Raw genomic sequence first — 137,908 nt, forward strand, 5'->3', positions numbered from 1 at the left:
GGGACGCATGAAAGGCAACCATACATTGATGTTTCTCTCCCTCTCTCCTTCCCTTCCCCTCTAAAGATAAATAAATAAAATCATTTAAAAAAAAAGAAAAAAAAAGAATAAGAAAGCTAGAAAGAGAAGATAGGAGATATTCCAATAGCCACTTTTTATTGCCAAACTCCTAAATACATTGCAATAGATTTTGACCTACTGTTCCCACCCTCACCAAGGTCATGATAAATAATTAATGGCACTAACTTACTCTTACCTATAAATGCTATTAATATTAGAGGTAAGTTCAACTTTTAAAAATCTAACTTCCCTATAATCAGAATTACTTTGCACTCAATTTAATTCTTCCCAGATTTATAAAACTATGTTGTTTAGCAAGGCTATGCTAGAGTATAGTGGATTAGAGGAAACCATTATTGAAGAATGGGAACTATTTCATGAAATTGAAAGTCTTATATCCAGTTTCACCCTTCATAATAAGTTAGTCTAGTGTAAGCTCACTTGTGCTTCAGTGCCCACATTTTAAAATGCAACAATATGGATGGAACTGGAAAGCATTATGCTGAGTGAAATAGGCCAGGTGTTGAAAGACAAATACCATATGATCTCACCTTTAACAGGAAGCTAAACAACAGAACAAACAAGCAAGAAGAATAAAAACAAAGACACTGAAATAGAGAACAAGGGGACAGTGACCAGAGGGGAGAGGGAATGGAAATTAAGGGGAAAAAGGGAGAGGGATTTGGAGGAACAAGTATGCAGGACACAAGGACAAGAACTAAGGGGGTGGAAATGGAAGGGAGGTGGGGAGCATGGGGCAGGGGGGCTGGGATGGGAGAAATAGACAGAAAACTGTACTTGAAAAATAAGTAAATAAAAATTTAAAATTAATTAATTAATTAATTAAAATAAATAAAATGCAGACTCTAATGCATTTCACAGGTACATTGTGTAGTTTAATTAGATAATGTCTGGTAAGTATTCTAAGGTCCTTGAAAAATGGAAAAGGTCCTATTGCCATTGACAAATATTAATTATGTGTGCTTAAATGGGAACCTTTCATCTCAGGATGTGACTACACTTAAATAAGTTGAATGACTGGTCTTTGGCATTTATATATTGCTTCATCAATTTTCAAAAACATTCTTTGCACTTGTTAAATACCTCCAGAATTTGTGTACTTTGAGCTAAAGCTGGTACCCTTCACTTTTTAAAGAATGAGTTATGAAATTGATTTAAACACACCACATATACACACACTCACCCTATATCTTGAGTGTCCAAATGACCATTAGCTCCTTCAATATAATTACCCTACAAGGTTCTAAATGTATTGTGATGCTTAAACCTTTCTTCAAATACTCCAGGGATAACTTTGGAGCTAGTTTATGAGCCATACAGGGATTCAGTCTCCCTTATACATAATCACATATTGTATAATGAGAAACTGGAGTGCCAAAGAAGTTTGACAAGGCAAGGGTTGGATATAGAAAAAGAAACTAGAACCAAAGTTCTCTAATTCCCTACATTTATCTACACTACTAAACACAAATCAGTTTGGTCAAATCAGTCTAGTAACAGGGAAAAATTAAAGTCAAGTGTTTCAGTTAGTTGGCCAGTTTGTCTAACAGTATCCTTGAAAAATATGTCAGTATTGGTATCTTTCTTCTACAAATGCAGAGATTAGATGACTCAACCAATGTTACCCAATAGAGATAGAATTCCGTTTAATTTACTTCAAGAAATATTAAAATCACTTCATTATATGGTATATGTTAAATAGAACTAGGTGCTTTGTGTTGGTTGAAATACTTCAAATACTTTCACCATGTATTACTTGTAGTGGGTGCTGTGGATGTGACACACAGATGTACACTTCAGAACTCAAGCACTCATTCTCCCAACTTCTGGGAATGTTAGGAGATGATAGCTGATGCCTCTCTTGGAATTTCCCTTAGCTGAGGAAAGCCACATTTCCTGAGGTCACATCCCATCATTAGTGTACTGAAGTCAGCTGATGCTGGTTCATAAGAGCTTATGGTTAAATCTTCAGGGATTTTGTGCACTAATTAATGTCATATTGTAACATAAAATTGGGCATGGTGCCAGTGATTACACCATTAAAATGAGCAAATGCTACAAATCAAGGCTTCCTCCCCCCAACTGAAGAGCTGATTGTTAAAAATTATCACATTGCACCCCTTTCTCTGCCTCTGCCTCTGCCCAATGACTAGTCAACATGGAGATAGATATAAAGGCCAACAATCCTTACCTAAATCCTAGACAACTCTAAGGCCCATTCCAGCGTTAGAGCTCCTGTTAAGACTGGCTAAAACCTCTGTTGCAACTACATGGCCATTCCATTTTTCTTTTGCCCAATTTTACTGCCTTCTCTCCCTCACAGGTGATGTCCTTAAAAGCAACTCCCCCAATAAGCTTCTTGCACACAAATATTCATTTGGCAGACATTTTTTCCAGGGCACCAACTTGTGGCACTGATTTAGAGCCCCATTGTACTCTGAATTGACTTCTATTATGGCATGTACCATATTTATTTCCCCTATTTGTTTATGTTAGCCTCCATTATGAAACTGTGAGCTCCTAACACTGTATGTTATCTATCTTGGTACATATTATGCATTAGATAAACATTGTTTAAATGAATGTTTAAAAACTTCAGAAAGAGAGGTTGTATACTTGGGTATGTTTTGTTGGTACCTTAAAAGACCTGGGCATATTTAAATTGTTAAGTATGGAGCAATAATTTGAAGTGACATCTGCTGGACAGGTAGATACTACCATGGTTGTTTTTTATGCTCAGTATCATTAAATATGCTCAATACTTTACTCTCAGTCTGAATATCTCCTTATAATGTTCCTTTCATTGGCCCACACTGAGGACATTTCAGAGAAAAAGTCAGAAATTTTATAATTGGAAATACCCATAGAGACTGCCTAGCTCCTCTCCCACTCCCATTACTTCATGGATAAAGAAATAGAAGCTTTGAGATCAAAACAATGATCACAGGTTCCTCTGTATTTTTTTTATGACAAGACCCTGCTATTGAACATAATTAAAGTAGAAAGCATAAATACCGAATTCAAACAACCACATCTTAATTTAATAGATTGCTTCATTTACAGGGATTTGTAGATACATCTGCTCTACATGATGATTTTACTAAAATAGCTTTAATGCTTCAAAATTACATTCATTAAAATGGGATATTACCTGCAAGTTGTTGTGAGGAAAGCATTAGTAGACAGAAACCTTAAATCTTAGGCAAGGCCTGGGTCAGCAGGTGATTGTTGAATAATGCCAGTTTGTAAATTTCCATCCTGATTATAACCAGTCAAGCTATTCCACGACCAAAACAAAGACCAGGAGATACCTTCTCCTGACATTCCATCTCACCAGGATATAATATTTGCACTTCCTCTGAGTTACCTGAGCCCTGCTTGAGCTGCCTAGCAGCATTATGTCTTTATACTGTAGTGCCCACAATGGCAGGCTGTCCAGGGCCTTCTCTTTTACTCTCAACATTTATGGCAGAAAATGTCATGAAACTCTAGGAGAAGCCAAACACCAAGTCACTCAACTCCTACTTCTCTTCTTATATTGAAATACTCTGTCTAATATTTCCTTGCAATAGAGGAACCATGTTCCTCAGAGAGCAAAGGTCACTTTTTTATTTCTCACATTTTACTGGCTATGTAGTCCTTGGTGGAAGAGACTGTGCACAGTCTCACACTTTGTTGGTAGAAATGATTCTACTAGCTTTTGCTGAAGAAACCCTTAAGAGTCATATATACATTGTGAGCATACAATATTGCTCTGAACTTACAGAAACCTCCATTCTATTGTCTTTGCTCTTCATTTTAACCATTTTGTGACATTTCCTACCACAAACATACATTTTAACCTATTTTATTTTAACAAATATTAAGAGAGAGAGGATTGTAGTCAGGTCAGCAGAGGAGGAAGGTATGTAGTGTGATTTATCCCAACTCTCACATTTCTTCAGGATATACCCCATTTGGCTATACCGTGAAAGAAATACATTCATACCCTCTTCCTCTTGGTTTTCCCCCATGGAGTCTATAAAATGGATATGTAAAAATAGGGTAGGAAGGTCTAGAATCTGCATGTTTCCCAGCCCTCTCCCACCCCCCACAGTGTGGTTCAATAATAGAGGCTCTCAAAGCATACTTTAGGAACACTGCACTAGGCAATGTGTGGCTGTTTCTATTGGCTGAGGACACCTTGCACATTTTCACTTGGGACCACCACTTACTTAGCTGCCACAAATGTTGACCAGTCAAAGTACCTCAGCATGATGTCAGACACATCTTACAGTCAATGGCCATTCCATGTACAACAGGTCATTTTTCTCACACCCAATACAATGGATAATGCAAATGTATTTCTTGCTGTCCAGCTTGAGATAAGTTTTTAATATTTCTCCACACCTTACAACATGTTTTCTTCAACTTTCCTAAACTGCTATACAGATAAGTCCTCTTAACTGCAGGAAACCTAGATGCTTAGAAATTACCTCTCCTGCTGGGTCTTTAATATTTTTATCATTTGTGATAGTGTACCCATTTATGAGAGCAAGTTTTTCTTTCACTACTTACATTCACATACATTTATCTATGCTAAATCCTATACCAATTTCTCTATCAGCACTATGGCTCTTGGCCAGAGTTTTATCAGTATCACTATTTGTTATTACTGTGAGGAGAACAGGGCCTGGTACCCTGAGGCACTTAAAAGAATTTCATTAGTGGATCCAAAAGTTAAAAAAGAAAAATGGAAGGGCTGAATTATATACCACACACAGAACACAAGATCTCAAATGAGTATTCTTTAGTTTCATACCTCAAGTGGACAGGAGGCAGTAGAGCATGTCTTTCATTAGACCAGTGGTTCTCAAAGTGTGGACCCTGAGCCAGCAATGTCAGCACTATTGTGAACTATTTAAAAATCCAAATTCAGGGGCCCTTCCTTAGCCCTGGTGAATCAGAAACTTTGGAGGAAAGACCAAGCAATCTGTGTTTTACTACGCCCTGCAAGAGATTTTGGTACAGACCTAGGTCTGAGAGTCATTGCTTTAGACCAACCTGAATATATATCCTTGCTTTCCTATTCACTAGATTTGTGACATTGGGCAAGTCATTTAACCTCTTTTAGTCTCAGAAGTCTCTTCTATAAAGTATATTAAATTATTATTGGCCTTACTTTATAAGGTTGTTGCAAGAGTTGAATGAGATTGTCCATACAAAGCCCTTGCAAAATGACTAGCACATTATAAACTCTCAATAAATATTATCTATTATCATTGCTGTTATTATTATTTCTTATGCCCAGTAATCTTTAATAGCTGGGAAGAAGCTACCAAGCAAGGTTCCTAATAATAAAATAGTAATATGGTATCTAATTTTTGGAAAAACAAAACAAGGCCATTCTGATTATGTCTTATTAACTGAACATCATATTGTCATGAAGAATTATCCATTTACAAGGATTTAAAGGACTTCCCCAAATGGTTCAACAACCTGGTAAGCCCATATTGAAAGGAGTTCACAATCAGCCAAGCATTGATAGGCAGAGTTGAGGAGTAGGGACGAGGGCTTGAAATAGCCATTTGAAAAGTTTTCTAAAGAGCTTTTTTAGTGGGGCCTCCTGCTAGCCTTTGCGAGAATTAGCAAAAGAACCTATTCAGAGTAATTGTGACCCCTCAGGTGCTTTGCCTGGTGAATGGATGATCTTTTGTCCCATTGGATCAAAACCTCTATCAGGGCTCATGGTTAAAGAAGCAGAGAGTGAGCTGGATTTTGGCCACCATGCCCACTCAGTTAAATTCCCATGTGTAGGGTACAACTTACATAACCACACACAGAAGCCCTGAATGTAAATTGAGTTCTTTGTCAGAAACAAATATAATTTGGTAATTGCCCTGAAATTTAAAGGAAATGTGCTGATAATCTGGGAAAGACTGAATCCCCACTTCTCTGAGATGTCTTTGTTTACCCCATTCTTTGGTGTTAATAATACCTACACTTACCAACTTGTTTTGTGAAGCTCACATGTGTTGTAAAATTTGAAAGAAAATAATTATATCCTGGATAATCCTGAGTATTAAAAAGCTGTTCACATGCAAATTGCATTATGGCTGCTTTCATTGTCTCTACAGTATCATCCCTGCTGTTTCCTCTCCCAACAAACCACAACTATTATTATTATTATTGTTATCATATTTACTATGAAATTTCATCATCATCTTGGGATTGTGTAAGGACAATTTAGACCTGAGACTGAGAAAGTTCAGTTCTTCTAACTCCTGTAAGGTGTTATTTCCTAGTTGGAAACACAAATTCACAAGAGAAATATCTTACTAGCCAGTAGTAGGCTAGGTTTTCTCTCCCTTTCCTCCCATCACTAGCTATCATAACTATCACCACATGAAGCTGTAATTGCTGTTATTGTGAGCAAATCAGAAAAAAGCAATCTTCCAACCATCTCTGTTACTTCCAAATAGTGCCAGTTCTCCCCAAAGGAAAGAATTCCTTTTCACTGTATTTTTTATATCACAAAAGGTCCTTCTCTCTGAAGGTTCACTTGGGAGTCTTCAGTGTTAAGAAGTAGCCTCATATCCAGCAGAATAGGAAAGGCCTGCCTTCCCCATCTCTTCTCACACAAAAAGCTTAGAGCCTTTTTCAGTCATGATAGATAATAGCTAGGAATACTTTAGCAGTATGTCTTACCAGTTGAGAGGGGTTAAAAACTCATCTAGAGATTTGATCTGGTTTGTGCTGTACCTGGTGTGTTGTAACTTTCCTCACTGCCCTGTTGACTTGATCCATATTCATTGGCTTCTGGTTCAGTTTTTTACCAGATCTGCCATTTTCTGATGGAGCTGCAGATGTGCCTTGAATCATAGGCCACTTAGCTAAAGTCTCAATGAGGCAGGAGATAGGAGGAAACTCCAGAGGTGCCCCAGGACTAATATAAAGAACATCCACACAAGACAAAGACCCTCTGCTTTCTGGAAAAGCGCTGAATCATGGTGACTCAAGAATGCACCTGCACAGAAGATCTTACATGACCCCTGCTTCATTATAATAGCGTTATAATAAATTAACGTTGTGGGACCTCCTTCTTCAGTGGCCAGTCAAGAAAAATCATGGGAGACCACATGTGCAGTAGCTTTGAAATGCACCTACTTGTACATGTGTAATAGAAGCCCACCAAAAACTAGCCAGGAAGCTTCTGCCCTATAAGAATAGAATTCCTCTATCCCAGGAGATCAATCTCTGCTCAGAGTTGGCCCTCTCCCATGTTCTGTGGAGTGTACTTTCACTTAATAAATCTTCTCTCTTTCTTTATGCTGTAAACTCTGTGTGTTTGGTTCAATTCTTTGATCTGGATCACTAAGAACCTGGTTACCTATGTCCACCTGTGACATTAAAACTCTGCTTATATATATATTTATACTCTGGATCCTACTTCTCATGCTCCCAGTAGCTGGGGCACTGCTCTCAATGGGTGATAAAGTGGGCAACAGGTCAATCTTACTTTAAGACTCATTCCCCTTCCACAGCTACTATTGTTACATCCTGCCTACCACTTGGCATACCCACAGATACCAACAACTAGCTGTATCAAGTGTGAGTACTATACACTCTTTTGGATGCTTACACACTAACATACCAGAAGTTACACTCAGTGCACAGCCTAACCTATGGCTCACTTTCCTTGACTGTCCTTCCCACTACCCAACTGCCTACATTCTGACTTGTGTTGCTGAGGTCTCAGAATGCCTTGTCTGAGTCTGCCTGTGTTTTGTCAGAAACCAGACCCGAAGTCCTAGAGTGCACAGGTTTGTCTTTACTACTTTTTATCTCCCTTTCTGAGTCCTCTTTATACCAGAGTCTTTCTTTTTTCCACAACCACATACCTTCCTCTCTGGCTTACCCACAAATCTTAAAATTTTCATTCCCTACATGGGTTGATCCATACTGTTACAAAGAAACCAAGCTGATTAAATAAAGTCATAAGACAAAAATGACTAATAGCTCAATGTAAAGAAAGCTCATTTCCATTTTTATTGACTTTAAGCAGTAATTCTTGGCTCTGACTGCATTTTATAAGCAGATGTGAACCTATTTAAAATATTTTTTGTTGGGACCCCACTCTCAGACCAGCAGAATCTCTGGAGGTGGCACTCTGGCATCAATCATGTTGAAAAGATTTTCAGGTACTTCCAGTGTGCAGCCACAGTGAGAGCCATTGACTTAAAGAAATAAATTTCTAACACTGAGGAAATAATGTTTACCTTTGCTATTTCCCTACCTCAAAGGAGTTGTGGGTGGTGAGCATTCAGTCCTATCCTCTCTCAGTCTGACAGCCCAAAGAGCTTCAGGACCTGGATTTATTTAACATTTCATGGTAGAGGTCAAAATGTCACTTCAAATGGGTGGAATATGAAACTATTAAATGTGAACTTGCGGAGGACATTTGGCTTCATAAAGATTTATAAAATGTTATAATGATATATGATAATATCATTAAATATGTAAGCCTGTTTCTGGCATGACTCCTCCCAGGAAATAATTTTATATTTTTAAAAATAATTCTGAGCTCTGCTTTGAAAGTATCAGCTCTATTATGAAGTAATCAGAGCCACAACAATTGCTTAACATTAGAGGATCTCATAGAGGGAAGCTGAAAGCAGACTAGTGTAGTTCCTGCAACTAAAAATTCTTGGATTCATCCTTCCATAATGGTCATAATTAAGGCCCAGTACTTGAGACACTTGAAACCTAAAATAGGATTCTGGGTATTGGCCAGGCCTTAGCTGAGCCATTCTCTAACATGCCCATTATTATGTTAAGGAATGACTGGGACTAGGACTAATCCTAGAAGTAATCAGTTTGACAAAGTAGAGTCTGAGCTATCTGTCCTAAAGTTGTGGAGTGGCTGCAATGAGGAAATGAGAAGTTTCCCACAAATTACTGCCACTTTCCAGAATAAAGTAGAGATTTAAAAAATTAGAATAGAAAAAAAAAGTGCCACAGGGTTTACAATAAGGTAAGTAAAAGATTTGATTTAAAAGGATAAGGAAGGACCTTCTTCTTTTCCAAAATATACCCAACATGCCCTGAGTAGCTTCAGTAGGTCAGTCCAAAGTACTTCACAATTTATCCATTGCCTTTGCAAAAAAAAAAAAATCACCTTTGAACATAAAACTTTTGAAAGGGGAAATATTAAAATTTAGGCAGTCTTATTTGAATATGCTTTCATTTATCAGCCAAACATGGTGTTCCATATCTGTTACTTGTGTGCTACAGAGAAAGAAGCCCTGGTTTGGGGTGGAGGGAAGAAGGGGTACATGCATTTTGGAGTCTAGATAAGATGGATTCAAAGTAAGATGCGATGAAACAAAGGCCTTGGGCACTTATGAGGGAAAGTACCAAGAAGGGTATGAAAGGAAAAATCTCAAGACACTACAACAGACAAAATATAGTGATGAGAATAAGAGATCCAATAAGAGATCCAAGGTGGCAGAGGTGTAAGTGGAAGCTACACTAACCTCCTCCAAGGACCAATCTGGAATTACAACTGTATTGTATATAAATTATCTTGATTAACCAACTGAACACTAGCTGAAGAAAAGCCTTATAACTATGGATAGACAGGAAAAACCACTACACCCCAAGAGACTGGTAGAAAGTGTGGAGGAAGCACAAAAGTGCTGACAGGGCTCCTGTGGGAGGCAGCTGAAGTTCCAGAGTGAAATTTCAGCTGGTGAGGGATTCTGCCTGAGAAACATGGGGTCTAAATACCAAGCTGGGCTCCCCAGCCTACATAACAAGAGCTGCAGAAAGGAACTAAGATAACATCCATCTGTGAAAAGCAGCAGGGTTTCTGTCTGCCAGGGAGAGAGATGCAGAGGTGCAAAGAACCTCTTAAAGGGCCAATGCACAAAATTTCATTGGCAACCACTTACTCTGGGCTCTGGCAGAGGGAGGGCAGGGTGGACTAGAGATGCTTGAGGGGAGTCTAGGGTTGGTGGCTGTGGGGAAATAACTGAAGGAACAGCTGCCAGGATCTCTGTATTGAGTTATTCCCCATACTGCAGGAGCCATCTTTCCCAGGCAGAACACTCCCCTCCAAGTGGCATCAGCCTCAGGGGAAGCAACAGCCACACCCACAGGAATTACTCTGCCCCACCCTGTAGTGCTTAAGCCTGACTTCTGATTACAGCTTCAGGCTATATCACTGATATGTGTAACAACTAAGGTAGAAAATACAAACAAGCAGCCAAAGTGAGAAGAAAAAGAAACAGACCCCTAATGAAAGAACAAGAGAATTATCCAGAAGAAGAGCTAGATAAAATGAAGGCAAGCAATTTATCAGATAGAGAGTTTAGACTAATGATTACAAGGATACTCAACAGCATGAGGGAAAACATCATAGAAACCATAAACAAGAATCAGTCAGAAATAAAGAACACAATATTGGAAATAAATAACACACTGGAAGGAATAAACAGTACATTAGATGAAGCAGAGGATCAAATCAGTGACTTGGAAGATAAGGTAGAAAAAAACACCCAGGCAGAGCAGCTAAAAAAAAATGAATTTTGAAAATAAGGAGATTGTAAGAAACATTTTGGACAACATGAAGTGTAACAATATCAGCATCATGGGAATACCAGAAAGAGAAGAGAGTGAGCAAAGGATAAAGAACCTATTTGAAGAAATAATGACTGAAAACTTACCTAATCTGGTGAAGGAAAAAGACACACAAATCCAGGAAGCTCAGAGAGTCTCAAACAAGTTGGACCCAAAGAGGCCTACGCAAAGACACATCATAATCAAAATCACAAGGCTTAAAGACAAAGAGAGAATCCTAAAAGCCACAAGAGAAAAGCATGTAGTTACATACAAGGGAGCACCAATTAGACTGTCATCTGATTTCTCAACAGAAACATTTCAGGACAAAAGAGAGTTGTATAAAATATTCAAGGTGATAAAAAGCAAGGTCCTACAACCACGGCTACTTTACTCAGCAAGGCTATCATTTAAACTCAAAGGAGAAATAAGGAATTTCTCAGACAAGAAAAAGTTAAAAACATTTGTTAACATCAAACCAGTACTGCAACAAATGTTAAAGAACTTTTTTAAGAAGAAGAAGAAAAGAGAAATAAAAAAAATAGAGGAAAAAGGTCTAACAATAAAATGGCACTAAATATATCTATCGACAATCACCTTAAATGTAAATGGCTCAAATGCTCCAACCAAAAAACAGAAGGTAGATGAATGAATAAGAAAACAAGACCGATATATATGCTGCCTTCAGGAAACTCATCTCAGATCAAAAGATACACACAGACTAAAAGTAAAGGGATAGAAAAAATATTTCATGCAAATGGAAAGAAAAAAGCTGGGGTAGCAATACTTATATGTTACAAAATAGACTTTTAAACCAAGGCAATAGTAAGAGATAAAGAAGGACACTACATAATTATAAAGGAAACAATCCAACCAGGCAATATAACCCTAGTAAACATTTACACAGCCAACATAGGAGCACCTAAAGATGTAAAGTAAATTTTCATGGAGATAATGGGGAAGATAGACAGAAATACAGTTATGGTTAGGGATTTTAACACCCCATTCATTTCAATGTATAGAACTTACAGATGGAAAATCAACAAGGAAACAGCAACCTTAAATTCACACTAGATCAAATGGACTTAACTGATAATCTTTAGAGCATTTCATCCCAAAGCAGCAGAATATACATATTTTTCAAATGCACATGGAACATTTTTGAGGATAGGCCACATGTTAGGGCACAAAACAAGTCTCAATAAATTTAAGAAGATTGAAATCATATCAAAACCTTCTGTGACCACAATACTATGAAACTAGAAATCAATCACAAGAACACTGAAAAACATGCAAAGACATAGAAGCTAAATAACATGTTATTAAACAATGAATGGGTCAACATTGACATCAAGAAAGAAATCAAAAGATACCTTGAAACAAATTAAAATGAGGATGCAACAATCCAAAACCTGTGGGACACTGGGAAAGCAATCCTAAGAAAGAAATTCATAGCATTACAAGCCTATCTCTAAAAAGAAAAATCTCAAATGAACAATCTAACTTCACACTTAAAGAAACTTGAAAAGAAACAACAAACAAAGCCCAATGTAAATAGAAGGAAGGAAATAATTGAGATCAAAGCAGAAATAAGTAAAATAGAGTCTAAAAAATATACAAAAGATCAATGAACCCAAGAGCTGGTTCTTTGCAAAGCAAACATGACTGACAAACCTTTAACCAGATTCATCAAGAAAAAATGGAAAGGACCCAAATAAATAAAATCAGAAATGAAAGAGGAGAAATAACAATTGACACCAAAAAATACAAAAGATTATTAAAAAATATTATGAACAACTATGTGCCAACAAACTGAACAACCTGAGCAAAATGGATAAATTCCTACAAACATACAATTTTCCACAACTAAATCAGGAAAATCAGAGAATCTGAATAGAAAGATTATACCTCGTGAAATTGAAGCAGTAATCAAAGAATTCCCAACAAACAAAACCTTTGGACCAGATGGCTTCACAGGTGAATTTCACCAAACATCTGGAGGAGAACTAACACCCCTCCTTCTCAAACTATTTTATAAAATTCAAGAGGAGTGAAGGCTCCCAAACTCTTTTTACAAAGCCAGCATTATCCTAATTCCAAAACCAGATAAAGACACTACAAAGAAAGAAAATTATAGGCCAATATTCCTGAAGACTATAGATGCTAAAATCCTCAACAAAATATTAGCAAACTGAATACAACAATGCATCAAATAAAAACTACACCATGATGATTAGAATTTATGCCAGGAATGCAAAGTTGGTACAACATTCACAAATCAATAAATGTGATTCACCAAATAAACAATAAAAACCACATGATCATATCAACAGATTTAGAGAAAGCATTTGATCAAATCCAGCACCCATTCATGATAAAAACTCTCAGCAAAGTGGGAATAGAGGGAACATACCTACACATAATAAAGGCAATATATGTCAAAATCGCTGCCATCATCATACTCAATGTGCAAAAACTATAAGTATTCCCCTTAACATTGGAAACAAGACAGAGATATCACTTTCTCCTCTCTTATTCAACATAGTACTGGAACTCCTAGCCAAAGCAGTCAGACAAGAAGAAGAAATAAAAGGCATTCAAGTTGGTAAGGAAGAAGTAAAAGTGTCTTTATTTGAAGATGACATAATACAGTAAATAGAGAATCCTGAAGATTCCACCAAAAAACTTGTAGAACTGATAAATGAATTCAGCAAAGTATCAGTATACAAAATTAATATCTAGAAATCAGTTGCATTTTTATATGCCAAAAATGAACTGACAGAAAGGGAAATTAAGAAAATAATCCCATTCACAATTGCTATAAAATACCTAGGAATAAACCTAACCAAGGATGTAAAAGATCTGTACTGTAAAAATCATAAGACACTGAAGAAATAAATGGAAGAAGACACAAGTAAGTGGAAGCATATACTATTTTCATGGATCGGAAGAATTAACATCATTAAAATGTCCATACTACCCAAAGCAATCTATACATTCAATGCTATTTTTATCTAGATTCCAATGATGTATACCACAGGACTAGAACAAATATTTCAAAAATGTATATGGAACCATAAAAGGACCCTCATAGCAACAGCAATCCTGAGGGAGAAGAACAAAGTTGGAGGACTCATGCTACCTAATGTCTAACTATACTATAAATACACCAAAAAAATACAAAACAGCATGGTACTTGCATAAAAACAGACACATAGATCAATGGAACTGAGTAGACAAACCCAAACCCTTGTAGTCAATTAATAATTGATAGAGAAAGCAAGCACATATAATGGGCTAAAGATAGTCTATTCAATAAGTGGTGTTGGCAAAATTGGACAGATACATGCAGAAAAATGAAACTAGACCACCTTCTTACACCAACACAAGAATAAATTCAAAATGGATCAAATACTGAAATGTTAGACTCAAAACCATAAAAATCCTAGAAGAAAATATAGGCAGCAAAATCCTAGACATTGCCAGCAGAAATTTTTTATTAGATATGTCTCCCCAGGCAAGGGAAACAAAAGAAAAAAATAAAAAATGGGACTACAAAAAAAAGTTTTGCACAGAAAAGGAAATCAACAACAAAATAAAAAGACAACCCACAGAATTAATATCCAAAATTTATAAAGAACTTACAAAACTCAACGCCAAAAAATAAAAACCCACTTAAAAATGGGCAAAAGACCTAAATAGGTACTTCGCCAAAGAGGAAATACAGATGGTCAATAGACATATGAAAATATGCTGAACATCACTAATCATAAGAGAAATGCAAATTAAAGATAAAATGACCATATGATCTTACTTTTAACAGGAACCTAAACAATAAAACAAACAAACAATCAAAATATAACCAAAGACACTGAAATAGAGAACAGGCTGACAGTGACCAGAGGGGAGAAGGGAGGGAATTTCAGGGGGAAAAGGGGAAGGGATTACAGGAACAGGTATAAAGGACACATGGACAAAAACTAGTGGGCAGTGGAAATGGGAGGGAGGTGGGGAGGGCTGAGTGGGTGGGCTGAGGTGGGAGTAAAAGACAGAAAACTGTACTTGAACAACAATTAAAATAAAATTTATAAAAATAAAGTTAAAAAATTAATAAAATTTGACTGAGAAAAAAAAACACAATGAGCCCTGGCTGGTGTGGCTCAGTGGACTGAGTAAATGAAAGCACCAGCTTTGTGCCATTTTAAACACATGTGTGCATGCATACACACACGCACACACACACAACTCTCTATTCCAAGTTTCTGCTTCCAATAACAAATCATAACAAGCCTAAATAGTTCATGTACAATTGAACATCCAACTTCTTCAAACAGTCTAGCCCTGGCAGGTGTGGCTCAGTGGACTGACTGCTGGCCTGCGAACCAAAGGGTTGCCATGTTGATTCCCAGTCAGGGCACATGCCTGGGTTGTGGGCCAGGTCCCCAGAAGGGGGTGCATGAGAGACAACCACACATTGATGTTTCTCTGCTCTTTCTTCCTCCTTTCCCCTCTCTAAAAATAAATAAAATATTAAAAAGCTGCAATGAGATATCTTCTCAGACCTGTCAGAATGGCTATCAATAGATCAACAATGAAAAAGTGCTGGTGAGGATATGGAGAGAGGGGAACCCTTTTGCACTCTTGGTGGGAATGCAGGCTAGTGCAGACACTATGGAAAGCAGTATGAAGACTCCTCAAAAAAGTAAAAATGGATCTGCCTTTTGAACCAGTGATCCCACTTCTGGGAATATATCCAAAGGAACACAAAACACTAATTTGAAGAACATAAGCACCCCTATGTTCATTGCAGCATTATTTACAATTGCCAAGATCTGGAAGCAGCCCAAGTGTACATCAGTAGATGAGTGGATAAAACAACTATTGGACATTTACATAACAGAATATTACTCACCCATAAATAAGAAGAAAGTTTTTCCCTTTGTAACAATATGGATGGACCTGGAGAACATTATGGTAAGTGAAATAAACCAGTCAGACAAAGACCAATACCATTTGATATCACTCATATGTGGAATCTAATGAGCAAACTGAACTAACCAGGAAAATGGGGACAGACCCATGGATGAAGAGCAGGATGACAGCTAGTGGCAGGGAGAGGTGGAGGGATTGAGCAAAATGGAGAAAGGACTCATAGGCATGGACAACAGCGTAGTGAATGGTGGGGGTATGGAGTATAAGGGGACTAAATGGTAATGGGAAAAATACAGTCAAGATTAAATCAAGAAAATAAAATAATAAAATGTATAGATCTAAAAATTGAGCATAAATAAAATAAATATACTAGGCATATTAAAAAAAAAAACCCTCTTTGGCTCATCTGAAACTGCCAGGGTCCTAAGTGCATAGAGGGTATGTGGATACAATTGCTCTTGATGTTCTTCTTCCTCACACAGGTGGTGAGAGCAAGCACTGACATTCATGAGCATTTTAACTTCAGAGTACTTTGTACCTTTATTCAGTTAATAAAATAGGTTCTGTTGAAGAAAGACACTCTTGGGGCCTACGTGCAAGTAGAAAAAGGAACCCATGAAGAACTGGGGAGTGATGTGCTGCCCTAGTGGGTGAGGGTAGAAAATGTTTTGGAGATTGTAGTATCCTGAGCCATGTTTTTAAACCTCAGCCAAGAGAAAGCATTCACTGTGAATTCCCTCCACCAGTCAAATCTGATTGAGAGCTTTCTGAATGCTTTGGCTGTCTTGTCCTGTGGTCAGGACGACCTCTACAAGTAAGCAATGGCTCCAAAGAGAATTTGTAATTTGATTAGCTATATGCACCCAAAAGTCTTCATCTGAGGAAGTTACTCCAGTATGAGCCTCCAGCATGCGGAAAATATTCCATCACAGTTAACAGCACACGCAGGGGAGATGGGAGTGTCTTAGAAAAGGTCGGGTAGCTATTTTTATTGTCTAATTCATAATGAATAAAAGCCCAAGAGAAAAATCTCTTTGTCCCAGATGTTTCTGAGGAGCACAGCTACCTCTAAGTAGCCAGGGTTGGCAGGACTAATAAATAAATCCTGAGGCCATCTGGTGGTGAGAAATGAAACTGGAGAGGGCCCTGGAAGTCTGGCAGTCTTTTTAAATTTTGTTTTATTGTTCAAGTTCAGAATCACATATTCAAAAGAGAAACTGAGGTCAAATGATGGTTCTCTGTTGATCTGTTCAGTGGCTAATCAAGCAGCAACCTCAGACAGGGACTTTGAGAACAACTGATCACAAGCCCAAGGAGCTTGAATGATGTAAGGTCATAGTGTCCTCACTGTCTTCTGGTATCCTTAAATCAGAGCATAAGTTGAGAGAAAGTCCAGGGTCTTGAGATCATTGCCTTCCTGTTTCCAGCAAGCTAACAAAGAGATACTGGAAGCTTACTGTGCTTTCCTGAGATAAACAGTGGTGTTTCCAAATGCCTGTCAATTAGAGAGAAAAATGTGTTACTCACATTATTCCTGAAGCTTCTGGAAATATTGGTTATGAAAGAATAGCAAAGGAATAGCTGTCTACAAACTACAAGTTTCTTCCCCCTCCCCCTGACTGAAACTCTTCCTTTTTTGTTCTTTCTGTATTCCTAATGTTAGTAGATTGCACTTCCATCCACAGTTGACCCATTTCAATTGCTCTAGTCAGAAATCTGGTAGCCAGCTGAGATTCTTCCTTCTTCTCTGTCCCCACATTCAATTCATCACCAAGTCCTGTTGATTTAACTTCAGTAATAACTGCCCACCCCATGTGTTGTGAGAATTACAAGGGTTAACATACAGCAAGCACCTGTAACAGGGTTGGAATGTTGTTAGCATTATATTAGTGATATTATAATTATTATAGTTTTAAATGTGTCCACCTTTCTCTACCATACTGCCCTCTTGGAGAGAGACAAAAATGTAAACAGATAATAGCAATGCAGAGTAAAAAGTGCTATTATTGAAGTAGCCCAGACAGAGGAAGAAAAGAAGGTCACCCAAACCCAGATTTCAGGGTAAGGGAAGAGAGAGGAGAAGGGACATCTCTGTAGTTGAGTACTGAAAGAAAAGTCTAGGACAATGGGGTTGCAGTGGAGCAAGAGGTGTTGCTAAGAGCTTTCTAGACAGAAAGAACAGCATGAAGTAAGATATAGAGGATTTTTTAAAGGATATGTTAGATTTTAAGAATTACAAGCCATTTTTTCTGCTTGGGTCTATATTATTAGCCAAGGTAGGGGCCAGATCACCAAGAGTCATATATACCACTCATTGGTTTTTAGATTTAATCCTGTAGAAAATGGATTTAAGCACAGAAATGGTATCACATTTCTAGTTTTAAGAGATGACTCAAGTAGCACTATAGATAATGGGTTGGAAGAAGGCAAGACTGGTTTGGCCAGTTTGAAACCAGCAAGAGGTTTGTGTGTTTGTGTGTGTGTGTCTTTGTTTTCTGTTTGATTTTTTAAAGTAATTTTTCATTTTTATTATTTTTTATCTCTCAATTCCTTTTGCTTCTCTTTCCTTCTTTCTTATATTATTCCTTCTTCCTTTCTTTCCAATTTTATCTCTTCTACCTTCCTTAGTCTGCTTTTTTTTTGAAATACCCACAAATGACACCAAAAAACCAGGAACTGTGAAAAGACCAGAGTTGGACCCAAAGAGGAAGAATCCCAACAGCTGAGACAGAGAGACAAATTTCACTTTGATATTACAGAGAACCTGTAAGATATGGCATATTTTATTATTATTATTACATTTTTTATTTGAATAATATTTTTGTATTCCTCATCTTTCTGTTTAGTCTTCTTTGCTTGGCTGGTTATATTGTATCATTTGACAGTTTTCCCCTGTCTTCTCATTTATAATGTATTGCTAATTTATTGTCCTTCACCTGTGTTCCAATTAGCAGACTACTAAAAGTCCAATATTCCCTATTCTTGGTATCTAGATCTCATAGATTCTATCATATGATTGTTGCTCTAATATTATTGTAAATAATAGCTATTCCATACTATTGTAAATACTACACAACACCCCTCCCAGATGTCAGCCAACTTCACAGTTTCCTGAACTCTATTACTGTAGTGGTAAACTCTATCCTCTCACACACTACACCTATTTACTACTCTTTACTCTCACCTTACCTCATAATCTGACCTCCCACAACCTCACTGCTTTCTAGATCCAACTCACAATCCATCCCTTTCCAACAAGAGACTTATCTACTTTCTATCCTTTCTAAAAAGTGGCTAGTTGGGTGGAATATATGGTTAACACTATACATAAATAAAGGATCACCTACCTCTTCCTTAGTGGCTGCTACTGTAAATAGCATAGAATACTCTCCTCTGTCTTAAACCACTCTGCCTCACGCCTCCAGCTGATCACAAAAAACAGTAGGTGGAAGCAGTGAACACCAGGATACCTGAAGGAGAATGCACCACTGAATCTCACAGGTATTCTACCACAGAAGTTCACACTATAAATGCAGGAAGTCAGAACATATCAATTTAAGAACCTAAGGCTAAAAAGAAGAGTCTCGCAAACAATGGGAAGACAAAAAAACAATGCCAAATGAAAGGAAAGAAGAAAACATCAGAAAGAATGCTAAATGAAATAGAGGCAACTCAACTGTAAGATATTGAATTCAAAGCAATGGTTATCAGGAAGCTCCATGAGCTGACAGCAAATTACTAGAAACTACAGAGGAACTACCATGAACTCACTGAAAATTATATCAACATGAAAAGGGAAATAGAAACTATCAGCAAGGGACAAGATGAAGTGAAGAATACAATTTCTGAACTGAAGAACACAGTGGAAAGAATCAAAAGCAGGATCAATAGAGCAGAAGATCGGATCAGCAAGCTGGAGGAAAAAGTAAAAAAAAATCTAGAAAGAGCAAGAAAAGGAAAAGAGGCTCAGAAAGCATGAGAGGGATTAAGAGAAATACAAGACAATATAAAACATAATAATATCCAAACAATAGGGATACCAGAAGAAGAGGAAGAAGAGCAAGGAATAGAAAACCTATTTGAAAAAGTAATGATAAAAAACTGCCCTAATTTGATGAGAGAAAAAGTTACACACATCCAGGAAACACAGACAGTCCCAATCAAGAGGAACCCAAAGAGGCCCACTTCAAGACACATCATAATTAAAATGCAAAATACAAAGACAAAAAGAGAATCTTAAAGGCAGAAAAGGGGAAAAAAGGAAGTAACACACAAGCGAGCTCCAATAAGGTTAGCTGCTGACTTCTCAGTGGAAACGCTCCAAGCCAGAAGAGAATGGCAAAAAAAATTCCAAGTAATGAGAACCAGAGGACTAAAAACAAGGCTACTTTACCCAACAAGGCTTTCAATCAAGATAGAAAATCAAATAAGAAGCTTCAGAGACAAAACAAGGGTAAAAGAATACACCTCAACCAAACCAGCTCCGTAAAATATGCTAAAGGGACTGCTTTAAGGAAAGAAAGGAAAAGAGAGAGACAGAGAAGAAAAAAACACAGGTATGAAAATGACAATGAATGAATATCTATCAATAATAACCTTAAACATAAATGGATGAAATGCTCCAATCAAAAGACATAGAATAGCTGAATGGATAAGAAAGCATGACCCACACATATGCTGCCTACAAGAGACACATATCAGGACAAAGACCTACACAGATTGACAGTGAAAGGCTGGAAACAAATTTTCCAAGCAAATGAACAGGAAAAAAAAAAAGCCGGGGTAGCAATACTCATATCAGACAAAATAGACTTCCAAAAAAGAACCATAAAGAGAAACCCAGGAGGTCACTTCATAATACTCAAGGGAAGAATTCACCAAGAACACATAAACATTGTAAATATATAGGCACCCTATGTAGGAGCACCCAAATATATAAAGAAAATCTTAGATAACTTCAAGAAAGATATTGACAACAACACAATTATAGTAGGGGATTTTAACACCCCATTGTCAAAAATAAACAGATTTTCCAAACAAAATATCAACAAAGATATTGTGGCCTTGAACAATGCCCTAGATGAAATTGATTAACTGACATATATAGAGAGCCTTTCATCCCAAAGAAGCTAAATACACATTCTTTTCAAATGCACATGGAACATTCTCAAAGACAGACCACATGATAGGACACAAAACGAGCCTCAAAAAATTCAAGAAAATTGAAATCATACCAAGCATTTTATCTGATCACAAGGGACTGAAACTGGAAAACAACCCTAAAGGAAAAAAACCCAAAGCACCCAAAATCATGGAGACTGAATGATATGCTATTAAACAACAAATAGGTCAAGAATGAAATTAGGGAGGAAATCAAAAAAGTTTCTGTAAACAAATGAAAACGATCTCACAACAACCCAAAACTTATGGGACACAGTGAAGGCAGTCCTGAGAGGGAAGTTTATAGCAATACAGGCCTACCTAAAGAAGATAGAAGCATTTCAAACAACCTTACTCTACGCCTGCAAGAACTCGAGGAACAACAAAGACAGGCCAGAGCAAGTAGAAGGAAGGAAATAACCAAGATCAGAGCAGAACTAAATGACATAGAGACTAAAAGCACAATTCTAAGGATCAATGAATCCAGGAGTTGGTTCTTTGAAAAGATAAACAAAATAGACAAGCCTTTAAGTAGGCTTATCAAGAAAAGAAGAGAGAAGACTCAAATAAACACAATCAGAAATGAAATAGGAGAGATTACAACTGATACCACAGAAATAGAAGGGATTGTAAGAAATTACTATGAAGAACTGTATGCCAAGAAATTTGAGAACCTAGGGGAAATGGACACATTTCTAGAAAAATATAATCTCCCAAAAGTCAATGAAAAAGAAGTAGAAAACCTGAATAGACCAATAACAGCAAAAGAAATTGAAGCAATAATCAAAAAAAAAAACCCATCACACAAAAGCCCTGGACCAGATGGTTTCACAGGAGAATTCTACAAAGCATTTAAGGAAGAGCTAACTCCCATTCTTCACAGACTATTCCAAAAAATCCAGAAGGATGGAAAACTCCCAAACTTTTTTTATGAAACCAGCATCATCCTAATTCCAAAACCAGACAGAGATACAACAAAGAAAGAAAATTTCAGGCCAATATCATTGATGAACATAGATGCTAAAATCCTCAGCAAATACTGGCAAACCACATCCAACAATGCATTAAAAAGATCATATACCATGACCAAGTGGGATTCATCCCAGGGATGCAAGGGTGTCTCCACATATGCAAATCAATAAATGTAATACACCATATAAACAAAAGCAAAGACAAATAACACATGATTATATCAATAGATGCAGAAAAAGCATTTGATAAGGTGTAGCACCCATTTATGATTAAAAAACCCTCAGCAAAGTGGGAATAGGTGGAATATTTTTCAACATAATAAAGGCCATGTATGAGAGACCTACAGCCAATATCATACTCAATGGGCAAAGACTATTAGCTTTTCCACTAAGATCAGGAACAAGACAAGGATGTCCACTTTCACCACTTCTATTCAATATAGTATTGGAAGTCCTAGCCACAGCAATTAGACAAGAAAAGGAAATAAAAGGCATCCAAATTAGAAAGGAGAAAACAAAACTGTCATTGTTTGCAGATGACATGATAGTGTACATAGAAAATCCTATAGACTCCACCAAAAAAGTGCTCAATCTAATAAGTGAATTCAGCAAAAGAGCAAGATACACAGTCAATACCCAGAAATCAAAGGCATTTTTGTATACCAACAATGAAAAGGCAGAAGCAGAAATCAAGAAAACAATCTCATTTGATTTGCAAAAAGAAAAATAAAATACCTAGGAATAAACCTAACCAAAGAGGTAAAAGACTACACTCAGGAAACTGCACAACACTGAAGAAAGAAATAAAGGAAGACACAAACAAATGGAAACATATACCTTGTTCATGGATCAGAAGAATTAACATCATCAAAATGTCCATACTACCCAAAGCAATGTACAGATTCAATGCAATATTTATTAAAGTACCAATGGCAAATATACAAACACTTCAAAAATGTATATGGAACTATAAAGGACCCTGAATAGCTGCTGCAATTTTCAGAAAGAAGAGCAAAGTAGGAGAGATCACAATACCTGATACCAAACTGTATTACAAGGCCACTGTAATCAATATAGCCTGGTACTGGCATAAAAACAGGTACATGGACCAATGGAACAGAACAGAGAGCCCAGAAACAAACCAAACTCTTTATGATCAATTAATATTTGATAAAGAGGACAGCAATATAAAACACAGTAACAATAGCCTGTTCAACAAATGGTGTTGGAGAACTGGACAGCTACATGCAAAAAAAATGAAATTTGAGCACCAACTTACAACATACACAAAAATAAATTCAAGGTGGATAAAAGACTTAAATATAAGCTGTAACACCATTAAAGTCTTAGAGGAGAACATAGGGAGGAAAATCTCAGATATTTCACGCAGCAACATTTTTACTGATATGTCTCCTAGAGAAAAGGACATAAAGGAAAAAATAAACAAATGGGATCTCATCAAAATAAAAAGCTTCTGCATGGCTAAAGGAAACAGTATTAAAATAAAAAGAGAACCAACTGTGTGGGAAAATGTATTTGCCAATGATACCTCAGACAAGGGTTGAGTCTCCAAAATATATAAAGAACTTACACAACTCTACCCTAAGAAGACAAACAACAATTAAGAAATTGGTAAAGGACTTGAACAGACACTTCTCCAAGGAGGACACACAGAGAATCCAGAGACACATGAGAAGATGCTCGATATGGCTAGCTATCAGAGAGATGCAAATTAAAACCACAATCAGATACCACTTCACACAGGTCAGAGTGGCCATCACAAACAAAGCAACAAACTAGTGTTGGAGAGGTTGTGGAGAAAAGGGAACTCTAATGCACTGTTGCTGGGATTGCAGACTGGTACAACCACTATGGAAAACAGTATAGAATTTTCTAAGAAATCTAAAAATGGATCTGCCTTTGGACCCAGCAATTCCACTGCTAGGATTATATCCTAAGAATCCTGAAGCACCAATCCAAGATAACCTATGCACCACAGTGTTCATAGCAGCACAATTTACAATAGCCAAGTTTTGGGAGCATCCTTGGTGCCCATCAGTAAATTAGTGGATCAAAAAAAGTGGTATATTTACACAATGGAATTCTATGAAGCAGAAAGAAAGAAGGAGCTCCTACCCTTTGCAACAGCATGGATAGAACTGGAAAGCATTATGCTAAGCAAAATAAGCCAGGTGGTGAAAGACAAATACCACATGATCTCACCTTTAATGGGAATCTAAACAACAAAACAATTAAACCAGCAAAATATAACTGAAGACACTGAAATACAGAACAGACAGACAGTGTCCAGAGGAAATAGGGGAGGGAATTTCATGGGAAAAGGTGAAGAGTTTACAGGAACAAGTATAAAAGACACATGAACCAAAACTAGGGGCAGAGGACAAAAACTAGGTGGGCTGGGTTGGTTGGCTCAGATGGGAGTAAAAGACAGAAAACTGTATTTGAACAATTAAAAAATTAAATTTAAAAAAGGTCAGGCAGATAGAAAAAAGTCATAATGGAAATTTACATGAAAAGTCCAGAGAAACAGCAAAATCCAGGAGACAGTGGTATTTTGTAATCCAAGGAAGATAAAACTTTGAGGATGAAAAGCGTCTATCACATCTTACACTCTGCCGAGTTTCCAAGTAAAGATAGAAAGGAGTCTGTCCATTGGATTTGGATTCAGAGATTAAAGCTGCAAGTTGAAGAGCCACAATAAGTCAAAAGTGAATAGGAATAAGTGAAGCAGAGTCAGCAAATGCAGAGGATTCTTTCAAGATTATGCAGGAAAAGCCTTTCTCCATCTGACCCTTCCTTTTCTGTATACCTCTACCTCCCACCATTCTCACCTGATGCTACAGTTAATTTCTTATAGTTCTACAGAAATGTATCACATAGTCTGTTAAGCATAGGACTTGAAAAGTGCCATTTATTCTACCTTGAATGCCCTCCTCCCATACTCCACTTCTTAATTCTCCTGATGAACTTCAAGAGCCAGTTGAAGTGATCCCTACTCTCTGCAGCCTTAGTTAACACCCCCAGGTTGAATTCATTGTTTTTCCACCTGTGCCTCATACTTATATTCATTAGGGAAGAGTCACTCTGATTTATACACTATCCCTATTTCTGTTGTATATTGTGACAAAAATACTGATATTCTTGATATCTCTGTATTTTTAGCACCTCATACTTTCAACCACAAGGAGCTGGCAACACTGAGGGCAACTCTCTATGTAGAACATAGCCCACTGAATTGGAAATTCTTAAGGTGTCCTATTCACAGCTCTAATGGCTAGCAAAGTATCCAACACAGAGTAGTTACATGTTTGTGAAATGAATTAATAAACATTAAAATTGACCTAAGGTCGAGAATAGCCACATGACATAATAAGACAAATTAATTTATTGGGGGGTATGGTAATAAGAAAAATCCTTAATAAATTTTTATCATTTTTAATCCTCACCTGAGAACATGCTTATTGATTTTAGAGAGGGGGCAAGGGAGGAAGAGAGAGAGAGAGGGAGGGAAACATCAATGTGAGAGAGAAATATTGATTGGTTGCAGTTCATACAACTGGGGAAAAAAACCTGCAACCTAGGCATGTGCCCTGACCAGGAATCAAACCAATGACCTTTCGATTTACAGGATGATACTGCAACCCAGCCATGGCTTTACTAAATTTTCAGTTTTGACCAGAGATAAAAGTAATGGCATGGCTCTCTCCAGGGCTGATAATCAGCATTGGTGTGTACTGGTCAAGCCGAACTTGGTTGTTTATTGCCAGAAACAACCTGCTTACACCAGATATGTTAGTTATTATCTTGAATCTCATCATTAATTTTATGAGAAAGCCTGACTTCTCAAGAGACCAGTGTCAAGGTCATACCTGCTGAAACTTAAATACCTGCCACAATAGAATGCCCCATTTATGAACAGGTGAAGGCTGGTTAAAAGTAGGGTCAAGAAAGAATTGGACAGGAAATGTTTCATGCTTGAAATGTTCCAGGAAAACAGCATGAGTCAGAGGCTGAGGAGTATGTAGGATGGAGAGGGAAAACTTCCAGATTTGCTTAGAGGTGGGGGTGTAAAAGTGGTTCTGAACTGCCTACATACATACAAAGGAGCTCAAATTTATTCCTAGACCTTCAAAAGTAATCCAGTCCAATGCCTTTCCTGCCAAATAGATTTGTTCCATGTGGTATGTTGAGGGCATGAGGTTAAGATTCAACATGGATGCGGTGTAAGTTGTGAACTCAGCCTTCATAGAGCCCCAGCCTGGCACTGCAATCTGAGCTCTAGTCAACAGACACATTCTTCCCTTCCCACCTCCCCCTAACCCCAATTTTTTACCTATCATGGCAAATTCTGGGAACCAAGGCACTCAAGGAATAGCTACTCCTTCTCTGGAGTAGCATGGAAGGGGTCCTTCTTTTTGGTCTGGATTGTAACAAGGATATTGGACTGTTTGATATCTCTGTTCTTATATCTCAACCACTTGGAGTGGGAAACAGTGAAAGGAAATACATATGGAGAATAGAGCTCTATTCACAGGAACCTGCCACCTCTTCTCCCCTAAACACACCTAGTTTGATGGGTTCTCTCCCAGAAGTGCTACATTTAAGCCAGACATTAGCACTCAGATAACAAAGGCTAAGATAATTACTGAGTTCTTGCTATGTATCAAAGACTAGGTGAAACACTTTTCATGTATTATGTTATTTTAAAAACTTGATTTGAAAAACCTAAGCACACAATGACCTGGAAATTGTAGTACCATCCTCATTCCATTCCAACATAAGCCAAGCCAATGCTGCTGCCACCAACCATACCACTGAGAATGATGTTGGTGCCAAGGATGAGGGCCTGGACCCAAACAAACACAACAAGATCCTCAGCCAAGCAATCCACCAAGTTCTCAGTGAACTCAGGTCAATGAACACAGCAGCTTTTCAAAGAACAGGCCAAGGCCACTGGTGATGATGAGGCTGTGCTCTTAGACAAAAACTTCTGCACTGCCCTGGAATAAGAGCTGTGCCCCACAGCTGGTTGGGGCATGAGCCTTGACCAAGTCATCATATTTCTCACAGAATCCAATAACATCAAGGAAGTACTTCTGTTTCCTGCCATGAAACCTGAAGACAAGAAAAAAATGTAGCAACTGTTGATACATTGGAAGGCACAGCAGCTGGCACTTCTGTCTAGAAAATGATAATTGCAAGTTACATAACTCAGGCATCTTTGTACTTCTGCAAAAGATCAAGGACTAGAAGGGAATTCTCATATGTTGCTATCCATTTGACTATCAGGGTTCAGTCACCAGAGAAAGAAAAGGAATTAAGGATTCCTCTTTTGCTTCTTGTTACCAAATAAACCATTCATCTCTATAAATAAATAAATAAATAAATAAATAAATAAATAAATAAATAAATAAATAAATAACAAATTAAAAAACTAGTCACACACCTTTTAGGTAAGTACTATTATCACCCTATGTACAGATGCTGAAACTAGAGGCTCAGAAAGGGTAAGTAACTTGCTAGAGGGCACACTGTGGTAGAATGGGGTGTTGTACCCCAGTTGATTGGGCACTGTAGTAGACAGCCTGCCAGCAGCCTCTAAACTATAAAGACACTGAGACCAACATTATTATACCTTTTGTGCTACTAAGAGTGAATTCGAATGACTCACTTATTCTTTAACAAAAATCTCTAAGTTCTCTATGAAAAAAATGAATTAGATAATAGGGGCGACAGGTGGAGTAAACTCAGAGGAACAAATACAGATTTATTACCCAACTGGAAGGAATTTTCCACTAGTATTCAAAACCAGCCTTAGGACATCCCACTTAATGCCTCACTCAGGGTTCAGTGTTGCACAACTGGAAGGGGGATTGTGATCACCAAATTAGATTATGTTCTTGTCTTTTAGAACAGAAGTCTTGTGAGTACAACCTTCAACATGTTTGCTCTGATCCTCTGTTTCCTTGTCTGCAAAATGGAGGTAAATTTAATTTAATGCTTTGATGTAAGAGAATAAATGAGATACAATACTGACCTTTTGTGCTACTAAAAGATAGCTGTTTGGAAAGATTACATTGGGAATCATAAGGACTGTATCCCAAATCCATTTCTGCCACCGACTCACCATGTAACACTGTAGAATTTGTTCTCCCTTTCTAAATATCTCCCCCCACACCTCAGCTGAACTAGAAAATCTGTAAGTCCCTTTCTTCTCTGAGGTCTACTTATCCTGGGATTCAGTACTTCTAGGTAGTAACTTTTCTAAACCTCCACACTACTAAACTGCTTTCTGAATTCATTCAATGTTCTGTAGCCTTTGCTTTTTTAATTAGCTTTTTTTTTACTGGATTCCCCTAAGTGATTTGTACGTATTTCTATATTACACATCTAGTTCCTGATAATTTTAAATATGTTCTAGAATCCTCTATCAAGTACCTACAATGTAAAGTGCTCTCCCCGCCAATGCTGGAGTGATGCTACACAGAAAATCTGAGTTCCTAAAATCATTTGCTGTTTTATTATCATTATTAACAAGTACATGTTGAGAACATGGTATGTACCAAGGCTGAAACTACAAAAAAGTGGAGGAACATAGGGCCTGGGCAAAAAATCTCCCTAGGAAAGGCCACTATGTGTATCAGTAGGAAGACAGCAATAATGTCCACCAACATGGCTCATATGCAAGGCCAAACTTGTAAGCTCCATGCTTGCTTTTGGTCACTGTTGTATTTCCAGTGCCCTACACAATGCCTAACATGTAATTGATAATCAACAAATATTTGTTGATTAAGTAGTGAAAAAGAAGCATGGAACACAAATGAAATATTTTATATTACTGTTCTTTAAAAGGCTGTATTGTAGGCCTCAGGCAGAAAGCATGTTTGGGAAAATTATCTAGTAGGTAAAATGTGTCTTCAAACTTCTAGTCCAGCTCTTTCTGCCTTCTCTATTAATGAAAAGGGAAAAAACTCTACACAAAGAAGCTTTCTAAATAATTTCTACTGATATGTAAAAAATTAATAATATTTGAAACTTTTTCTTACTGCTCAACCAACGATGTTATACAGAGTTGAGAAGAAGTTTATGCCAAAGTAATTAATCTCTAATATTATAATTTAAATTTCAAGCATCATTGACAGGTAAGCAAAGGAGGATGGACCACTTTTTGATTAGAAAAATGAAAGGACTTTTCATGCTCTTCAGATCAAAGTGATCAACTGTCTATGCTAGGCGTAAGGCTGGCATTCTTATATTTACACTCCAGGTCATTCCTCTTAAGCACAATGACTACCCATCCAAGGTTCTTAAAAGTTTGCTTTTCAACTGCACATTAAAAGCTCATACACAGTGATGAATAGTAACTAGACTTTAGGGAGTGATCATTTGTAATATATACAGGTGTTAAATTATTTTTTAAATTTATTTAATTATTGTCCAAGTACACTTTTCAGGTGGTAAATTATTATGTTGGTTACCTGAAACTTATATAATTAAAAAAATAAATGTTTCTAACAAAGATACCTGCAAGTTGCAATCAGCATAGTGTTTTCAGAATGAATGGAAGTTAATACCAAATCTGTAATGCACATAGTAAAGTTTTTCAAGAGACTTTTGATAAAGTCTCACATACAACATTCAAGATAGTGTATTTTCAGTAATGAATGCAATAACCATTCTATAGTGCATGTAGAGAAGTCTTTTTTAGCTTACTTTTAAAAATATATTCTATTGATTATGCTATTACAGTTGTCCCATTTTCCCCACTTCATTCCCCTCCACCCTGCACACCCGCTCCCACCCATATTCCCCCACATTAGTTCATGCCCATGCGCTATACTTATAAGTTCTTTAGCTTCTACATTATTCATACTATTCTTACCCTCCCCTATTTTTTACCTACCATTTATGCTACTTATTCTCTTTTCCCCCCTCTCTCCTGCTCCCACTCCCCTGTTACTAACCCTCTGTAACTTTGAAATTATTTAAAAATAAAATTTTAATTTTAGAATATTTTAAAAGTTACAGAAAAATTGCAAAGGTACTACAAAGTTCTTGTGTACCTCCACATCTACTTTCCCCTATTTTTAGTCTCTTACATCATTATATTTGCCACAATTCATGAACCACTACTAATACATTATTATTTACTAAAGTTCACACTGTATTTGGATTTCACTAGTTTTCCCCCAGTACCTTTTTGTTGTTGCTCCAGGACGCCATCCAGGATATCACATCATATTTCCTTTGGCTCCTTCTGGGCTGTGACAGCTTCACAGGTTTTCCTGGTTTTTGATGACCGTGACAGTTTTGAGGAGGACCAGTCAAGTATTTTATTGACTGTCCCTTGATTTATGCTTGTCTGGTGTGCTTCTGAATGGTTAGACTGTGGTTCTGTAACTTTTACATATTGGTCATAATCATGTTTAACTTTTGTAACAGACTCAATATAGAGCATATATAAATCTTTTATATATATGTATATATACATATCTTTATATATAGATACATAAAGAAAAAAATATATGTATATAAAAGGCATGATGGTGGGTGGTGATGAGGAAGAGTGAGGTAGCCGACAATAAATAACTAAAAAGAAGCATGTCTACTTTGTACTTTGAGCAACTTGGAGAAAATAAATGACTATGTAGAAAGTTTTGGTTGCCCAGAGTGGTCCAGGCTGACCACATGCAGGCTCATCCTTGCAGTGGGCATAACCTTCCCGAGAAGAGGCTGGGGATGGGTATAGGAGAGAACTGAGCGAGAGGAGATTCCCAAGAGGGGGCTGAAATCTTTCCACAAAAACTGTATCCTAAATCAAGAGCTTTTTTAATCTTGAAGGATTGACTAGCCGACATCTTGTCAAGTGAGAATTCCTCACCACCTTCTGCACAGGTAGACTTGAAGCTAGAGAGTAAAACCAGTTCTGAGAATACCCAAGCATGAGTACAGCCTCAGCACAGGTTCTATTTTAGGAACATTTGGTCATATTCTGCTGCCTCATATTTATACATTGGCAAAACCAGTGGAGCGTCAAAGATACAACCCTTGGCTTCCTTCTTACACCCCACATTTTCATCTATAGAATAGCATGTTCTGAAGGCATGGAAGCAATGGATGGCTGGTTAACCATTATCACACTTGGCCATCTATGGGAGTCCACCTGGATTTGAAAGAGCAAGTGCCCTTTATGTGAGATTAATGTGGGCAGAGAGGGATCAAGTGAGAGAAATGTGAGAGAACCAATAGGTGGAACGCTTGACCATAGCACACTCACACATTTCACAGAGGAGGGGGCTAGGGTTACACCCAGCAACTGCAGATGCCTGAAGGGTAAAAAAGCCAACGCTAAGTATTTGCTGTTTGCTGGCTCCCTTAAGTACCTCCAAAGGCCCAGTAAACGGGGTTGGGTGTTTGGTATCCTTTCTTGGGTCCACAGGAACTTGAAAGAGAGGAGGTGTGTGTATGTGAACTCATGCACTATCCAAGTGAAGGTGTGCCCCAAGGGAATGTGAGTGTGTGAGGGGGCACGGTGGGCTGGTGGAAAATGAGCAAAGACCTGAAAACACTCTAAGATAGGATTTTAGATCTGGCACTGGCTGGGGCAGGAGGAACACATGGGGAGGGGTTGGAGATGGTGGAAGGAGCCCCTGTGGCTATTAGGTCTCAGGACCTAGTCTAGGGCTCTGTACATAAATGACACATCAATTAATGTTCTAATAATAAGACTTATTGAGTACTTAACATTCCTCAGGTACAATAATTCATATACATTACCATCTTTAATCTCTTTTCTGTCTTTTTCTTTCTCTACTTCCTCAATACCCTGTGGGAGGGGTCATAATCTTATTGTCTCCGCTTTACAAATAGGACACTGAACCTCAGAGAGGTCAACTACGAAACTTGCCTAAACTCACATTTGGCAAGTCGCAAAGCTGAGGTTTGAATCCATAGTCTGGGAGCTCAACTTCCGTCTTCTTCCCTGGTGTGAAAGGCCCCAAGGAGAATGATCAGGGTTGGCAGGATGAGGGGGCTGAGCTCCTAGCAGACCTCTCCAGCTCCATGACTTTCTTCCCAGAGTCAGGCCTCCCCCTCTCCCCAGTAGTATTTTTCCCATCCCTAGCCCCAGGGTCTGTCCATCCCAGGGCGCAAAGAGTGGAGCCTTCCACCAAATCCCCTTTAAAGGATAGGGCACAGTGAGAGCAGAAAGGGAATCCTGTCCTCTTTGATCACATGAGCTACCTCACCTCTTCCAGATTCTCACCCTCTTGTGAGAAGAGGTACTTGCCCTGTTGGAGTTCATTCGGTTCAATGGCTCAAGGGGTGGGTGGCCCTTGCCAGCAGTGCAGCAGGATGTGGTGCAGTTGGAGCTTCACAGCGACATCCCCTGCGAGACCATTCCCGCGCTCGGGCAGCAGACTCCATCTGCCCGTCCTTTCCGCTCTAATTTCAGCCGCAACCGCACCCATCTGCGTGCATTTGGAGGCTTGCTTCAGATAATTACTCTGTGAGGTCCTGCTTCCCACCTTAGTGGAGCGCCTGCCAGTGCTGGCCCCTGGAGACTGAAGCTGCAAAGCCCGGGGATTAGCGTTCCCGGGCTGAGGCGACCTCTAGTGCCTGGATCGCTGCACACCACAACACCATCCATATCTACCATGCATTTTCCTTTTCCTTTCTCCCCTCCCCTCTCCTCTTCTCCTCTCCTTTCTCTTTTTTCTTTACTTTCCTTTTCTTTTTTCTTGTATTCTCTTTCCTTTCATTTTTCTTTTCTTCTTTTCTCACCTCCTCTCCCCTCCCTTCCCCTTCCCTGTGCTTTCATTTCCCTTTTTCCTCTTTTCTTTCATGTGCTTTTTTTTTTGCCTGCTCTTTCTTTCTCGCCTTCCTGAATTCTTTCTGCTAAGTGATTTTTAGATTACATGCCTGTTAGCAACTCAAATATGCATTTGGAAAAGTAACTTCCTCCTTGTATACAGTCCCAGGAGTACAACCAGTGTTAATAGTTTTTATCTGTCCTTTTGAAACTGGAAAAGACACTGGAGCTCGTGCTGCCTGTCATGTGCCAAACCCAATAAGCAGAGACAGGGATTGATTGAGTCCTTATGGGCACTTTATTCAGATGGCTGGTGATCTGAGAAGACAGCAGGTTCACACCCTGAAAAAAAAAAACTGTCTTAACATTTTCTTTCCAAGCCAGCTTTTTATAGCAGGGAGTAAACAAGGTGCAGTGAGGGGTTTTGAAATTCAGGGAGGATTAGGTGAAAGAAACTGCAGCATTCTCACCCTGGGCAGTTAGCTGTTCCCATGGGTGGGTGGTCATCTGTCTTCCTGGAACACGAGGGCCCAGATGCCTCCACTTTTCCCCAGGTGGTTGTCTTTAGGAGTGCTCCAGGAGGTTGGCCGTCTCTCACAGGAGCCAGGATGGGCCTTATCTGTAGTTCCTGAAATAATAGCTTTAACATATGCATTACTTACTATGCTTATAACTATATTTGCCTTAAACTAAATTTTCCAACTCTTGAGTCCCCTACCACTTGCGCACTTTTCTCCATGAGAATACTAATACACACACAAAATGTGGTTTAAGTTTTCATACCGGCTTTCTTTGGACTTGAAGACCCTACCAAAATTGTACATGTTCTCTATTCTTTCAACACTTGTGGCTTATTACATTTTCCTTTAGTAAATATACTAGTATAGCCACAATATCACAAACCTGTGACAGAAGTGAAGCATTTTGGTTTAATAGAGAAGAGCACATTTACCATATAAATGTTCAGTTGTTGCTAGTTACTCAAAATGTTTTATGAACTGCATGAGTAGAATTCAGAAGGGCACTACATGCGAATGTAGGAAGGTCATCCTCTGCACTTTACTCAATGCACTTACATAGGCCCCTCCCCCACCTACTTTAAAATAAAAATAGCGTTATACTCTGCACATTTTTAAACGACAACAACAATATATCATGGACATTTATCCTGTCCAACAGATGTAGAGCTACAACGCTACGTCTTATGTTCTATAACTCATGTTCTATTTTAGCACTTCAGTATTCCAGTGTATGGCTGTCCTAGAACTTACTAATTACTGTTTTGATGTACCTTCCAATTCTTTTCTTCACATTGTTTACCTTTACTTACTTCTCACTGCCAACTGCAGTGAACATCTTTGGGCACAGGCCTCTGGTCACTTGAATAAATAACATTAGGCTAAATTTCTGGAAGAGGCTTCTTTGCCAGGTCAAATGGCTGTACATTTAATTTATTTTCGTTTTTGCCTATTTACTTTTTTATTTTGTTGGGTTTTTTTAAATTATATTTTATTGATTATGCTACTACAGTTGTCCTGATTTTTCCCCCTTTGCCCCCTCCACCCAGCATACCACGCCCCCACTCCCTCAGGCCATCTACCACCATTGGTCATGTCCATGGGTCATGTGTATGTTCTTTGTCTACCCCATTTCCTATGCTGTGCTTTACATCCCCATGGCTATGCTGTAACTACCTATACTATCTGTACTTCTTTCTTAAAAAGACTGTATTTAGTTAGTTTTAGAGAGATGGGAAGAAGTAGAGAAAGAGAGGGTGAGAAACACTGATGTGCAAGAGATACAGCAACCCCAACTGAGGACCTGGCCTGCAACCCAGGCATGTGCCCTGACTAGGAGTCCAGCCACTGACCTTTTGGTTTGCATGCCAGTGCTCAATCCACTGAGCCACACCAGCCAGGGCCTATTTGTACTTCTTAATCCCCTGCCTCTTCACCCATTCTCTTCCAACTCCCTCCCATCTGCCAACTATGAAAAGGCTCTCCATGTCCATGATTCTGTCTCTGTTCTTCTACTTTGCTTAGTTTCTTTTTTAGATTCCATCGTTGACAGATAACTATTTTTGCCATTTTATTGTTCATAGTTTAGATCTTCTTTTTCTTAAATAAATCCCTTTAACATTTCATATAACAATGGTCTGGTAATGATGAACCTCTTTAGCTTTTTCTTGTTTGGGAAGCTCTTCATCTGCCCTTCCTTTTTCTTATCAATGTATGGTTGCTTCTGGTGCATCCCCTGCTGGGAACTGGCCTGCAACCCAGGCATGTGCCCTGATGGGGAATCGAACCGCCATCTTTTGGTTCGCAGACCCGTGCTCAGTCCACGGAGCTACACCAGCCAGGGCTGCCCTTCTTTTTTTTAAGTATGTTTTATTGACTATGCTATTACAGTTGTCCCATTTTCCCCCTTTGTCCCCCATCCCTGAACCCCCCTCCGTCCAGCATTCCCATTCCCTTAGTTCATGTCCATGGGTCGTTCGTATGAGTTCTACGGCTTCTCCATTTCCTATACTACTCTTAACCTGCCCCTGTCTATTTTGTATCTATGAATTATGCTTCTTAATCCCTGTGCTTCTCCCCCCATACTCCTCCACCCCTCCCTCCAATAACTCTCCATGTGAACTCCATTTCTGTGATTCTGTTCCTGTTCTACTAGTTTGCCTAGTTTGCTTTTGTTTTTTAGGTTCGGTTGTCATATTAGTGTTCATAGTTTTTTATCTTCTTTTTCTTAGATAAGTCCCCTTAACATTTCATATAATAAGGGCTTGGTGATGATGAACTCCTTTAACTTGACCTTATATGAGAAGCACTTTATCTGCCCTTCCATTCTAAATGATAGCTTTGCTGGATAGAGCAATCTTGGATGTAGGTCCTTGCCTTTCATGACTTTGAATACCTCTTTCTAGCCCCTTCTTGCCTATAAGGTTTCCTTTGAGAAATCAGCTGATAGTCTTATGGGAACTCCTTTGTAGGTGACTGTCTCCTTTTCTCTTGCTGCTTTTAAGATTCTCTTGTTATCTTTAATGTTGGCTAATGTAATTATGACGTGCCTTGGTGTGTTTCTTCTTGAATCCAACTTTTTTAGGACTCTTTCAGCTTCCTGGACTTGCATGTCTATTTCCTTCGCCAGATTGGGGAGGTTTTCCTTCATTATTTTTTCAAATAGATTTCTAATTTCTCGCTCTTTCTCTTCTCCTTCTGACACCTCTAAGATATGAACGTTGGAAAGGCTGAAGATGTTCCAGAGCCTGCTTATACTATCCTCACCTTTGGGATTCTTTTTTTCTTCTTGTTATTCTGATTGGTTGTTTTTTGCTTCAGTATGTGGCAAATCATTAATTTGATGCTTGGCTTCATCCACTCTATTGTTTCCCTGTAAATTGTTCTTTATTTCAATTAGTGTATCTTCATTTCTGACTGGATATTTTTTATGTTTTGAGGCTCTCACTATGTTCTCTGGGTATCCTTATAATCAGTGTTTCACAGCGTGCATCTGATAGATTACTCAACTCCATTTCGTTTAGCTCTTTTTCTGGAGTTCGATCTGTTCTTTCGTTTTGGCCATGTTTCTTTGTCTCCTAGTTTTGGCAGCCTCCCTGTGTTTGTTTCTTTGTATTAGGTAGAGCTGCATTGACTCCATGTCTTGGTAGTGTGGCCTAATGTAGTCAGTGTCCTATAGGGGCCAGTGGTACAGCCTCCCCTTTCACCCAAGCTGGGTACTGAGGTGCACACTTCATGTGGGCTAAGTACACCCTCCTCTTGTGGTGGAGCCTTGATTGTTATTGGCAGACCAATGGGAGGAATTTACCCAGGCAGTGAGCTGCAAAGATTGTCTGTGACCACTGACCAGCAACCTTCACTCTCCATGGTGGAGCAGCTGTGCAGGGGCAGGTTGGCGGTGCTCCAACATGGTCTGTAGCTATCCACTGGGTGTGCTGGCCCTGAGGTTTTTCAAGTGGTGCAGGCCAAGGTCAGCCCCCACCTGTGTTTTGCCACAGGCACCCTGCCTGAGCTATAAAGCAATCTGAGATGGCTGCTAGTTGTGCTGGGCTTGGAGATTCTCGAACTGTGAGTCTAACCTGGCCCACAAGGGCTCACTGAAACCAGATGTTGCTTGTTTGTTAGGATTTAGGAGCCAAGACCAGCCATTCATATGGAAAAGCAACTTGGGGGACCTGTACATTGGATGGGGCAGAGCCTCCGGGGATCTCCAAGGTGCATCAAACAGTGTTAGCCAGGTGGGTGGAATTTCAGATATGGCACCAGCTTGCCAACTCTGTGGGGGAGGCTTAGCAAAGGGAGAATGGCCTCTGCTCACCTTCATGCCAGACACTTCAGTTTCTCCCAGTATGTCACTGGTGCCTTTTAAGCTGCTAGCCCAGTGCTGGAGCTCACAGGGAATGACTCTCAGTAGGTGAGTCTGTGTGTGTTGTTTAAGAGGAACTACTTGGGGCTCCAGCAGTTTCTTCTACCCACTCAAGCAATCCCTGCTGGATTTGCAGCCAGAAGTTGTGGGGACTTATCTCCCTGGTAGTGAAACCCTGAGCTAGGGGGCCTGGTGTAGGGCTGGGACTCCTTGCTCCCAAGATTTCCCTCCCAAATTTTTATCCACCACACATGGGTGAGGGGGCCAGCCCATTCCACATCTTCTCCCCTCCTACCAGTCTGGATGGATGTGGTTTCTTTAATTCCAGAGTTGTCAGATTTCCATTCAACCCGATTTCTGATGGTACTGAGTGATGCTTCAAATGCTTGTACATTTAAAATTTTTGATAACTACTACCACATTACCTTACAGTATGGTCTTGGCAACTCACTCTCCTGCTAGAAATAAGGGAGTCTGCTAAAGTAGGAGAGTTGTCTTATTCCCATCTTCTTGTCAGTACCTAATTGTATCAGTGTTTTTAAATGGTGCCCATATGAGGAGAAAAAAAGATATGCTGTCCCATCATTTATAATATTTTATATCCTTGACAACTTATGAGCTTGGAAACTTCTCATATGTTCTTTATATTCCACTTCTGTTATTTCCCCATTCCCAACCTCTGCCATAATCTTTGGGTTGTAGGCTGTTCCTTAGATAATTTTAGGAGTTCTTTGTATTATAGGGCTATTGATCTGTTTTCTTTAATTTGAGTTGCAGATATTTTCTCTCAGTGGGATTTTTACACAGTCTTTTGCTCCACAGTATGTTGTCAAATTTGTCAGTCTTTGTGGCTAAGTTCCTGTCTCAATTAAGAAGGCCTCTCCCACTCCGAAGTTATACACAACATTCTTCTTATTTTCTTCTGAGGTTTTATATGAAAATTAAAATATTTGATCCATCTGGAATTTTTTTCGTTGTCGTGGCACAGTCTAGCAGTTTGATCCCTGTCATCTAGCCAAAGCACATTCTTTCTCAGTGAAAAGCAATGGTTGCATTAGCATATATTTAGTTCTATCTGTGCAGGTGGCAATCACAGATGGCCCAACCCATAGACAGTTCCATACAGCTACCAAACAGACGCAATGTTTTCCTTTTACCTTAACTTTTCTGTTTCATTGCTGTGGAAGACCAAGGTCTTTCCCAAGCAAGTCTGGAGGAGCATAAGGCCTGATGTTGCCACTTTACTCACAGTAATTCCCAGAGTATTCATTGGATTTTGCTAAACAGTTTATCAGTCTGAGGTAGTTTCCACCTAAGTTTGTTTCTTAGAGGTTTCCTTATTAGCCATGCCTGCTGAGTTATATTAAAAGTAGCTCGTTACCTTTTGATGCAATTATATAACATTCATCTCCTTTGATTTGTGTATGTAATGAATGATATTAATATATCCCCAATTTAACCTTGTTTGCATTCCTCAAATAAGTCCTGCTTAATCAGGATGAATCAGTTTTTTACTACTATGCTGGAATCTATTTGCTAATATTTTACTAAAACATTTTGTACCCATATTCATAAGTACAAAAGTGGTTTATATACAGTTTTTTATTTGTTGTATTTTGTTGTCACATTTAAAGCTCATGTGTAGAAGAAATTGGGGCCATCTATACAAATCTGGGACAGCTTGAGTAATACAGAATTTTTTTTTTCCTTGAAGGGTAGATAGAACTCAGAAATTTCCATTTTTCCCCTATGGTTACTGGTCTGTGCTGATTTCCTACCACTTTCTGAGTTAATTATGATACTCATGTCATGCTAGAAATGTGTTAATTATCTTTAGATTTTCAAAGTTGTTTACAACGTTGCTTATAATTTTGTCTTAAAATTATTTCAAAGTTTGATTTAAGTGGCTATGTCTCATTTATTCCTTACTAATAGTGTACATTTTAATCTTTGCTCTTTTAAAAACGTTAGGTTGCTGAAGGAGGTGGCTTATTTTATAGATCTTTTGATTTTCATTTTATTCATTATACTTTGTGTGTCCGTGCTTGTGAAGGATGCAGTGGGGGTCTGTGTGGTGGTGGTAGTTTCTATTTCTTTTCATTCCTCTCTTTATTAATATTAATACTTTAAGTTAGTGTTTTCCTATTATTAAGTTAAATTCTGAGTTCATTTATTTTCACTTTTATTTTAATAATAAAAACATTTGACGGTATATGTTTTCCTCAAAGTTTAACTCTAACCACACTCATAGATTTTATTTTGTGTAATGTTCTTTAATTAATTCCTATATTATTTGTAACTTCAGTTTTGATTTCCTGTTTGAGCCAGTGACTGTTCAGAAGAGTATTTCTTCATTTCCAAATATTAAATTTGGGGGAGTTATCTGTTTTGTTTTTTGTTCATTTGTGTTTTTTAAGATTTTATTTATTTATTGTTAGAGAGTGGGGGAAGAGGGGGAGAAGGAGAAGGAGAGAAACATCAGTGTGTGAGAGTTACATCAATTGGTTGCCTCTTAGATGCCCCAAACTGGGGATCTGGCCTGCAACCCAGGCATGTGCCCTGACTGGGAATCAAACCCGTGACCCACTGGTTCGCAGGCCGGCACTCAGTCCACTGAACCACACCAGACTTGGCAATGATCTGTTTCGTTCATTTCTTTTCCTTTTATTTTAGTCAGAGAATGCAGTCTATAAATTCCTACCTTTTTGGAAGTCATTAGGCTTTCTTTTTAGCCAAGGACATGTTTGATTTTTAGAAATGTTTTATATACATATGTTAAGAGTGCGTATTCTCTGTAAGGTTCAATTTTATATTAAATCGAACTTGTTGATTGTATCACTCAGATTGTTTATATCCTTGCTTATTTTTGTCCCTTTTGCTTGTTAAATAGCCAAAGAAGAGTATAATTTTCCCATTGTACTATGGCTTTCTTTTAAAATGTTTTTGCGTTCCTAGTTTTTCCCCCTATGTATTCATTGCTACATTGTTTAACACACAAGGTTTATGACATGAATTCTCTGTGGAATGTGCCTTTTATCATTACAAGAGCACATTTTTGTTCTGCGTAATTCACTTGGCTTTGAATTTCACTTTTTCTAATTTTAATATTGCTATTCTTGCTCTATGTTTGTGCTTGTGTGATATAGTTTTCTTTAGCTTTATACTCAGCCTTTCTCTTTTTAGGAATAGTCATTATAAGTAACATATTTGTTTATTTACTTACTTATTTTTAAACCAAAATTGAGAGTCGTTTTCATTTTTTGAGGAAAGGGCAATATAATCCATCCTCACTTATTGTGATAGATATATTTGATCTTATCCCTTCCTTCACATTTTATTTGTTATACTCTTGTTTCTACTTTTCTTGTTTCCTTACTTTTACTAGATGTATCGAGTTTTTAAAAACTTCCTTACCCCTGTCCCACTCCCTCTCCCCAAGGAATTTAGAAGTTCTCTAAATATAGCTCTGTTTTGCTAGCAGTTACATTTATTTTAATCACTCATAGTTAATCTGTTTCTCTTTATATATGTTAACATTAAATAATCATGTCCCCCTCATTGTGCCACACATTTTATGGAGGTCTGTGACTACTGCAATGTGAATTGATTACAGATGACTAATTGTAATCTGAATACAATTGATTACAATTAGGCAGTAATTGCTACAGTCCGGATTAAAAAAGTGTTCCCTTGGATGAATATACCACACACACACACACACACACACACACACACACACACCATATATATATGGTATATTCATTCCAAGGGAAGATATATATATTTTTTCTTTGTTTGTTTCAAGTACTCTTACTTAACATGTACTACAGTCAACTGTCACATTATCATCATCATTCTTATATTTAGCTTCATATACTATAACCACTATTTCTGGAGCCCTAAGTCATTACTTATCTTGAAATCTTTAATTTCATTTTAATTTGATTAGTTTCTTTAGTAATTTTCTTAGTCCTTCAGTTTCTGAAAATATGTTTTGCCCAGACAGATGAATGATATCTTGATTGAGTATAAAATTATTGAATGGCATCCCTCTTCTCTCAGTTGTATACGAGTATTATTCCATCATCCTCTTGCTTTCACTGAGGAAGATGAGAGCTCTTGTCCTAGTCTGCTTCTTTCTTGATAGAATCAAAGAAAAAAGCTTCTTCTTTGTCTGAAAGTTTATAAGATTTTCCCCTTCTGTGGAATTTGTAAGGACAGGGAAGTTTTCTTCTATCATTTCCTCAATTATTACTTTTATATCTGATCATCGTTTGTCACTCATGAATTCTTATTACTTGTATATCAAGTTTTCAGGGTATAAGTATATCTGTTATCTTTTCAGCCATGATTTCAATTTCACAGGGCTTTCACTCTAATATTGTGGGGTATTTCTCTAGTCCATCCTTTGGAAAATTAATTTTGTTTTCAGCAGTGACCATGTCCCTACTGAAGTTTTAAATTTGGCAATAATTTTATTTTACTCTCCAATAACTCTTCCTTTATATTCTCTAATCAAATCTACTGCATACAAATTATATTCACCATTAAATTTATAACAAAATCCAACAAAGTTATTAAGACTGGAAAAATTGAGTGACATCTAGAGAGAGGGACAAAATAAAAGAAGCAGCTGATCATTAAACACAGACTGCAGGTACAAAGTACTTACAGAGGAGAATTCAAAATGGGCAGCAAAAAGAAGTTCTATGTCATAACCTGGGAGGCAAGAAGGACATGGAATTGGTATCTGTTTCAAAATAGAAATTTTGAGCCAACATATCACACCCAAATGCCTCTGCCATCCTATATACTGACCCATGGATGTTCTAACATTGTCCCTGGCAAATATTCTACCACACTCCTTATTCCAAGATAATTCTTCATTTTTTTTTGACCTGCTATTACTTCCAATATCTAACAATCTAATGGACCTACCATTCTCTTCCACTTCCTGGTTTGGACAACCTGGAAAAGTATGTCTGCCTTTGTGGCCTCTTAAAACCCAACCTCAGACTCTGATCTGCTGACCGTTATCCAAGCCCCTCTGAGGACAGTCCTATGAGTATAAGGAATTCAGACAGACTAGATATGATGAGCGTTGGCAGATGGATAGGATATTAAAGGATTAGAAAAAACAGAGAGCTCACCACGAGGATGAGAGAGGTATGTGCATGTGTGTGGGGTACTCAATGAGTAACAAGATTTACTGAAATGGAAGGTTTAATACACAGGCAATGGCCAAGAAGCTCCTCTGATGGGGAACAACTAGGAGGAAGTGGATGAGTTGTATAGCTGGAAGGGTTCCTCGGGACTGATGTTGGTGGAACAAACTTTTTTCCCTAAGCTGTTGGAAGGTGATGTTAAAGCCAGAGCTGTATGCAGAAGAACCAAAGGCCAAGTAGGGAGCTGAGTACAGTGAGTCAGAGAAAAGATTTGCACTAAGGTATCAAAACCAAGGGGCAAGGGTCAGGGATGGGAGATCTAAGGGATGAGAGAAATTAGGAATAGTCTAGAGAGAGTACTTACCACAGTCATGGCTAACATTTAGGTGCCTGCTACAATATTACCCCTACAATATGAACATGATCACTAGGTGAAGCATGGGTGGGCACAAAGAAAAAGGCCAGAGTGTTCTGGGTTTTAGAAACCAGAAATTTTGATTCAAATCAGTGAATAATAGGAAGCTATTATTAGGTTTTTGAGCAAGAAATTAGTTGATGCAAACGATGTTGTCACGAACAGCCGTTTGGCAGTATGGAAGGGATTTAAGGAGGAGAGACTGAATGAAGCACACCTTGAAAATCATTTAGAAGTTTAGGTGGGAGATATTGAGAATCAGACTTGGGTAGTGAAAGTAGAGAGGGATGCATCTAGGAGACATTGTGAAGAAACATCAAATAGGATATTCGGTTGCATTAGGTGACAAGAGAGAAGGAGCCATCAAAGGTACATGAGAATGGGGAAGGTTGAGCATGTAGAATTGAAAGCAGTGACTGCAGAAGCACTTGGTTGAAAAGTGTTTGCTATGAGCCTGTAGGTATTCGGTCATAGAGGGCTTGCTTAGATGTTAAGATGCATCAACATAGAAATGATCATTGATTGAGCACGGGCCTGTGAAGCAAAGGGGTTGCCAGTTCCATTCCCAGCCAGGGCACATGCCTGGATTACAGGCCAGGTCCCCAGTGGGGGACACATGAGAAGCAACCACACACTGATGTTTCTCTCCCTCTCTATCTCCTTCCTGTCCCCTCTCTCTAAAAATAAATAAATAAAATATTTTTTAAAAATTAAAAGAAAAAAGAAATGATCACTGAAATCATGAAAGTGGATGCAGGGAGAAGAATGGAGAAGAAAAGATGTAGGGGCAGACGGTGGAGCATTGGACATACATTCACATTTGCTAAAAGAAGAGGAAAAGAAAACATTGAAGGAAAAATAAAAAACAGGAGGAATTAAAGAAACCAAGGATGAGATAGTTAAACGAAAAGAGGTGGTCCCATGGTTTTCATTATTACAGGGAGGTTTGGGAGGTAGGTGATCTGCACAAGTCTTTCTAGTGGATTTAATTTTTTTTAATCATATGATAATTGAACAAGTGATACAGAGGAATATGAAGAAAAAAATAGACCACTTTATCCACCTCCATCGCCAATCGCACCCCCTACATTAGACAATGTTAACAGTTTAGTGTCTATCCTTTCATGCTTTTCTCTATATTTTTACAAATGTGCATGTATTTGTTTTTCCTATGGTAGATAAAATATTTTATGTAAAACACTATGCACTACTCTGCAACTTGCCCTGCCAGACAATATGCCAACTGATTATCTCTTTGTTCAGTGAGTGGTGGGGTTGAATGAACTCTGGTATGTGGGGAGGAAGCCTTCCACTGTAGACTGTGGATTCTACAAGGATCAACTTCCTTGTTGACAACACTTCCTCCAATCTGATTTGCAATAGAGAGTCATATTCCTTCTTTTAACATAACTTGTAACTTATTTCTTGTGAGCCAATGTGTGGCCTCCTAGTGTATTTACCTGACCCCTCCCTTTCAGCTGCCTAATGGACAGATGATTATTACAACATATCACCTTGACAGCTGCTCTCGACCCCCATTCCTGGCTGCCCTCAGGCTAAACTTTATATACTGGCACTTGTTCTTGTCATTCCCTACCACATACTATGTGCCTTTCCAGTGCTTGGCTATTTTAAACTGAGTTAGGGTGCCCAGTTTTCACAAATGGAGCCAATCTCTGGTCCTTGACTCCTGTAGCAAATGCTTTCTTTGTCTTGCTAGGTTATTCTAAGCCACCTTATCCTTTAGCTCAATTCCATACCTGTTAAGCCTGTTTCCTTCTTCACCCTGCCCCTTACCCTGAAGCTGAGGTCAATGAACAGCTGGGATTTCTGGGAAAATATCTGTAAAGGAAGCATAAAACTGGTGGAGTCCTTCCTGGTGTCACTTGTGGGCATTGCCAGAAAAGTCATATGTTGATTTTGTTGCCCCTTTTGCTCAGGGTACAACATCCTCACACACTGAATAAAGTTGTGTAACTGTGAGGTCCATTTTCCACTGACCCAGTTTGGAGTATTCTCGTGTTTTGGGTCCCTTCCTGCAACCCCTCATGGAGGAGTTTTACAGTGTTAGGTAAAAGAAGATTTGTAGCACACTGTCTTGAGTAACTTTCCCAATTTGGGGACCTGGTATTGAAACTTTTTTTCTGCCCTCTTCTGCATCAGGATCCTGCCCACTTTATCTTATCAAGCCACAACTAACTCTCTTCCCCACAACCACTTTCCCCTTCACATTAGTCCTTTGTGGCCAGGTGTGAAAACTCCTCTGAGGAGCCAATTGTCTTATTCATACAAGAGCCCAAACCACTGGAAAGCTGGTGGTTTCCCACTCTTATCCCCTTCCACCAGGGCTGTGATTCTGGTCATACTGTTTCTTCTAGGCAGCAACTGAAAAATCATTGATTGGGAGACATTACCATGAGTTGGTACGGAGGATACCTGACTTCAGTAATGCTCACAATATTCCCACAAAAAAAACCCAAACAATTGTCCCATAAGTCCTTCAAATACAGAGTGGGACAAAAGTAGGTTTGCAGTTGTTTGTATGAAAAATAATATGGGATTCTACGCAGCAGAAAGAAAGGAGCTCCTACCTTTTGCAACAACATGGATGGAACTGGAGAGCATTATGCTAAGTGAAATAAGCCAGGCAGTGAAAGACAAATAGCATATGATCTCACCTTTAACAGGATCCTAAACAACAAAACAAACAAACAAGCAAAATATAACCAAAGACACTGAAATAGAGAACAGGCTGACAGTGACCAGAGGGGAGAGGAGAGGGAATTACAGGGGAAAAAGGGAAGGGTTTACGGGAACAAGTGTAAAGGACACATGGACAAAAACTAGGAGGGGGTGGAAATGGGAGGGAGCTGGGGAGGACGGGGTGGGTGGGCTGGGATGGGAGTAAAAGACAGAAAACTGTACTTGAACAACAATTAAAATAAAATTTAAAAATAATAGTACAAGAATTACATAAATAATAATACAAGAATAAACTCTGTGTTTCACATATTCACAACTGTACACCTATGTTTTCCCCTCCCTGTTTTCTCTTCTGGATAATCGAGTGGGTACAAAACCTGATTACAATTATCTGAGTCCAGAACCTGACTCTACATTAAGTACAAATACAACAGAACTTTTAAAAAGTTTCAACACATATTGAATTTCTCTAAGAATGTAAGTACCACAGCAATTGAGAGAAAATTGTGCTATAATTTGTTTGAAATTTTACCAAGAATTATTTACCACTTTTGGAAACCACAGTACTGATCAGTCGTGGTATTTGACTTGAAAATACAACAAATAACACTGATCAGGCCCTCTCACTGTGCTGCCCACACCTCCTTGCCTCTTCTATCCAGGTCAAAGCCCAGGAACCAGAGCTAGAAGCCAGGGCTGTGTTTTGATGCAAGCTGACTGCCCCTGAGTGCCACAACCCTGCCAGGTTCAACTGCAAAGATGGAACAGAATTTATCCATTTTTATTATTTTCAGTTTTAAATCATTTTTATGATTCGACTACAGTTGGCATCCCATATTATATTAGTTTCAGGTATATACCCCAGTGATTAGACATTATATATAACTTACTAAGTGATCATCCCAATAAATGTCATGCCCATCTGACACCATACATAGTTTTTAGAATGTTACTGACTATATTCCCTATGCTGTACTTTACATCCCCATGACTGTTCTGTAACTACCAATCTGACTTCTTAATTCCTTCACCGTTTTTGACTGTCCCCTCAACCTCCTCCTATCTGGCAATCATCAAAATGTTCTCGGAATCTCGGGAGTATCTACGAGTCTGTTTCTCTTTTGCTTGTTCACTTACTTTGTTTTTTAGATTCAAATGTTGACAGATATGTATTTACTGACATTTTATTGTTCATAACTTTTTCATCTTTTTTTTTCATTTTCTTCTTTATTGTTGGGCTCTACAACCAGAAAATCAGACACTACAAAGCTGAAGACAAAGTAATTTAAGAAACATCCACAGCAGTGAGTGGCCCAAGTTCTTTGAAATGTATATCTCAGAGGTTTCTTTGAAATGTACCTCAGAGGTGTTAATTCTCCTTTTCAAGATCAGCAAGAAGCAATTGACTGCATTCTTGGTTTAGCTGTTAGACCTGAATGTGAAGGTAATGCTAAAAAATACAAGGACTTGGTACCTGATAATACAAAAAATATTGACAGTGCAGCTAATAATGCACAGCTATTAATTAGTTTGGATGTAATGGGATCAGGGTGGAAAGAAGGGGAAGGGACTAGTCAAGGAACGTGTATAAATGACTGATGGACATGGACAACAGGGTGAGGACTGACTGCGGGAGTGGAGGTGGGCTGGGCAGAGGAGAGCAAAGGGGCGAAAATTGGGACAACTGTAATAGAACAACAATGAAATAGATAATAAAAAAATTGGAAGTAATCATCTTGATCTGAAGGCTGGCATAATGGCTTTGGCTAAACTTGAGATTAAGCGCCAAAATGATTACCTGGTAATGCTTAAGGCAATTTGCATTTTGGTCCAGGAGCACCTGACACAGGATGCTGCTGCTAAAGAAAATCAAACAAAAGAGAGACTGCCTGTTACTTTAGGCAAGCATATTCTTGCTTTGACACAGGAGATGCAGTTATTAATGAAGCTGCTCAAATTCTGCAAATGCTGCATATAGAAGAGTTCAGAGAGCCGCAGACAAAAATTAATGAAGCCATAGTAGCTGTTCAGGCAATTATTGCTGATCCAAAGACAGACCACAGACTGGGGAAATTTGGAAGATGAACATCTCAGGATATCAGCCTCTCACCTACTTAGTACAATTGGGAGCCATGCATGCTCTGGCATGTGTTTGGAAATCAAATGTCATGTAGTCAAGGGAAGAAACCCAGAACATTGACTGTTATAGAGATTTACCACCACTGCTTTTTCTTGAATAAAGTTTGGGAGAATGGGAAAAAAAAATGAAACCCACTGATCACTCATGGTATCTGAGTTGAGAATACCACAAACTACCATGCTGGTGTAGACATGGTTGCTTCAACATAAAGGTATAAACAATCGAATACTTCAGTATTTCTTTACTGGAAACGATAATCGCGTACATACTGAGAAAAAGGAATTCGATCATTCCTTATGATTAGTTTTTTCCCAGGGTGGGGGCAGTAAACAAGGCTTAGTTTAAACTCTGACAGGGAATCAAACCAAGGGCCACAGCAATAAGAGAACTAAGTCCTAACCACTACACTACCAGAGAGGTATGGCTCATACTCAGTCTTTCTACTCTTTAAATATACTATTTGATACTTAAAACTATACATATGATACATATATTAAAATTCATAAATAATATAATAAATGCCCGTGAAATCACCACCCAAGTCAAGTAATACAACATCATTGATAATTTACACCTATCTATTCCATCCCACCCTTCCTGTAAACACTAAACATTTGGGTTGCCACCAAATATTTTCTGTTACATGCAGTACTTATATGCATATTCTTATTTTTGAATCCTTGTACACATGTTCAAGAGGACAGACCAAGGAGTGGAACCGCTCAATTGTAGAGTGCACATATATAAAATAATGTCATATTGTTTCCTACAGTGATTGTACCTATTGACAATCACAGCAGAAATGTATAAGAGTTCCTGTTTATTCACATACTCTTCAATATTTGGTATTATCAGACATCTTAATGATAGGGGACTCAAGAGTTGGGAAATTTTAGTTTAAGGTAAACAGTTAACAAACCTAGTAGGTAATGCATATGTTAAAGCTATTGTTTCAGGAACTCCAGCTGCTGGCTCAGCACTCCCAGGAGAGACAGTGGACCTCCTGAGGCACCACTAAAGACCACAGCCTGGGGAACAAGAGGAGGCATTTGGGCCATTGTGTTCCAGGAAGAGACAGATGACCACCCACCCCTGGGAACAGTTAGCTGCCCAGGGTGAGAATGCTGCAGTTTCTTTCACCTAATTTTCCCTGAATTTCAAAAACCCTCACTGCACCTTGTTTTTTCCCTGTTATGAAAGGCTGGCTTGGAAAGAAAATGTAAGACGGTCTGTTAGGGTATGACCCCGCCATCTGAATAAAGTACCCATAGAGACTCAATTCCTGTCTCTGCTTATTGGGTTCAGTATGTGACAGGCAGCACCAACACTGGTGTCTTTTCCAGTTCTGTATTTGGCGACTCTGCTCAGGAACAGACTTTGGGATTCTCTGGCAAGTCTGGCTATTTGGTGAGGAGTCCCATTGGCTGCCTGGGCTGAGATGCCCTGGGGTTTGGATTTGGAGAATCCCAAGCAGCTGCCAAGTGATTTCACTTGGGGACTCTCCCCCCTTACTCCCGGCACTTCTCATCCTTTGTCACACTGGAGCCAATCATTGTGCTTTCTGGTTCAGTTTACAATCCTGGGTCATGACTTAGGTCACCTGGTTAAGGTACCTTTCTGGCTTACTGGGCTCTGTCTGGGAAAGGACATCTGATCTGGTTAAGGCACCATTGGTTTATGGAGCTCTGTGGGGTGAAAAAGGACATCTTCCAATTTGGTTAAGGTACCATCTGTTGTATGAAGCTCTGTCTGGGAAATGACATCTGATCTGGTTAGGTACCTTCTGTCTTATGGAGCTCTGTCTGGTAGAATGGGTGTGGGAGCCTCTGTTCCAGGAAACAGCCCACTGGGGCAAGTTCTGGCTAGTTGGTCGACTTGTAAACGTCTGAGTAGAGTGAATGTGGTTTTTAGCGTAATACTGTTCGGCTTGCGTATTGTATAATTTGGACTCAGGAGAGTGCTGGTCACCAAATGGGCCTTTAAATTACTATATTATACTGTAACTAGAGTTGTTTTGCCAGAAATCAGGGGAGTGGGACAAAATGCCTTACCTAGAAGTTTTTTGTATGAGTTTATAGGCTAAAGATGCAGAATTAAAAGGAAACAAATTAATAGTCCAGAGAAAAGGGAATTTGCACGTGAAAGATAGAGGCTCATAGGAGAGGGACCAGGAAGATCTAGATATTATGACTGCTTCAAGCATAGCAGAGTTCCCACAGCCCCAGGGGATCGTCCTCCTTATTCAGTGGAGGGAACCAGGGAAAGTGCGCCTGAACTGGTATCATCCTCTTGAACCCGCCAGGGAACCAAATTCGGCAAAGGACAAGCCCCTACTGGGGCAGAGCAATATCCTTTGTGACTTCCACTGGGGGGGAGCAGGGCCAGAGGGCCAGCCTGCTGGATGTTATTGGGCACATACTCTGTTTCTACATCAGATTTGTTAAACTGGGAAAGCTCAAACCCTTCTCATAGGGATGATCCTGCTAAAATGACTCATGTGGTTTGCATCAGTTTTGCCACTCATCATCCCAATTGGGCAGACATCAAGCCTTATTAAATATTTTGCTTAAAGGGGATAAGCTGAGGCTGGTGTTGGATAAGGCAAATGAAGAGTCTCGGAGGTGCCACCAAGAAAATCCAGATGAGGCTCTCAACCCTACTTGGGCAATACCTCTAACTGAGCCCAACTGGGACCCTAATGGGAATGGCCTTTTTTTCTTAGAGCATTACAAGAGATGCATCCTTGAGGGAAGGAGGAAAGGCGTCCCGGAGCAGAAAAGTCTGAGTGTGGTGCAGGCGGTGGGACAAAAGTCCACAGAGCACCCCTCCCAATACCAGGAAAGAGTTAAGGAGCTTCCTGGGGATGGTGAGTGACTGCCGCATTTGGATTCCAAACTTTGAGCCCACTGCTAAACCACTGTATGAGGCTCTGAAGGTACCGGAATATGGCTCTTTAGTGTGAGTGGACAAAGAAGTGCACTCAGGTTTGTGAGTCCCTGAAGGGGCACCTGGCTTCTGCACTGGCCTTGGGGCTTCCAAATGTACTGAAGCCCTTTCAATTAAATGTGCGTGAATGACAGGGCATTGCCCTAGGATTCCCACCCAAATGCTTAGTGACATTTTACAGCCCATTACATAATTGTCAAGGAAACTAGATCACACTGTCCAGGGGTGGCCAGCCTGCTTGAAAGCTGTGGCAGCCACCAGCCAGCTCTTACAGGAAGCTGAAAACTTTTCCTTGGGAGAGCCTATCACCATTTATGCTCCCCAGGAAGTGTTGAGCTTGCCAGAGCAAAAGGGAAATATGTAGCTCACTGCTGGAAGAATGGGCAGGTACCAAGCCATTGCTCTCGACAATCCCAATGTCTCCCTCAAAACTGTAAGTTAAATCCCGCCTCTCTTCTCTGGGAGCCCAATTTGGCTGCACTCATGCAGGAGGGCCGTGTTGAAATAACTGGTGAGGTGTATTCTAGCAGAGTTGATTTACAGGACCATCCTTTAGAAGAAGCAGACTGGCCTCTCAGTGCAGATGGAAGCTGTTATATGGACAAAGCAAACAGAGAGGCTGGCTATGCAGTTGTGGCTATTGAAGGAGTAGTGGTGGCCAAGACCTTGCCACTGGGTGCCTCTGCTCAGAAAGCTGAACAGATCACATTGACAAGGGCGCTGTAATTGTTGCAAGAAAAGAGAGTGCATGTGTATATCGACTCAAGGTAAGCTTTCCTCATTTTGCACGCACGTGGTTCCATCTGGAAAGAAAAAGAACTGTTAACCTCCAAATAAAAAGTGTGGGGGCAACTTTGCCAGCAAGTCCCCGCCCCCCCATCCACCGTGGATGAAAGTGAAACTACAAAGACATGATCTGCTTGGGGAGGAGAGGAGGCCAGTCTCTCCGAGGGGAAACACCAAGAACCTCTTCTTCAACAGCTTTTATTAGGTTCGGAACGCACAGGAATTACAGGTAAAGCTCATGGATCAATGTCAGGTGGCAAGGGTCAAACAGAAGATAACATTTCAAAGAAATCTGAGGGCTTCATCTGAGTCAGTGTCTGTCAGGTAAGGGGGTTGCACAAACTTTGGGAGACATACGCATTTCCTGCTTGGACCCTTATCATATGAATGAAAGCACTCTTAGCAAAGTAGGCTTCACAGGACTTTAGAAATTCTATCTTATGCTCAATCACCCCGGATCCCGCTCTAGCTGGCAAGGGGCTGCACCTCCTCTCCCATCATAGGTTTTTAGGCTCAAGTGGATTAGAGCAAGGTAGTGCTTCTCCCAGACAGAAATGGGGGCTCAGGCTATGTCAGAATAACTGGGGGTGGGGGAGGGTCCATCACTCCCTCTTTGTTGCAGCCCCCCGAGTCCTTCCTTGAGGGCCTCCCAAGTGATCCTGTCTGGCTTAAGTTGCCCCTCCTCTGAGGTGTCTTACCCATCTTTGACTAACCGACCAAGCGTTGGGGGGCAGGGGATGAAGCAGAAGCAGCATTGCTGCCAGGGACACAAGCTTTGTCTCCTTAGTGGATCCCAGTCTGGAGGTCGCTCACTCAGCCTAAGCCATGGGGGGCAGTTACAACTCCTGAACCCAGGCAGGGCGGTTCCCAACAAAAAAAGGGGAAGGGTTTGAAGGAACAATTATAAAGGACACGTGGACAATAACAAGGGAGGGGTGGAAACAGGGGAGGGAGGTGGGGAGGGCCCGGGTGCTGGGGAGGGTGGGGGGGAAAGGCAGAAAAATGTACTTGAATAACAGGAAAAAAGGTTGATAAAAAAGTGAGAATAAGCATGCAGCAGAAATTTCAAAATTATTAGAGGCCATTCAGGTACTGTTACAGGTGGCAGTTATGCACTGCCCAGGGCATCAGAAAGAGGACACTGCAGTGGCTAGAGGAGACGATCTGGCTGATCAGGCAACAAAACAGGCTGCCAAAGGAACGTTTATAATGCCTTTGGTACCTGGCCTAGACTTGTCACATTTCGACCCTGAATATCTGACTGCAGACTTAAGAGAAAGCTAAGGCTTGGGGTTTGATGAAGAAAGTCCTGATAGTGGATGGAAAAAGAATAAGAAAGGAGCTATACTCTTTTCCTGAACATTTAGTAGAGCTGGTCATGAAGCATTTGCATGAGGCCACACACTATGGAAGAGACTCATTAACCACCTATGCCAAACTGTGGCTCACAGGTCCTGGAATTTCTAAAGCCTTATGAAAAGTAATTGCTGGATGTGTTGTGTGCCAGAAGAACCACCGCAGGACAGATCCCCATAATACCAAGGACAGTGCCCACTTGACTTTACTCAGATGCCAAGGGTCTGAGAGTGGAAATATTTGGTGGTCTTTGTTGACACCTTTTCAGGATGGGTGGAAGCTTATCCTAGTAGAATGGACAAGACTTGGAGGTAGTGAAAGCCTTACTGAAGGAAATAATCCCTTGCTTTGGCCTCCCTGGCAGCATCCAGAGTGATAGTGGACCTGCTTTTGTTTCAGAAATTATACAGTAGCTTGGTAAATTTCAGGAATCAAGTGGAGACTTCACATGGCATGGAGGCCTCAGGCTTCTGGGAAGGTAGAGAAAATGAATCACACCTTGAAGAAAAATATAGCCGAGCTATGTCAAGAAACTCATCTTCATTGTGATCAAGCTTTGCCTATTGCCCTGCTCAGGATAAGAGTGGCTCCTCGAAGTGGGATTCAATTGAGTCCTTCTGAAACTGTATACAGGTGACCGTTTCTGGCTAAGATTGGGGTGGGAGATGTGTATATAGATCAAGAAGCAAAGGTTAAAAAATATGTACAACATTTAAGTCAGGCCTTAGCTGTAATTAATGACCTTGCCTGTATGAGGGACCTCTCCCCCACAAGTTTGCTGCATTCATTCGAGCCTGCAGATAAGGTGCTACTCAAGACTTGGATGACAGCATCTCCAGAGAGCCAACCAGAAGAAAAGTGGACTGGACCTTGGGACGTACTCCTCACCACCCCGACCGTGGTGAGGCTGGCAGGAATGAAACCGTGGATTCATCACACCAGAATAAAAGCACTGGAGGGACAACGGACCGCCAAACCTCAAGAAGACCTGAAAGTCATCTTTCCAAAACAGTATTTATGGACAACTTATGCCTTCCAAATGAGATGAAAATATTTGGGTATATTCAGCAAAAATGTTCTGAGTATTTCTGACTTTTGTCTTGCAGGAGGAACTTATGTTGAGCAGGCTTTCATTTCATTCCTTGTAGGTGTTTGCACTCCCTTGGAAAGCCTTAGAAATTATACTGTGTTTGAGCATATCAAATAGAAAATGACCTACTCTGGTATTTGTGATTGGGGACCCGTGGTAAATATAAAGGAGAGGGAAATGCTTTCCTTGAAGGTCACTAATGTAGCCCCAGGTGGACAGTGTGCAACTTTTGTCAACTGTACTAAAAAAACTGTTTTGTGCTCTCAGCAGGCGTGAAGATGATTGCCCACAGGATGGTTTCTAATATGTGGAAGGACTCTGCTGTTCCAACCTAACTGATCTTATAGAAATAAGATGTTTTAAAACTAACATTGAGGGAATGCTAGGGCACTCAAGAATTGGAAAATTTTAGTTTAACGTAGTTAATAAGCCTAGTAGGTAATGCACATGTTAAAGCTATTGTTTCAGGAACTGCAGCTACCCACCCACCACTCCCGGGAGAGACAGCCAACCTCCTGGGGCACCGCTAAAGATTAGTGCCTGGCGAACAAGTGGACACATCCGGTTCTATTCTCAGTCAGCACATGTGCCTGGCTTGTGGGCCAGGTCCCAGGTAGGGCGTGCATGGGAGGCAACCACACATTGATGGTTTCTCTCCTTCTCCTTCTCCCTCCATCCCCCTCTCTCTAAAGATAAATAAAAAATGTAAAAAAATTCTCAAAGTGAATATACCTGTGTAGCCAGCTTTCAAAGTTATGGAGGCCTAATACCTCTACCAAACTTCGTTACATTCACTACATTACTTAACATCTCAAAAATTTTAAATTATTTCTATTGTTGACACTAGTACAGATATCCACCATTTTCCCCTTGGTTGACACCCTGTACCCAGCCCCTGCCTCCCACAACTTTCATGAAATTGTTGTCTGTGTCCATGGGCCATGCCTATATGTTCTTTGGCTAATTTCTTCCAGTCCCTGCCCACTCCCTTCCCTCTGAGATCTGTCAGTCTGTTCCATGTATCCACAGCTCTGGTTTTGTGTTCATCAGTTTATTTTGTTCATTAGATTCCACATATGAGTGAGATCATATGGTATTCCCCAAGTCCTATTAAAATACCAATGGCATATTTCACATATCTAAAATAAACATTCCAAAAATTTATACAGAATCAAAAAAGACACCAATTACCTCAGCACTCTTGAGAAAGAACAAAGTTGGAGGTATCACAATGCCTGATGTCAAACTATACCATAAGGCCACTGTAATCAAAACAGTGTGGGACTAGCATAAGAATAGGAAATAGATCAATGGAACAGAATAGAGAGCCCAGGAATAAACCCACCACTTTATGGTCAGTTAATATTTGACAAAGGGAGCATGAACATACAATGAAGTAAAAACAGTCTCTTCAATAAATGGCATTGGGAAAATTGGACTAATACATGCAAAAAAAAGTGAAAATACACTACCAAGTTACACCATACACAAGAATAAACTAAAAATGGTTAAAAGACTTAAATGTAATTCACAAACCCATAAAAATCCTAGAAGAAAACAGGCAGTAAAATAGCAGAAATCATACATAGTGATATTTTTTACCACCGTATCTCCTGGGGCAAGGGAAACAGAAAAAAATAAATGGGACTACATTAAAATAAAAAGCTTCTACACAGCAAAATAAACCATCAACAAAATGAAAAGGGCACCCACTGTATGGGAGAATATATTTGCCAATGACACATCTGATAAGGGGTTAATTTCCAAAACATATAAAGAACTCATACAACTCAACACTAGGAAGACAAACAACCAATTAGAAAATGGACAAAGGATCTGAACAGACACTTCAAAGTGGGCATGCAGATGGTCAACAGACATGAAAAAATACTCAATGTCACTAATTAGAGAGATGAAAATTCAAACCACAGTGAGATATTACTGGACACCTGCCAGATTGGCTACCATCGATAAATCAACAAACAACAAGTGCTGGAAAGGATGTGGAGAAAGGGAAACCCTAGCGCACTGTTGGTCGCAATGCAGACTGGTACAGCCACTGTGGAAAACAGTATGGAGATACCTCGAAAAGTTAAAACTGGATCTGCCATCTGACCCAGTGATCCCATGTCTGGGACTATATCCTAAGAATCCCAAAACACCAACCAGAAAGAATATATGCATACCTATGTTCATAGCAGCGCTATTTGCAATAGCCAAGTGCTGGAAGCGCCCCAAGTGCCCCTCAGTAGATGAGAGGACAAAAAAAAAACCAACTGTGGTACATTTACACATGGAGTACTCTGCAGCTGCAAAACAGAAGGAAATCTTACCTTTTGTGACAGCATGGATGGACCTGGAGAATATTATGCTAAGCAAAATAAGCCACTCCATTAATTTTGATGTAATAAAGTTAAAACTAATCAGAGGTAGCCTTTTCAAATAATTATTATGTAATTATTCAAAGCATTGTCATCTGGAGTAAATGCAAGATCAGAAACAGAAAACTTGGATTTGTGTGGAATTTCTGAAAGAGGTTGTCAGTCAATGCTGCTACTCTGTACCTGTAGGTTCTAAGGGGCTAATTTTGGGCAGTGAAGTAGGAAACTATGGATTGGGATCAAGCCAGCAGAAGAGCATCAGACATGTGCTGGTGGAGCCAGGTAAGGACAAGGTCTGCCAGCCAACTTCAGATGATGAAGGCAGACTGTTTTTGACCATAGTTGAACCTAGTTATGATTGATTTATGCCATTTTAGGCCTTTGATTCCAGAACCATTTCTATTCATCTTCACTAGCACATCAGAGCCAGGGTCCATTAGTAAATATCCAACAACTTTCAGAGGGGTGGGGGTGGGCAAAAGCTCTGGTTTGTAGCATTTTCCAGTTTCTATGGTGTAAATACTCCTGCTGTGGTTGATTTCAAACTACCAAAGAGATGTAATTAAACATGGAGTTCTGAGATGTGCATTATTGGCTCTTATGAGTCAAATGAGTTCATCACTGGATCTGGCTCTTCTCACACTAGGACCCAGGGCTAACTTGGGAAAATCAATGGGGTGTATGATAAATGATAACAAGGAATGAAAGCTCAGGGCTGTAAAAAGTTTTGGGGGAAGACTGCATTGCAGGGAATAAAAGCCTCTGGCTGCGCAGGGTGGAAAATGCTGAGAAAGGCATGGTAAATTTGTTAGTTTCTTACAGAGAGGAGGAACGAGGTAAGATTAGACAAATGTTGCCATTGGGCAGTGGAGAGGTTGATTGTGGGATAGGATCAAACAAGTGCGAGAGAGAAGAGTAAAGCCAGTGTTTGCCAGCCAACCTTGAACTGAAGAGGTCTAACACACATGCCCCCCTCTATTTTTGTTTTCACTATCAAACTGGGGAGGTGGAGAGGAATACCTAGTATGGGAAAGGGGGTGTTGAAAATTTTGAGAAAAATAGTAATATTTTGAGAACATTATTTGAATTCTGAGATTATGGGCTTAATAATGTTAGACTAGCACTTTCAAGTGTTGGTGACTGCACTTGAAATTAGATTCTGCATAAAATCTTCATGCAGTTTGGAAAGCCAGAACTCCTCGGAAGCTCATAATTTTGCCCAGCCACCCCAACTCCCCGTGCAACTATCATTGGGATCCGAGGCACAGCACCTGCAATTGTTAACTGTTGCAGGCTCCTCTCATTGACTTCCTGTCCTTGGATAAGAGAATTCAAATAAAAAAAAAATTTCCCAGTCTGCTTTTTCCCCTGTTACAGAAAGACCTCTCAAAAATCCATTTGCAAATTGTTATCCTTCCATCATACCTTCAAGGTCCTGAATTTCTTTTTACAGTCAAATAGCCATCTCTACCTAGATTGATCTAATTTTAGACTTTTTGCAGAGCTGGGTAAGTCTTGTAAAGGCAGTGGCAAGGTTTAGAACAAGTGTCTGGTTGTGGGTGACACAACCCCCTAGTAATTGTTTTACCCTAAAAGAGACAGAATTTAAGGACAAGAAGAAGCCAGTCAGCAAGCCAAAAACTATAGCCAAAAATATAACCATTACATTTATGCAGCACTTTGCACAAATAATTTCACTTTTTTTTTATTTTTTAATGTTATTTTTTTATTTAACTATTTTTCAAGTACAGTTTTCTGCCTTTTACTCCCTTCCCAGCCCCCCCCCCGTGCTCCCCACCTCCCTCCCATTTCCACCCCCTTAGCTGTTGTCCATTAATTTCACATTTTTCTAATTTGATTCTCACGATCACCTGGTGGGGCAGATAAGGCAAATCTCCATCCAACAGCTTAAGGCAGAGGTCACAAAGCACAGCAGGGGCAGAATGGCCTCAGAATATAGGTTTCCTTGGGGTCTGGAATCAGGATTTACCCTGAGAGACCACCACAGCCTTTGTCAAACTATGGGGGAGGGTTGATATGCAGATATTTGGAGTGTCCAAAGGGGGGGGACATGAAAAATTGACCTACAGTAAACAAAAATACATTTTTATGTGGTATCAAACCATGTTCAAAAGTGGTTCTGGTAGAATGCCTTCTCAATGATCAGCTCAAATATCTGAAATAGGACACTGCCTCTGTGTTTCAACTCATTTTTATTGCCACACATCCTATTTCCAGATTCTGCGTAAAGACTAAACACTTGCTTTCTTAGCTGTGAACTTTGGGTGTAAGATAAGAAATGTGAAGAAAATAGTACTGCCTTTCATGGTCCTCCATAACTAGGACACACCCAAGAAGAGGAAGTTTTGGATCATTTCTAAGTCAGGGGAACATCACTGACACATGGCAACCACTCTTTGATGCCAACTCTTCCCTTCTATTAGAAAATGATAATGAAAGTATTATGCTTGCTCTATTTCTGTGTTTTCCAAACTGCTGATACAATCCATTAGGAAGTTGTAAAAAATCAACTCAGCAGACTATACCAGCATGTAAAGAATTAGTGGAAAATGTCAGAATAGAAAAATATCAGAGTGGACCCTTGAACATCATAGGTTTGAACTGTGCATGACCACTTATATGTGGATTTACATCTATCTTGTAAAGATATAAATTTATGGTATTGATATAGTACAGTGCTGTAAAAGTACTGTTATCTTCTGTATGATTTACTTAACATTTTTTCTCTAGCTTACTTTATTGTATAAGTGCAGTTTATAACACATATACAAAATATATGTTAATCAACTGTAGTCAGTACAGCTTCTGGTCAATAGTTGACTATTAGTAGTTAGGTTTTGGGGGAGTCAAGTTATACATGGACTTTCAACTGCATGGGTACAGGGGTGGATGGGTCAGTGACCCTAACCTCCATGCTGTTCAAGGGTCATCTGTGGTTAGCCTGAGTTTTATTTTGTACATATAATTTTTTAAAATATATTTTATTAATTATGCCATTACAGTTGTTCTATTTCCCCCCTTTGTTCTCCTCCACCCTGCACAACCCCTCCCCCACCATTCCCCCCCTTTAGTTTATGACCACGTCTGAAGTTTTTTATTAATTATATTTATGTATCTGTGTATTATATTATGACATTTCATACTTTTGTTGTATAAAGTAAAACTTCGGAAAGCCACTTATGTAGGACTCAAATACCTCAATCCCACATGTAGGCTATATCCTAAGATCCTAAGACCCTCCACAGCACACTTTCTTTCAACAATATGCAACATTTCCCTTTCTAGTGCTTCTCTATGAAGCAAGACTGACCTATATAGCCCGCTGATAGTCACTGAGAAATATTTTGTACACAAAGTTGTATTGGCAAAGTATGAACATTAACAGAATATAGCAGATAGCAAGTGTTTTGATGAAATATTATTGAGTCTTGTACAGAGCCAGTTTTTAAATCAAAAAGCCAAATATGTCCTATCATTTCCCCCCTAAATGTGATGAGGTTATGTTAAAGCACATCTATACTTGTTTTTTCTACCCTATAGTAAATTGTATCTTAACAAAAATCAGCAAATGAAGCCCCCTCTATCAAATTTCCTGCCTCACTACTTTTACAGAAGTCAATCCAGCAACATTCCAGAATAAAAGAAATCATTCTATCTCCTTGGCTTTGATTTTTGCTCCTTTCACAAACACTACACTTACTCTTTCACCTCATTGGGACCACCTTTTTAAACACATCATGCATTAAGTAGTTTTCAAAACCTTGGAAAATGTTATGACTACTGTTCACCAAGGTACATGCATGCTTATGAATAACGTCTGTGGCTCTTCCTGCCATGACCCAGTCATAAAATACAAATAACTTGGTGACAGTTTGAGTCAATGAATGAAGCTTATAGGCCTTTTATTTCCACTTACCGAAGTCATTCTATTTCATCAATCTAAGATGACGTTGATCACAAGACTTAATAATATTTTACGTACCATAGAAGAGTAAAAAAAGCTCACTAAACTGATTTGGCATCAATTTATAATCCGTAAGAATTTGAGGGATATTAAATTGTGAAAAATATGTGCATCTTTGAAGACATTAAATATGGTAGTTTGTTCTAAGGGCTATTGCCTCTTCTTACTCCTTTCCAAGTTTCTGTTGACATATTTTTAATGTAGAAATAAAGTTAATGGAGCCATACTCTCTGGAAACCAACTGTCATGGTGTCACTGCCTACCAAACATAGCAATAAGGCTAGTTTCTCAAGGTTAAAATCTCAACAACTCACCAGAAACTTCACTGCTATGTCAAGCAGGTGATCTTGGGAATGTGAATACTTGGTAAGAGAACAGAAAGAACAAGGGGTGGAGAAAAAACAATGTCAAAGCTCATTGTTATCAACATTCTAACCTTTTTTTGTAAATTTGAAAAACCTTATACTGTAAAGAAACAACTACCTATTCTAAGACCTTAAAGAAAAAAATTAAAAGACCTTACAAGCAATATCTGAGATTTTACTGCTTATCTTTTCTTCTGGGATTTTTATAGTTTCAGGTCTAACATTTAATTTTTTGATCCATTTTGAATTCGTTATTGTGTGTGGTGTAAGGAGGTGGTCTAGTTTCATTTTTCCACACGACTTGTCCCATTTTCCCAACACCATTGATTGAATAAAATCTGTTTAGCCCATTCTGACATATCTTCTTAAGCAAGGGAGACAAAAGAAAAAAATACGCAAATGGGACTACATCAAACTAAAAAGTTTTTGCACAGCAAAGGAAACCATCAATAAAATACAGCACACTAAATGGAAAAACATATTTGCTGATACATCTGATAAGATATATCAGGTGTATCACCAAAAATACCCAAACAACCCAATTAACAAATGGGCAAAGGACCTGCATAGACACTTCTCCAAAGAGGACATACACACAGCCAATTGGCATATGAAAAGATTCTCAATGTCACTAATCATCAGAGAAATGCAAATTAAAATCACAATATCACCTCACACTGTGACTGGGTATTACGAATAAATCAGTAAGTGCTGGTGAGGATGTAGAAAAAGGGGAACTCTCTGCACTGTTGCTGGGAATGCACATTGGTGCAGCCACTGGGGAAAGCAGTATGGAGATACCTCAAAAAATTAAAAATGGATCTGCCTTATGACCCAGTGATTCCACTTCTGGGAATTTATCTGAAGGAAGCTGAAACACTGATTTGAAAGAACATAAGCACCCCTATGTTCATTGCAGCATTATTGCCAAGATGTGGAAGGAGCCCAAGTGTACATCAACAGAAGAGTGGCTAAAACTATGGTAGTTATACATAATGGAATACTATTTGGCGGGGAAAAAAAAGAGAAAATTTTACCCTTTGTGACAGCACAGAGTGACCTGGAAAACATTATGCTAAGCAAAATAAGCCAGTCAGAGGACAAATACCAGATGCTTTCACTCATATGTGGAATCTAATAAACAAGCTGAAGAAACAAAATACAGAATCTAGCACAAATAACACCCCTTTTATTACAAAATCATAAGCACATCAATTCTGTAACATAAGAGTATCACATTCACGCTCGCCTTATGTTTTAGGTGAAATGTTCAAATTGCTGTCCATCTCATGGGAGACATTCATGTACCCTACCAGCCATACTCAAGCAAGCCTTACTTCTGCCAGACCCTGAAGAAACAGACTCAGTCATAGAGGGCAGGCAGACAGCTGGGGGGGGGGAGGCAGAACTAGCAGGTGAAGGGACTGAGCAAAAAGAAAAAAGGACTCACGGACATGGACAACAGAGGGGTGATTATGGGTGTGGGGGAGGAAGGGGTATAAGAGGGATAAATGGTAATGGAAGATACAATTAAAATTTTTATAAAAATCAAAGACCTTAAAACAGATTTGAGAAAACTTGCCAAGACAAATTTTATTTCTTTCAAGTTACAAAAATATCTGCATGTCAAAAATAGTCTAGTCCATACAACAGTTCCAGACATTTAAGTTATACAGAATTTGGAAAAAGCAGTTAATACACAAGTCTTAAAACATTCAGCTCATGAACAGTAAACAACCGCTCAACTTACTTATTGCTAGTTATATGCAGCTTTTACTTGAGACTGTTCTCCATAAGGGAAAGGGCAATGTTTGCATATTCTGATGATTGGTGCTGCTGTGATTTTAAAAGCCAATCCAAAATCAGAATAAGTTCATTCTGAATGAGGTGTAAGATTTGATTAACATTATAAGGAGTGGTCTAAACTCCAATCCTACCGCTTTCTCCAATTCTATTTTGTTAATTTATCAGAAATACAAGTTGTTTGACAGACAAGTAAATGAATTACTGGTTTTCAAAGGAAGTGATGAGAAACACTGAGTTACAATGTAGAAACAAAGCTGGCATACCTAGCTTGAAAACATTACAATAAATTCAATAATGAAAAAACATTTAAAGTTTAACCAAAACCCAAACATGTCATTTCTTTCTCTTTAGATGTTAGATGTTGAGACATAAAATGAATCAATTTGCGTTTTAGAAGTTTATGGACTAATGAAGATCTGCTGCTATTTTCTTGTTTAAAAGACAAAGAGCCATTTAACTGCAACATGTTTTAAAATAAAGCTATTTGCTTACAATGCCATATGGAAGAACAAATCATAAAATTAAACAATTTTAACTTGAATGAATAAACAAAGATACTGCAGGTCACAAACACAAGAAAAAAATCACTTATTTTGGAGTAGATAATACATAGGAGACTTTTGGTCTAAAGTTCACATGGAAGACTTAGAAGTTAAGGATATCCCAAAGAGAGAGCAATGGCTTTGTTTCCAACTTTGCTGTCAGACCCTGCTACAGGGACAGGTTTATTGCTGACATTTTATCCCCATTAAATTCTTGAATAAATCGAGGCATATATTGCTGTTAAGTATGAGGTAAGCTGGAAATCTTTAAAAATACTTCTTAGAACAAACATGACACTCATGACCATTTGGGAATGGTACTTACTACCTTAATGACTTAAATCCTAAAAATAAGCTACATTTTTAGGAGGTAGAAAACAAGTACCCAAAACTTACCATTTAGCCAGCCTTCCTAACTTTTGGCCAACCTTAGATCACTATATTTCTCACTGCCTATTCTCCTATGAAAGCTGTTAGTCCCAATATTATTCATTACCTAAAGTTATAAACCTGGAGCTGCCAAGAAAATCTTAAGTAGTTTTCCTTTTAAGTCACTGAGTATATCCAATACTCAAGAACATGTACCTCTCTAGTAGATTCATTCACTTCATAAGGACATGTAAACATAGGAAATATTATGTAACATGAAAAAATAACCACCAAATATCTCTATATGTGATTCTAATGTCAGAGTAGTTATGCAAACCAAAACTAGCAATATTTTCACCAAACTGATATGAAAAAACCTTATACCAAAACTATATTACTAGTGTTTACAGAAAATAACTGTGTTCTACTACAAAATTAACCTAATGAGAAAAAAAATACTCCACTTCCTCCCAGATACGTTGTGCTGATATCCTGTAGACAGTAGTATAAAAGGATTTTATTTTTGCAATATGCTGGGCTCACAGTATGTTAATAGAGATCATATGTTTACAATATTACTGTAAGACTGTCATTAGTGAAATGTATGTAAGGCATGTGAAACACTAGCATTAAAGCTCTTAAGGGCAATAACTAAAACTGGCAGCCACTAGAAAAGGTGCTGCCAGGAATAATATATCTATGAAATTTAGTTACTGAACATACTAGTTTATCGTGCTTCCACAATGGAATTAATTCACACAAATTGCTGCTGAAACTAATGAACTGAAAGAGAATGGACTTTCACCCCCTTTAGCTACTAGCCCAATCTTGGAAACGGAAACAATCACTCGCAATCTTCCACACAGTGCTGTTAGAAGTAGTCTGAGCAGTTAGCAGGAAGTTCTGATTGAAGTAGTGCTGTCTGTTGCCATCAAACTTCACAGTTCCACTGGTCACAACAAGAACTGTAGTCTGGGCCTGAGTAGCTTGCTCTTTACCCATAAGCACAGAGAAAAGAAAAGAGGTTGGTTTCTATCTCTAAATAAGATTTTTAGGCTTAAAATAGATTATCATTTAACACTTAATAAACATTTCATAAACTTTCTTTACTTTGAGTATACTCTTAAGCATGCACACCCAAAGCCAAAAAACCTAAATAACCACTTCAAAGATACTAAAATTATTTTCCACCCAGCAAATTTGAGGGTACTCTAGAGTTACAAAATAAAGAGCTTATTTCTAGCACAGGAACATTTGGTTCCTGTGTTTATTTACATTTTATTGGATTTCTAACAGAGCCTTTTCATATTTCTGCAAAATTTTAGTTAAGTTTTGCCCTGGCCGGGTTGCTCAGTTGGTTAGAGCATTTTCCAGATACACTAAGGTTATGGGTTTGATCCCTTATCAGGGCACATAAAAGAATCAATCAACCAACGAATGCATACTTAAGTGGAACAACAAATTAATGTTTCTCTCTCTCTCAGAACAATAAAGAAAAAAACTTTTAAAAATTAATTAAGTTGTAAGATGATAAAACACGTTAATCATGGATTCTGTACACTTTTTCTTTGGAGATATTTCAAACTGCAGAAGGCAACTATTTAGAACAAAAAATAGTTAATTGCTCCTTTCCATCTACAAAAATCACATTTAGCTTCAATTACTCACATGACCTTTAATAAACTATAATCACATAATCCACCAAAACCTACTAGTGATCTTCTGGAGCGAGACAGATCTCAACTAACATCAAAATTTTAATTTGAGAGCTGAATTTTTCATAATACTTAACTTAGAAAAGTATACTTTTAACAGTAATAGATGCTTGCTGCTTTTGGTGTCAAAAGCTTAGTGTTCACTAAAGTAAAACAAAGTAAATACCTTGAAACACAATAATCTTACCATGAACGGGTTGGCAATCTAACATATTAACCTGGAACTGACTAGAAGGCAACACATCAAAAAAATTAGCTAGGGCATCCAGCCCTGTAACAACATTTCCATTCCATATTAAAGTCGCCTTGTCAAGATACAGCCTGGTCAGTGCCTAAGAAAGAAAGGACAAAAAAAAGAAGTATTTTTGTTTCTGGCAAGCCATTTTACAGAAAGGAACAGAAAGGTTATAGGTGGTGTATAAACATTTTCATAGTTCTATCTCCATCTCTACTCCCCTACCCCCTTCAACTGAAGACAGTGTGAACAAGTGTCTCTGCCTTATAACCTTGTCCTTAAATATATTATCTTATTCTTAATAAACTAAACAGCTAAATATACTTTCCTCATGTTTCACTTTAGACATAATAAGAACACTGCATCCAGACTGCAAGAGAATTTTAAAATTTTGCATTTTGTATTTAAATGATTTTAAGTATCACAAATTTCAAGCATCTAGAACCCTAACCAGTTTTAGACTCCTTCCCTTTTCTAATTCTGGGAGTTAACAGTTGTCTTCTATCAGGCCCAGATAAATTGGCTTAAAAAAGAACTGGTATTTAATGAGTAATAAAGCCTATTAATCCTTGTTTCAATCTTGGTGTTTATATCCATGGAGTCATTTCATGTTTGAAACATTTAATTTTGTGTGTGTTAGGAAGAATTAGTTCATTTTACTACTCAAACAGCATATTTAATTCAAAAGAATCTCCAGTACTTGCTAAAGCAGTTTTTTTCTAAGTCAAGTAAGTTAAGGCTCCAATAAGGACAAATTCAACAGTTAACTCTTTAGTCACAGCAGTTTAGTGTGTCACAGGACTCATTATTTGCTTAATCCTAAAATTTATCTTCTCTGCCTTATCTCTTCTAACTTTATTTTTGAAAGCAATAAGGGACAATAAACATCCACTGTCACATCCTGTACCCCTCTCCCACACCATCAAACACCAGTACCAGGAAATTATCTTATCTTCTGCCTTAAAAAATAGATTTTAGAGATAAGATATTAACTTCTTTACCTGCAGCAAAGGCTCTCTAAAGTACAACCCTATGCTGTAAGAGATCTAGATAATATTGCAGCAGAAACTGAAATAATTCCTTAGAATATATGGCTCAGGGATAAAGCACAATTAAAAGAACTGACAAAGTGATAAGCTGTTCTTTGGAAACTAAAAGTATCCAAGCCCTGTAGATACTGGTTATGAGTGCCAGCTACAGCAATGAGATTTAATATAAAATTGTCTATTAATGTATGCAATTAAAGGGACAAATCAGGGAACATTCCTTGCAATGTAAGTCCCCTTCACCAGCATAAATACTATTTTAACCAAATTGGGGTTAACTGAGACAGAAAAAATGTAACACATTTAAATAAATGTCAGGTCCTGTGTTAAGTGCAGTATTTAAAATAATTCCCTTTACTACCCTAAAAATAAAATGAGGTTAAGAGAGGTTAACAACTTGCCCAAGGTCGGAGGCAAACACAAAGCTGGTATATGATTCCAGAGTCCCCACTTTCATAATATCATACCAATCCTTCCCTAAGCAATGCACAATGCCAGTTACCACTTTCACAAGTCAGATAAATTGGCTTAAAAAAGAACGGGTATTTAATGAAGAATAATAAAGCCTATTAATACTCACCCGTCTTCTTTTGTCCATTGTCTCATAGTAAATATTGACAAATTCCTCAGCAGCTCTACATGCCTGATCTACATAAGTTTTAAAATCCTACAAAAAAAATTTTCAGAACTGTGCATTACCACCCCTCCGAACCCTCACAAACACATAACCACCAACAGAAGCTGATGACTTATTTCAATCACTTTGTAGCTTCATACATAGTCCATATTATTCCATATAAATTGACATTTTAAAGACTTAGGGCTCCAAAGTTTCCAATTTTTAAAATTTTCACTACTTTGGGGTACGTATTTTTAAGGCATATTCACCCCTCATTTGTGACTTTAATATTTTCTCACTTCAAATACAAATTTAACATCTTAGCTTGAAAAACGCTGCTTTATTTAGTATTTGCTTTAGGCTACCAATATTTTACAAAACATTCATGGTTATGAAAATGTTGCAGTCTGAACTTTAAAAAACGGGAGTGGGGGAATCGTCATTGAATAAATAAATGAATCTGGAAAGCGTTGAGTTCTCTTTTCAAGAGGTTAAGTTATGCCCCAAACCAAAAGTTGTTGAATGGAAAAAAAAAGAGTAACAATAAAGTTTAGTAAACTATTTGAAAAATTACGTACTTAGGAAACTTCCTTGTATTGACCTAAAAATCCACAGGCATTTGTAAAGAATTGTAAAACCGAAAAAAAAAAACCAACCCCAAATGCTGTTGGGGTTTTCTCTTGCGAGAAGATTATCACCCAGCCATTTACCCAGTCCAGCCTGCTATTTTAATTAAAAACTAGTTTCGTTTCTAGCTCAAGCGATCCTGAGGTATAAACAGACCCCAACGTGCCCGCCTCTCGCTACCTCCCATTTCAAGGTTTTTTTCCAGCATCCTAAAGAGACTGCACAGCTGCTGACGGTAGAGGGTCGGTAGTTGGGGGTCGGGGGTGGTGAGAGTAAGGATGGAGGGGGTCTACAGAGAGCGGACCCTCCAGCCGGCCCGGCGGGCCAATACCTGACTCGCTACTTAGTAAGTGACCGGCAACCACTCCCGACCCTCCCCCCCCAGCTGTCCAAGCCCGGCGCTCAGGTACCCTGCCACGCAGCCCCGGCACTCACCACAGCCGTAGCCATCGGGGAGCCTGAGGTAGTAGTATGTTGAGGCAGCGGCGGCGTCACGACCTCCTCACGGATCCGGCTCCTTCCACTGTAGGAAAACCGGGTACTAACGAAAACTCCGAAACCCGCCAAACACACGGAATCCTATCCCCGCCCATTCTTTCCCGGAAGTAGTTAAGTCCGTAGTTAAAAGTATTCCGATGTTGCAACCTTAAGCCGCTCCCCTTCGCTTCCGCTTGTACCCTCCCAATCGCCTTTATATAGTCACTTGTTTGATAGTTACTTAGTTTGGAAGAAAAAAATCACTTTGCTTTCGTAAAGTACATACTCTAAAGTAGCCTCTTGTCCACCAACAGGCCCAAGAACAAGCAAGAAACTATTTAAAAGATCCAACAGGGGGACCCCTTTGCTTTAGGAGGCGAGGCCAAGGCTACCTGAAGACCAATGAGAAACGCGAGAAAAGACATACAGGATCTGTAGCCTATAGGAACAAGGATGAAACTTGCAGAAGCGCGCGCAATCATACTGCGCATGACTGGCAGAGATTTCTGGAACGTTCTCGAAAGACTCGATCCTCACATTAAACCCCAGCACCTCCGTAGCATTCCTAAGATAATTCGCCATTTCATTTTGCAGCGCAAAAGGCTCATTCAGTTTTTCCATTCTTACAGCCCTAAAATGAGTATTTGTATACAGCAACATTTACCCTCTTTACAGCCGACTCGCTAACGATACCTGAGATTTCGAGTAGTGGCAACGAACGGCATTTTTCTAAGCATTTTAACACATACGCACTTATTAGTTACAATAACACTCTGAGGTAATCATCTCCATTTTACAGTTAAGACACCGAATAATTACGTAACCTGCCTCGGTCATTAAATAGGATTCAAACGCAAGCAATTTACCGCTGAAAACTGACTTAACTCCTTAACAGTCTTTAAAACTGCTCATATCAACGCTGCTGATAACTTCTGGGAATTCAAATCAATTATATGTCTCTATAGTTTTACCTTGAGAGGCTGGCCCGCCGTGGCTCCTCAGAATGACGGTCCCGCCTTCCTCCCTCAGCTTCTCCTTGTCCATGATCCCACTTTCTTCCAACACGTCTCATACTTTTAACCCTTTCTCCTTCCCCTCCCTGGCCCCTCAACTGTCTATCCTTTGCCTCTGCCTCGTTCTAACTGCCGCTTTTCTCCTCGTACCTCCTTCCCTCTCACGAACGCAGCTCTTACTGGCGTCACTTCCGGGGAGGGGGTGTGTTTCCTATTTAAAACCTCCTTCTTCCGGTGTGACCCCTATTGTTTCTTGTATGTTAATGACTCTCAAAAACACATCCCCAGACCCCACCTCTGCTCTGAGCTTTGGTTCCGCTTACGATATAAACAACAGAATGCATTACAAATTTCTCAAACTTGTACAGACCAGAATGTAAACTCGTTATTCCCTCTGCACTAAACAGTCTTATGTATTCTTTCAGTCCATTATGCTTGTACTCTTGGAATCTTTTTGGGGGGTCCCTTCATTATCATGATTTCTTCATCAATTCAACAAATATGTATTAAGTGCATACTATGGGGCAGGCACTGAACAAGTTTCTGAGTATAGAGTGGTGAACAAAATAGACATGATCCATAGTTCATGAAACTCACAATGTAATATGAATGCTAGACAATAAACAAATAACGAATTACAGAGGAGTTCCAAGTAACTTGTACAATTTTTCCAATCCCTTAAAGTAACCTCTGTTCCTCTTCTGGTTCTCTCCTCTGTACACAAACTTTTATTTTGATTACTTTATACTTATTTTCCAAAAATTTTCCTGGCCCTGGCTGGTGTAGCTCAGTGGATTGAGCGCGGGCCTGGGAATCAAACAACCACGGTTCCATTCCCAGTCAGGGCACATGCCTAGGTTGCCAGCCAGTTCACAGCAGGGGACACACAAGAGGCAACCATACACTGATATTTCTCTCCCTCTCTCCTTCCCTTCCCCTCTAAAGATAAATAAATAAAATCTTTAAAAAATTTTTCCTAATCTTTAAAGACCTACTTTGATAGGTCTCAGTTTACCTTTCCATACCTTTCTTCCATTATTCACCAACATTGGCAACGTTAACTACTACTGTTTGTCAAAAATGACTGCTTTTATTGTTTTATAGGTGATTGCTTTACTTGATTGAAAGTTTAGAATGCGTCTGGTGTTTATTTATGATTTCATTCAATCGTCCCAACCTCTGGAGAGAGAAATATTATTATCTAAGTTTTTAAGAATTTAAAGAGAAGTTCAAAGAGGTTAAGTTGGCCATGATGACACAGCTAATGGAGCTGAGATTACAGCCATCAACTGTCTTTGTTCTTAAGACACACTACTACTCAAGCATATGTTTATACTATGCTTATTTTAGAATGTATTTCCCTCCATTTACCTTTACGGACCAGGGTGGGTGAAGCCTCTACCATAAAGCAGTCCCTCATTTCATTATCCCAGAACCCCAAAAGATATGAGCTGTCCTATGGCTATCAGGAGTGGCTATTGCTGTGGGACAATAGTGCCAGAGACTACAAGAGTGTTGAGTATCGAAAAAGGACAGCTGGACGGTGGCCTCAGGCTGAGGCATGGCGCGGCAGGGGCTGTGAGTACAGGCCTGAGCCTGGAGCGCAAGTAGGGGGCGCTGCCACGCCTCAACCGACATCAGTCGGTGCAGGGCAGAAGCTTGTTCCTGGGGCGCTCGGTCCCAACGTGACTCTAGACCCTAGTGCTGCAAGTTCCCTGCTCGCCCAGGGCCGCTACTGGCACCCTCCCCCACACTGCCTTTGTCTGGCGGCGGCTGCTAGGTCATTCTCGTTTCCAAACCAGCCACCAAAGTGGTCCTCAGAAAACTCACGTTTTATCGGAACCCTTCTTTGCCTGAAGTCCTTCCGTGGCTTCCCTTTGCTTTATTCCTGTGTCCCTCTCCGGGCCAGTCGGGCCCTGTGCACACAGCCTGCGGTTCAGTCTCCTCCATCAGCTCAGCTCCTGTGCTGCACAGGGCACTGTGCCAGGTGCTCACGGGGCAGAAATCAAAGGTCAAGAAGTTACCTGATTAAAATGTGATAAGTGCCATATAAGGGACGCAAGTGGAGGGTGGGCCAAGTGTTCATAGACTCTGACTCTCAGAATGTTTCAGCATGGAGCACAACAGGCACATGCATATGTGCAAGGGAAAAAAGAAGGTGCCTTGATGTAATTAAAATTTAACTTAAAATATGTAATTTAAAACTTTTGGTCGCTTTATTCTGGAAGTGAGGATTATTTGTGGCCACATCCCCAGGCAGTCAGTTATTCACGTGTCCAGAAAGAGCTCTGGACAGACCCAGACTCTTTTCATCTTCAATATTTTACTTTTCTGTCTCTGAAAAAGCAGTAGGGCTCTTGCATTTCTTACAAGTTATCAAATGTTTTTCAAAACAATTTATGTAAATGGCTTTGAACTCTCAACAGGGACTCTGCCACTTCCCTCTAAGTTTAATCACATTCACCAGTATGTGTGAATGAAGTAGGTGTCATTCCACAAACCCCTTTTCCAGGCCAAGGGGAAAAAAATGGAACAGCTGAGTTAGAGATGGAGGAATATCTCAGAGTTTGCACTGAATGATTGCATAAAATGCTGTTTACTTTTATAGATGTGTTATTAGGGTGGGAGGCTGAGTAAACTGAAAATACAGAAAAGAATGTTGGGATCTGATTGGTCAGAGCAGTGAATCTGAACCTTAGGGAAACTGTGTTTGGGGGAAACAAGTGGGAATCAGGTGAATAAGACACAATTACTCTTTACTAGAAAATTGCACATGTGGAAAAGATGGAAAGTGTGACTAGTAAGAGTGTGAAAGGGCTTAGAACACAGAATGACATATTGGTTAAGCACATTGCTGTCGGCATGTGTGGGTTTAAGTCCTTGCAATGCCACTGAGTAGCTCTGTTACCTTGCCCAAATCACCCAAACATTACATCCCTCAGTCTATCAATTGTAAAATGAAAGTGAGAATATTACTACATGTTTATTTATTTTTTTAAATATTTTATTTATTTATTTTTAGAGAGAGGGGAAGAGAAGGAAAAAGAGAGAGAGAGAAACATCAATGTGTGGTTGCCTCTCATGCACCCCCTACTGGAGACCTGGCCCACAACCCAGGCACGCGCCCTGGGATGGGAATGGAACCCCTGCCCCTCTGGTTCATTGGCTAGCACTCAATCCACCGAGCCACACAAAGCAGAGCTAATCCTAAATACTTAATAATACTCTTGTAAGAATTAAATGAGTCAGTGCCATGCATACAGTCCCTGCTTGAGGAATATTATTTTCCCACATGCGGAGGATGAAATTATGCAGCCACCTGTTTGAGAGTATGAAATTGGGACAGATTAGGTAACTTTTGGTGTATGGGGAGGCATCAGTACAGTTCAGGAGAGGAATGGGTGCCCTGAGATAGCAGATTGCAGGAGCAATAAATTGGGTTGATTAGGATTACTTGTGTCTGTGCCTTGCAGCAATCTTTCTTGTTCAGGTGTAGGCCTAAGGCAGGGGTGTCAAACTCATTTTCACCAGTGGCCACATCAGCCTCACAGTTGCCTTCAAAGGCCCAAAATAATTTTAACACTGGATAAATGTAACTACTCCTTAACTGTTAAGGAGTTGAAATTACATTTGGCCCTTTGAAGGCAACCATGAGGCTGATGTGGCCCCCGGGTGAAAATGAATTTGATTGTAGTGGCCTGCCCAGGAGGGGGCTCTCAGCTGAGTCAACAGGATTAGGGAGAGCAAGTAACTAAGTAACTGGGAAGTAAGAACAAAGAATTTCATATTAACTCCTATCAGCAGTTCCCCTTTCTTGCTTCTGTAAGCTGCTTCCTGCTTTCGAGCCAGAAGTTAAGGGTCCGAGTGACGGACTGCCCCCCTCACCCTATATAAGCCATTACTCCCCACTGGTTGGGGCCCGGAATTTGGAGATTGCCTTCTCTGGGTCTGCATGCATAAATAAAGTTCCACTCCATACACCCAAAAGTGGCTGATTTGTTTTCTGTAACAGATTCCCCTGGCCTAATGGAATTAAAACTGGAGTTACCAACATCCCAATCTGAATCTATACCTTTCTCTTGACTTGATAAGAAATATTCTTTCACAATCAGGTAAGTGATATGAGCAGTCATCCCCTTCCTCTCAGGTCTGTAATAGACAACCAACCTCTTACATAAAGACTCATGATCTACTAAGTTAGCCAGGTGCCTTTGACCTGTTCACATTAGATAGTGCTTTTTTAAAAAATACTTTATTATTTAGTTCTTTATTTTTAGAGAGAGGGGAAGGGAGGGAGAAAGAGAGAAAGAGAAACATCAATGTGTGAGAGCTATATTGATAAACATGCCCCCAACTGGGGACCTGGCCTGCAACCAAGGCTTATGGCCTGACTGGGAATCAAACCAGTGACCTTTCAGTTCACAGGCTGGCATTCAGTCCACTGAGCCACACCAGCCAGGGCAAATGGTGCTTTTAAAAATAGTTTTAATCTGATATAATTCCCATTCCATTCAATTCACCCATTTAAAGTGTACAATTCAATTGTTTTTACTATATTTACAGGGTTATGCAAGCATCACCATAAAATTTGGGAGGCATTGCCCTGAAGGTAACCCCCTTTTCCATTAATGGTCAGTTCCTATTTCTCTTTCACTCCAGCTCCTAGCACCACCGATCTATTTCCTACTTCTATACGTTACCCTATTCAGGACATTTCATATAAATTGAATCAAACAAAATATAGTCCTTTGTTTCTTAGCATAATTGTTTCCAAGTTCATCTATGTTGTAGCATGTATCAATGCCCCATTCCTCTTAATTGCAAAATAATATTCCATTACATAGTTGTAACACATTTTACTTATTGATTTATCCATTGAAGAACTTTTGGGTGATTTTTCATTTTGGGGGGTGATGTTATGAATAATGCTTCTATAAACATTTGTGTACAAGTTTGTGTGTGGGCATATGTTTTCAATTCTTTGGGGTAGATCTCTGGGAGTGGAATTGGTGGATCATATGGTAATGTGTTAAAAAAACAAAACAAAATTCAGCTGAGTAAATTTTGAAGAACTTACTGGCTTTACTCAATGATTCATGAATTGGGCAGCATTGAATCTAGCAGATTGAAAGGAGCTCTGAGGAGCTTTACAAAATAACAGACTTTTATACACAGAAAGGAGTGGGAACAAGGAACTTATAGAAGGTAAAAAAAGAAAACTGGGTTGGTCATTACAAGGCTGCTTTCCTTTAGAGGATAGCAGGGGTCTATCAGGCACATTATGTAACTAGTGCTGATCAGGCGATTCCTCACTGACTGTTTTAAGATTCCATTTCTGGGAGAGCTGAAATTATAATTGTCTTAGTTTACATGGGGCTTAGTGGCCCTGTTTTCTTGTTTTTAACATATGTTTAATATTGTAAGGCACTGCTGAACTGTTGTCCACAGTAGCTGCACTATTTTACATTCCTACCAGCAGTGCATGAGAGCTCAAATTTCTTCACATGCTCACCAATACTTGCTGTTGTCTATCTTTTTGATTATAGCCATTCTAGTGTGTGTGAAGTAGTATCTCACTGTACTTTTCATTTGTATGCCTTTGAAGCATAATGATGTTGAACATTTATTCTTGAGCTTATTGGCCATTTGTATATCTTCCTTGGAAAAATGTCTATTCAGATTCTTTATCTATTTTTAAAATTAGATTGACTTTTTATTATTGAGTTTTAAGCATTTTTTTTATTTTTAGAGAGGGGAAGGAAGGGAGGAAGAGAGGGAGAAAAATATCAATGTGTGGTTGCCTCTGGTGTGCCTCCTACTGGGGACTTGGCCCAAAACCCAGGCATATGCCATGATTGGGAATCAAACTGGTGACCCTTTGATTTGCAGGCAGGGGCTCAATCCACTGAGCCACACCAGCCAGAGCAGTTTTAAGCATTCTCTACATATTCTAGATACAAGCCTCAGATCAGATATATGATTTGCAAATATTTTGCAGATTGTCTTTTCACTACTGTGGAGCTCTGGAGCTCTGCAGGGAAGTATGGAAATAGGTGAATAGGTCAAGTTACAACACTGCAAAGCTTACTCTTGTTGTGGATGTCCAGCAGTTCTCCTTGAATAAATGCTCTTCAGATTTTTGCAAGTGTTTTTTTTAATTTCTACAGTTCTGAAAAATTAATTTCTATAATTTTTGCCAATAGTTTCATTGCTTTAATGGAGGGTAAAATTACAAAGGTTCTAACTCTGTCATTCTAGAAATCTTGCCTATGTAATACTTTTCTATATCTTTTAAAAAACATTATTATAGTTGGCCTTTTATTATTTATATATTCATATTCATCACCAGATTTTAAGCCCCTGTGGCTAAAATTATGTGTTTTTCATATTTTAAACACTTAACTTATACCACTGGCACTGAGTAAAAATCTTACACAAAGTAGGTAGTTAAAGGCAAAGGACCAAATGAAATTTTCTCTTCTGTTTAGCTTGCCTTTATCTCCTTTATGAATCCATTCTGAAGGAAATGAAGGTGTGAATTTCTTATTTTTTAAAGATTTTATTTATTTATAATCAGAGGGGAAAGGAAGGAGAGAAAGAGAGAAATATCAATATATGGTTGCCTTTCTTCTGTCCCCAGCTGGGAACTGACCTGCAACCCAGGCATCTGCCCTGACCGGGAATCGAACCATGATCCTTTGGTTTGCAAGCCTGTGCTCAATCCACTGAACTACACCAGCCAGGGCTAATTTCTTATAAAGGGATCTTTTTCTTCTTGTCATGATAGAAGTGAGAGAAAAATTCATTTTCACCTCATTACTTTTCAGTTGCCTTCTCCATAAGTCATTCAGAAGTCTTATCTTCAACTCTGCTGGAATATTCATTTTCTTCAGGTAATTATTTTCAGAAGTAACACATAAAATAAGCTTTTATATTGGTTGACCTGTAAGGTTCTGGGAAGTTCTACTAAAGCTGGCTCACCTAGTCTGCAAATGACTCAGAAAAATGTGAACTATTATTGTAAAGACATCTGAATGTAAGGTTAAGACAGGGACATGCATTTAATTAACAAGATGAATTAACTAAATTTGAAACTGGAAAAGACACCAACATTCATGCTCCCTGTCACACACCGAGCACAATAAGCAGAGACAGGGATTGAATCTTTAGGGGTGCTTTATTCAGATGGCCGGCAATCTGAGAAGATAGCGGGTTCACACCCTAGCAGACCATCTTACATTCTCTTTCAAGCCAGCATTTTTATGAAATATACAAGGTACGGTGAGGGGTTTTGAAATTCAGGGAAAATTAGGTGAAAGAAAACTGCGGCATTCTCACCCTGGGTGGTTAGCTGTTCCCAGGGGTGGGTGGTCATCTGTCTCTCCCTGGAACACAATGGCCCGGATGTGTCCACTTGTTCACCAGGCACTAATCTTTAGCGGTGCCCCAGGAGGTTGGCTGTCTCTCCCGGGAGTGGTGGGTGGGTAGCTGCAGTTCCTGAAACAATAGCTTTAACATGTGCATTACCTACTAGGCTTATTAACTTCGTTAACTAAATTTTCCAATTCTTGAGTGCCCTATCATTCCCCCAATGTTAGTTTTAAAATATCTTATTTCTATAAGATCAGTTAGGTTGGAACAGCAGAGTCCTTCCACATATTAGAAACCATCCTGTGGGCAATTCATCTTCACACCTGCTGAGAGCACAAAACAGTTTTTTTAGTACAGTTGACAAAAGTTGCACACTGTCCATCTGGGGCTACATTAGTCACCTTCAAGGAAAGCATTTCCCTGTCCTTTATAGTTACCACAGGTCCCCAATCACAAATACCTGAGTAGGTCATTTTCTATTTGATATGCTCAAACACAGTATAATTTCTAAGGCTTTCCAAGGGAGTGCAAACACCTACAAGGAATGAAATGGAAGCCTGCTCAACATAAGTTCCTCCTGCAAGACAAAAGTCAGAAATACTCAGAACATTTTTGCTGAATATACCCAAATATTTTCATCTCATTTGGAAGGCATAAGTTGTCCATAAATACTGTTTTGGAAAGATGACTTTCAGGTCTTCTTGAGGTTTGGCGGTCCGTTGTCCCTCCAGTGCTTTTATTCTGGTGTGATGAATCCACGGTTTCATTCCTGCCAGCCTCACCACGGTCGGGGTGGTGAGGAGTACGTCCCAAGGTCCAGTCCACTTTTCTTCTGGTTGGCTCTCTGGAGATGCTGTCATCCAAGTCTTGAGTAGCACCTTATCTGCAGGCTCGAATGAATGCAGCAAACTTGTGGGGGAGAGGTCCCTCATACAGGCAAGGTCATTAATTACAGCTAAGGCCTGACTTAAATGTTGTACATATTTTTTAACCTTTGCTTCTTGATCTATATACATATCTCCCACCCCAATCTTAGCCAGAAACGGTCACCTGTATACAGTTTCAGAAGGACTCAATTGAATCCCACTTCGAGGAGCCACTCTTATCCTGAGCAGGGCAATAGGCAAAGCTTGATCACAATGAAGATGAGTTTCTTGACATAGCTCGGCTATATTTTTCTTCAAGGTGTGATTCATTTTCTCTACCTTCCCAGAAGCCTGAGGCCTCCACGCCATGTGGAGTCTCCACTTGATTCCTGAAATTTACCAAGCTACTGTATAATTTCTGAAACAAAAGCAGGTCCACTATCACTCTGGATGCTGCCAGGAAGGCCAAAGCAAGGGATTATTTCCTTCAGTAAGGCTTTCACTACCTCCAAGTCTTGTCCATTCTACTAGGATAAGCTTCCACCCATCCTGAAAAGGTGTCAACAAAGACCACCAAATATTTCCACTCTCAGACCCTTGGCATCTGAGTAAAGTCAAGTGGGCACTGTCCTTGGTATTATGGGGATCTGTCCTGCGGTGGTTCTTCTGGCACACAACACATCCAGCAATTACTTTTCATAAGGCTTTAGAAATTCCAGGACCTGTGAGCCACAGTTTGGCATAGGTGGTTAATGAGTCTCTTCCATAGTGTGTGGCCTCATGCAAATGCTTCATGACCAGCTCTACTATATGTTCAGGAAAAGAGTATAGCTCCTTTCTTATTCTTTTTCCATCCACTATCAGGACTTTCTTCATCAAACCCCAAGCCTTAGCTTTCTCTTAAGTCTGCAGTCAGATATTCAGGGTCGAAATGTGACAAGTCTAGGCCAGGTACCAAAGGCATTATAAACGTTCCTTTGGCAGCCTCTTTTGTTGCCTGATCAGCTAGATCGTCTCCTCTAGCCACTGCAGTGTCCTCTTTCTGATGCCCTGGGCAGTGCATAACTGCCACCTGTAACAGTACCTGAATGGCCTCTAATAATTTTGAAATTTCTGCTGCATGCTTATTCTCCCTTTTTTATCAACCTTTTTTCCTGTTGTTCAAGTACATTTTTTTGCCTTTCCCCCCCACCCCTCCCCAGCACCCGGGCCCTCCCCACCTCCCTCCCCTGTTTCCACCCCTCCCTTGTTATTGTCCACGTGTCCTTTATAATTGTTCCTGCAAACCCTTCCCCTTTTTTTGTTGGGAACCTCCCTGCCTGGGTTCAAGAGTTGTAACTGCCCCCCATGGCTTAGGCTGAGTGAGCGACCTCCAGACTGGGATCCACTAAGGAGACAAAGCTTGTGTCCCTGGCAGCAATGCTGCTTCTGCTTCATCCCCTGCCCCCCAACGCTTGGTCGGTTAGTCAAAGATGGGTAAGACACCTCAGAGGAGGGGCAACTTAAGCCAGACAGGATCACTTGGGAGCCTGGCCCTCAAGGAAGGACTCGGGGGGCTGCAACAAAAAGGGAGTGATGGACCCTCCCCCACCCCCAGTTATTCTGACATAGCCTGAGCCCTCATTTCTGTCTGGGAGAAGCACTACCTTGCTCTAATCCACTTGAGCCTAAAAACCTATGATGGGAGAGGAGGTGCAGCCCCTTGCCAGCTAGAGCGGGATCCGGGGTGATTGAGCATAAGATAGAATTTCTAAAGTCCTGTGAAGCCTACTTTGCTAAGAGTGCTTTCATTCATATGATAAGGGTCCAAGCAGGAAATGCGTATGTCTCCCAAAGTTTTTGCAACCCCCTTACCTGACAGACACTGACTCAGACGAAGCCCTCAGATTTCTTTGAAATGTTATCTTCTGTTTGACCCTTGCCACCTGACATGATCGATGAGCTTTACCTGTAATTCCTGTGCGTTCCGAACCTAATAAAAGCTGTTGAAGAAGAGGTTCTTGGTGTTTCTCCTTGGAGAGACTGGCCACCTCTCCTCCCCAAGCAGATCATGTCTTTGTAGTTTCACTTTCATCCATGGTGGATGGGGGGGTGGGGACTTGCTGGCAAAGTTGCCCCCACACTTTTTATTTGGAGGTTAACAGTTCTTTTTCTTTCCAGATGGAACCACGTGTGTGCAAAATGAGGAAAGCTTACCTTGAGTCGATATACACATGCACTCTCTTTTCCTGCAACAATTACAGCGCCCTTGTCAATGTGATCTGTTCAGCTTTCTGAGCAGAGGCACCCAGTGGCAAGGTCTTGGCCACCACTACTCCTTCAATAGCCACAACTGCATAGCCAGCCTCTCTGTTTCCTTTGTCCACATAACAGCTTCCATCTGCACTGAGAGGCCAGTCTGCTTCTTCTAAAGGATGGTCCTGTAAATCAACTCTGCTAGAATACACCTCACCAGTTATTTCAACACGGCCCTCCTGCATGAGTGCAGCCAAATTGGGCTCCCAGAGAAGAGAGGCGGGATTTAACTTACAGTTTTGAGGGAGACATTGGGATTGTCGAGAGCAATGGCTTGGTACCTGCCCATTCTTCCAGCAGTGAGCTACATATTTCCCTTTTGCTCTGGCAAGCTCAACACTTCCTGGGGAGCATAAATGGTGATAGGCTCTCTCAAGGAAAAGTTTTCAGCTTCCTGTAAGAGCTGGCTGGTGGCTGCCACAGCTTTCAAGCAGGCTGGCCACCCCTGGACAGTGTGATCTAGTTTCCTTGACCATTATGTAATGGGCTGTAAAATGTCACTAAGCATTTGGGTGAGGAATCCTAGGGCAATGCCCTGTCATTCACGCACATTTAATTGAAAGGGCTTCAGTACATTTGGAAGCCCCAAGGCCAGTGCAGAAGCCAGGTGCCCCTTCAGGGACTCACAAGCCTGAGTGCACTTCTTTGTCCACTCACACTAAAGGGCCATATTCCAGTACCTTCAGAGCCTCATACAGTGGTTTAGCAGTGGGCTCAAAGTTTGGAATCCAAATGCGGCAGTTACTCACCATCCCCAGGAAGCTCCTTAACTCTTTCCTGGTATTGGGAGGGGTGCTCTGTGGACTTTTGTCACACTGCCTGCACCACACTCAGACTTTTCTGCTCCGGGACGCCTTTCCTCCTTCCCTCAAGGATGCATCTCTTGTAATGCTCTAAGAAAAAAAAGCCATTCCCATTAGGGTCCCAGTTGGGCTCAGTTAGAGGTATTGCCCAAGTAGGGTTGAGAGCCCCATCTGGATTTTCTTGGTGGCACCTCCGAGACTCTTCATTTGCCTTATCCAACACCAGCCTCAGCTTATCCCCTTTAAGCAAAATATTTAATGAGGCTTGATGTCTGCCCAATTGGGATGATGAGTGGCAAAACTGATGCAAACCACATGAGTCATTTTAGCAGGATCATCCCTATGAGAAGGGTTTGAGCTTTCCCAGTTTAACAAATCTGATGTAGTAACAGAGTATGTGCCCAATAATATCCAGCAGGCTGGCCCTCTGGCCCTGCTCCCCCCCAGTGGAAGTCACAAAGGATATTGCTCTGCCCCAGTAGGGGCTTGTCCTTTGCCGAATTTGGTTCCCTGGCGGGTTCAAGAGGATGATACCAGTTCAGGCGCACTTTCCCTGGTTCCCTCCACTGAATAAGGAGGACGATCCCCTGGGGCTGTGGGAACTCTGCTATGCTTGAAGCAGTCATAATATCTAGATCTTCCTGGTCCCTCTCCTATGAGCCTCTATCTTTCACGTGCAAATTCCCTTTTCTCTGGACTATTAATTTGTTTCCTTTTAATTCTGCATCTTTAGCCTATAAACTCATACAAAAGACTTCTAGGTAAGGCATTTTGTCCCACTCCCCTGATTTCTGGCAAAACAACTCTAGTTACAGTATAATATAGTAATTTAAAGACCCATTTGGTGACCAGCACTCTCCTGAGTCCAAATTATACAATACGCAAGCCGAACAGTATTACGCTAAAAACCACATTCACTCTACTCAGACGTTTACAAGTCGACCAACTAGCCAGAACTTGCCCCAGTGGGCTGTTTCCTGGAACAGAGGCTCCCACACCCATTCTACCAGACAGAGCTCCATAAGACAGAAGGTACCTAACCAGATCAGATGTCATTTCCCAGACAGAGCTTCATACAACAGATGGTACCTTAACCAAATTGGAAGATGTCCTTTTTCACCCCACAGAGCTCCATAAACCAATGGTGCCTTAACCAGATCAGATGTCCTTTCCCAGACAGAGCCCAGTAAGCCAGAAAGGTACCTTAACCAGGTGACCTAAGTCATGACCCAGGATTGTAAACTGAACCAGAAAGCACAATGATTGGCTCCAGTGTGACAAAGGATGAGAAGTGCCGGGAGTAAGGGGGAGAGTCCCCAAGTGAAATCACTTGGCAGCTGCTTGGGATTCTCCAAATCCAAACCCCCAGGGCATCTCAGCCCAGGCAGCCAATGGGACTCCTCACCAAATAGCCAGACTTGCCAGAGAATCCCAAAGTCTGTTCCTGAGCAGAGTCGCCAAATACAGAACTGGAAAAGACACCAGTGTTGGTGCTGCCTGTCACATACTGAACCCAATAAGCAGAGACAGGAATTGAGTCTCTATGGGTACTTTATTCAGATGGCGGGGTCATACCCTAACAGACCGTCTTACATTTTCTTTCCAAGCCAGCCTTTCATAACAGGGAAAAAACAAGGTGCAGTGAGGGTTTTTGAAATTCAGGGAAAATTAGGTGAAAGAAACTGCAGCATTCTCACCCTGGGCAGCTAACTGTTCCCAGGGGTGGGTGGTCATCTGTCTCTTCCTGGAACACAATGGCCCAAATGCCTCCTCTTGTTCCCCAGGCTGTGGTCTTTAGTGGTGCCTCAGGAGGTCCACTGTCTCTCCTGGGAGTGCTGAGCCAGCAGCTGGAGTTCCTGAAACAATAGCTTTAACATATGCATTACCTACTAGGTTTGTTAACTGTTTACCTTAAACTAAAATTTCCCAACTCTTGAGTCCCCTATCATTAAGATGTCTGATAATACCAAATATTGAAGAGTATGTGAATAAACAGGAACTCTTATACATTTCTGCTGTGATTGTCAATAGGTACAATCACTGTAGGAAACAATATGACATTATTTTATATATGTGCACTCTACAATTTAGCGGTTCCACTCCTTGGTCTGTCCTCTTGAACATGTGTACAAGGATTCAAAAATAAGAATATGCATATAAGTACTGCATGTAACAGAAAATATTTGGTGGCAACCCAAATGTTTAGTGTTTACAGGAAGGGTGGGATGGAATAGATAGGTGTAAATTATCAATGATGTTGTATTACTTGACTTGGGTGGTGATTTCATGGGCATTTATTATATTATTTATGAATTTTAATATATGTATCATATGTATAGTTTTAAGTATCAAATAGTATATTTAAAGAGTAGAAAGACTGAGTATGAGCCATACCTCTCTGGTAGTGTAGTGGTTAGGACTTAGTTCTCTTATTGCTGTGGCCCTTGGTTTGATTCCCTGTCAGAGTTTAAACTAAGCCTTGTTTACTGCCCCCACCCTGGGAAAAAACTAATCATAAGGAACGATCGAATTCCTTTTTCTCAGTATGTACGCGATTATCGTTTCCAGTAAAGAAATACTGAAGTATTCGATTGTTTATACCTTTATGTTGAAGCAACCATCTCTACACCAGCATGGTAGTTTGTGGTATTCTCAACTCAGATACCATGAGTGATCAGTGGGTTTCATTTTTTTTTCCCATTCTCCCAAACTTTATTCAAGAAAAAGCAGTGGTGGTAAATCTCTATAACAGTCAATGTTCTGGGTTTCTTCCCTTGACTACATGACATTTGATTTCCAAACACATGCCAGAGCATGCATGGCTCCCAATTGTACTAAGTAGGTGAGAGGCTGATATCCTGAGATGTTCATCTTCCAAATTTCCCCAGTCTGTGGTCTGTCTTTGGATCAGCAATAATTGCCTGAACAGCTACTATGGCTTCATTCATTTTTGTCTGCGGCTCTCTGAGCTCTTCTATATGCAGCATTTGCAGAATTCGAGCAGCTTCATTAATAACTGCATCTCCTGTGTCAAAGCAAGAATATGCTTGCCTAAAGTAACAGGCAGTCTCTCTTTTGTTTGATTTTCTTTAGCAGCAGCATCCTGTGTCAGGTGCTCCTGGACCAAAATGCAAATTGCCTTAAGCATTACCAGGTAATCATTTTGGCGCTTAATCTCAAGTTTAGCCAAAGCCATTATGCCAGCCTTCAGATCAAGATGATTACTTCCAATTTTTTTATTATCTATTTCATTGTTGTTCTATTACAGTTGTCCCAATTTTCGCCCCTTTGCTCTCCTCTGCCCAGCCCACCTCCACTCCCGCAGTCAGTCCTCACCCTGTTGTCCATGTCCATCAGTCATTTATACACGTTCCTTGACTAGTCCCTTCCCCTTCTTTCCACCCTGATCCCATTACATCCAAACTAATTAATAGCTGTGCATTATTAGCTGCACTGTCAGTATTTTTTGTATTATCAGGTACCAAGTCCTTGTATTTTTTAGCATTACCTTCACATTCAGGTCTAACAGCTAAACCAAGAATGCAGTCAATTGCTTCTTGCTGATCTTGAAAAGGAGAATTAACACCTCTGAGGTACATTTCAAAGAAACCTCTGAGATATACATTTCAAAGAACTTGGGCCACTCACTGCTGTGGATGTTTCTTAAATTACTTTGTCTTCAGCTTTGTAGTGTCTGATTTTCTGGTTGTAGAGCCCAACAATAAAGAAGAAAATGAAAAAAAAGATGAAAAAGTTATGAACAATAAAATGTCAGTAAATACATATCTGTCAACATTTGAATCTAAAAAACAAAGTAAGTGAACAAGCAAAAGAGAAACAGACTCGTAGATACTCCTGAGATTCAGAGAACATTTTGATGATTGCCAGATAGGAGGAGGTTGAGGGGACAGTCAAAAATGGTGAAGGAATTAAGAAGTCAGATTGGTAGTTACAGAACAGTCATGGGGATGTAAAGTACAGCATAGGGAATATAGTCAGTAACATTCTAAAAACTATGTATGGTGTCAGATGGGCATGACATTTATTGGGATGATCACTTAGTAAGTTATATATAATGTCTAATCACTGGGGTATATACCTGAAACTAATATAATATGGGATGCCAACTGTAGTCGAATCATAAAAATGATTTAAAACTGAAAATAATAAAAATGGATAAATTCTGTTCCATCTTTGCAGTTGAACCTGGCAGGGTTGTGGCACTCAGGGGCAGTCAGCTTGCATCAAAACACAGCCCTGGCTTCTAGCTCTGGTTCCTGGGCTTTGACCTGGATAGAAGAGGCAAGGAGGTGTGGGCAGCACAGTGAGAGGGCCTGATCAGTGTTATTTGTTGTATTTTCAAGTCAAATACCACGACTGATCAGTACTGTGGTTTCCAAAAGTGGTAAATAATTCTTGGTAAAATTTCAAACAAATTATAGCACAATTTTCTCTCAATTGCTGTGGTACTTACATTCTTAGAGAAATTCAATACGTGTTGAAACTTTTTAAAAGTTCTGTTGTATTTGTACTTAATGTAGAGTCAGGTTCTGGACTCAGATAATTGTAATCAGGTTTTGTACCCACTCGATTATCCAGAAGAGAAAACAGGGAGGGGAAAACATAGGTGTACAGTTGTGAATATGTGAAACACAGAGTTTATTCTTGTATTATTATTTATGTAATTCTTGTACTATTATTTTTAAATTTTATTTTAATTGTTGTTCAAGTACAGTTTTCTGTCTTTTACTCCCATCCCAGCCCACCCACCCCGTCCTCCCCAGCTCCCTCCCATTTCCACCCCTCCTAGTTTTTGTCCATGTGTCCTTTACACTTGTTCCCGTAAACCCTTCCCTTTTTCCCCTGTAATTCCCTCTCCTCTCCCCTCTGGTCACTGTCAGCCTGTTCTCTATTTCAGTGTCTTTGGTTATATTTTGCTTGTTTGTTTGTTTTGTTGTTTAGGATCCTGTTAAAGGTGAGATCATATGCTATTTGTCTTTCACTGCCTGGCTTATTTCACTTAGCATAATGCTCTCCAGTTCCATCCATGTTGTTGCAAAAGGTAGGAGCTCCTTTCTTTCTGCTGCGTAGAATCCCATATTATTTTTCATACAAACAACTGCAAACCTACTTTTGTCCCACTCTGTATTTGAAGGACTTATGGGACAATTGTTTGGTTTTTTTTTTGTGTGTGTGGGAATATTGTGAGCATTACTGAAGTCAGGTATCCTCCGTACCAACTCATGGTAATGTCTCCCAATCAATGATTTTTCAGTTGCTGCCTAGAAGAAACAGTATGACCAGAATCACAGCCCTGGTGGAAGGGGATAAGAGTGGGAAACCACCAGCTTTCCAGTGGTTTGGGCTCTTGTATGAATAAGACAATTGGCTCCTCAGAGGAGTTTTCACACCTGGCCACATAGGACTAATGTGAAGGGGAAAGGGGTTGTGGGGAAGAGAGTTAGTTGTGGCTTGGTAAGATAAAGTGGGCAGGATCCTGATGCAGAAGAGGGCAGAAAAAAAGTTTCAATACCAGGTCCCCAAATTGGGAAAGTTACTCAAGACAGTGTGCTACAAATCTTCTTTTACCTAACACTGTAAAACTCCTCCATGAGGGGTTGCGAGGAAGGGACCCAAAACACGAGAATACTCCAAACTGGGTCAGTGGAAAATGGACCTCACAGTTACACAACTTTATTCAGTGTGTGAGGATGTTGTACCCTGAGCAAAAGGGGCAACAAAATCAACATATGACTTTTCTGGCAATGCCCACAAGTGACACTAGGAAGGACTCCACCAGTTTTATGCTTCCTTTACAGATATTTTCCCAGAAATCCCAGCTGTTCATTGACCTCAGCTTCAGGGTAAGGGGCAGGGTGAAGAAGGAAACAGGCTTAACAGGTATGGAATTGAGCTAAAGGATAAGGTGGCTTAGAATAACCTAGCAAGACAAAGAAAGCATTTGCTACAGGAGTCAAGGACCAGAGATTGGCTCCATTTGTGAAAACTGGGCACCCTAACTCAGTTTAAAATAGCCAAGCACTGGAAAGGCACATAGTATGTGGTAGGGAATGACAAGAACAAGTGCCAGTATATAAAGTTTAGCCTGAGGGCAGCCAGGAATGGGGGTCGAGAGCAGCTGTCAAGGTGATATGTTGTAATAATCATCTGTCCATTAGGCAGCTGAAAGGGAGGGGTCAGGTAAATACACTAGGAGGCCACACATTGGCTCACAAGAAATAAGTTACAAGTTATGTTAAAAGAAGGAATATGACTCTCTATTGCAAATCAGATTGGAGGAAGTGTTGTCAACAAGGAAGTTGATCCTTGTAGAATCCACAGTCTACAGTGGAAGGCTTCCTCCCCACATACCAGAGTTCATTCAACCCCACCACTCACTGAACAAAGAGATAATCAGTTGGCATATTGTCTGGCAGGGCAAGTTGCAGAGTAGTGCATAGTGTTTTACATAAAATATTTTATCTACCATAGGAAAAACAAATACATGCACATTTGTAAAAATATAGAGAAAAGCATGAAAGGATAGACACTAAACTGTTAACACTGTCTAATGTAGGGGGTGCGATTGGCGATGGAGGTGGATAAAGTGGTCTATTTTTTTCTTCATATTCCTCTGTATCACTTGTTCAATTATCATATGATTAAAAAAAATTAAATCCACTAGAAAGACTTGTGCAGATCACCTACCTCCCAAACCTCCCTGTAATAATGAAAACCATGGGACCACCTCTTTTCGTTTAACTATCTCATCCTTGGTTTCTTTAATTCCTCCTGTTTTTTATTTTTCCTTCAATGTTTTCTTTTCCTCTTCTTTTAGCAAATGTGAATGTATGTCCAATGCTCCACCGTCTGCCCCTACATGTTTTCTTCTCCATTCTTCTCCCTGCATCCACTTTCATGATTTCAGTGATCATTTCTTTTTTCTTTTAATTTTTTAAAAAAATATTTTATTTATTTATTTTTAGAGAGAGGAGACAGGAAGGAGATAGAGAGGGAGAGAAACATCAGTGTGTGGTTGCTTCTCATGTGTCCCCCACTGGGGACCTGGCCTGTAATCCAGGCATGTGCCCTGGCTGGGAATGGAACTGGCAACCCTTTGCTTCACAGGCCCGTGCTCAATCAATGATCATTTCTATGTTGATGCATCTTAACATCTAAGCAAGCCCTCTATGACCGAATACCTACAGGCTCATAGCAAACACTTTTCAACCAAGTGCTTCTGCAGTCACTGCTTTCAATTCTACATGCTCAACCTTCCCCATTCTCATTTACCTTTGATGGCTCCTTCTCTCTTGTCACCTAATGCAACCGAATATCCTATTTGATGTTTCTTCACAATGTCTCCTAGATGCATCCCTCTCTACTTTCACTACCCAAGTCTGATTCTCAATATCTCCCACCTAAACTTCTAAATGATTTTCAAGGTGTGCTTCATTCAGTCTCTCCTCCTTAAATCCCTTCCATACTGCCAAACGGCTGTTCGTGACAACATCGTGTGCATCAACTAATTTCTTGCTCAAAAACCTAATAATAGCTTCCTATTATTCACTGATTTGAATCAAAATTGCTGGTTTCTAAAACCCAGAACACTCTGGCCTTTGTCTTTGTGCCCACCCATGCTTCACCTAGTGATCATGTTCATATTGTAGGGGTAATATTGTAGCAGGCACCTAAATGTTAGCCATGACTGTGGTAAGTACTCTCTCTAGACTATTCCTAATTTCTCTCATCCCTTAGATCTCCCATCCCTGACCCTTGCCCCTTGGTTTTGATACCTTAGTGCAAATCTTTTCTCTGACTCACTGTACTCAGCTCCCTACTTGGCCTTTGGTTCTTCTGCATACAGCTCTGGCTTTAACATCACCTTCCAACAGCTTAGGGAAAAAAGTTTGTTCCACCAACATCAGTCCCGAGGAACCCTTCCAGCTATACAACTCATCCACTTCCTCCTAGTTGTTCCCCATCAGAGGAGCTTCTTGGCCATTGCCTGTGTATTAAACCTTCCATTTCAGTAAATCTTGTTACTCATTGAGTACCCCACACACATGCACATACCTCTCTCATCCTCGTGGTGAGCTCTCTGTTTTTTCTAATCCTTTAATATCCTATCCATCTGCCAACGCTCATCATATCTAGTCTGTCTGAATTCCTTATACTCATAGGACTGTCCTCAGAGGGGCTTGGATAACGGTCAGCAGATCAGAGTCTGAGGTTGGGTTTTAAGAGGCCACAAAGGCAGACATACTTTTCCAGGTTGTCCAAACCAGGAAGTGGAAGAGAATGGTAGGTCCATTAGATTGTTAGATATTGGAAGTAATAGCAGGTCAAAAAAAAAATGAAGAATTATCTTGGAATAAGGAGTGTGGTAGAATATTTGCCAGGGACAATGTTAGAACATCCATGGGTCAGTATATAGGATGGCAGAGGCATTTGGGTGTGATATGTTGGCTCAAAATTTCTATTTTGAAACAGATACCAATTCCATGTCCTTCTTGCCTCCCAGGTTATGACATAGAACTTCTTTTTGCTGCCCATTTTGAATTCTCCTCTGTAAGTACTTTGTACCTGCAGTCTGTGTTTAATGATCAGCTGCTTCTTTTATTTTGTCCCTCTCTCTAGATGTCACTCAATTTTTCCAGTCTTAATAACTTTGTTGGATTTTGTTATAAATTTAATGGTGAATATAATTTGTATGCAGTAGATTTGATTAGAGAATATAAAGGAAGAGTTATTGGAGAGTAAAATAAAATTATTGCCAAATTTAAAACTTCAGTAGGGACATGGTCACTGCTGAAAACAAAATTAATTTTCCAAAGGATGGACTAGAGAAATACCCCACAATATTAGAGTGAAAGCCCTGTGAAATTGAAATCATGGCTGAAAAGATAACAGATATACTTATACCCTGAAAACTTGATATACAAGTAATAAGAATTCATGAGTGACAAACGATGATCAGATATAAAAGTAATAATTGAGGAAATGATAGAAGAAAACTTCCCTGTCCTTACAAATTCCACAGAAGGGGAAAATCTTATAAACTTTCAGACAAAGAAGAAGCTTTTTTCTTTGATTCTATCAAGAAAGAAGCAGACTAGGACAAGAGCTCTCATCTTCCTCAGTGAAAGCAAGAGGATGATGGAATAATACTCGTATACAACTGAGAGAAGAGGGATGCCATTCAATAATTTTATACTCAATCAAGATATCATTCATCTGTCTGGGCAAAACATATTTTCAGAAACTGAAGGACTAAGAAAATTACTAAAGAAACTAATCAAATTAAAATGAAATTAAAGATTTCAAGATAAGTAATGACTTAGGGCTCCAGAAATAGTGGTTATAGTATATGAAGCTAAATATAAGAATGATGATGATAATGTGACAGTTGACTGTAGTACATGTTAAGTAAGAGTACTTGAAACAAACAAAGAAAAAATATATATATCTTCCCTTGGAATGAATATACCATATATATATGGGTGTGTGTGTGTGTGTGTGTGTGTGTGTGTGTGTGTGTGGTATATTCATCCAAGGGAACACTTTTTTAATCCGGACTGTAGCAATTACTGCCTAATTGTAATCAATTGTATTCAGATTACAATTAGTCATCTGTAATCAATTCACATTGCAGTAGTCACAGACCTCCATAAAATGTGTGGCACAATGAGGGGGACATGATTATTTAATGTTAACATATATAAAGAGAAACAGATTAACTATGAGTGATTAAAATAAATGTAACTGCTAGCAAAACAGAGCTATATTTAGAGAACTTCTAAATTCCTTGGGGAGAGGGAGTGGGACAGGGGTAAGGAAGTTTTTAAAAACTCGATACATCTAGTAAAAGTAAGGAAACAAGAAAAGTAGAAACAAGAGTATAACAAATAAAATGTGAAGGAAGGGATAAGATCAAATATATCTATCACAATAAGTGAGGATGGATTATATTGCCCTTTCCTCAAAAAATGAAAACGACTCTCAATTTTGGTTTAAAAATAAGTAAGTAAATAAACAAATATGTTACTTATAATGACTATTCCTAAAAAGAGAAAGGCTGAGTATAAAGCTAAAGAAAACTATATCACACAAGCACAAACATAGAGCAAGAATAGCAATATTAAAATTAGAAAAAGTGAAATTCAAAGCCAAGTGAATTACGCAGAACAAAAATGTGCTCTTGTAATGATAAAAGGCACATTCCACAGAGAATTCATGTCATAAACCTTGTGTGTTAAACAATGTAGCAATGAATACATAGGGGAAAAACTAGGAACGCAAAAACATTTTAAAAGAAAGCCATAGTACAATGGGAAAATTATACTCTTCTTTGGCTATTTAACAAGCAAAAGGGACAAAAATAAGCAAGGATATAAACAATCTGAGTGATACAATCAACAAGTTCGATTTAATATAAAATTGAACCTTACAGAGAATACGCACTCTTAACATATGTATATAAAACATTTCTAAAAATCAAACATGTCCTTGGCTAAAAAGAAAGCCTAATGACTTCCAAAAGGTAGGAATTTATAGACTGCATTCTCTGACTAAAATAAAAGGAAAAGAAATGAACGAAACAGATCATTGCCAAGTCTGGTGTGGTTCAGTGGACTGAGTGCCGGCCTGCGAACCAGTGGGTCACGGGTTTGATTCCCAGTCAGGGCACATGCCTGGGTTGCAGGCCAGATCCCCAGTTTGGGGCATCTAAGAGGCAACCAATTGATGTAACTCTCACACACTGATGTTTCTCTCCTTCTCTTTCTCCCCCTCTTCCCCACTCTCTAACAATAAATAAATAAAATCTTAAAAAACACAAATGAACAAAAAACAAAACAGATAACTCCCCCAAATTTAATATTTGGAAATGAAGAAATACTCTTCTGAACAGTCACTGGCTCAAACAGGAAATCAAAACTGAAGTTACAAATAATATAGGAATTAATTAAAGAACATTACACAAAATAAAATCTATGAGTGTGGTTAGAGTTAAACTTTGAGGAAAACATATACCGTCAAATGTTTTTATTATTAAAATAAAAGTGAAAATAAATGAACTCAGAATTTAACTTAATAATAGGAAAACACTAACTTAAAGTATTAATATTAATAAAGAGAGGAATGAAAAGAAATAGAAACTACCACCACCACACAGACCCCCACTGCATCCTTCACAAGCACGGACACACAAAGGATAATGAATAAAATGAAAATCAAAAGATCTATAAAATAAGCCACCTCCTTCAGCAACCTAACGTTTTTAAAAGAGCAAAGATTAAAATGTACACTATTAGTAAGGAATAAATGAGACATAGCCACTTAAATCAAACTTTGAAATAATTTTAAGACAAAATTATAAGCAACGTTGTAAACAACTTTGAAAATCTAAAGATAATTAACACATTTCTAGCATGACATGAGTATCATAATTAACTCAGAAAGTGGTAGGAAATCAGCACAGACCAGTAACCATAGGGGAAAAATGGAAATTTCTGAGTTCTATCTACCCTTCAAGGAAAAAAAAATTCTGTATTACTCAAGCTGTCCCAGATTTGTATAGATGGCCCCAATTTCTTCTACACATGAGCTTTAAATGTGACAACAAAATACAACAAATAAAAAACTGTATATAAACCACTTTTGTACTTATGAATATGGGTACAAAATGTTTTAGTAAAATATTAGCAAATAGATTCCAGCATAGTAGTAAAAAACTGATTCATCCTGATTAAGCAGGACTTATTTGAGGAATGCAAACAAGGTTAAATTGGGGATATATTAATATCATTCATTACATACACAAATCAAAGGAGATGAATGTTATATAATTGCATCAAAAGGTAACGAAGCTACTTTTAATATAACTCAGCAGGCATGGCTAATAAGGAAACCTCTAAGAAACAAACTTAGGTGGAAACTACCTCAGACTGATAAACTGTTTAGCAAAATCCAATGAATACTCTGGGAATTACTGTGAGTAAAGTGGCAACATCAGGCCTTATGCTCCTCCAGACTTGCTTGGGAAAGACCTTGGTCTTCCACAGCAATGAAACAGAAAAGTTAAGGTAAAAGGAAAACATTGCGTCTGTTTGGTAGCTGTATGGAACTGTCTATGGGTTGGGCCATCTGTGATTGCCACCTGCACAGATAGAACTAAATATATGCTAATGCAACCATTGCTTTTCACTGAGAAAGAATGTGCTTTGGCTAGATGACAGGGATCAAACTGCTAGACTGTGCCACGACAACGAAAAAAATTCCAGATGGATCAAATATTTTAATTTTCATATAAAACCTCAGAAGAAAATAAGAAGAATGTTGTGTATAACTTCGGAGTGGGAGAGGCCTTCTTAATTGAGACAGGAACTTAGCCACAAAGACTGACAAATTTGACAACATACTGTGGAGCAAAAGACTGTGTAAAAATCCCACTGAGAGAAAATATCTGCAACTCAAATTAAAGAAAACAGATCAATAGCCCTATAATACAAAGAACTCCTAAAATTATCTAAGAAACAGCCTACAACCCAAAGATTATAGCAGAGGTTGAGAATGGGCAAATAACAGAAGTGGAATATAAAGAACATATGAGAAGTTTCCAAGCTCATAAGTTGCCAAGGATATAAAATATTATAAATGATGGGACAGCATATCTTTTTTTCTCCTCATATGGGCACCATTTAAAAACAGTGATACAATTAGATACTGACAAGAAGATGGGAATAAGACAACTCTCCTACTTTAGCAGACTCCCTTATTTCTAGCAGGAGAGTGAGTTGCCAAGACCATACTGTAAGGTAATGTGGTAGTAGTTATCAAAAATTTTAAATGTACAAGCATTTGAAGCATCACTCAGTACCATCAGAAATCGGGTTGAATGGAAATCTGACAACTCTGGAATTAAAGAAACCACATCCATCCAGACTGGTAGGAGGGGAGAAGATGTGGAATGGGCTGGCCCCCTCACCCATGTGTGGTGGATAAAAATTTGGGAGGGAAATCTTGGGAGCAAGGAGTCCCAGCCCTACGCCAGGCCCCCTAGCTCAGGGTTTCACTACCAGGGAGATAAGTCCTCACAACTTCTGGCTGCAAACCCAGCAGGGATTGCTTGAGTGGGTAGAAGAAACTGCTGGAGCCCCAAGTAGTTCCTCTTAAACAACACACACAGACTCACCTACTGAGAGTCATTCCCTGTGAGCTCCAGCACTGGGCTAGCAGCTTAAAAGGCACCAGTGACATACTGGGAGAAACTGAAGTGTCTGGCATGAAGGCGAGCAGAGGCCATTCTCCCTTTGCTAAGCCTCCCCCCACAGAGTTGGCAAGCTGGTGCCATATCTGAAATTCCACCCACCTGGCTAACACTGTTTGATGCACCTTGGAGATCCCCGGAGGCTCTGCCCCATCCAATGTACAGGTCCCCCAAGTTGCTTTTCCATATGAATGGCTGGTTTGGCTCCTAAATCCTAACAAACAAGCAACATCTGGTTTCAGTGAGCCCTTGTGGGCCAGGTTAGACTCACAGTTCGAGAATCTCCAAGCCCAGAACAACTAGCAGCCATCTCAGATTGCTTTATAGCTCAGGCAGGGTGCCTGTGGCAAAACACAGGTGGGGGCTGACCTTGGCCTGCACCACTTGAAAAACCTCAGGGCCAGCACACCCAGTGGATAGCTACAGACCATGTTGGAGCACCGCCACCCTGCCCCTGCACAGCTGCTCCACCACAGAGAGTGAAGGTTGGTGGTCAGTGGTCGCAGACAATCTTTGCAGCTCACTGCCTGGGTAAATTCCTCCCATTGGTCTGCCAATAACAATCAAGGCTCCACCACAAGAGGAGGGTGTACTCAGCCCACATGAAGTGTGCACCTCACTATCCAGCTTGGGTGAAAGGGGAGGCCGTACCACTGACCCCTATAGGACACTGACTACATTAGGCCACACTACCAAGACATGGAGTCAAAGCAGCTCTACCTAATACAAAGATACAAACACAGGGAGGCTGCCAAAACTAGGAGACAAAGAAACATGGCCAAAACGAAAGAACAGATCAAAACTCCAGAAAAAGAGCTAAACGAAATGGAGTTGAGTAATCTATCAGATGCATGCTGTGAAACACTGATTATAAGGATACCCAGAGAACATAGTGAGAACCTCAAAACATAAAAATGATCCAGTCAGAAATGAAGATACACTAATTGAAATAAAGAACAATTTACAGGGAAACAATAGAGTGGATGAAGCCAAGCATCAAATTAATGATTTGCCACATACTGAAGCAAAAAACAACCAATCAGAATAACAAGAAGAAAAAAAGAATCCCAAAGGTGAGGATAGTATAAGCAGACTCTGGAACATCTTCAACCTTTCCAACGTTCATATCTTAGAGGTGTCAGAAGGAGAAGAGGAAGAGCGAGAAATTAGAAATCTATTTGAAAAAGTAATGAAGGAAAACCTCCCCAATCTGGCGAAGGAAATGGACATGCAAGTCCAGGAAGCTGAAAGGGTCCTATGAAATGTTGTATTCAAGAAGAAACACACCAAGCACGTCATAATTACATTAGCCAACATTAAAGATAACAAGAGAATCTTAAAAGCAGCAAGAGAAAAGGAAACAGTCACCTACAAAAAAGTTCCCATAAGACTATCAGCTGATTTCTCAAAGGAAACCTTATAGGCAAGAAGGGGCTAGAAAGAAGTATTCAAAGTCATGAAAGGCAAGGACCTACATCCAAGATTGCTCTATCCAGCAAAGCTATCATTTAGAATGGAAGGGCAGATAAAGTGCTTCCCAGATCAGGTCAAGTTCAAGGAGTTCATCATCACCAAGCCCTTATTATGTGGAATGTTAAGGGGACTTATCTAAGAAAAAGAAGATCAAAAACTATGAACACTAAAATGACAACCAAACCTAAAAAACAAAAGCAAACTAGGCAAACTAGTAGAACAGGAACAGAATCACAGAAATGGAGTTCACATCGAGAGTTATCAGAGGGAGGGGTGGAGGAGTATGGGGGGAGAAGCACAGGGATTAAGAACCATAATTCGTAGATACAAAATAGACAGGGGCAGGTTAAGAGTAGTATAGGAAATGGAGAAGCCGTAGAACTCATACGAACGACCCATGGACATGAACTAAGGGAATGGGAATGCTGGACGGAGGGGGGTTCAGGGGTGGGGGACAAAGGGGGAAAATGGGACAACTGTAATAGCATAGTCAATAAAACATACTTAAAAAAAAGAAGGGCAGCCCTGGCTGGTGTAGCTCAGTGGACTGAGCACGGGTCTGCGAACCAAAAGATGGCGGTTCAATTCCCCATCAGGGCACATGCCCGGGTTGCAGGCCAGTTCCCAGCAGGGGATGCACCAGAAGCAACCATACATTGATAAGAAAAAAGAAGGGCAGATGAAGAGCTTCCCAAACAAGAAAAAACTAAAGAGGCTCATCATTACCAGACCATTGTTATATGAAATGTTAAAGGGATTTATTTAAGAAAAAGAAGATCTAAACTATGAACAATAAAATGGCAAAAATAGTTATCTGTCAACGATGGAATCTAAAAAAGAAACTAAGCAAAGTAGAAGAACAGAGACAGAATCATGGACATGGAGAGCCTTTTCATAGTTGGCAGATGGGAGGTTGTTGGAAGAGAATGGGTGAAGAGGCAGGGGATTAAGAAGTACAAATAGGCCCTGGCTGGTGTGGCTCAGTGGATTGAGCACTGGCATGCAAACCAAAAGGTCAGTGGCTGGACTCCTAGTCAGGGCACATGCCTGGGTCACAGGCCAGGTCCCTAGTTGGGGTTGCTGTATCTCTTGCACATCAGTGTTTCTCACCCTCTCTTTCTCTACTTCTTCCCATCTCTCTAAAACTAACTAAATACAGTCTTTTTAAGAAAGAAGTACAGATAGTATAGGTAGTTACAGCATAGCCATGGGGATGTAAAGCACAGCATAGGAAATGGGGTAGACAAAGAACATATGCATGACCCATGGACATGACCAATGGTGGTAGATGGCCTGAGGGAGTGGGGGCATGGTATGCTGGGTGGAGGGGGCAAAGGGGGAAAAATCAGGACAACTGTAGTAGCATAATCAATAAAATATAATTTAAAAAAAACCAACAAAATAAAAAAGTAAATAGGCAAAAACAAAAATAAATTAAATGTACAGCCATTTGACCTGGCAAACAAGCCTCTTCCAGAAATTTAGCCTAATGTTATTTATTCAAGTGACCAGAGGCCTGTGCCCAAAGATGTTCACTGCAGTTGGCAGTGAGAAGTAAGTAAAGGTAAACAATGTGAAGAAAAGAATTGGAAGGTACATCAAAACAGTAATTATTAAGTTCTAGGACAGCCATACACTGGAATACTGAAGTGCTAAAATAGAACATGAGTTATAGAACATAAGACGTAGCGTTGTAGCTCTACATCTGTTGGACAGGATAATTGTCCATGATATATTGTTGTTGTCGTTTAAAAATGTGCAGAGTATAATGCTATTTTTATTTTAAAGTAGGTGGGGGGAGGGGCCTATGTAAGTGCATTGAGTAAAGTGCAGAGGATGACCTTCCTACATTCGCATGTAGTGCCCTTCTGAATTCTACTCATGCAGTTCATAAAACATTTTGAGTAACTAGCAACAGCTGAACATTTATATGGTAAATGTGTTCTTCTCTATTAAACCAAAATGCTTCACTTCTGTCACAGGTTTGTGATATTGTGGCTATACTGGTATATTTACTAAAGGAAAATGTAATAAGCCACAAGTGTTGAAAGAATAGAGAACATGTACAATTTTGGTAGGGTCTTCAAGTCCAAAGAAAGCCGGTATGAAAACTTAAACCACATTTTGTGTGTGTATTAGTATTCTCATGGAGAAAAGTGCGCAAGTGGTAGGGGACTCAAGAGTTGGAAAATTTAGTTTAAGGCAAATATAGTTATAAGCATAGTAAGTAATGCATATGTTAAAGCTATTATTTCAGGAACTACAGATAAGGCCCATCCTGGCTCCTGTGAGAGACAGCCAACCTCCTGGAGCACTCCTAAAGACAACCACCTAGGGAAAAGTGGAGGCATCTGGGCCCTCGTGTTCCAGGAAGACAGATGACCACCCACCCATGGGAACAGCTAAGTGCCCAGGGTGAGAATGCTGCAGTTTCTTTCACCTAATCCTCCCTGAATTTCAAAACCCCTCACTGCACCTTGTTTACTCCCTGCTATAAAAAGCTGGCTTGGAAAGAAAATGTTAAGACAGTTTTTTTTTCAGGGTGTGAATCTGCTGTCTTCTCAGATCACTGGCCATCTGAATAAAGTGCCCATAAGGACTCAATCAATCCCTGTCTCTGCTTATTGGGTTTGGCACATGACAGGCAGCACGAGCTCCAGTGTCTTTTCCAGTTTCAAAGGACGCATAAAAACTATCAACACTGGTTGTACTCCAGGGACTGTATACAAGGAGGAAGTTACTTTTCCAAATGCATCTTTGAGTGGCTAACAGGCATGTAATCTAAAAATCACTTAGCAGAAAGAATTCAGGAAGGCGAGAAAGAAAGAGCAGGCAAAAAAAAAGCACATGAAAGAAAAGAGGAAAAAGGGAAATGAAAGCACAGGGAAGGGGAAGGGAGGGGAGAGGAGGGGAGAAAAGAGGAAAGGAAAAATGAAAGGAAAGAGAAGACAAGAAAAAAGAAAAGGAAAGTAAAGAAAAAAGAGAAAGGAGAGGAGAAGAGGAGAGGGGAGGGGAGGGGAGAAAGGAAAAGGAAAATGCATGGTAGATGTGGATGGTGTTGTGGTGTGCAGCGATCCAGGCACTAGAGGTCGCCTCAGCCCGGGAACGCTAATCCCCGGGCTTTGCAGCTTCAGTCTCCAGGGGCCAGCACTGGCAGGCGCTCCACTAAGGTGGGAAGCAGGACCTCACAGAGTAATTATCTGAAGCAAGCCTCCAAATGCACGCAGATGGGTGCGGTTGCGGCTGAAATTAGAGCGGAAAGGACGGGCAGATGGAGTCTGCTGCCCGAGCGCGGGAATGGTCTCGCAGGGGATGTCGCTGTGGAAGCTCCAACTGCACCACATCCTGCTGCACTGCTGGCAAGGGCCACCCACCCCTTGAGCCATCGAACCGAATGAACTCCAACAGGGCAAGTACCTCTTCTCACAAGAGGGTGAGAATCTGGAAGAGGTGAGGTAGCTCATGTGATCAAAGAAGACAGGATTCCCTTTCTGCTCTCACTGTGCCCTATCCTTTAAAGGGGATTTGGTGGAAGGCTCCACTCTTTGCGCCCTGGGATGGACAGACCCTGGGGCTAGGGATGGGAAAAATACTACTGGGGAGAGGGGGAGGCCTGACTCTGGGAAGAAAGTCATGGAGCTGGAGAGGTCTGCTAGGAGCTCAGCCCCCTCATCCTGCCAACCCTGATCATTCTCCTTGGGGCCTTTCACACCAGGGAAGAAGACGGAAGTTGAGCTCCCAGACTATGGATTCAAACCTCAGCTTTGCGACTTGCCAAATGTGAGTTTAGGCAAGTTTCGTAGTTGACCTCTCTGGGGTTCAGTGTCCTATTTGTAAAGCGGAGACAATAAGATTATGACCCCTCCCACAGGGTATTGAGGAAGTAGAGAAAGAAAAAGACAGAAAAGAGATTAAAGATGATAATGTATATGAATTATTGCACCTGAGGAATGTTAAGTACTCAATAAATCTTATTATTAGAACATTAATTGATGTGTCATTTATGTACAGAGCCCTAGACTAGGTCCTGAGACCTAATAGCCACAGGGGCTCCTTCCACCATCTCCAACCCCTCCCCATGTGTTCCTCCTGCCCCAGCCAGTGCCAGATCTAAAATCCTATCTTAGAGTGTTTTCAGGTCTTTGCTCATTTTCCACCAGCCCACCGTGCCCCCTCACACACTCACATTCCCTTGGGGCACACCTTCACTTGGATAATGCATGAGTTCACATACACACACCTCCTCTCTTTCAAGTTCCTGTGGACCCAAGAAAGGATACCAAACACCGAACCCCATTTACTGGGCCTTTGGGGGTACTTAAGGGAGCCAGCAAACAGCAAATACTTAGCGTTGGCTTTTTTACCCTTCAGGCATCTGCAGCTGCTGGGTGTAACCCTAGCCCCCTCCTCTGTGAAATGTGTGAGTGTGCTATGGTCAAGCGTTCCACCTATTGGTTCTCTCACATTTCTCTCACTTGATCCCTCTCTGCCCACATTAATCTCACATAAAGGGAACTTGCTCTTTCAAATCCAGGTGGACTCCCATAGATGGCCAAGTGTGATAATGGTTAACCAACCATCCATTGCTTCCATGCCTTCAGAACATGCTATTCTATAGATGAAAATGTGGGGTGTAAGAAGGAAGCCAAGGGTTGTATCTTTGACGCTCCACTGGTTTTGCCAATGTATAAATATGAGGCATCAGAATATGACCAAATGTTCCTAAAATAGAACCTGTACTGAGGCTGTACTCTTGCTTGGGTATTCTCAGAACTGGTTTTACTCTCTAGCTTCAAGTCTACCTGTGCAGAAGGTGGTGAGGAATTCTCACTTGACAAGATGTCGGCTAGTCAATCCTTCAAGATTAAAAAAGCTCTTGATTTAGGATACAGTTTTTGTGGAAAGATTTCAGCCCCCTCTTGGGAATCTCCCTCTCGCTCAGTTCTCTCCTATACCCATCCCCAGCCTCTTCTCGGGAAGGTTATGCCCACTGCAAGGATGAGCCTGCATGTGGTCAGCCTGGACCACTCTGGGCAACCAAAACTTTCTACATAGTCATTTATTTTCTCCAAGTTGCTCAAAGTACAAAGTAGACATGCTTCTTTTTAGTTATTTATTGTTGGCTACCTCACTCTTCCTCATCACCACCCACCATCATGCCTTTTATATACATATTTTTTCTTTATGTATCTATATATAAAGCTATGTATATATACATATATATAAAAGATTTATATATGCTCTATATTGAGTCTGTTACAAAAGTTAAACATGATTATGACCAATATGTAAAAGTTACAGAACCACAGTCTAACCATTCAGAAGCACACCAGACAAGCATAAATCAAGGGACAGTCAATAAAATACTTGACTGGTCCTCCTCAAAACTGTCACGGTCATCAAAAACCAGGAAAACCTGTGAAGCTGTCACAGCCCAGAAGGAGCCAAAGGAAATATGATGTGATATCCTGGATGGCATCCTGGAGCAACAACAAAAAGGTACTGGGGGAAAACTAGTGAAATCCAAATACAGTGTGGACTTTAGTAAATAATAATGTATTAGTAGTGGTTCATGAATTGTGGCAAATATAATGATGTAAGAGACTAAAAATAGGGGAAAGTAGATGTGGAGGTACACAAGAACTTTGTAGTACCTTTGCAATTTTTCTGTAACTTTTAAAATATTCTAAAATTAAAATTTTATTTAAATAATTTCAAAGTTACAGAGGGAGCGAGGTGGTGATTAATTGAGATGGGCATGAGGGAACTTTCCAGAATGATGATAATGTTCTATGTCCTGATAGAGATTTGGATTACTCAGGTATAGCCATCTGTCACGACCTGTTGAATCACTCACTTAACGTTTGTACAATTCATTGCATGTAAACTTTATCACAAAAAGAAAAAATGTAAATAAATATTGAAAACCAAAGGAAATAATATGCATACTGAAGAACGTCGTGAAAAGTGTACTGATGTCAGCAATTTACTTTGAAATTAAAGCTAATATAAAATGCTTAAAAATGTAAGATGGATTGAATAGGGATGGATGGAGGGATAGTAGGAGAGATGTGATAAAGCATGTAAAGCAAAATGTTAATGGCAGAACCTTGCTGGTGAACATACAGGTGTTCACTGTACAAGTCTTTCTAATTTTCTATGTGTTTAAATTTCTTAATGATGCAACATTGGGAAAAATTTGCAGACAGATCTAAAGTACAAAGTCCTTATGATTTCCCCTGACAGTAATAAACACTCTTACGTTTGTTGTATATTTCTCTACATATTTTCTACTCTATACATATATTTTTATTTATTTTTTATATTTTTATTTTCTTCCATTAAAAAAACTTTTTATTGTATTTTCCCATTACCATTTAGTTCCCAGATACCCTCCTCCCCCCAGCGATCACCACACTGTTGTTCACACCCATGAGTCCTTTTTCCTTCTTGGTCAATCCTTCCTCCCCCAACCACCCCACCCATCTTAGCTGTCATCCTGCTCTCTATCTATGAGTCTGTCTCTATTTTGCTTGTTAGCTCAGTACTTTATTTGTAATTTTATTCTTCAGTTACAGTTGACATTCAATATTATTTTGTATTACCTGCAGGAGTTCAGCATAGTATTAAGACGCAGTCATATAATTTGTAAAGCTATCCCCCCAATATTTCCGGTACCCACATGGTACCATACTTAGTTATAACAATATCATTGACTATATTTCTCATGCTGTACTTTACATCCTGTGACTATTTTGTAACTATCGAATGAGATACGAGTATACCACAGTTCTGCACTCACTATTTTCTTTAATCATTGATCTTAGGTATTTTCCCATGGCTTCTCTTAAATGTGGCTCTATGATATTATCATATGTTTACACAATAACTAATTGTCTTTTCAAGAAAATTTTGTTTTTTAGTATATTAGCATAATCAATAAAATATATTTTAAAAAAGAAAGAGTAGAAATGGTTATCTCCACTTAAGAGAATGGAAAACTTCTCGCTCCATGCCTTTTGCCAAGTCCTGTGTGTATTTCTATGCAAAAGTGAGCTACCTGTTCCATGCTGTACACTAAATGGCCTTCCTGCTGTCCCACAATATTTGGGGTTTTCTAACTAGCTCATTCAAACCTTCTCCACAATGGCAATTTCAAATAGTCTTCATTTTTATTAAGCCTCTGATTACCATCCCTCACCTCCTGGCTCTCTCATTTCACAAGGAGAGTATAAATTGTCAGGTGGCAATGTCAAACTTCCTTCCTAAATCATTCCTATCTAGTGTTTCCTCCCTTCTCCTGTCACAAAAGGGAGAGGAGATGATCCCACCCTTTGCCTTCCACTCATTCCAGGGCTAAGCTCCAGCTATTATACCCCAGTCTTCCCTGTATCTTCGCCTTCTTCCTATCTACTGACTTCCCTCAGTACTGAAACATGCTCAAGTCTCTTCCCTTCCTAAGTAATAGAAGCCAATGCAAACACCTGCCTTCAACCCCAGGTCCTCCTCCAACTTGCTCTTTCCAATTTTGTAACTGTAAAAGCCAAGACAGACCCTGTCTTGCAGTAGAGATGACTGAGATGTGTGTGGGGGGGTATCAAGTTGCTAAAACCTGTTTTGAAGGTAAGAGAAAAAAAAAAGATTGTGGTAGGGGAGTCCAGGTTGCTTGGGTCAGGGCAATGGATTTTTAGCTGAGCAGAGAGGAGATGGATTGGGAGACCAGCTGGGCTCTTGGCCTCCTTCTGGACCTCTCCACTGGGTTTAGTTCCCTCTGGTAAGGAGAATGTCCAGAAACCAGCACGGACTTTGTAAGCTACTGTGTGAGTACTTAGGCTCAGAGACTGGTGGAGCAATTCATTAGCAATTTTATGAGACTTTAGGCACAAGCAGGCCTAGATTTGGACCCTGCTAACTTAGTGTGGAAGAGAATTAGGGAAAGGCCAGTTTGTCCAGGCTCTGTCAAACTCATCTCACCAGCGGCTCCCAGAGGAGCATGTGGTGCCAGACAAGTCCCTAGGCACGGACCCCAGCGTGCTCCTGATGGCCAGAAAATAGCGAATGCAAACAGTGGATTCTGGAGTAGAAGTGAAAGAGCCAAGTAGTGAGTACAGCTGACAGTGTGGTTTATAGGCAAATGGGAGGCATCACTTTGGTGGATTCTCAGAAATAAGTGGGGGACTCTCTGAGGGGACCAGCTTCCAATCTGGAGCAACTGAGGAATGGGTAAGTATAGAAAAATGAGCATAACTCCGAATGTGACACAGAGTCACAGGCAGGAGGATATGGGAGGCCTTTGGGTCACAGGACCATGTCCAATCATTCCAAAAGCAGAACTCACATTCAGACTCCAGGGCTCTACATCTTTGGGACATCCTTTCTTCTTTCCCAAATGATGGCCAAGGCATTTTGAAGGCAGGACCCCAAGAGCCTGTGAATGAGCCTTGCTGCTCCCAAAGAAATGAAGCAGATGAGAAGTAGGATCTGTCACATTGTATTTAAATTGGGCCTAGGCTTGGAGGAGAAATGCTGCTTTTCTACAATAGACGAGAACAAGCTTGTTTTATTGAATCCTGGAACTCCCTTCTGATCAGCTGAAAGGGCTCGGTGGTAGGTTTCCCGGAGTCTGCTCCAGAAACTGCTTGCCTGCACATCTCCTCTTCCAGGCATTTTGCTTAAATTTCAGTTCTCTGATGAAACAGGCTCCTACTTAGGAAAGCTCTAGTCAGTGTCACCAGACATGCAGAGGAAGCACCTTCAGCCATGGAAAAGGGTCTTTCCAACTGGCAAACATCCCTGGGACAAACCCAGGCAAGACAGCAAAAAGGGTTGTAATTGTGGGTGGTCACTCCAAAGACTTAATGAAAAGGAGCAGAAGAACAAAAACAAGGAAGATAAAGAAAGTGGGGTTTTGTAGAGGAAAAAATGCAGAGAACCGTAACATCCTTTTCCATGTTAGCTGCTTTTGGATGGAAGCTCCTAGGAGCCAGGGCCTACATGTTGCTCAGAGAGCACTCAGTTAGCACTTGTTCTCTGTAGTTCTATACAGTGGGCACTGCAATTAGGTGCCAGCCCAAGAAGGTGGGCTTCATAAGTGCCACCGTGTGCCTTGAGCAGAACTTTTCCAGGGGAAAAGAAACATCTCTGATAAACTCCCATTGCTCTTGGACTTGGAGATCTCAAATAACCACAAGTCTGTCTTTGGGTGATTATGCAAACAAGTTTGAGGAGAAGATGATGTCAGGAGAAATATTTTAAAAAAATAAAACCAACATTCAGTAAAGACTCGAGCCCTGACTGGTGTGGCTCAGTGGACTGAGCACCAGTCTGGGAATCAGAGGGTCACTGGTTCGATTGCCAGTGGAGGGCAGATGCCTGGTTTGTGGGCCAGATTCCCAACTGGGGGCATGCTACAGTCAACCAATTGATGTATCCTGATGTATCTCTCTCACATCAGTGTTTCTCTCCCTCTCTTTCTCCCTTCCTTCTTTCTTCCCCCCTCTCTAAAAAGTAAATAAATAAAATAAAATCTTTAAAATTTTAATCCATTAATTATTTTGTATTTTAAAAAATAAATGACTTGAGTTCAATGCAGATTCTGGACATTTTTCTATAGCTTGTAGAGATACGGACATGAACAACAGAAGTGTACCTCTAAGCTCTTGCAAGATTTTTAAATGCATTCAGAATCCTGAAAGAATAATTCAGTAACTTTTAGGAGAGTTTGGGCATTGTGAGCAGTCTATCATGTTCTCATTTTTAAAAAGACAGTATTTCAATGGAAGTTTGTGGAGGCTTTCGAGCAAGAGAGAATTTTCCATCTTGTAAGTGGGCACACCTCCCCAATACCTAATACCAAGAAGCGCTAGAGTTTATTTATTTCCTTAGATGTTTAGAGAAACCAGGGCAGGGAATGGTCTGTGAGAAGTCATTTCTTTGTTTGAAGCTCTGGTTTTCTATTCAGTCACTGACATACAGAGCTCACATAGGCTGTACCTATTTCATTGTTCAGGTAATGAGTTGAAAGATCATCGGTCTTAAGCTGCTGTCATTTCAGTTTAACTTCCATGACTTGAGTTAAGTCTGAGGTGAGTCCAAGAGGATGTTCGTATTGACAGCACCTGGTGACTCCAGTCTGGTCATCACTGATTTCAAAGACCTCGAGATTTTCTTTAGGCTCTACCCTCAGCCTTGCCTCTACTGCCCTAGATCCAGTGTTATCCCTCTGCAGATGAAATGGCCTTTGTGAGAGGCAGCACAGAGTAATGGCTATGAGCACTGACCCTAAAGTCAGTCTGCCAGAGTTTCCAATCCCCTCTCTGTCACATGCTAGTAACTTTGGTGAGTTGTTTTACACCTCTGTTTGCTCACTATAACATGAGGATTCATTAAGATTGTGTATATAGAGCACTTGGACCAGTGTCTGACAAGTAGTGAGCCTCTTGCAAGTGTTTGCTATTATATAGTCTTGGCCCCCAGGCCCTAACTTTCACCTGCACTCCAGATCCACTCTGACTGGTTGCTTCATATCTGCTCCTGAATCTCTAAGAAACTCAACATGTCTGTAATTGCCTTCATGTCTCCTTCATCTCTACCTGTGCAAGATCGCACTTCTTATTTACTCATCTGCTAGAGAGCACTGTTATCCTGATCAGCATGCCATCCAAACCTAATGAGCTTGACCCACCCCTCTCCCTCACGATGGATAGTCTACCAGTTTCATAAACTCGCCAGGCCTACTGTTTCAAATCCTTCAATATGGGTGACAAAAGTGTTCTGAAATTGCATCATCTGTATATTGTATTGTGTTCACCACTCAAAGACAAGTCTCTTTCCATCACCATTTATCCCTCCTTTACCCTCTTCTACCTGCTTCCATCCCCCTTTCCCTCTGGTAATCACCATACTGTTGTCTGTGCCTAGGAGTGTTTTGCTTTTGCTTGATCCCTTTACCTTTTTCATCCCATCTCCCTCCCCTCTGACAACTGTCGGCCTGTTTTTTGTACCTATGGGTCTGTTTCTATTTTGTCTGCTTGTCCACTAGATTCTACATATAAGTAAAATCATATGGTATACTCACGTATTTCACTTAGCATAATACTTTCAGTAGAATTGTACATTTGAACCCTATATAATTTTTTATTGTTGTTCTATTACAGTTGTCCCAATTTCCCCTGTTGCTCTCCCCTGCCCCTCCCAGCCCCCACTCCCATAATCAATCCCCACCCTGCTGTCCAATTCCATGGGTCATTCATACTTGTTCCTTAACTAGGCCCTCCCCCTTCTTTCCTCCTTTATCCACACCCCCCTCTGGTCCCTGTCAGTCTGTTCCTTGTTTCCATGCCTCTGGTTCAATTTTGTGCATTTGTTTGTTTTGTTCATTAGGTTCGTCTTACAGGTGAGATCATGGGGTATTTGTCTTTCACTGCCTGGCTTATTTCACTTAGCATATTACTCTCCAGTTCTATCCATGCTGTCTCAAAGGGTGGGAGCTCCCTCTTTCTTTCTGCTGCATAGTACTCCATTGTGTAAATGTACCACAGTTTTTTGATCCACTCATTTACTGATGGGCGCTCAGGTGGTTTCCAGCACTTGGCTATTGTGAATAATGCTGCTATGAACATAGGGGCATAGGTTCTTTTGAATTGGCATTTCAGTGTTCTTAGTGTATAATCCCAGCAGAGGAATTGCTTGGTCAAAAGGAAACTCAATTTTTAGGTTTTGAGGAAACTCCCTACTGGTTTCCGTAGTGGCTGCACCAATCTGTATTCCCACCAACAGTGCACTAGGGCTCCCTTTTCTCTGGCCTCCAAACTCCTCAGTCTGGCAAGATCTTTCATGTCTTCCCCTAGTGTCTCTCTTCCTCTTTAGCTTACTTTTTCTCTTACAGTTGCTTTATGTTTGGGCCAAGCATGATAACCGGGCATGAACTGAGGAGTGGGTTCTTAATCCTACATCCCTCCACCCTGCCCTGCACCCCCACCCCTCCTGCAATAAAGGAGGTGAAGTCATCTCCTGAGAATGAGAGGGAAGGATTGGGTTGAGGGCTTGAGGAGAAGGCAGGAAGTTTGGGGCAGCTGCTGTGGAGGATGTTATAGAGAGTCAGCAAGCAAGGAATGAATGGATTGCCAAACAGCCAGAGGAGGCAGGTTAGGGTATGGCATGCACTGGCAGTGAACCTGATGAGCAGGGTTTCTCCAAAAGCCAAGAATGGAAACAGTCACCTTCAAGGGGTCACTCAGGTCTGTAAATTGAAAAGGCAGGAAAGAAGAGGACAAAAGTTAGGGTGGTGAAGGATTCTAAGGTGAGCACAAAAACAGTGGCAATATGCATAGGCCTAGGCTAAAATAAAGGCTCACTTATTCATTCAACAGATAGTAAACCACCAAATACTGTACAAATATCAGACAACTGCTTGGGCATGCGAGGTGCTTGAAAGAACCAGGCACACACACACACACACACACACACACACACACAACCCCTGCATTCAGCGTATATCCCCACAAGGACTTGCAGACAAATGTTCATTGAAACTTTGTTTATCATTGTGAAACACTGGAAAGAACCCAGATATCTATCCTTCAACAGGTGAATGGACAAACCAATGTAGTACATCTCTGAAATTACTCAGTATATATAGAAAGAAATACCAATACATGCAAGGACATAGGTGAGTCTCTAAATTTGTAAGTAGAGTAAAAAGTACATACTGCATGCTTAATATAAAATTTTAGAAAATGCAAATTAGTCTATAGCAACCAAAAGGAGATCATTCATTGTCTGGACCAGTTGGAAGAAGGCACAGTGGATCACAAGGAAACTGCTGGTGTTGGATGTTTATTACCTTGATTTTTATAACGATTTCACAGGTGTTTACATATGTGAAAATCAATCATAATATATCTTAAATGTGTGTACTTTCTTTTTTTAATATATTTTATTGATTATGCTATTACAGTTGTCCCATTTTTTTCTTCCCTTTATTTCCCTCCATCTGGCACCCCCACTCCCACCAGCATTTCCCCACTCTAGTTCATGCCCATGGGTTGTACATATAAGTTCTTTGGCTTCTCCATTTCCTATGCTATTCTTAACCTCCTCCTGTCTATTTTGTATCTACTATTTATGGTTCTTATTCCCTGTACCTTTTCCCCATCCTCTCGCCTCCTCCTCTTCACTGATAACCCTCCATGTAGTATCCATTTCTGTGATTCTTCTGTTCATGTTCTAGTTGTTTGCTTAGTTTGTTTTCGTATTTGTTTTTTCAGGTTCAGTTGTTGACAGTTGTGAGTTTGTTGTCATTTTACTGTTCATGGGTTTTTAACTTCTTCTTTTTCTAAGATAATTCCCTTTAACATTTCATATAATAAAGGCTTGGTGATGATGAACTTTTTAAATTTGACCTTATCTGGGAAGCACTTTACCTGCCCTTCCATTCTAAATGATAGCTTTGCTGAATAGATAATCTTGGATTACTTGGTCCTTGCCTTTCATGACTTCAAATACTCCTTTCCAGCCCCTTCTTGCCTGTAAGGTTTCTTTTGAGAAATCAGCTGATAGTCTCGTGGGAACTCCTTTGTAGGTAACTCTCTCCTTTCCTCTTGCTGCTTTCCTCTTCCTCTCTTTATCTTTAATCTTGGGTAAGTTAATAATGATGTGCCTTGGTGTGTTCTTCTTTGGGTCCAACTTCTTTGGGGCTGTCTGGACTTCCTGGACTTCTTGGAAGTCTATTTCCTTTGCTGGACTGGGGAAATTTTCCTTCATTATTTGTTCAAACAGGTTTTTGGCCTCTTGTCCTTGTTTTCCTCCTTTGACACACCTCTGATTCTGATGTTAGAGTGTTTAAAGTTGTCCCAGAGTTTCCTAGGCCTCTCCTAATTTTTTTGAATTCCTGTTTCTTCATTGTGTTCCAGTTGAGTGTTTATTTCTTCCTTTTGTTGCAAACCATTGATTTGAGTCCTGGTTTCCTTCCCTTCACTGTTGCTTCCCTGTATATTTTGCTGTGTTTCACTTTGGGTAGCCTTCATTCCTTACTTTATTTTGCGACCACCTCAATTCATTCTGTGAGCATCCCAATTACCAGTGTTTTGAACTCTTCATCAGATAGGTTGGCTATCTCCTTGTTGTCTAGTTCTTTTTCTGAAGTTTTGATATTTTCTTTCATTATGGCCATATTTCTTTGTCTCGCACCTGTTATGTTGTAAGGAGGTCAGGCCTTAGGTATTCACTGGGGCAGGGCAACCTTCTTTGCTGCATTATGGTGCTGTTTTGGGGGGAGAGGTCAGAGAGGCAACAATATGGCTCACTTGCTGTGCTCCAGCCCCACTTTCCAGCAAAATCTCTCATGTGAGACTGGGAGTTTTTCCTGTTGTGGCAACCCCTGTAGTAGTTTACAACTACCTTTGAGTCTTTATTTTCCCATTCAACCAGCCTTGCCTCACCTGGGTGCCTGTACAACACCAGACACCATGCTGGTTGAATGGTGAGGACAGGCAGCATGATCTAACACCATGCTGCCTGTCCTCTCGGCTCAGTTGCCCAACTCCCCTCCTCCAACTAGTCTGGGTGAATGTTTCTTTAACTCCTTGGTTGTCAGAGTTTTATGCAGTTTGATTTTCTGGAACTTCTGGTTGTTTATTGTTTTTAGATTGGTTGTTATCCTTCTTATAGTTGTGCAAGGAAGCAGAGCATTTCTACCTAACCTCCATCTTTGTCAGAACTGATCTGCTTTATCATTTGGGACATATTTTTTTATCTCACTGCCCCCGTTACACAGTAAGGGGTAGATCCTTAGGTATTCACCATGGACAGGCAACCCACTTGGCTGCATTGTGGTGCTGAATGTTGGGGAGGGGTTAGAGAGGAAACAGAGCTGCTTGCTTGGCTCTCAGCTGGCTTTCAGTCACTTACTCTACTACCCACAAGGAAATTGGGCCCTTCTAGGGCTAATTCCTGGGTGGGTGTTTTTGTGTATGTTCTAGGTCCCTATGGGTCTCTCCAAAGAATTATCCTGTGAGGCTGGGGCCACAACCCCCACAGGTATTTACGGTTGGAGGTTTTGAGGCTTTATTTCCCTGTGCTGAAACCCTGAGTTGTGCCTTCTGTTTCACTCCCCAGGTGTTCCTCCTAATTTATCCTCACACAAATATGGGATTGCCTGGTCCACCAGTTGCAGCCTCACCCACCCTGGTCCTCTAGCTGGTGGCTTGCTGTGAGTCCTGTCCATCACGGCTGCCTGTCTCCACCTCTCCTACTTGTCTAGATGAATGTTTCTTCTTTAGCTCCTTGTTTGTTAGACTTCCATACAATTCAATTTTCTGGCAGTTCTGGCTATTTTTTGTTTTTAAATTTGTTGTTGTTCTTCTTTTTTGTTGTGGGAGAGGCAAGGTGTGTCTACTGACACCTCCATTTTGGCCAGAAGTTCTTTGTGTGCACTTTCTTACATTAAATATAACTCAAAAATATATAAAAATGCACTTCTGGCCAAGATGGTGGCAGAGGTGAAAATACTGTACCTCCTTGCACAACCAAATTTAAGGACAACAAAGATTTAAAAACAAAAACACAACAGAAACAGACAGAAAATTGAGCTGTACAGAAGTCTGACAACAACAATCCATTCATCCAGACAGGAAAGAGGGGCAAAGTTGGCAGCCAGCGGAGAGGGATCACAGCAGGAAAAGTGGTGGTTAGCAGACCAGCTGCAGGGATGAAATGAGCAAACCCAGTAAGGCTAGGCTGGCTGACCTCAGACACACATTTGCACACAGATAAACCATGCAGGTTTAAAAACAGTCAGTGAGACGGACTGCATAACCCAGGGCCCCAGTGATGGGAAATAAAGCCTAAAAGCACCAATTGAAAAAATTTTTGGTGGTTGAGGTGCCAGGAGAGGCTCCCTGCCTCGAAGGAGAGTTTGTTGGGGAGACCCACAGGGTCCTAGAATGCACACAAGCCCACACACCTAAGATCCAGCCCCAGCAGGTCCCAATCTGCTTGTGGGAAGTGGCAGAGGGGACCAAAATCCGAGAGAGATCGGATTGCTCCCTCTCTGACCCTACCCTCAGTCACAATCCAGTTACTAGGTAGACCCACCCTGGTGAACACACAAGCTTCCACACCTCATACATAACAGGCACAAACAGACCAAAACATTATGGCTCAAACAGAAGAACAGATCAAAGCCCCAGAGCCAATACTTCTAAGCAACCAAGAGATAGCCAACCTATCAGATGCACAATTCAAAACACTGGTGATCAGGATGCTCACAAACTGGTTGATTTTAGTCACAAATTAGATAAAAAATGAAGGCTACACTAATTGAAATGAAGGAAAATGCACAGGGAACCAATAGTGATGGAAAGAAAACTGGGACTCAAATCAATGGAGTGGACTAGAAGGAAGGAAGAAAAGAATAAAGAAACAAGAATTCAAAACAATGAGGAGAGGCTTAGGAAGCTTCAGGACATCTTTAAACATTCCAACATCCGAATTATAGGAGTACCAGAAGGGGAAGAGGAAGAACAAGTGGAAAACTTATTTGAACAAACAATGAAGGGGAACTTCCCCAATCTGGTGAAGGATATAGACTTCCAGGAAGTCCAGGAAGCTCAGAGAGTCCCAAAAAAGTTGGACCCAAAGAGGAACATGCCAAGGCACATTATAATTACATTAATCAAGATTAAAATGAAGGAGAGAATCCTAGAAGCAGCAAGAGCTAAGGGGACAGTCACACCTACAAAGGAGTTCCCATCAGACCGTCAGCTGATTTCTCAAAAGACGCCTTACAAGCAAGAAGGGACTGGAAAGAAGCATTCCAAGTCATTAAAGGCAAGGACCTACATCCAAGATTGCTCTATTCAGCAAAGCTTTCATTTAGAATGGAAGGGCAGATAAAGTGCTCATCAGGTAAGGTCAAGTTCAAAGAGTTCATCATCACCAAGCCCTTATTATATGAAATGTCAAAGGGACTTATCTAAGGAAAAGAAAATAAAAAAGATGAAGAGTGAAAGGACAGAAAACTCACAGTTATTAACAACCACACCTAAAACAAAAGCAAACTAAGTGGACAGCTAAATCAGGAGCAGAGCCACAGAAATGGAGATCACATGGAGGGTTAGCAACAGGGTAGTGGGAGGAGGAGAGGTAGGGAGAAGGTACAGAGAATAAGTAGCATAAATAATAGGTAGAAAATAGGGTGAGGGCAAGAATAATATGGGAAGTGTAGAAGCTAAAGAACTTGTGACACATGAACATGAACTAAAGGGAGAGAATGTGGGGGGGTGTGCAGGGTGGAGGAGAACAAAGGGGGGAAATGGGACAACTGTAATGGCATAATCAATAAAATACATTTTTAAAAATTATAATGAAATATTAATTGACCTATGAAATTCTGCCCTTATGGAACTTATAGCCTAGATAGGAAAGACTGACAATAAACCAGTAAGTAAACAAACATGATATTTTTGGACACTTTTAACTTCTGCTTTGAAGTTAAAATAAAGTAATGAGATAAAGAATAGGATGAGGGAAGACAGAAAGGAGCAACTAAGATGATCAAGGAAGGCCTCTGGGAAAGTGGCATTTGAACTGAGATATTAATGATGAGAAGAAAAGATGCACCATTAAAGATGCATTCCTTGGAAGACTGGTGCAGCCACTGTGGAAAACAGTATGGAGTTTCCTCAGATAACTAAAAATGGAACTGCCTTTTCACCTGGCAATTCCACTGCTAGGATTATACCCTAAGAACACTGAAACATCAATTCAAAAGAACCTATGCACTCCAATGTTCATAGCAACACAATTTATAATACCCAAGTGCTGGAAGTAACCTAAGTGCCCATCAGTAAATGAGTGGATCAAAAAACTATGGTACATTTACACGATGGAATACTATGCAGCCAAAAGAAAGAAGGAGCTCCTACCTTTTGCAACAGCATGGATGGGACTAGAGAGCATTATGCTATGTGAAACAAGCCAGGTGTTGAAAGACAAATACCATATGATCTCACCTATAAGTGGAACCTAATCAACAAAACAAAACAAGCAAGCAAAATATAACCAGAGACATTGAAATTAAGAATAAACTGACAGTAACCAGAAGGGAGATGGGAGGAGATAATGGGGGGAAAGGGGAAAGGCTTTCAAGAACATCCATAAAAGACACATGGACAAAACCAAGAGTGGTGGGATCAGGGGTGGGAAGTGGGGATAGCTGGAGTGGAGGGTGGGAATGGAGAAAACTGTACTTGAACAACAATAAAAAAAGTTTAAAAAGATGCATTTCTTGGATCATCACTAGAATGAATAGCAGATCAAATGCAAATGAATAAGATCATTAGACTCTGAGAATGAGAAAGGAACAGTTTTAAAGGACTGAGAATGGCTGGGGGAAGCTTGGAACACAGAGGGGGGAAATGAAATAAATACCAATCTCAGTTTTACCAAGGTCTGGTCCTGATCACAGTGCCTCCAGAGGAGTAGTCCTGCCAGAAGAGCAAAATTAACATACACATTGTCTCCATTCTTTTTTTCCAAGCCTGCTGGAGCTGTAACCCCTACCAGATCACATCTATTGATAGATCTTATAAAGAGCCAAGAGAAGAAGGGCCCTTGTTTTTCCAGGGACTTGAGGTATTTCCATGAATGGATATCTTGTGGGTCAACTATATGAGAATTTAGCAGATTCCTACTGAAATGCAATCATTCATGGCCACTCTAGTCCTCCCCAGAGTTCTAAGAGCAGTTGGAAATAAGAGTAGGAGGTGATTTGAGAAATTGTGAGGAATACAGTACACCCCAACACATAAACATTTCACGATATCTCTCCTTCCAGACACCACGAAATCTACAACTACAGCTTCCTTTCTTGGATTTCACCTTTAGATTGTCCTGAGTGATGCAGTAGAAATATGAATACCCCAAAGGGGGAGTCAGTCATCTGAAGCAATGATTCAGATTCATCTGAAGTCCTGCTGAATCTATATAAAGTAATTTAATGCTTGCCTTTTTCTGTGACTTAAAAGGGCACTGTGGCACCACAACCTGAATGTACTTAACACCACTAAACTGTACACTTTAAAAATGGCTAAGATGGTAAATTTTACATTGTGTATATTTACCACAATTTAAATATATACTTATATATAAATTTATATTTATATATACATATATATTTATATATCTGAGATATCTCCCTGTCTGCACTCTTTTTAGAGGAAGAAGCCAAGGCCACAAAGACCCTGTCCTCCTTCAAATTGCAGCTGACAGGGTACTGATGGGCTAACCTGGTCCCATGTTCTGAGATCTTACACAAAAACAAGAGTTGCATTAATCACATTATTTGTCTTCCTGGACAAGGTGTATGTTGTGCCAAGTAACAAAAAGGGTTGAAAAGTGACTTCCCATCCAACCTCTTCTCTTAAAGCCATTTTGATGGGTGGTTCAAGTTCACCTAAGGTTGACTATTGACCAATCTAACCTATTCACCCTTGGTGGCCCTCAGTCATGCTCCTTGACCTTTACAGAACATTCTAGATTGCTCTACCCCTACTTCCTTACTAACACCCATAGCTCATTATTCTTTCCATGCATTTTCTTCTCTTATGTCCTCTCCCAGTCACTGATTTGTGTCTTCAAAGTTGAAACTTCAGTCCTAGTAGAGCCCTGAAAATACAGTACTATTGTCATAATTTGTTCAAGGCACCATGGGCATACAGGTAAAGGGAAGTAGAATAGAATGGTGAGACAGTTATGTACAGATTCTTGGTCATCCAAAATTCTGAGAATAAGGGAAATAGACTCAGAAATTTGGGAAGTAGTGGCTAAATCTCTGCAATCCTCTTCAGTAAGCAGTGAAAGTAAACTTTACATAGTGAGAAATTTTCCCTCTTCCCCCACACAATGGCCCAAGGACACTCCCGAAAAGAAGGAAAATGAAAATATAAACTGAACACCTTATGCTTTTATAGCTGCTGTACTTCCCCTACCCCTTTCTCATGTTATCTCATTTGATCCTCAAATCCACACCACTGTAGAGATGGGCCCAGAGAGGTTAAGCAGTTCACTCTGAGAACAAAGCTCATTAATTAGTAAAGCTAATGCTGGACCCCTGTTGTCCTACTTTTGGTCCTATGCTTTCTCCAACAGCATGACACATTTGCTTTAGCCTTTAGGCAAGATTGTTTGGAAAATATTTGTTTGTTGATACAAATCATGTGCAGATCTTTGGTTTCTAAAAGAGTTGGCAAATTGGAACAAAGATGGTAAATATAAACAAAGGAAAAGACCCCATTTATGTCCCTCTAGAAAAGTTAATCAACAGCACAGAATTATATCTGTAATGGAAGAAAAGCCTTCATCTTTTCCCCACTGTCTATGAGTACCTCCAGACATTGGAACTCAAAACATCTTCTAGTTCTGCTTTGTTGAAACTCTCAGGTTACAAGAAAAGAAGTGTGGCTCTTCTTCATTATCATTATGGAGCAAAGATCTGAACCTGAAATGAAGCAGGATCTGCTCACACAGAAAGGAGAAATAGACTGTTGCATGGGTTAAAAAAAAGAATCACTTTTAATTTATTAGAATCACATTAAGGAGAAGGCCAACATTTTCTCAATTGTACAGGAATACATTATCAAAACTAGGGGTTGGCCAAACACCTAGTTTTTCTTTCTTCTCATTATCTTTTGCTGATATGATATGATCACTTCAATGCCGTTGGCACCACCACTGGGTGGTAGAGTGTTCAGACTTCTGGGAAATTTCATCACAGTTACGAACACTAAATGTGACATTTTCTTGCCGATGTTCTCCTCTAGGACTTTAATGGTGTCATGGCTTATATTTAAGTCTTTTATCCACCTTGAATTTACTTTGGTATATGGTGTAAGTTGGTGCTCAAGTTTCATTTTTTTGCACGTAGCTATCCAGTTCTCCCAACACTATTTGTTGAAGAGGCTATCTTTACTCCATTTTATGTTACTGCCCCCTTTGTCGAATATTAATTGACTGTAGAGAGTTAGGTTGATTTCTGGGCTCTCCATTCTGATCCATTGGTCTATGTGCCTGTTTTTATGCCAGTACCAGGCTGTTTTGATTACAGTGGCCCTGTAATACAGTTTGATATCAGGTATTGTGATCCCTCCTACTTTGTCCTTCTTTCTCAAAAGTGCAGCTGCTATTTGGGGTCGTTTATGGTTCCACATAAATTTCTGAAGTGTTTGTTCTATGTCTGTGAAATATGTCATTGGTACTTTAATAGGTATTGCATTGAATCTGTATATTGCTTTGGGTAGTATGGACATTTTGACTATGTTAATTCTTCTAATCCATGAACAAGGTATATGTTTCCATTTGTTCGTGTCTTCCTTGATTTCTTTCTTCAGGGCTGTGAAGTTTTCTGCATACAGTTTTTTTACCTCCTTAGTTAGGTTTATTCCCAGATATTTTATTTTTCTTTTTGCTATATCAAATATTTCATGCAGCACTTTTACTGATATGTCCTCTAGAGCAAGGAATATAAAGGAAAGAATAAACAAATGGGATCTTACCAAAATAAAAAGCTTCTGCATGGCTAAAGAAAACAGTATTAAATTAAAAAGACAACCAACTGTATGGGAAAACATATTTGCCAATGATACCTCAGACAAAGGTTTAATCTCCAAAATATACAAAGAACTTACACGACTCCACTCTAAGAAGACAACCAACCCAATTAAAAAATGGGAAAAGGACTTGAACAGATACTTCTCCAAGGAGGACATACAGAAGATCCAGAGACACATGAAGAGATGCTCAATATCATTAGTTATCAGAGAGATGCAATTAAAACCACAATGAGATACCACTTTACACCAGTCAGGATGGCTATTATAAACAAAGCAACAAACAACGAATGTTGGAGAGGATGTGAGGAAAAGGGGTCCTTAGTTCACTGTTGGTGGGATTGCAGACTGGTACAACCATTATGGAAAACAGTATGGAATTTTCTCAGAAAAATAAAAATCGACCTGCCTTTTGACCCAGCAATTCCACTGCTAGGATTATATCTTAAGAATCCTAAAACATCAATTTCAAAGAACCTATACACCACAATGTTCATAGCAGCACAATTTACAATAGCCAAGAGTTGGAAGCAACCTGGGTGCCAATCAGTAAATGAATGGATCAAAAAATTGTGGTACATATACACAATGGAATTCTATGCAGCAGAGAGAAAGAAGGAGCTCCTACCCTTTGCAACAACATGGATGGAACTGGAAAGCATTATGCTGAGTGAAATAGGCCAGGTGTTAAAAAGACAAATACGATATGATCTCACCTTTAACAGGAAGCTAAACAACAAAACAAACAAGCAAACAGAATAGAAACAAAGACACTGAAATAGAGAACAAGGGGACAGTGACCAGAGGGGAGAGGAAAGGGAATTTAAGGGGAAAAAAGGGGAGGGATTTGGAGGAACAAATAGGAAGGACACAGGGACGAGAACTAAGGGGGGTGGAAATGGGAGGGAGGTGGGGAGCACAGGGTGGGGGAGGCTGGGATGGGAGAAATAGACAAAAAACTGTACTTGAAAAATAACTAAATAAAATTTTAAAAAATATTAAAAAGAAAACACTGAATGTGTGTGAAGAAAGCAACTGGCAATAAAGGAAATCATTCTTCCCAGGCTAATTTACTGTTTTTCACTGGGAGAATTCTGCAGCTATTCTTGCTACATGTTTTTTTTAAAGGAAACTTAAAAAAATATTTTATTTGTTTATTTTTAGAGAAAAGAGAAAGGAGAAAGAGAGGGAGAGAAACATCAATGTGTGGCTGCCTCTTGCACACCACCTACTGGGGACCTGGCCTGCATCTCAAGCATGTGCCCTACCTGGAAATTAAACCAGTGGCCCTTGGTTCACAGGCCATCATTCAATCCACTGAGGCACAACAGCCTGGCCTCTTGCTACATGCTCTTAATGAGTAATCTAATTTATTATAAAAAGCCTAAAATATTTTTAAAACAGGAATATTTTTCATTGCACAGCTGGGATATTTGTTTTCCACAGCTGGCACATTAATGTTTTTTATGGCATTGTCCCAACTGCTACCAGCTTGCTTCCTTCTTTTCTTCCTTCCTCTCTTCCTTCTTCTCTTCCTTCCTTCAATACATTTTTAAATGTCTTTGGAAAATAGTACTTCATTAATAAAACAATCTTGTGTCTCCAACTATGACAGATAAATGAGGAACATAGTTGTACCTGAAATACAACACTGCTGTAATTATCTATCTCCCATTATGCCAGATAAATCAGGGACACTGTTGTGCTTGAAATACATTGCTAGGGAATGGCCCCCCACAATGCACCCAGCATGGCTAAATATCTGTGCCCTTCCTCCGTATCCTACTCAAGCCTCCTTGACTTTCTGGAGATGGTTTTACAGCATCCCCTCTCTTTCCATCACTGTCTGGAACTGCTGCCCAATCCTTGGTCCCCACCTGCAAGGGCAGGGGACTATCTAAAGGCTGAAACTGGGACTGGAGAGGAGCCAATGGAGAAAAGCCAGTATATCTTCAAGGAGTTGACCCTGGAATTGAAAGTGAGTTCATTTAACTTATTAATAGCTCCAGTAAAATACCAGATGTGCTACAAAGTCAAAATCAATGTCCTGGATGAGGTTTGTGTATTATCAATGTTTAAGTAACGCGTAACATCTTTGCCCTGCTATTACTGAGAAATCAGCAGTATGTAAGCAAGCTGGCTTAGTGCCAAGAGGTGATTTTGTGTGTTTCATGAATCCCAAACAGCAATCATCAGGTACAAGCAATTTAAGCCCTAAGCAGGCAAGTTTCTGATGACCTTGAGACAAGGATAATAAATCAATATACATACACCTCTAACTTTACTTATCATTGGTAAAGATTGCTTAATTCAAGCATCATCCCTCTGACTTAACATTTATACTATTTGGTGGCCTTTTCTCTTTTGATAAGCCACTTTTTTGAGAGTTACAAAAGTGCTCTAAAAATTAACTTTGATAATACCTATGATAGTCACGAGAACTTTTTTTTTCAAGTGTATCCTGAAAAACAGAAAAAGGAAATTGGGAAATCCTTAGTTAGCACTGTAAAATCTGAAAGTGCTTCAGAATTAAGGAAAAAGAAGTAATAAAATCATTGTAACTTTTTAAGCACTTTTAAAAATAACCCATTTGGCTATATAAACCTCTTCTTCACCTACAATCAGATCTGTTCTATTGGAACTGGATATGTAGATATAAATATCACCAAAATCTAACCCTCAAATCTAAACATCATTTCCAAAACAAATTTAAAAATCCTTCACTGAATAGTACTGGGTCTCAAGGCTGGGATCTTTGAGAGAAGAGTCTTAGGTTACTGTTTAAACAACTCTTGTTATCTGCCTCTAACATTTCCCAGGTTACAGAGCAGGAGACATCTGAGCTTTGTGTTCTATGGATTAACCAGACAGCTGCCATAACAACTGAATCAATAGATGAGAAGCATTTAGAAGTATTAGGGTAATGCACCCACCAATGATTGCTCATGACAGAGGACAGATGGCAAAGCTACTAAAAATCAAGCAAGTTACCTTTGGGGTGACAACTGGGTGCAAGAAATCCATACAGTCGGGTCATAGGTCTTCCCTTCTACGTTGTGTTTCTCTCTCCCTTCAGTCCCCATTATGTCCATTCTGTCCCATAGGCTGGCCCTAGTGTTCTGGTAGCTCCCTGCTGAAAGAGGGAGGGAGGGAAGGAAATGAAGTGTGTGGTTCCTTCATTTTCTTTGTCTCTGTTTCTAAGATAACAGAAAGCTGGAGCTGCTGCAGCCATGGCAGTGATGGCAAGTCCATTGGCTAGGCAGAGTGAGCCCTTGGAGCAGCTGCCAATTAGACAGCCCAGAGTTCTGATGAACTTCACTGTTCCATTACAATGCCAAGTGTTGGACATATTGGATTCAGTCCCCAGAGAGCTGGAGCATGGGCTATCTGAAGACAAGAGTGCAGAAGCAGTTTATTGCAGTTGTGTGTGTGGGGGGGGGGGTGGAGGCATGGGGAAGAGGAAGAATAAGAGGGAAAAATTGGTTGGGAGTGGGTAGGGTGGTGCTCCTTCCAGACTAGATCTTCTGGCCTCTTATCACTGTCTGGGTCTCAGGTGAGGAGAACCCTAGAAGGAAAGGAAAAGGCAGGGACCATGCCCAGGGATAAAGGAGGTGACCAAGGCACACACTAGCTGCTGCTGTGGTTCTAGACCCCCTGGGTCTAGAGGTGACCTGGGTAAGGGTAGGCAGTCCCCCGATTGTGAGGTGGCAGCAACCTTCAGCCAGCGGGTTCAGTGGCAGTCTTGGCAGCAACATCCAGGGCACCTCCTGCAGCCCACTGGTATTCGTGGGAGGGTTGGAACGGCTCATCCTTGGCCTCCATGAGCTTGTGAGAGTGGGTGTAGGCCAAGATGAGGCCTCCAGCCAGACAGGAGGAGATTATGATGAGTGGAATGTAGACATAGGCATTGTCACCCTTGACACTGGTCACCTTGTGGCCCAGGAAGGGGTCAGGAATGACCCCCAACCCCATGTTGTGTCTGGTGCCTGTGTCCAGGCTACAGGTGTTGCCCTGGTGATACAGTTCCAGCAGCAGGACAGTTCGCAGCCACTGGCTCTCACTGTGCTTCCTGGTTGTCAGGGAGTGACAAGGTGACTTCAGGATGCTGCTAATATTACCCCTAGGCGAGAAGGGAGTAAAAGATAGCGACCACACCCAGCTCTCCCACTGGCTACGCAGTGGCTGGGGGCACCAGCCACCCATGCCTCCTTATCCACGCACACCTGCCCCTCCTCCCCTTCCCCACCATGCCCCCCTCCACAGGCTGCCTCCTCCCCGCCTCCTGCTGTCTCACCACTCAGGGGAAAAAGAACAGGTGATGGGGGGAGGAAAAAGGAATATGGAGGAGGTGAATTGGAGAGTGAGGGGGAGGAGGCAGGGCAGGGAGGGGGCTTAGAGGAGGCTCCAGACAGCAGAGGCTGTCAGAGTAGCTAGCTGGGGCCAAGCTCGGACCCTGGGCTTTGGAAGAGAATTCTTTTCAAGCTATGGCCAATGTCCCAGCAGGCCCCACTGGCCCAGATACAGCATCTGCCCCCTCAAGGCAGGCCCTATACAGGGGTTAGTTTTGCTCTTTAGTAAAACATTAGCTTGGACTGTTTGTCCTCATGGCAATCACTCTCATAGACAGTCCTTGTCTCATAGGCAAGGACCCTAGCCTAATTGTTTAACTCCCAATCCTTCACTCAGCAGAGCAGAGCATCTTATTGAGAAGATACTCAGACCAATTCTGTGACTGAATGGTCAGGCATTTGCGAGAAGAGGAAAAGAGAACAGGACTCCCAGGTCTTCCAAACAGGTCTTTGATAATGTATCAACCTCCTTGGAAGTACCACTGCTCTGATCTCCTGTCACATTTTTAGAGCTGCCCATATATCTTAGCTTGTGAGTGCACTACCATTCATGATGTGACCCCATTTTTCCAAGGTAAGCCATCTTCCCAGAAAGGAAACCAAGTTCTTCCATTAAAAAAAGCAGGGACACTAAAAGGGCCCTTTGACTACACTCACAACATGTCTTAGTGTCTGAAAAGTAACAGTTCTAGAAAATATACTCAGCCCCTCACTCCCATCCAGTTAGGCCAGCACCCAGCTCTGTGCATCTTCAGGACTTGGTGATGGGTGTAGGCCCTGCTGGCTTGTATGGCAGCCATTTTTTCCTCAGAGGGAATCTTCTTTCAAGGGGAAATAAGGCACTAAGACAAAGGTCAATCCAGTATATCAAACTGGAAACAGATTTGGCTTCACAGGGGAAAAGTCCTCAAAGCATTGATTTGTAGCCAGTAAAGTAGAAAAACAATGAGATGGTTCTGGTCAGATCTGGTTATAAGTGGTTGCCAAGGGAGAATAGAAAGAATGAAAGAAAAAGAGCTCTGGCTGGTGTGGCTCAGTGTATTGTGGCCTGTGAACCAAAGGGTCATTGGTTCGATTCCCAGTCAGGGTGTAACAGGGTAAAGCCAGGGCCCCCCAAAGGGGGGATTTGTAATGGGGTCCAGAACTTGAGGTGTTGAGGGATATGGGATATCCCTACACCCACAAGTCTGGCTGTGGGATGGGACACATGGAACAGGGTCACTGACAGTTACTTTGCATATCAATAACAGCAGACTAATCTTTATATCTATATGTAAAAATAGTTATTTTTCATATTAGCAAATCTAGCTAGGGAGATTGGACTGACTTGGACCAGCGATGTGGCTGGGAGGAATCTCCCTTTTCAGTGCTTGTGTGAGAGCTTGAAGATGGTTCACTCCACGCCCCAGGGCCATGCACCTGCCCAGACTAACTATGGCAGCCAAGAAAGTCAGAAACTGCAGGAGTGCTGGCAGGTGTAGCCAATTGTGGGAGGAGTCAGAAATGGGATTACACAGGGAGATCTGCACCAGGATTTAAGCCTAGGCTCGGTAGCCATGCAGTGGCTAACCACACAGTTTTGGGAGTAGAGAGGGGGTTCCCTTGACTATGAGGCTTAGGAAGCAGGGAATCAGGATGTAGCGGCCATGCAGAGGTCTCTCAGTGGTTTGAAAGAATGCAGGACAATGCAGGACTATGTGTGAGGACAATGTGAGACCATGCCAGAAGAAGAGGGGTGAAAGGACTCTCACTGGTGGGCCATGATGAGGTGCAACGTTGTTTTAGATTAAGAATTGGAGATTGCAGCAGCATAACAGCTGATGCTGCTGAGAACTGAGTGAGACCTGCTCAGCTGAGCACAGATTTCTGGGAGGAACCAAGAGCCTAGCAGAACTACAGACTTCTATTTCTTTTTCCTGACATATGGTACCCTTGACTGGCCGGGTTGGGCAAAGAGGGGAGGGCAGGGCTGTGTGCATTTGTGGGTGTTTTAAGGGATTTTGGGGTTTTAACGGCGACATTCTGCCATTATTCTAAACCTATATAACTTTTGAATAAATAATTCCTTTCCTTTTTACCAAACTCTGGCATTGAGAGCCACAGTTCCTAACTGGTGGCAGGCAAGATGAACCTAAAACAGAAAGACACCAGGGGAGGGGACTTGTTTTAGTAACAGTATCTTGGCCCCCCATGGGTTCATTAATTAACAAGGGCACATGCCTGGGTTGCAGGCCAGGTCCCGGGTGGCAGGGGGGCACATGTGAGGCAACCACACATTGATGTTTCTCTTCCTCTCTTTCTCCCTCCTTTCCCTTCTCTTTCTAAAAATAAATGAATAAATAATCTTTTTTAAAAAGAAAAGAAAAATATCTACCATTGTGCACACCTTGAAAATTAAGCTGACTGTTTCAGACCATGAAGTCCAAGGGTCATTCAATCTGCAGGTGCCATGGTTTAAAAAGAAAGTTTTCTGGTGCCTCCACCTACCATGCTCTTGGGGGCTACAGCCTTATCTTGCTGGGGTGTTTGGTTGGAACAAACTATATCCACAGTCTCAAACAGAGCCTTTCTTACTTAACAGCCTTTACATAGGTCTCAGAGACATTCTACATGACCCTGACCACTGACTCCCTCTTAATCACCTTGCCTCAATGTTCTCACATAGGAGGGGCTCAAGAAAGGATTGTTAAAGTGACTTGGCATTACAAATGCCAGAGGACACAGACAGGAAATTCCCAAAGCACTACCAACCTAGGAATAGTAGACTAAAAGTCTTTCAGGAGCTAAAAGACTGCTCTCCATGTGTTAAAACATGCTCACATATTTTTTGGGAGGGCGTGTGGATAAAGAAACCCTGTCACTGTAGCATCAAAATAATCACTTAAACTTGTAATTTCAATGGCTTATGAGCTAGTGCGATTATTCCCGTCTTCAGAAGAGCAGACAAGTTCAAGTGGTTAAGTAGCAGACCTAGAATGATAAAGTTTGACCTTGTCCTTCTTAGTCCTAACATATCACTCTGAGCTGCTTATATTTTCCCACCTCTCTCTTCTCTGGAATCATCTAGAGTCCAGAAATTTCTGCCAAAACCGTTCTCTGGGCTATATTCAAGAGTCTCTGCTCTGTTTGCATCTTTGACCTCAAGGATGAATTTGATACCATCAACCACCCACCCCTTCCTGTAACCTTCCTGCCATCAGCTCTCATGGCACTGAGTCCTCAGTTTTGTCCTCTTATTTCTCTAACCCATCATTCTCTGTCTCCTTGGCTGGATCCTTTTTTTTCTCCTCCCATTAACTGCTGGAATTCCTGAAGACTCAGTCAGTCCTCAGCTACTTTCTCTTAACATTCATTTCCTTGGAAAGTGTCATCTTACATGGTTTCTACTACCACCCAGCATATATTTAGGCAAATTTGAATCTCTAGCTCTGATTCTTCCTTGGTAATGTCTCTCAGATCCATCTGCTTCTTCCTTTCTGGTTTTATTGCCAGAAGCTTAATGCAAGTTCTCATTATTTCAGGTCAAATATGCAAACTGAGAGTCTCCTGGCAGCTCTCCCTGCCTACAACCCAAGGTATCCTGCTATGGCTAGAATAATTCCCCTCCAACACCATTTCTATCAACATGCCTGTTGTACAGAAACCAAGCGATGCTCTGCATTGCTTCTTTAATGGAATCCCATCTTCTTTGATAGGCCTTAAGTCCTTACCACCGATAGACACCATCTCCTCCCCTTTGCATTTCAAAAACAGCATATTCCAAGAGTTGCTCTCCAATACGCTGTGCCTGTTGCCTTCTTCAGAATTTACTGACTAAAGGAAACCTTGATTTTAATTTTTTTGTGTGTTCTCAGAGTTTCACCCTTCTTAGTAGTACCCAACTGTGCCTGCAGCATTCAATGCAGAAAATTTGGAAAAACAAAAAAACATCAAGAAAAAATTGCCAGTACTGCACACATCTGCTTCATGCATACACACACAAACACAGAGACATACACAGCTCACACACAATTTCATAGTCTATTTTTTTCACTTAATGTGATTTTTATTCTAAGTCAATTACTATTTTATAATATAAATTTTTTGTCTACGCAGTATGCCAGACTATAGATCTACCATTATGTATTTAAATTACCTCTTACTGTGAGATTTTTGGCTATTTCTGTGATCTTGCTATTAAAAATAATGTTTTAATGAATACATACAAGGCTAGCTCTTATTCCAATAAAAGAAGTAATACCAGAGAGAAAGCACATTACTCATTTACAGAAGACTGACATGGGAAATGGGAGATGTATGGAAGGGAGTGGAAACAGGAATGGAGAATAGTTATAAAATTTAAAAAGGCCCAATCCTCAGGAAAAAACAATAGCTGTGTGAGTGTGAGTATTCTAGCTTTTTTTTTTTTTCCATGCAAGGGGCTACTAAGTGTCCCTTCAAATCCCAGTCCCAGGCCACACCTGAATGGCTGAGATGCCAATAGCTGGAGATCCCCTTATCTCCATCACACTTAATATAAGTGCAAATCCATCAAACAAGGACTTGTCTCCTTACCTGTCCATACCCTTTCTACACCTACCCAATTGCTGCCAAATAATTATCTGTTTAACCATCTTCAGAACTCATTTATTTCCTGAATGGTAATCAAGTGTGTTAACAAGGGGAAGTAATTTATAATAATGTGTTTAGACTTTGAAAATGCCTTGGAAAAAGTTTGTTCCATGCCGAGGTTGTCTTCAAAGTGCAATTGAGATGCCACAAGCTAGGAAATGCTTTCAACATTCCTTGAAACGGTGAGTGCTTCCTGCCAATAGTGCATGCAGCTCCATGGAAGTTGGTTGAATTGAATTGAGTTGAGTTGGGCTAGTTGCCAAAGGACAGGCACAAGTGGTAAGCACTGTTGGAGACCAGGACACTGTCAAAGCCACAATGGGCTCTGAGAGAGAGGTGGAAAGAAGCTTCATGAAGTATTAACTACAGACTGAGAGTCATTCATTTATTAATTCAACAATATTTAACAAATATTTATTGCATGTTACACTGTGCAAAGCACTATGCTGAGTCCTAGAGACACATTGGTGAACAAATGTCATTGGTGAACTGTCTGTGCCTTTATAACTCTCACAGTCAGTTCTTTGTGAACTGGGGAAAAGCAGGGAGTGACACGATCTTCCAGATGAGCAGTGGACATAAAGTCCAAATAGAATTCTGGTTTGGAGAGAATTTTGACTCTGGACTTAAGCTTTAAACACTAGAGTCCAAAGCCTTGTTTAAAACAGGATGATCCCAAGTAGTCTGAGTTCATTGTTGTTGCAACCCACCCTACCTGCTCTTAACAGCACCATCTCGAGGGTGTGTGCTGCCACAAGCCACCACAGTTACTCCATTCTCAAAAGAGAGAAAAGAATAAGTCAGACAGTTCCTGGGTCCAACTGGGGCTTCTCATTTGTTCCACAGGAATATGTGCAGTGTTTTCAGGAGACTGGGGTTTGATAGAGATCACAATATTTGTGAGTTGGAATGGACTTCAGGGGCTTCAAGTACCTACCTTAGAGACTTGGAGTTCTCAATGGACTTGTGACGAAGTCCCCCTGTACCTAGACCACATATTGAAACATCAAGTATGGTCCCAATCTCCTTTATCAAATACTTAGCATGTGCTAGACACATTACATACATTATAGTAATTAACTTTATGACAACCCTATGAGGTAGGTAAGGTTGATAAAAATATTTAACATCAGTATGTCTTGGGTATGGAGCAATCAGAATAAATACTGGTTGTAAACAACCCATATATCCTTATGGAGCCACGACATTGGGACAAAGAAGTAGGAGAGTGGCACAGACTAAATAGCTTCCTATTTCCCAGACGATGAACTCAAGCTCTTGTCTCCTTAAGCTTCTGAGCTTTCCTGAGTCATTTGGAACTTCCCTCCTCCCTATGGATGCTTCCAGATGCTCTCTATGCTCATTGCAGTTAAGTGAGAAGTTCCCTTTGCCTGGCAATCCCTCTAAAGCAATAATATGTGTTGCAGCCACCCCTTTCTCCCAGCAGTTTATTAAGGATGCCACTCGCTGGCTCAAAATCCTTGAATGAGCAGGCCGAATTATCACCTTAGTGTGGCCTTCAAGACACTCTGCTCTCACTCAAAGATGCCTGCTGATTACATTTGCAGCAATAACTACACAGTGTGCCTTCAGTGCTAGACACTTTTCTTTACAAATTATTTTTATTGAGATATAATTGACATATAACATTGTATAAGTTTGACATGTATATGTTGATTTGATACATTTTATATAGCAATATGATTATCACCATAGCATTAGCTAACACCTCTATTTTGTCACATACTTATCATTTCTTTTTTATAGTTAGGACAATTAAGATACTTTCAACTAGATGAAATTTCTCTTTCCTTAGCAACCCCATAACATAAGGTAACAGTGACAAAGGTGTGCTTCTCAGATGGTCCTTATAATCCACTTAAGGGAAAGTGTTGTGTTCTTCATCTTTATATCCTTAACCTAGCTTGGCACACACAGTATCTGGCTTATAATAGTTCTCAGAAAATATTTACTGAGGTCTGACATCTGCCTTGCTTCAATGAAGCCTTTCAATTTAGAAAATTATTTGTTCTGTGAAAGATGTGGAACTCTGTGGTTACATTTTTCCAAAATATTTATTACATAAAATATCAAACATAAAATTGAAAGAATTTTATAGTGAACATCTTGTTACTTACTAGCTAGATTCTACCATTAATATTTTCCTATACTGGCTTTATCCATCCCTCACCTATCCACTTCTCTGTCTATTTATCTATCCATTGTCTTTTTTTCTTTTTGAATTTGCAAACATCAATACATTTCATTCCTAAGCACTGTCCATACACCTATCCTTAACTAGAGCTCAGTATTTGCTTTTTATTCTTCATTCCTTTTGATGTAAATACCATGAAATACACAAATATAAGTTGTATAGTTGCTGACTGTTGACAAATATAACTGTGTAACTTAAACACCTACTAAGATATAAAACACTATCACCACTCAAGAAAGTCTCCACTTGTCCCTTCCCAGGTAATCTTCTCCCTTCACCCCTAGGGACAACCAATGTTCTAAATTTTTCATCATTGATTAGTTTTGCCTGTCATAGAAATTCACATAAATGGAATCACATAGTATGAACTCTTTTGTATAAGGCTTCTTTTACTCGGTCTAATGTCTTTAAGAATCATTCATCATTGCAAGTATCAGTAGTTTGTTGCTTTTAATTGCTGAGTAGTACTTCATTGTATGATGATATCAGTTTCATCATTTATTATATTTTCCATTTTCCTGCTGATAGACACTTGGTTTCTGGTTATTGAAAATAAAGCTGCTATGAATGTTCTCATACAGATCCTTTTGAGGATATGTTTTCCTTTTTTCTATATAAATACCTAAGAGTGGGAATGCAGTTAGGTAACTGGGAAGATGTAGTTTAGTTTTATAAGAAGATGCCAAACCTTTTTCCAAAGTTACTGTATCTTTTTGTACTTCTACCAACAATGTCTGAGGTTTCCAGGTGTAGTTATTTTTGCAGCTCTCTCTTCAATTGCATACTTATCCTTATTGTGTACCCATTAAATATTTACCCTAATACTTATAAAACAGGAAACCCTGACTGAGGTTTATTACCTAAAGCCTCCCTCCTATTTTGCTGACTATTAAATGTATACCTTGACTGTAGATAAAGTTGTTAAAATGTGATCATCTTTATGTGATAATAGCTTTTACTGAAAGCTTATGTGTACCAAGCACTGTGTTAGCACTTCATATGCATTTTCTCAGTCTCTATAAGAATTCTGTGAGGTAGGTACAATATGATTCATATTACACAGATGAGGAAACTGAGGTCCAGAGAGGTTAGGTAAGTTGCCCAAAGTCATGTAGCTTGTAGGTATACAAGCTGAGACTTGAATTAGAGCCCATAATCTTTATTACCATCATTCTATAATGCTTCTGTATGATGTCCTTTGTACACATTCCAGAATAAAAATAACAAACAAACAGTGTCTCTGTTGTATGACTAACGACCTTATTTTCTGGCTGAGGATATGGAGGTCCAGAAAAGAGAAGGATCTGAAGTTCCCCATTAGTTAATAGCAAAGCCATCAAAATCCAAGTCTCCTGACTCCCAGTCAGTAAACCTTTCCATGCCACTGCAAACCCTCCTTCAATACTTTGGGCAGTTCAGATTTTAATTCTAGCTTGTAAATGATGACAAGAATCTGAGAATCGCTCGAGATCTTTGAAAGAAGTGCATGAATCTAAAAGGGTTTTGTGGCCACCCATAGACACAGAAAACAATATGGTGAAACCAGAGGAAATAGAGAGCAGGGACTGGGTGGAGGCAGACGTGGGAGGTTATGGGGGGTTAGGGGTGGAATGGGGACACTTGTAATAGTGTCAACCACAAAAATAAAGAAAAATAAAAGGGTTTAGAGCCAAAACATAAGGTCATAAATTAAATTGTAAAATTTGTGTCAATTCATGTCTGTGTATTATCTTGAAAACATTTCTCTCACCCACTCAGCCTTCTCTGGAAAGAGAAAGAAAACAACATGACACCTGGAGTGTTCTGTGGAAAAAGAGTAGGAATGAAAAAATTATGACGGCACTTCTCTCTTGGACTCCCACAGCGCCATCTGGTGGAAATCTTGGGTTTTTGTTTATCTTCATTCATAATATTTTTCTCTGTTGGGGAGATTTTCTTCTGCCATGAGGGAGTGAACATTCTAGGGTGCCAGGCCTACCCATACCATTAAAACACCATGTGATGAAGGTCCTATTAGAGGCATATAGTAGAACATGGTACTTATGAGCAGCAGCTCCAGCCTTAAACAAACATGCATTTTAGTTCTGCCTTGACCACTTACCAGCTATGTTACCTTGAGTAAAGAAACTCCTCTGTGCCACAGTTCCTTCTTCTGTGAAACAGAGATAATAATAAGTGTTTATAGAATTTCTGTGGCAAGGATTGAAAAAGATAATGCTTGTAAAGCACCTAGCATAATGCCGTGAACATATTAAATGTCAGGTGGGGTTACTTTATCATTAACAATAAGCAGGCAGTGCTATGGATCCCAGAAGGGGGACATTTAACTCAATTTTAGAGAGCTCAGAGCAGCTGTCCCAAAGGATATGACACTTAAGATATTTTGTAAATAAACACTTTGGACCCTTTTTCCATGTGGAAAGCTATATCAAGAACATATGGGTAGACTTCTTGCCAAGATGGAGGCATAGGTAGGCACACTGTACCTCCTAGTACAACCAAAAGAAGGACAACAATTTATAAACAAAAAACCAACCAGAACTCACAGAAAATCAAACTGTATGGAAGTCCAACGACCAAGGTGTTAAAAACACACTCATCTAGATCAGTAGGAGCAGCAGAGATGGGCACGCAGAGAGGACTCTCAGCAAAGTGGTGGCTGGAGGGCTGGGGCAGGCAAGGCAGGAGCTGTCTGACCCATCACCAGACTGTGGAGCGAGGAGCACAAGGCTGCAGCTGGCTGGCAAGGCTATGGTGACAGCTGGTGGGGCTGGAAGTCCCAAATTCACATGCAGATAAACCAGGAGGAATGATTGGGAAGTGAGACAGACCTTGTAACCTGGTGTCCCAGTGCAGGGAAATAAAGCCTCAAACCACTGATTAAAACACCTATGGGGGTTGAGGTGGTAGGGGAAGAAACTCGCAGCCTCAAAGGAGAGTTCTTTGGAGAGACCCACAGAGTCCTAGAATGTACACAAGCTCACCCACCTGGGAATCAGTACTAGAAGGGCCCAATTTGCTTGTGGGAAACAGGGGAAGTGACTGAAAGCCAGCAGAGAGCTGAGCAAGTGCCACTGTTCCCTCTTGAACCCTTTCCCCACATACAGTGTCACAATGCAGTGATGTGAGTTACCCTCCCAGGTAAATACCTAAGGTTTCACCCCTCACTACATACGAAGTGTGTCAAGACAAAAAAAAATGGCCCAAATGAAAGAACAGATCAAAGCTCCAGAAAAAATACAACTAAGTGACAAAGAGATAGCCAACCTATCAGACGCACAGTCCAAAACACTGGTGATCAGGATGCTCACAGAGCTAGTTGATTTTAGTCACAAATTAGAGGAACAAAGGAAGGCTAAACTAATTGAAATGAAGGTAAATGCACAGGAAACCAATAGTGATGGAAAGGAAACTGGGACTCAAATCAAGGGAGTGGACCAGAAGGAAGAAAGAAACAACCAACAAGAAAAGAATGAAGAAACGAGAATTCAGAAAAATGAGGTGAGACTTAGGAACCTCCAGAACACCTTTTAACATTTCAGCGTCTGAATTATAGGGATGCCAGAAAGAGAAGAGGAAGAACAAGTGGAAAAGTTATTTGAGAAGGAACATGGAGACAGAGTAGAATGGAGCGGATTCCATTTCAAACGTACACATGGGAGAAAATCCTGGCCAATCTATGGAGGAACAGCACAAACAGCCAACAGTTCCCCAGCATATATGAAAATAAGAGACCAGAAATTGTAGCAGACACTAAAAAACCAGATGGTAAGGGGATAGCTGCAGGACAGTAGGGTCTCAGGGACCAGAGTGGAGACAGGAGGGGCAGCAGTCTCCACCTGCGACCGGTGCACCTGGCACCCAGTGGGTCTACTGCGGACTCTTTGGGAGCCCCTGGCCTGCCGAAGGATCCTTGGGAGAGAGCTGGGTCATCAGCTCCTTTGCTCCCCGCCAACCACTGGGAGAGACCTGTTTGCTTGAGATTGCAAAGAGGGTAATAAAGACAAAGGGCCGTGATCAACCATGGACTCTGTGGTCACCAGCTTGGGAGAATTGAGACAGTGTCGGGCTCGGACTCCAATAGTCACCGGTGTGGCTGGGGAATTGGGCTGTGCTGAGCATCAGGCTTTCTTAAGGACAAATTTTTTGTCCTTAGTAAAACTGAAGGATTCAGTAAACTGAAGGTAATCCTTAGTAAACTGAAGGATTCTCCTGCGACAACCGCTTGGCCTGCTCCCCACCCAGCCTGACAGAGATCCTGAGGTTGGGCAGAAGGCCTAGAATCCCCCCACAGAACTGGGAAGAGTGTGCACCCAAACCTGCGGGACCCAGGCAGCCTGGCTGGTGTGCGTGTGCCTGCACCCCAGACCACAGCGATGACCCCCAAGGAAAGTGCTTGAAAAGGACCTAGATCCCATTTGTGGGACGCTGGGAAGAGGCACCAGGTTAGCTCTTGGAGCTCTCACAGACAGGCCACAGGAATCGCCCCTCAGCCTGCTGCAGCCATCAAGACCAGAAAAACCGGTTTGGCTAGTTTGAAACCAACAACACATGTCTGTTTTTTTTTCTTTCTGATTGTTGCCTTTTTTGTGTGTTTTTTGTTTTTTAGTATGTTTAAACTTTATTTTTTTAATATTAAATTTTATTTAGTTACTTTTCAAGTACATTTTTTGTGTGTTTTTTAAGTAATCTTTTATCTTCTTGATTTTATTATTGTTTTATTTTTCAATATCTTTTTCCTCTCTTTTCTTCTTTCTTGTTTTATTCCTTCTTCCTTTCTTTCCAAACTTATCACTTCTTCCCCTCTCCTCCTGCTTTTTTTTTCTTTTACCCACAATTGACACAAACTTGGAACTGTGAAAAGACTAGAGCTGGAGCCAAAGGGGGGGGGCATTCCAACAATAGAGACAGAAAGACAAATTTCACTTTGCTATAGTAGAGAAGCCACAAGTTGCTGCATACTTGTGTACCATTATTATTTCTTCATTATTGTCACATCTTTTATACTTTAATAGTATCTTTGTATTCATCCCCTTTCTGTAAAGGCTTCTTTGCCTTAGCTGGTTATATTGTATCATTTGACAGGTTTCCCCTGTTCTCTCTTTCACAGTGTATTGCTAACTTTCTATACTTCACGTTACTTGTGTTCCTTTAGCACACTACTCAAGGTCGTATACCCACTATTCATGTTACCCAGAACACATAGAGTCTGTCATATGACTGCTACTCTAATATTATTGTAAATAATAGCTGTTCTATACAACTGTGAATACTTCACAACACACTTCCTGGATGTTAGCCCAATTCACAGTCTCCTGAGCTCTATTACTATAGTGGTTAACTCTATTTGCTCATACATTACACCTATTTACTATCCTTTACTCTCACCTTACCTCAGAATCTTACCTCCCACAACCTCACTGCTTTCTAGATCCAACTCACAAGCCTTCCTTCCCCAACAAGAGTCTTATCTTCTGTCCATTCTTTCTTAAAAGTGACTAGTTGGGTTGAAGATTACGGTTAACACTATATATAGCCTAAAGATCTCCTATCTCTTCTCTACCAGCTGTGACTGTAGTTATCATAATATAATCTTCTGCTGTCATAAACAATTTTGCCACCCACTCCAACTGCTCACACACACACACAAAAAGGAGTAGGTGGAAGAGGAGAACTCCAGGATACCCACTGGAAGAGGAAACCCAACAACAAATGAAGCACCAATAGATAACAACAGAAGAAGGTGAAGGATGGAGTAGAAACCACACAAACCTCAATCCAAGACCTATCTGGAAATACAACTAAATAGTGGAGATACCTACCCAGTACAAACAACTGAACAAGAGCAAAAGAGAATTCTCAAAACCTTGTACACAAGGAAGAACTAGCTTCAACACAACCTGCCCTCACCAGTACAACAAATTAAAACAGGTGGTGGCCATAGGGACCATCAGTTAACAAGTTGGTGGGAAGGACTGACAAAAGACCCAAAACCAACCAAACCCCAAAGACAAACAAAGAGCCAACTTAAATGAAAGCCGAAGACAAGTGAGCTTGGGAGATCAAGGAGACTACACCACTAAAGCTCACAGGTATTATACCACAGAAGTTCACACCATAAACCCAGGAAGCCAGAACAAATCAATTTAAGGAGCTGAAGCTAACAAGAAGAGTCTCACAAACAATGAGAAGATAAAGAAACAATCCCCAAATGAAAGGAAAGGAGGAAGCCTCAGAAAGAATGCTAGATGAAATAGAGGAAAGTCAGCTATCAGATATTGAATTCAAAGCACTGGTTATCAGGAAGTTCAAAGAGCTCACAATGAGCTACCAGTAACTACAGGAGAGCTACAATGAACTCACTGTGAACTATATCAACATGAAAAGGGAAATAGAAACTATCAGCAAGGACCGAGAGAAAAGAAAGAATACAATTTCTGAACTGGTGAACACAGTGGAAGGAATCCAAAGCAGGATCTATGAAGCAGAAGATTGCATCAGTGAGTTGGAGGACAAAGTAGAAAAATACACCGAGCAACAGCAAGAAAAGAAAAAGAGACTCAGAAAGAATAAAGAGGGATTAAGACAAATGCAAGACAATATGAAACATAATAATATCTGAATAATAGAGATACCAGAAGGAGAAGGAGAACAAGGAATAGAAAACCTACTTGAAAAATTAAAGAGGGAAAGCTTCCCTAATTTGATGAGAGAAAAAGTCACACAAATCCAGGAATCACAGAGAGTCCCAGTCAAGAGGAACCCAAGAAGGCCCACTTCAACAAACATCAAAGTTATAATGGCAAAATTCCAAGACAAAGAGAGAATCTTAAAGGCAGCAAGGGAGAAAAAGAAACTAACAAGCAAGGGAGCCCCAATACGGTTAGCTGTTGAATTCTCAATGGAAACGTTCCAAGCAAGAAGAGAATGTCAAGAAATATTCCAAGAAATGAGAACCAGAGGTCTGCAACCAAGGCTACTTTACCCAGCAGGCTCTCAATCAAGATAGAAGGCCAAATAAAGAGCTCCCAAGACAAAAGAAGTTTAAAAGAATATGCCTCCACCAAACAGCATCTGCGAGAAATGCTAAAAGGACTGCTTTAAGGAAAGAAAGGAAAAGAGAGAGACACAGAGGAACACAGGTACAAAAACGGCGATGAATAAGTACCTATCAATAATCCTTAAATGTAAATGGATTAAATGCTCCAATCAAAAGACATAGAAGAGCTAAATGGATAAGAAATCATGACCCACACATATGCTGCCTACAAGAGACACACATCAGGACAAAAGACATATACAGACTAAAAGTGAAAGGCTAGAAACAAATTTTCCAAGGAAACAGACAGGAAAAAAAAAGCAGGGATAGCAATACTCATATCAGACAAAATAGACTTCAAAAAAAGGGCCATAAAAAGAAACCCAGAAGGTCACTTCATAATACTCAAGGGAAGAATCCACCAAGAAGACATAAACATCATAAATATACATACACCCAAGATAGGAGCACCCAAATATGTAAAGAAAATTTTAGAGGACTTCAAGAAAGATATTGACAGCAACACAATTATAGTAGGGGATTTTAACATCCAACTGTCAAAAATGGACAGATCTTCCAAACAAAATATCAACAAAGACATTGCAGCATTAAACAACACCCTTGATGAAATGGACTTAACTGCTATATACAGAGCTCTTCACCCCCAAAAAGCTAAATACACATTCTTTTCAAATGCACATGGAGCATTCTCAAAGATAGACCACATGATAGGACACAAAACAAGCCTCAACAAATTCAAGAATATTGAAATCATACCAAGCATTTTTTCTGACCACAAGGGATTGAAACTGGAAACCAACCCCAAAGGAAAAAATCCAAAACACTCAAAATCATGGAGACTAAATGGTATGCTATTAAACAACGAATGGGTTAAGAATGAAATTAGGGAAGAAATCAAAAAGTTTCTGGAAACAAATGAAAATGATCTCACAACAACCCAAAACTTATGGGACACAGTGAAGGCAGTCCTGAGTGGGAATTTCAGAGCAATATACGCCAACCTAAAAAAGATAGAAACATTTCAAACAAATGACCTAACCCTATGCTTACAAGAACCTGAGGGACAACAAAGGCAGCCCAGAACAAGTAGAAGGAAGGAAATAACCAAGATCAAAGCAGAACTAAATGACATAGGGACGAAAAGCACAATTCCAAAGATCAATAAATACAGGAGCCAGTTCTTTGAGAAGATAAACAAAATAGACAAGCCTTTAAATAGGCTCATCAAGAAAAGAAGAGAGAGGACACAAATAAACATAATCAGAAATGAAAGAGGAGAGATTACAACTGACAACACAGAAATAGAAAGGATTGTAAGAAATTACTATGAAGAACTGTATGCCAAGAAATTTGAAAACTTACATGAAATGGACAAATTTCTAAAAACATATAATCTTCCAAAACTCAATGAAGAAGAAGCAGAAAGCCTGAACAGACCAGTAACAGCAGATGAAATTGAAGCAGTAATCAAAAAACTCGTATCACACAAAAGCCCTGGACCAGATGGTTTTACAGGAGAATTCTACAAAGCATATAAGGAACAGCTAACCCCTATCTTTCACAGACTATTTCAAAAAATCCAAAAGTATGGAAGACTCCCAAACTCTTTTTATGAAGCCAGCATCATCCTAATTCTAAAACCAGATAGAGACATAACAAAGAAAGAAAACTTCTGGCCAGCATTTCTGATGAACATAGATGCTAAAATCCCCAACAAAATATTGGCAAATTGCATTCAACAATACATTAAAAAGATCATACACCATGACCAAGTGGGATTCATCCCAGGGATGCAAGGATGGTTCAATATTTGCAAATCAGGAAATGTAATACATCACATAAACAAAAGCAAAGACAAAAATTATGTGATCATATCAAAAGGTTCAGAAAAAGGTTTTGATAAGGTACAACACCCATTTATGATAAAAACACTCAGCAAAGTGGGAATAGAGGGAGCATTCCTCAACATAATAAAGGCCATATATGAGAGACCTATAGCCAACATCATACTCAATGGGCAAAAACTAAAACTTTTTCCACTAAGATCAGGAACAAGATAAGGTTGTCCACTTTCACCACTTCTATTCAATATAGTTTTGGAAGTTTTAGCCACAGAGATCAGACAAGAAAAGGAAATAAAAGGCATCCAAATCGGAAAGGTGGAAACAAAACTGTCACTGTTTGCAGATGACATGATAGTGTACATGGAAAATCCTATAGACTCTACCCCAAAACTGCTCAACCTAATAAATGAATTTGGCAAAACAGTGGGATATAAAGTCAATATCCAGAAATCAAAGGCATTTTTGTATACCAACAATGAAAAAGCTGAAGCAGAAATCAAGAAAAAAATCCCATTCAATATAGCAACAAGAAAAATAAATACTTCCCTGGCTGGTGTATCTCAGTGGATTGAGTATGGGCTGTGAACCAAGGGGTCACAGGTTCGATTCCCAGTAAGGGTACATGCCTGGGTTGCAGGCCAGGTCCCCAGTGGGGGCCACATGAGAGGCAACCACACACTGATGTTTCTTTTCCTCTCTTTCTCCCTCCCTTCCTTCTCTCTAAAAATAAATAAATAAAATATTTTAAAGAAAAAGAAAATACCTAGGAATAAACCTTACCAAGGAGGTAAAAGACTTGTATGCAGAAAACTACACAACACTGAAGAAAAAAGTCAATGAAGACACAAACAAATGGAAACATATACCGTGTTCATGGATCAAAAGAAATAACATCATCAAAATATCCATACAATCCAAAGCAATTTACAGATTCAATGCAATACCTATTAAAGTACCAATGACATATTTCACATAGAACAAACACTTCAAAAATTTATATGGAACCATAAACCTCCCCAAATAGCAGCTGCAATTTTGAGAAAGAAGAGCAAAGTAGGAAAAATCACAATACCTAATACCACACTGTATTACAAGACCCCAGTAATTAAAACAGCCTGGTACTGGCATAAAAACAGGCACATAGACCAATGGATCAGAATGGAGAGCCCAGAAATAAACCCAACTCTCTACAGTCAATTAATATTTGACAAAGGGGGCAGTAACATAAAATGGAGTAAAAATAGCCTCTTCAACAAATGGGAGAACTGGACAGCTACGTGCAAAAAAAATGAAACTCGAGCACCACCTTACACCATACACCAAAATAAATTCAAGGTGGATAAAAGACTTAAGTGTAAGCTGTGAAACCATTAAAGTCATAGAGGAGAACATAGCAGGAAAATCT

The 137,908-nt window shown here is 40.1% G+C and overlaps 3 protein-coding genes and 2 pseudogenes across 4 annotated transcripts in view; 1 reads left to right on the forward strand and 4 right to left on the reverse strand.

Annotated features, from left to right (window-relative positions):
• Window positions 1-32,189, reverse strand: part of GUCY2F (guanylate cyclase 2F, retinal) — a 166,637-nt gene extending 134,448 nt beyond the window's left edge. The window contains 7 exon segments of the mRNA XM_053657476.1: window positions 16,340-16,514; window positions 16,516-16,638; window positions 16,640-16,711; window positions 16,713-16,778; window positions 16,781-16,929; window positions 31,542-31,590; window positions 32,103-32,189. Of these exon segments, the coding sequence (XP_053513451.1) occupies window positions 16,340-16,514; window positions 16,516-16,638; window positions 16,640-16,711; window positions 16,713-16,778; window positions 16,781-16,929; window positions 31,542-31,590; window positions 32,103-32,189 (721 nt within the window).
• Window positions 32,190-42,114: 9,925 nt separating this feature from the next.
• On the forward strand, window positions 42,115-47,325 carry LOC128626217 (RNA transcription, translation and transport factor protein-like; annotated as a pseudogene).
• Window positions 47,326-61,856: 14,531 nt separating this feature from the next.
• On the reverse strand, window positions 61,857-70,698 carry NXT2 (nuclear transport factor 2 like export factor 2). Of its 2 annotated transcripts, XM_037145420.2 has the most exons (5): window positions 70,569-70,698; window positions 67,684-67,771; window positions 66,583-66,669; window positions 64,909-65,053; window positions 61,857-63,998 (listed from the first exon to the last, which is right to left on the reverse strand). In XM_037145420.2, the coding sequence occupies exons 2-5, from the start codon at window positions 67,696-67,698 to the stop codon at window positions 63,817-63,819; spliced, it is 429 nt and encodes a 142-aa protein (XP_037001315.1). In that variant the 5' UTR covers window positions 67,699-67,771; window positions 70,569-70,698; the 3' UTR covers window positions 61,857-63,816. The 2 variants fall into 2 exon arrangements, with proteins under 2 accessions (XP_037001315.1, XP_037001314.1); XM_037145419.2 differs by lacking the exon at window positions 70,569-70,698 and having other exon boundaries at window positions 67,684-67,990.
• A 12,242-nt stretch (window positions 70,699-82,940) lies between these two features.
• LOC128626218 (RNA transcription, translation and transport factor protein-like) lies at window positions 82,941-98,202 on the reverse strand (annotated as a pseudogene).
• A 21,737-nt stretch (window positions 98,203-119,939) lies between these two features.
• Window positions 119,940-120,627, reverse strand: KCNE5 (potassium voltage-gated channel subfamily E regulatory subunit 5). The gene is given in 2 exon segments (XM_053657477.1): window positions 119,940-120,156; window positions 120,158-120,627. Coding segments are annotated over 2 exon segments (687 nt in total).
• Window positions 120,628-137,908: the final 17,281 nt, after the last annotated feature.

Source organism: Artibeus jamaicensis, unplaced genomic scaffold (assembly GCF_021234435.1).
Source record: "Artibeus jamaicensis isolate MK-2021 breed Jamaican fruit bat unplaced genomic scaffold, CSHL_Jam_final scaffold_461, whole genome shotgun sequence".
NCBI classification, from domain to species: domain Eukaryota; kingdom Metazoa; phylum Chordata; class Mammalia; order Chiroptera; family Phyllostomidae; genus Artibeus; species Artibeus jamaicensis.

Coding starts and splice junctions, on each gene's coding strand:
- NXT2 (XM_037145420.2), bottom strand. Junction 65,054..66,582: donor CAATGGACAAAAGAAGACGG/GTGAGTATTAAT, acceptor TTTCTTTCTTAG/GCACTGACCAGGCTGTATCT. Junction 63,999..64,908: donor AGATTGCCAACCCGTTCATG/GTAAGATTATTG, acceptor TTATGGGTAAAG/AGCAAGCTACTCAGGCCCAG.